The sequence below is a fragment of the Mobula birostris genome, chromosome 3 (assembly GCF_030028105.1).
Source record: "Mobula birostris isolate sMobBir1 chromosome 3, sMobBir1.hap1, whole genome shotgun sequence".
Taxonomy (NCBI): Eukaryota; Metazoa; Chordata; class Chondrichthyes; order Myliobatiformes; family Myliobatidae; genus Mobula; species Mobula birostris.
This window is the reverse complement of record NC_092372.1, coordinates 19,840,462-19,947,542: the sequence shown is the minus strand read 5'-3', so window position 1 is coordinate 19,947,542 and position 107,081 is coordinate 19,840,462. Positions and strand designations below refer to the sequence as shown.

Genomic DNA, 107,081 nt, shown 5'->3' with positions numbered 1-107,081 from the left:
TAGTAATTTGCCTCAAGGAAGGAAATCTAGTCTGGCCTATATAGAACAACAGTGCCATCAATTTAGTTAGAATTGCCTTCTCAGTCCCGAAGTTATTAATGCCAAAATTCACAACCTGTGAACAAGTAGATAAAAGCAATTAACAGAAACATTTGGCAACACACACAAAATGCTGTAGGAACTCAACAGGCCAGTAAGCATCCGAAATCTTTCTTTTGTACTAATATTTATAGAATCAAGAGAGAGTTTAATATAATCTAGGAACTAATGCTTCTTTCCTTACAACTATTTCAAACGATTCAGTGGAGAGGACTGGCACGTTTTCAATGTGCATAACTATGATTCATCCCCCATCGAAATTGATTCAGGCTTAAGAACAGAAAATATTGGAAACAACTCGGTGGGTGAGAGAGCATCAGCGGAAAGAAACGTTTCAAGTGCCAGACCCTTTGCCAGAAATAAATTTTTTGCAGCCTCAGACCCCTCAGCAATTTTCCTAATCCGAGGGAATTGGATGTTTAGTATAAATGAATGCGGAACTGTCTTCGCACTATCAGCAAGTCACTGAAGCAGTTCAGTTACACAGAAATAAAACGCTTCCTCCTGCCAGAGATTTAACCCGGCCGCTAACAAGAAAACTGAGGCTCGGCCAATCAGGTGCTTCCTCTGGAGCGTCTCTAGGCTGACGGCTAATCAGAGATCTCCGGCGTGTTTCCAGGCTGGCGGCCAATCAGATACTCGCTCCGGAGTGTCTCCGGGCGGGCGGCCAGGCCGCGCATGCTCGGTGTTGATGTCCAACACATGGCTGAGGGGAGGGGCGTGGGCGTCACAAAGGGCGTAGGTGACGTCACGGGGAGACGCTGGTGGTGGTGCGGGGGACGGACGGACGGGAGAGAGCGGGCCGGGCCGCCGCCGCAGCCGCAGCTGGTGGGCCATTTTACTCCTGTCACTGTGGGGCGAGCACAGATAATCAGTAAAACCATATCTTAGCAACGTGTACGCCAACAATAAGTAACGCAGTTTGCTGTCTTTTGTAAAAGAATATTTAAAAATATTTATCTCCATGAGCTGGGGCTCAGCTTGTATCTCCCCCGATGTGTGGAGCACGGGTTTGATTTTGTTGAAGAGCCCGACGCTGTGAAGGAGGAAGGAGGACTTTTTCCTTTCCCCCCTCCCTCCCTCCCCCCCCTAACTTGGTGAAGTGTCCAAAAAGCGTCGTGTATTTCATCGCCCAGTGCCCATCTTTATTTCCCAGCAGTTGATTTTTTTTTATTTTCTTCCCCCTGGTTTATTTTTTTTTGTAAACCCCCCTTCCCCCTCCCTCCCTTCCTTCCTCTGCCTTTCTGCTGCAGCCTCCTCGCCCACCACCATGGCTCAGCAGCAGATGACGAGCTCTCAAAAGGCCCTAATGTTGGAGCTTAAGAGTTTACAGGAGGAGCCGGTGGAAGGTTTCAGGATCACTTTGGTGGACGAGTCCGACCTCTACAATTGGGAAGTAGCGATCTTTGGGCCCCCCAACACCCTCTACGAAGGAGGCTATTTCAAGGTAAATGACATAACCAGGGGGCTGAAGGCCCTGTTTACATCTCGGATCGCGAAGCCTTTTCTAAATTGTGATAAAAGTGAGCGGTGTCATTTATAAACGTTAATACCGTTCAATATGTTTTTTGTTTTCTTACGGCTTCGTGTTAGGAACCCATTGAGCTTGAGCTCAGAACAGCAGCTGAGCGTTTTGTTAACTTGGATAAACAAATCTTCCCCCCTCCCCTCCCCTCGCTGTTTTGTCTCTTGGCTTAAATCGCTTTTAAATTCGCGAAGAAACAGAAGTACTTCAAAAATTGTGTTTAAGCTGCATTTCAATAGGACGCTCAGGGTTATTTGTTTCCCTTTGAAGTCGCTTAGAATTTTAAGTAATCAGTTTCTTTTGTGGCAGATATGAGAAGTGTTATTAACGAACACGATGTCTTTTCATTGTTACTCGCATGGAGATATTACGATCTGTGCCTAATAATTTGATACGACCTGGAGTTTATGGGACTTGTAGAATTCAAGAGTTTGTATTTAATGTAATTTTAATCATTTGTGAGGCTAATAAATATCTGGCCTCTTAATGAGGAATGATTGTTGATTTTTCACGTTCTGGTCTAAGAATGTGGAATGATTTGATTAAAGGTAATAAGATGCAGTTGTAATATTACTGTTTGTAGTTTGAGAACGTATTGATTTTACTGATGGCTTTTTTTCTGCGGCAATGTTTCTTCCTGCACTTTGTATTTCTTTCCTTGGATAGCGAAGTTACCCCGGTGCTTGTGAGATTTAAATTCCGTGAATTTGGTTTTATGTGTAATGTGCATTTATTTTACTGTGCTTGGTTTATTTTTTTACGAAGGAAGCCGCTGACTGCATTGAATCGCCCACCTGCGCAGTAATAAACTGCATTAGCTTCCCAGTATCCCTTATTGCAGCAGATTCCCTTGTCTTTCACCACCTCTTATTAAAGGGATAGGTTACGTAGGCATCCTTAAAAGTCATAGACTCTCGAAGTCGGGGACTTAGTAAAAGCATTGATGTAAACATTAGAAACTGTAGGAGCTTTCACTTTGGGAGAAAATGTCTATTTTTTATGGAAACCTAATTTTGGTTATATTGATCGATACGGATAAAATTGTAATTTTTGAATTAAGTGTAAAACGCATTGGGCTAGTTTAATCCTGTTCAGTTTCCTCTAGTAAGCTAACGTTGCATGCTGCTTTGCCATCTGATGATAAAAGGCGAGTGATGGCTCCTGACACTTAATCCATTTGGGTGCTTTTAATTGTATTTCTGTAGATCACTTGTTATTTTATAAATTCAGAAAATTAGACATATTTCATAGAAGTACTTTGACAGGTTATGTAACAAGGAGCAGAATGATATATTTCCAAGTAAGCAAAAAAGTATAAATTATAAATCTGGGTCAAATGTAACAATTGGCCTGTGCCACTGATTCCTTTATTTGTTTTGAAGATAAACAAAACAACCTTTCAGAATCAGTGGCATATATCGTGAAATTTATTAACTTTGAGGCAGCAATACAATGCAATAAATATAGAAAAAAACTGAATTATAGTAAATATATGTGTGTATGTATATTAAATAGTTGAATTAAATAAGTAGAGCAAAAAACAAATAAAAAGTAGTGAGTTGGTGTTAATGGTTTCAATGCCATCTGATTCCTTAATGGACAGAGGGGAAGAAACTATTCCTGAATCACTGAGTTTGTGCTATTAGGCTTCTGTACCTCCTTCCTGACGATAACATTGAGAAGAGGGCATGTACTGGGTGGTGGGGGCCCTTAATGATAGATGCTGCCTTCTGAGGCACTGCTCCTTGAAGATGTCTTGGATACCACGGAGGCTAGTACCCAAGATGGAGCTGACTAACTTTACAACTTTTTGCCACTTCAATATTATGTAGTTGCCCCCCACCACCCATACCAGAAGGTGATGCAGCCAGTCAGAATGCTCTCCATGGTACATCTGTAGAAGTTTTCAAGTGTTTTAGGTGACAAACAAAATCTCCTCAAACTCTGAATAAAATATAGCCTGATTTCAGATAGACATCATCCAGTTGAGACAATCTGTATAATACAACCAAATTGATAGTATTTAATTTATCAACTAAGATGAAATGCAGTTTCGGTCTCCTTAAATGTTGTATATCAAACTCTTGGGGGGGGAAAAAAAAACTCCTGTCAAGTTTGATGAATATGTGTTTATAAGCTTCAAAATATCTTCTTGGGCATCCACCCAAAATGGAATTGGAGTAAGCCATGATTTTGACTTTCTATGGGGCGCAGGCGGAGATATTTAAAACATCCTTAGCCATGGCTGTGATCTGGGAGGACTGAAAGATAGCTAATGTTATTCTGTTTAAGAAAGGCTCTAAAAACAAGCCAGGAAATTATAGGACAATGAGCTTGAATTCAGTCGTGGTTATAAGGTTCAATGTTTCCATTTAATATCGAGACATGTATATAGTATAAAAAGGGAACGTACGTCGCATCTGGAGTTTCTCCGGTTAGTGGACGATTTCCCTCCACGCTTCTCTGACGCAGTGGGGAACCGCGTACAAGGCAAGTTACAGCAGTGGTTTGCCATTGCCTTCTGTTGGGTGAGTTTCTAAAGAGATCACCAGCTCGTAACCCAGCACGGATGGATACTATCTGAAATTCTTACTTTCTGCAGACATCCACGAAACAGAAGAAAAACTCAAAGAATGAATGACAGGAAAATGTATTTGGGTATGTGCCTGATTAGGAATAGTCAACATGGCTTTGAGCATGCCAAGTCGTATTAAGCCAATCTTGGAGTTTTTCAAGGAAGTTGCTAAGGAGGTTAATGAATGGTGACATGTTGTCTACAATGTTGTTTGACAAAGCCCCGCATGGGAGGCTGGTCCAGAAGGTTAAATCACTTGGTATTCATGATGAAGTAGTCAACTGGATTCAACATCGACTTAGCAGGAGTGGTAGTAGATGGTTGCCTCTCAGACTGAAAGTCAGTGACTAGTGGTATGTCACAACGATTGGTACTGGGTCTGTTATTTATCATCTATATTAATGATTTGGATGATCCAGTTAATTTGCAAGATTGGGGCCCAGTGGGTGGGCAGCTAGAAGGCCATCAAATCTTGCAGGTTGATCTGGACCTTCTGGGAAAATGGGGTGAGAAATGGCAGATGGAATGAAATGCAGTGAAGTGTTGTACTTTGGGAGGACGAACATGAACGTGAATGGTAGGGCACTGGGTTGTGCAGTAGCACATAGGACCTGGGAATACTAATCCATAATTCCCTAAAAGTTGAATCACGGGGAGGTAAAAAGTGCTTTTGAAATATTGGCCTTCATTAAGTATTGAGTACAGGAATTGGAATGTTATGTTGAAATTGTGTAACATATTGGTGTAGCCAAACTTTAGAGTATTGTATGCCGTTCTAGTTACCTACCTACAGGAAAGGTACAAGTTTGAAAGAGTACAGAACAAATTTACAAGGAAGAAAGAAAATATAGGGCTATTTGGAAGGAAGGGTTAAATTGATCTTGGAGTAACTTAAAAGGTCAACGTAATATTGTGGGCTGAAGGGCCTGCACCGTGCTGTACTTTTCTATGTTCTATGATGTTGCCAGAACTTAAGGGCTTAAAATACAGGGAAATCTTGACTAGGTTAGTACTTTATTCCCTGAGGGGTATGGAGAGAGTGAATGCTTGCAGGCTTTTCCGCTGCATATTGGCTGAGGCTAGAACTAGAGGTCAAAGGTGAAATATTTAAGGGAAATTTGAGGGGGATCTTTTCCACTCAGAGTTGTAAGTGTGGGATGAGCTGCCTGCAGAAATGGTAGATGCACGTTGAAATTGTTATCATTTAAAGAAGTTTTGGACAGCTATGTGGATGAAAGGTGTGAAGGGCTTCAATCCTGTTGCAGATAGATGAGACTAAACAAAAGACCGAGTTGTTATGTACTAGTCAAGATGAGGGCTTTTTTTCTGTGCTCTAGTGCTCTGTTTCTATGACTATAAGGGTGTATTCTAAGTGCCAATCTCGCTTGCTTAGAATAACCATTGACCAAATACCAGAAAATTGTCGCCACTATATTGGACCTCATGACTGGGAGAGGGTTCTGGATGGAGTAGAACTTAGTGGTTACATGAATGTATACGAAGATTTCTTAAGTTCTGTGTCTTCAGAACTTAGTTTGCATCAATGACATTAGATAAGTAAAAGTTCACCTGTAACATTAGTTATTTATTACTAAATAGACATCGTTAGTCTTGTGAGACCATGAATTTGCGCCTTGGAAGGTTTCCAGGGCACAGGCCTGGGCAAGGTTGTATGGAAGACCGGCAGTTGTCCATGCTGCAGGTCTCCCCCCTCCATACCACCGATGTTGTCCAAGGGAAGGGCAAGGGACGATACAGCTTGGCACCGGTGTCGTCGCAGAGCAATGTGTGGTTAAGTGCCTTGCTCAAGGACACAACACGCTGCCTCAGCTGAGACTCGAACTAGCGACCTTCAGATCACTGGACTGACGCCTTGACCACGCGCCAGCTATTACCTTAAAAACTGACCAAGCATGTATATCAAAATATTTTTGGAAAATTACTTGTGTTTGGTCGACAACTTTGGTCGTAATGATCCAGTTATAAGTCTGTAGAATAGAAATCTATGGATATCTATATTGGAATGTATATAGTGCTTTCTATAATACAGGCATCCCAAAGCACTTCACAGCCAGGTAAGTATTTTTATAGTGAAATTGGTATTGCAATGTGAGGGATGCAGTAACCATTGAGCACACACCATGGTCTCACAAAGAATGCTGAATTAATAGCAAGAAAATATTTTGGTTGTGATGGTCAGCTTAGACCCGATAATTACTCACCAGCCAGTCTTCAGATAATACCATGAAATCACTCGAGGGAGATTTGAGACCCAACTCCATATTAAACACATTTTTTCATAGTTGAGTGTTGGTTATGGTGCTCTTTTTCTAATCCTATAAAATTTGATTTTTATTTTCTTTATCAGTCATGATACTACATTTAGTGTTGATTTTGCAAAAATGTAATTTTTCTTGTGTATTGGACAATCCTTTCAATTACTTGACTAGGGAAACAATTTGGAAAGATGGAATGTGAGTGGACAGTGAATGTCCATAACATGCATCACTTCAAGTCAAAATACCATAAAATTTACTATCTTTGGCTGTTCACATATTCCCTTTGCAATTTACTGTGTTCCACTTCTTGACAAAAACTTGCCTGATTCCTTGGACACCATTAATCTTTCTTGTTCCAAAACTTGTGCAAATAATCTGTCCCATGTACCCAGCACCTATCACCATTCTTGTAAAGTCCCAGTATTACTATGTATTTTTTTGCCCAGCTTTAACTGCTCAAAGCACTCTGATCTAGTAATATTTAAGGGAAATCTGAAGGGGTGTTCTGTAAGTGTAGAATGAGCTGCCTGCGGAAGTGGTAAATGCGAGTTCAAATTGCAACATTTAACAGAAGTTTTGGATAGCTGTGTGGATGAAAGTTATGAGAGGTTTTGGTCCTGGTGCAGAAGGAGGGAAACCTACAACATTCTGCCCTGGCTTGCGTATCATAGACATTTAGGCCGCGATATCCATGGCTGACCCCAACCAACGGAGGGCCTCAGAACCACAGCATTATCCTTGCTTCTGTATCTAGTCTCTTTACTTACACTTGTTTGGACTGGTTTGTTGACTTTGCTTGCTTTGTACTGTAGGTCAAGGCACTAAAAACAAATGTCGGAATGTTAATGTTGCAACTGTACAAAACATGGGTTTAAAGCAGGAGTTTCAACCTTTTTTATGCCATAGATTAATACCATTAAGCAAGCGGTTTGTGGATCCCAGACTGGGAACCCCTGAGTTCTGCCATGCTTGGAGTATTATGAGTACTAGTATATGGTTCGGAGTATCAGAGTATTGTTCTTGTTCCCATATGATAGGAAGGATGTGGTCACACTATGGAATATGAAAAGGAGATTTGCCAGGGATTGGCTTTAAGTTATTGGCAGAGATTGGTCAGTATATCTGTTTATGAAAGGCATAGATAGTCATGCACACTACCTCCATTTTTTTGTTTTTTGTTATTTTTGCACTACTTATTTAATTTTTAAAATATATTTTTCTTTTAATTTATAGTTTGTTACGTATTGCACTGTACTGCTGCTGCAGAACAACATATTTCACGATATATGCCAGTGATATTAAACCTAATTCTGAAACTTTTTCGCAATGTAAGGCATAGTTTTAAGGGGCTGGACTTTTACAAGGGGATGTGACTGATTTACATAGAACAATTTACTAGAGAAGGTGACAGAACCATATGCAATTTCTATATTTAACAGGCATTTAAAGCATAGGTGGATGTAGTCCAAATTTTAACAAGCGAGATTAGTATAAATGACAGAAAAGTAGACATGAACGTTGAAGGTTGAAGGGTTTATTTTTATGCTGTGCAACTCTGATTCTAAAGTAGACAAAATCTTTGTTCTTTGATGGCCTTCACCAATCCAAATCTGTTGTGTATAAGTGGCTTTGACTGAGTATCAACAGATCACATGAATACAAGGAACAGTACAGCTGAGCCTAATCCACTCATTGCCAGCAATGCCCACGTTCTGTAAATTATTAAAATATAATGTGGAAGTTTAGTTGAATGATAATCAGGCAAAGAAATCCTGACTGATACATCCTTTATGCTCCATGACTAAGGACCGTAGGGTACTCCTGTGATGGGTTAACTCATCAAAGCGATGTGATCGAATGTAGGACCTCTGATTGATCAGTTAAGTGAGTGGTTCATTCTGGTATAAACGGAGCCATAGAGAGATGATATTATCAAATAATCTTTTATTAAAGCTTTCTTTAACAAATACATTCAGGAGTGTTTGATGGCTCTGAGCCTGTGCTGGAGTTTAGAAGAATGGCAGGGGGGATCTCATTGAGACCTATTGAATATTGAAAGGCCTAACTAGAGTGGATGTGGGAAGGAAGTTTTTATAGTAGGGTGGAGTCTAGGACCAGAGGGGACAGCCTCAGTATACAAGGACATTCCTTTAGAACTGAGATGAGAAGGAATTTATTTAGCCAGAGTGTGGTGAATCTGTGGAATTCATTGCCACAGGTGCCTGTGGAGGCTAAAGTATTTAAGGCAGAGATTGATAGGTTCCTGATTTGTAAGGGTGTCAGAGGTGAGAAGGTGAAAAGTGGGGTTGAGACAGAGAATAAATCGGCCATGATGGGATGGCAGAGCAGACTTGATGGGCAGAATAGCCTAATTCTGCTCCAATGTCTGATGTCATTATGGTCAATTTGGAAGGAAAGGACATGCATTTGTACAGCATCTTTCATAACCTTAATGTTTCAAAGTTCTTCAGTTATTTTTCTAGAATGTTATTTTTTCATTGGTAAACAGACAGATCATTTGTGCAGTGCAAATCCCAAGAACAGTAGAATCACGTGGACATAACGTGCAACTTAACAGTGGCCCCGTCTGGCCTACCTGGTCCATGCTGATCCTGGAGCCAAGCTGTGCTAATTTCATTCGTCTGCTTAAGCCCATGTCCACCAACCACATGCCAAAATGCCTTTTAAACTGTGTAATTGTCTGCCTCCTCCACTTCTAACAGCTTATTCCAGATGCTCACTGCCCTCACTTACCCCTCAGGTCTCCTTGGCTGCGTAGGTTTAGGGAAGAAAGCCCCGCCAAACTCATAAGATTGAGGCGTGCGCGATCCCACCCCAAACCCTGGTTTGTGTGGATGCTGTATCATTTGCTACCCTGTTACAAATAAATGCCATGAAATACCAGGAAGTGCACTGCATACAATTGAAGGAATTATATTTATGAATCTTAATTAAAGGGTTAGAAAAGAATAACAAAAAGAAAGGGGCCCATTCTAATTGAACAGTCAAGTGCACAAGTTGGAGCTCATCCTGAACTTCTCTGTCAGTCTTCGCTGGGCCCTCGGTCAACTTGAAAGCACACACCACCTTCCGAACATCGTTCGCAATCCATCTTGAACAAACGGGTCTCCCACTGGATCGTACGCTACGACTGGTTCTCCCCAGCATCTCTTCTCGAACGAAAGCCACAAGCCCAACCTCAGTGTCCCTCACCAGAGAAACCTCCCCTTAATCCGACCATCCTAACTGGATGGCACACATTTCTGCTCTCTTTTATCTTCAGCAGTAACCCAAACAAGCATGAAAACAGAACAGACTGCTCTTACAGAACTGCTAAAATGAAATACATACAGCACAACAGTAAAAATATGAACCAGGGCATTACATTTAAATTTCTGCCTTTAGCCCTGTTTCCTGCAGTTTGGATTTCCCTTCTCTGGAAAAAAGATTCTGACTACCAATCCTAACCATACCTCCACTACCCTCACCTTAAGCATCTTCCCAAAAACCTCCTGAGCTGGAAGCTTTCTTCAGGATCTTAAGAGAATTACTTGTGAAACTGCAGAAAGTTAAGTATGTATTAGATTGAATTCGGAATCACCATGTGCCTGAATATACTGATACTATGGATTATTCTCATAATCTTTGTTAACCAAGGTTAGTACACACATGCAACATTTCATAACTATGCAGTGTAGGCCAGAGAGAACTTTTGGTACAACAATAGCTTTATAGTGATAAATGACAAAACAATGCTTCCTTCAAAATATATCTACTATGTGTTTACCAATATTAAGAATGCTTGAGATTCAAAGATATTGCTGTTTCATGGCAATATAAAGAGCGGACATTGATGGATGTCTATCTACATCATGTGTGCTTCGAGTCAAAATCTGAATTACCTGTGCAGGAAATTATATTAAAACAGCTTATGTCTTTATTATTTATTGTAATGCCTGCACTGTTTTGTGCACTTCATGCAGTCCTGGGTAGGTCTGTAGTCTAGTGTAGTTTTTGTGTTGTTTTTGTATTGTTTTATGTAGCACCATGGTCCTGAAAAATGTCTCGTTTTTACTGTGTACTGTACCAGCAGTTACAGTAATGTTGAAATGACAATAAAAGGTGACTTGAAGTCATGTTCATATAAAACAAACTGCATACAGAAGGAACTGTGCCTCTAGAGGCCAGAACAATGTCTCTCAACTTTAATTCAAGTTTAATTGTGATTCAACCGTACGCATGTATACTGCCAAATGAAGCAGTGTTCCTCCAGGGCCAGTACATAGTCACACGCAGCACAAAGTTATAACAAATACAGTCACAAAAATAAAAACATCTCCATAAGGTCATACCTTGGCTTGCTGAGTTCTAGTGAGAATAAACCCAGCCTATCCAATCTTCCTTAGAACTATGGCCCTCCATGCCAGGCAACCTCCTAATTGTACTTTTTCAGTGCTACTGTATCCTTCCTGTAGAGTAACCAGAACTGTACACCAAGTGCAGTCTAATTAATTTTTGTACAAGAGCAACATAACCCAACTCTAGTACTGAGTGTCTCAGCCTATTAAGGAAATGATACCAAATGCCTTTATCACTGCCTTATCCACCAGTGTCAACACTTTGAGAGAGCTATGACCTTGCACCTCTGCACATCAGTACTCTCTGCCCTATTAGAATTTGACCTCTTCAAGTACATTAGCACATACTTGTCTGGATTAAATTATATTTGCCACCAGTCTTCGCAACTTTTCCTCTGTAACTCTCGATATTTTTTTCAGTATCTATAACTCCACCAATTTAGTAATTGCAAGTTAACTAATGATGCCCTTCATAAAATGTATTTATTGTAAACAACAAAGTTGTGTGGTACTTCCTACAGATTTCTCATCAGACTAACACCCATCCACCACTGCCCTCTGCCTCCTATCTTCCAGCTAATTTTTGGTCCATTATCAATTATAAATTAATAAAACCATTTCATTAATATTTCTGAAACATAATGTTGCTGGAAAACTAATTCATACCTTTATATCGAATAGACGAGATTACTGCAATACATTTTTTACTGGCCTTCCAAAACCATTTACTGACAAACTTTAACCCATTCAGAATGCTAGACTTTTTAAACTAAAATCAGGATGAGGGATAATATCACTCCCATCCTAGGTACTCTGTATTGGCCTCCTGTACCTTTTAGAATTGATTTTAAAGTTCTCTTTCTTGTTTTTAAAGCTCAATGGTCTGGGACTAGAGTACATCTCAGTTGTTTTTTCCACCCGTTTTGCCCAAGTTGGGACCCAGCCAGATTCAAACTCTGGACCATCCACCTTGGAGTCCAGTGCTAATGCCACTCCACTGATAAAGTTTAAGGGAATGGGGGACTCTCAGATCCCTGTAAACAATGAATCAAGTACTGACTATGTCTGTGACTGCAGTGTGTTTGAATAATGTCTCACAGCTGCCTTCTTTGGAGCAAGATGGTTAAAGTTCGTCCAGATCCACATAGATGTCTCTGGGCTTTTCACACCTTTTGATTTTGACAAAAAGCAGTACCTGATGGAAATTAGACAGAACATTCCTTTCTTAATTAAAGCACAAATTTGACGGATGTTCTTATCTTTGTCATTAAGTTGTGGCTCCAGCAAACCAGGTAGGACATTCTTTTCTTTAATTAAGGTGGCTGAATTGTCTAACAAATTGATTGTACTTTTGTACCAATAGTCCATTGACTTGGCCAGAATGGTTATCAAACTGATTGTTCTCTGTATCAATAGTCCATTGACTTGATCGGAATGGTTATCAAACTGATTGTTCTCTGGATCAATAGTCCATTGACTTGATCAGAATGGTTATCAAACTGATTGTTCTCTGGATCAATAGTCCATTGACTTGATCGGAATGGTTATCAAACTGATTGTTCTCTGGATCAATAGTCCATTGACTTGACCGGAATGGTTATCAAACTGATTGTTGTTTTGTATCAGTGGCCTTATAACTTCTGACAATTCTGACATCAGGCAGTGACATTGTAGAACCGCCGGGGAGATGACAAGGGGTCTCCCTGATGTCAGGTCTAAGTTCACTCACCAGCTGAGCTCGAAGAAATAAACGGGTGAAAAGATAAGTAATGATCTTTTTGTGCTGTCGTTATTTGATCCAGCAAAGTTACGTTTACACCACCACTGGCTGACCCTATTTATACCCCTAATAATTTTGTATACCTCCATCAAATCTCCTCTGGATCTAAGTTAAGAAATTAAGTCCTAACCTATTCAATCTTTCCCTGTAACTCGGGTCCCCCGGACTCAGCAACATCCTTGTGAATTCTCTCTGTACTCTTTTAACCTTGTTTACATTTTTCCTGTAGGTTGGTGACCAAAACTGCTTATAATACTCCAAATTAGGCCTTGCCAAATACAACTTCAACATTTAACATCCCATCTCCTGTACTACAAATACATTGATTTATGAAGGCCAATGTGCAAAAAAGCTTTCTTTATGACACTATTCACCTGTGAAGCCACTTCCAACAAATTATGGACCAGTATTCCCAAATCCCTTTGTTCTACCACACTCCTCAGTGTTCTACTGTTCATTGTGTAAGACCTATTCTTGTTGGTCCTACCGTAGTGCAGCCTGCCCTTGTCCACATTAAATTCCACCTGCCATTTTTCCAGCTGATGCAGATCCCTTTGCAAGCCATGATAGGCTTCCCTACTATCCACTACACTCCCAGTCTTGGTGTAATCCGCAAATTTGCTGATCCAGTTAACCTCGTTATCATCCAGATTGTTGATATAGATGTCAAACAACAGTGGACACAGCACCAGTCCTTGCAGCACACCACTAGACACCAGGCCTCCAGTCAGAGAGGCAACTATCTACTACCACTCTCTGGCTTTTCTCACAAAGCCGATATCTAATCTAATTTACTACATCATCTTCGATGCTGAGTTACTGGACCTTCTTGACCAACCTCTCACCCTCCGGAATCTTTTCAAATACTTTGCTGAGTTCCATGTAGGAAACATCCACTGCCTTGTCTTTATCGACTTTCTTGGTAACTTTCTCGAAACACTCTTAAGATTGGTTGGACACGACCTACCGCGCATGAAGCCATGCTGACAATCAGTCCATGTCTATCCAAATACTTGTATATCCAGTGTCTGAGAATATCTTCCAATAACTTTCCCACAACTGATGTCAGACTCACTAACATATAACATCTTGGTTTGTTTAGAGCCTTTCTTAACCAGTGGAACAACATTGGCTATCCTCCATTCCTCTGGTACCTCTCCTGTTGCTAAATATTGAAATATCTTTGTTAGGGCCCTGGCATTTTCTGCACATGGGTTCCCTCAGACCCTATGTTTTCCCATAGGGTCTGAGGGAACACATGTCAGGCCCTGGGGATTTATCTACCCTGATTTGCCATGAGATAGCAAACAATGAAGTTTGAAGTTGATGCCACTTTGCCTCACTTCTGTAGACTCTGCGTCTGTCTCTTGAGTAAATACAGATACTAAAAAGTTACAGGTTTCCCCAGCCATCCGAAGGTAGAGCGTTCCTATGAAACGGTCCGTAAGCTGGAATGTCGTAAAGTGAAGAAGCAATTACCATTCATTTATATGGGAAAAATTTGTGAGCATTTGCAGACCCAAAAATAACCTACCAAATCATGCCAAATAACACATAAAACCTAAGATAACAGTAACATACAGTAAAAGCAGGAATGATATGATGAATACACAGCCTATATAAAGTAGAAATACTTTTCCACAATCATTGCCGCACTGTTCTCCGTAGCAAAAATCTCACGCAAGTGCCGTCGGCAGAAAATCTCACGCAAGCGCCATCGGCAAAAACACGACACAAGCGCTCTCCAGTAACCTTTAAGCTATGAAGCTGCCAAATCATACCAAATAACATGTAAAAATACACAGCCGATATAAAGTAGAAATAATGTATGTACAGTGTAGTATCACTTACCGGAATTGGGACAGCACTGAGCACACTGATGATGGTGTGTTAGGCTGAGTCATCGCAGGTTGGGGTGGTGCAGTGGCCCCCACTCTCCGGGCTGCGGACAGATACCGATCCGTGAAGCATGCAGTGGCAGCCGGAACACACCCAGCACATCTTTAAGAAAAAAGCCGAAACAAACAAGCTAATTAATTAGGTGTCACCTGGCATGTAAATGTCGGCCCAGATCAGAGGCGACGCAATCGACAGTCACCTCTGATCTGGGCTGACATTTACGTGCCGGGCGGCACCTAATTAATTAGCTTGTTTGTTTCGGCTTTTGTCTTAAAGATGTGCTGGGTGCCTCCCGGCTACCGCTGCATTCTCCGCGAATCGGTATCTGTCCGCAGCCCGGGGGTTGGGGTGGTGGGACACTGGGGTGTCGGCTGTTTCCATCAGGGCAGGCAGCTCATCTGCTTCTATGTCTGCCTGCCTCGATGTCGAAGGTCGAGGTTCGGCGTCTGCTGTGGCTGATGTGGAAGGCTTGCTTGACTGCTTAGCCTTGCGCATTTTTCTATCATACAGTTCTTTGTAAGCACTCAAACCATCCTGCAAATATGCCCTAAACCGACGTACCCTTTCAAAATTAAAGTTGTACTTTATCATTGCAGTGAAAATCTCACGCAGTTGTTTCACGTTCAGTTCCTGGACGACTTCACTTTCGGTCCGTTCGCTCCTGCATTCGGTTTTGATTGTTATCCTTTCCTCTTGCAATTGCATCAGCTCTTCATCTATCAGTTCTTGGTCATGAGATGCCAAAACCTCTTCAATGTCATCTTCGTCAACTTCCACAAACCAAACTCACTTTGTCCTTACTTCGTTCACCACAATCGAAACGCTTAATTATATCTAGTTTTACGCTAGGTGTAACACCCTTATGAGCTCTTTCAGGCTTTTCCGATACCTTCGAACTCATCTTGCAAACGGCTGCTCACAGGCACGTGTTTAAGCAGTGCCGGCACGAAAGCAGTTCTGAATCTGGGGGAGGAGCGGCTGCTCGGAGCGCACGCTGCTTTTTATCGCGCGCTGCCTTTTTTTGTAACAGTGAAAACACCTGTTAGCAAAAACAGGTAACTAATGTAGGTCTTTTGTAACAGTGAGGTTTTGTAAAGCAGGGGACACGGACACTGTATTCAAGATCTCCATTTGTTTTGGTTCCACACATGGGTTACCATTCTGATCTTCCAGGGGAGCAATTTTGTCCCCTGCAATCCCTTTGCTCTTAACATAACTGTAGAAACCCTTAGGATTCTCTTTCACCTCCAACCTTACGGCATGAACATTGACTTCTCAAACTTCTGCTAATGCTCCATCTCCCCCTCGTACCCCAACCCTTATTTATTTATATACACACATTCTTTTTCTCTCTCCTTTTTCTCCTTCTGTCCCCTCACTATACCTCTTGCCCATCCTCTGGGATTCCTCCCTCCCACTTTTCTTTCTCCCAAGGCCTCCTGTCCCATGATCCTCTCATATCCCTTTTGCCAATCACCTGTCCAGCTCTTGGCTCCATCCCTCCCCCTCCTGCCTTGTCCTATCATTTTGGATCTCCCCTCCCCCTCCCCCTCCCACTTTCAAATCTCTTACTAGCTCTTCCTTCAGTTAGTCCTGATGAAGGGTCTCAGCCCGAAACATCGACTGTACCTCTTCCTAGAGATGCTGCATGGCCTGCTGCGTTCACCAGCAACTTTTATGTATGTTGCTTGAAATTCTAGCATCTGCAGATTTCCTCGTGTTCTCTTTCACCTTGTCTGCTAGAGCAACCTCATGCCTTTTTTGTAATCCCTCCTGATTTTTTAAGAGTTCTCTTGCATTTATATTCCATAAGCACCTTGTTTGTTACTGCTTACCTATACCTGCTATGCCCCTCCTTTTTTCTCTTAAACAGGGCCTCAATATCTCTTGGAAAACAATGTTCCCTATAGTTGTTATATTTTCCTTTTATTATGACAGACATATGCAGTACAAGCTTTGTACTCTCAAAATTTCATTTTTGAAGGCCTCCCACTTACCAAGTACACATTTGCCAGAAAACAGCCTGTCTCAATCCACACTTGCCAGATCATTTCTGATACCATCAAAATTGACTTTTCTCCAATTTAGAATCTCAAACCATGGAGCAATTTTTTGCATAGTTATTATAAAACTAATGGCATTGTGGTCACTGGATGCAAAATGTTCCCCTACACAAACTTTTGACATCTATCCTATCTCATTCCCTAATAGCAGATCCAGTATCGAACACGCTCATTGGTACTTCTATGTACTGATTAAGCAAACTTCCCTGAACACACGTGACAAACTATATCCTGCCAAGTCCTTTGACAGTACGACAATTCCTGTCAATATGTGGAAAGTTAAAATCACCTATAACAACCTTGTGTTTCTTGCAAGTCTGTGATTTCTCTACAAATTTGCTCCTCTAAATCCCTAGGATTGTCGGGTGAGTCTGTAATATAGCCCGATTAATGTGGTCATACCTTTAATATTTCTCAGTTCTACCCATAATGCCTCACTAGTTCAGTTCTGCAGTCTGACCAGTAACCCCACCCCTCCTCCTCTAATCTCTCCTGCTCTGTCACATCTAAAACAACAGAACTCTGGAAGAGTACATATTAGGTCAGTTCTGAATGAGATTTCCTTAGTTTAAATCGTACAAGGGACTCTATTTATAAAACCAAGCGGAGTCCACTGCCAAGAAGGCCCACCAACGCCTTTACTTCCTGAGAAAGCTAAAGAAATTTGGCCCATCCCCTAAAACCCTCACTAATTTTTATAGATGCACCGTAGAAAGCATTCTTCTAGGGTGCATCACAACCTGGTATGGAAGTTGTCCTGTCCAAGACCAGAAGAAGCTGCAGAAGATCGTGAACACAGCCCAGCACATCACACAATCCAATCTTCAGTCCTTGGACTCACTTTACACCGCACGCTGTCAGAGCAGTGCTTCCAGGATAATCAAGGACATGACCCACCCAGCCAACATACTTTTCGTCCTTCTTCCCTCCAGGAGAAGGCTCAGGAGCTTGAAAACTCGTACGGCCAGATTTGGGAACAGCTTCTTTCCAAATATGATAAGACTGCTGAACGGATCCTGACCTGGATCTGGGCCGTACCCTCCAAATATCCGGACCTGCCTCTTGGTTTTTTTGCACTACCTTACTTTCCTTTTTTATTTCCTATTTATGATTTATAATTTAAATTTTTAGTATTTACTATTGATTTGTACTCCAGGGAGCGCAAAGCGCAGAATCAAATATCGCTGTGATGATTGTACGTTCTAGTATCAAATGTTTGGCGACAATAAAGTAAAATATAACTAAATGACAGCATCTCTGACAAAGAAGAGGTTATTTCACTGAGGTGTTAGCTTAGGTTGTGTAAAAGTTCTGGAGGCATAAGGAACTGCAGATGTTGGAAATCTGGAACAACAGAAAAAAGCTGGAGGACATGAGTAGGTCAGGCAGCATACATGCCCAACCCACCGAGTTCCTCCAGTTTTTGTGTTTTACTTAAAAATTAGCTATGATCTTCTGACTGAAGAATGGATATCTACCAATTGTAGAGCTTTGACCGTTGAGCATTATTAATTTTTAACTAGAAAAAAAATTTTGTTAATGATCAAAGTTAACAATGTGTTTATTATGAATTTAACTGTTTTAGTGTCTGTTACGGAACCTTAATTGGCCAGGAGTTTTTGTTGGAAAACTACAACGTTCCTCAGCAGAACAGTAGGCTGATATGGAGCTGGGGGCGTTCGTAATGCACTAAGATGGTCTAGAGCCAGTTCACCTATACGGATGCTTTTATAGATCAACAGCAGACCCCTTTGAACTTGACGCTTGATGTGCTGTTACTCAATGTAGTGAAAAGATGTGGGTAAATATGTTTAGCCCTGACTCTTTGAAGACATTTATGCCACTGCATTATAGACTGTAGGCTTATCTGGGATGGGGGGGGGGGAGTGGTGGTGGGTGGGTGTGGTGCAGTTACAGCTGCTTGGTTGTGATAGGGTTTTTCTCAGCATGAAAATCAATTGCACCAACTACTTGTGCATATCACGAAGGGAGAAGGGGTGAGCTTACTTGGGGGTGATCGTCTATAGCAAGTGCCTGTCCTTGGCGTATATCAGATAAAAACGGACATGTCGTCTGAGAGCTGACTTAAGCTGTATCAACTTGTTTTCAGCAATCCTGATGAATGTAAGCTGAAGGGTACCAAAGTACATCTTCCACAAGCACCTTCTCCCAACTTGACCTACAACTAAAGCGCGAGAAATGCTTCCTTCTGGCAGATCATGTAGAATACCTGGGTTATCACTTGGATTGCAAAAATATGCATACAATCAAAGAAAAACTTTGCCCCATTCTTGAAGCCCTGGCACCAAGGAATATTTATGAATCTTGCTTCTTTTTGGGCACGTTCAATCATTCTGCCAGAACTTTGCCTCACGCACCCATGTTCCTTGCTCCACCTAACTATCTATTGAAGAAAGGTATGAGGAAACAGACAGAGGAATCTGTTTTTCAGAGAGCCAGGCAGATGCTGACTCAGTTCCAAGCATTAATCCACTTTAATCCAGGGCACTAATAGTTTTGTTCTGTGATGCCCTACATATGGTATTGGTGCAGTGCTAACCCAGAAGAATATGGACGATGATGAAAAACCTGTCGCTTTCTCCATTAACTCAGCCAAACGAAACTATGCACAGTTGGACAAAGAAACATTGTCAGGTGTTTTTGGGGCCGTGTGTTTTCACCATTACCTGTACGGACAATGTTTCGGGATTCATACGGATCATATCCACTGGTGGGAATGCTTGTTGAGAGCAAGGCTGTGCCACAGATGACATCACTAAGGATGTAAAGGTGTGGACTCTACCTGTCCGCCCTTTAATACACGATATCTTGCATTCTTGGTAGAAACAGCTACATCACAGATGCCTTAAGCCATTTTTCATTACGTGAATATCTTCGCAAGTCAGAACTTCCAAGTGAACTGTTATTCCTGGTAGTTAACAAGCCACAGACTGCAGTGGAGAACAAGTCTGTGCGTATATTTAAGGCGGCAGTTGATTGTCTCCTGATCGGTCAGACCATCAAAGGATATGGCGAGAAGGCAGGTGTATGGTGTTGAATGGGATCCGGGATCAGCTGTGATGGAATGACAGAGCAGACATGATGGGCTGAGTGGCCTAATTCTGCTCCTATGTCTTATGGTCTTGTGTTTAGTGGGGAAGAAGTGGTTGAAAAATAGAGTTTTGAAGTAGTGCATTCTGGTTCAAATAAAAAGCAGTAATAGAAGTTACTGAAGAACTTTTTTTTATTAGCTATTAACCACAAATAAATTTCCAGCATTCCTAGTTGTGTTCTGTATCTGTCCCCAGTCCTTATTGCTCCACCTGCCATTTTGCTTCTCTCTGTTTTCAACTTGTCATTAAAGAATTGTAGTTTCCCAGGTTCATCATTCATATTGTGCAAATCCTTTCTCATGTTTCCACAGTGGTAGTACGGTTCCTTAAGTCTTTTCTCAAACTTACAGCACACCTCAGTATAGACAGGATGTGAAAAACCTAACTTTCCTCTCGGCCTTCTGGCAGAATATTCGGAATATTGCATGTTTTCTTTACAAGTCAAACATCAGTATAATTAGTCAAGCTACTAATTTATACATAAAAGTTGCTGGTGAACGCAGCAGGCCAGGCAGCATCTCTAGGAAGAGATCAGGACAAAGGGTCTCCGCCTGAAACGTCGACTGCCCCTCTTCCTAGAGATGCTGCCTGGCTTGCTGCATTCACCAGCAACTTTTATGTGTGTTGCTTGAATTTCCAGCATCTGCAGAATTCCTGTTGTTTACTAATTTACACATGATGTGTTGTGTTGCAAAATGCAGCATAATCATTTCATAAATCATTCTTGTGATATTGACAACAAATTTAAAAACAAAAAATGCTGCAAGTTTTCTGCTGGTCAGTCAATATCTGTGTGAAAAGAAATAGTTAATGCTTCAGGTCTGCCATGCATGGGGCTAGCAACACCATGGCATGTATGGCGGTGCTGGCTCGAAGGGCTGAATGGCCTACTCCTGCACCTATTGTCTATTGTGTATGTATGGGTATGGGCTAAACCAGGGGACAACTTGAAAGACTGGCCTTGGACAGAGGATTCCGAGCTGCTGTCGGAAACCTATGCCAAGTAGGAGTTCTCCCTCCTCCCCTCTCTCTTCCCCCCCCCCACCGTTTTTACCTTAGATGTGAATTCCTACAGATACTTTCACATAAGAAATTAAACAGATCCAGTATACCTTCTCTCATAGACCTCAGAGATTGTACACCACCTACATATGAACAGTGTGTTCTACTGATGTCCTGGCTAATGTTTTATTTGTCAATATGAAACACAATCGACTGATTTAGTTTTACAAAACACTCCTAACATAGATTGGCAGTTGTATTTTTTGAGCAGCAATCCAAAGTGAGGTTCTAAGTTCTTCTTCTTTCTTCTATACATTTCATAATATATTGAAATTTATACACAGTTTGTTCCAACACTGTACTGAAATACATATGTTGTTTAATAGATGAGCTGATCAGACCTGCAAGCAGGAGTTAGAATGGACATGGAATATGACAAATATGTTATTTGAATGCTGTATATTAACATGCAAGACAAATTAAATGTCCATTCAAATCACTTATCTTAAATTTACTTTGGTCAGTAAAGCACGAGTTGTGAGAAACACATCAATAACAAATAGGATACATCGATTTCACAACAATTAGTTAATCATTGGACCGCTTATTAGAATTCTTGAAAACTAGCTGATGGAAATGGCAATATAAAACTAACTGGATGGATTTAAAATGTCTTAAGACCAGGATTGGTTTAGCAGAGGAAAGGAGAAAGAGACAGGTACTGTATAGCTACTGCTAAGAATTCCACAGGCTCTTGATCTCCACTCACATAATTTATGGTTCAGGTAATCATTCTTGGCCCAGCGCACAACTGCTACTCTTTGGAATTTTTCAAATTCTTGTCTGTTTTAAATGTGGACCTACCACTTGATGACTCCCTTAGTTGTTCTCCATTGATGGCAGTAACTGAGAAGCTTTCAACAATACTGATGACAGTTAGAAGGAAAGGAATACTGATGGCTGCTTTCTTGACACCTTGAGAAGGTGGTCATAATTAGGAATGGTGGGAAAAAGTATTGACTAAGTTAAGTCTCCACTCTAGTTCATTAAAGTCTGATCCCATCCCTAACATGGTTCATCCAAGTTCTTGGAAGTACTTGTTATTTTCCAAAAAGGAGATTTTCAACACTATTCTTTCAGTTCCTACATAATTTTGAATTGTAGCAATGTGCTAAAACATTTACAATTTTTGCTACAAAAATTGATCTTAGATAATTAAAATGCTTAGGTTAATAAGCATCATGTAAGTGTTTAGTATTTTTGAGCAAATGTTCCTCCAAGTGACATTCAGTTACACTGGACAGCAAATTTTTTTGAAAATGTTTCTTCCTCATACTTTTGTGGTTATGTTAGACGGCCTGAAGCTGAACACAAATATCTATTTCAGACTACTCATATCACGTAGGAATTTGGAGAAACCAGAAATTAACTTTTACTGAATATAATATGTTTAATTCCATAACAGTGCTGATGCTTTGCAATAGTTCAACAAAGCTAAAAATGTTCTTATGATTTTCGTTTGTACTCTGTGTCTCCCTTAAGGGTCCAACAATAATCAACCAGCATTGGTGGATTCCAGTTGCTCTGATGCTGTTTCTCCATGACTGCAATGTCCCGGTGAAACCTTTTACCATGCTCGTCATTGACAGCGCCAAGATTTGCAGGGAAAAAGTCTAAATGGGAATTCAGAAAATGAATCTCTAGCGACGTGTTGCACTTCATGGCTTTGTATGCTTGAAGCATGTCGTCAATCAGTCGCACGTATTTGGTGCTCGGTAGTTGCCAAGAAAATGTTCAACAACATCCTCAATTGCCTTCCATGCAGTTTTCTCTGGTCAGCAAGTGTGCACTTTCCTTATTTGGTGAAATGTTGGATCTGTTTTTGAATGTGCAACTGAGGTATCTTGAGTCCTCCTTAAGCAGTCTACAAACAGATTTGAATTGTGGTCAGTCATCATAGGCAATACCATATTGTTGTAAATGTGCTAGGATTCAATGCTTGGGTGGAAGGATTTAAATTTGCTTTTACATTTATTTCTATATATTAATGGTGAGACAGAAAAGAAACTGACATCATCTTGTATATGATGGATGGAGAAACATTTTGCTTGTTACAATAATACACACCTTAAAAATTATTTTATGGTTTTACAAATAATTCATTTTGTATCTCGCCTCATTCTTCCTGTCCTTTCAGATATTGGCATGGTGAATAGAAATGGGAATAGATCATTCTTTGTTCCTAATCTGCCATTCATTTAGATCATTTTTTTTTCTAATATCCCTTTCTTGCATTAGCCCTCTTTCACTCCCTTCTCCTCTCAGGATTATTATTAGATCTGTGCTTTTAAGCCACCGAAAATTCATGGCTGGTGTGTTAATTTACTTGCATTTACAAGTTAATACATGTCTGGTACCTGTTTGTACAATGCTATACTTTTCTTTTAAGGGGGAAAGTGGTGCTGTGTGTGTGTGTGTGTGTGTGTGTGTGTGTGTGTGTGTGTGTGTGGTATAGATAGAACAAACACTCACTCACCTCACTCACTCACTCACTCTGTAGTGGCTCTCATTAGTTGCAGAATGAGTTCAAGAGCTTCCAAGGTGATGTTGCAGCTCTGTAAAATTCTGATTAGACTAGATTTAGAGTATTGTGTTCGGTTCTGGTCACCTCATTTTGGGAACAGTGTGGAAACATTATGAGGGTCTACAAGAGATCTACCAGGATGCTGGCTAGATTGGAAAACATTACTTATGAGGGAAGATTAAGCCAACTATGATTTTACCTTTTGGATGAAGGAGGATGAGAGGCAAATTGATATACTGTAGGAGTGTAAGATTGTGAGAGGCACAGATGGAGTAGACAGCCAGCACCTTTATTAGAGCAGCAACAACCAATACCAGAGGATGTGTATTTAAGGTGAGTGGAGAAGAATTTAGGGGAGAAGTCAAGTAAGTAGCTGGCTGCGATGTACAACCAGGAGTGGTGCTAGAGACTGATAGAATAGACGCATTTAAAAGGTACAAAAATTTATGGAAAAAAATTAAAGATTATGGGTCGTGTAGGATTAGATTGACCATGGAGTTGGTAGGTGTGTGTGTGTGTATATGTATAGATAGAACTAGGGTGCCTAAGACATTTGTACAGTACTGTAGTAATTTTCTGTGTTGCACTGTACTGCTGCAAAATATATACAAGCTAGTAGTATTGAACTTTTATTATGTATATATGTTATGCATATATTTAAAAACTTGCAATTGGAAGTGTCTTCCAGTTTTTAATTTCAATAATATATTTCAAGCAAATGGAAACTAAATAATGCATTTTAAAAACATCTACAAAATTGCATTAAAACATAAACAGTTACTTGGTTTCCCACTGTTCATATAATTCAGGGCATATTATCAAATGATCTCAGGAATTACAGCAAACTCCTGAGGGCAGGGCTGTTCCTGTTCAGACAGAGATTGATAGATAACATAAAGGACTGACAATATTTTGGTGCACATAACTCATGCCAAAAATTCCTGTTTTTCAAAGTATGTACAGTGGATTCTGGTTAATTGAGGCATTGGTTAATCGAGACAGCCATTTATTTGGGACAACTCTTAACAAAAATTAAATTGAGAAAACAGCTGGGATTCCCTTCATTTATTTGGGATGTTGTAATTTAATTGGGACAGGAAACTTGCTGAACAGCTTCTAACTGGCATCAGTTGTGTGCGCTTGCATGGCCGTTGGACACTGCACCATGCTTAGAGTGAACAGTTTTTAAGTAGTGTTGCATGTATTTGTGTTTTTTTTTAAAAAAGCAGTGATTTTTGTTACTGATAGTTGGCAAGAAATAAGCAGTAAGACAATAAGGAACTGTGTTGCTCACTGTGCTTTCAAGCATTCAGGCTTGGGAGTTGCCAGAAACATCTGGGAGTGAAAATGAAATTATTTCACTACTTAAGAGTTTGAGGGTATCAACAATCATCTTGAATGTTAGATTGAAAGTGAAGATTTGGAGGATGCAGTCGTCTAAAACATTGTATGAAGGCAGTCCATTATTTACACAAGGTGTCTGCGCTGAATTTGTTCATTTAGAGTCAATCAAAAGAACATTGCAGATGAATTCCTCTAACTATTTGGAACTAAGACGCAATTGTTTAGTACTGTAGAGGTATTAGAAGTGTTCAAATTTGTTCTGTATTTCATTTAAATACATAAATTATTACTCAGTTAAATGGTAGTTTGTCTTTTTCATACTTTTAATTATTTCCCTGAAACTTCAGCTAAGTGGGGCATCTGCTTAATTGGGCCAAAATGTACTGGTCCAGATGTGTCCCAATTAACTGGAATCCACTATTTATGCTGAGATTTTGCTTGCATTTGTGTATAAGATGATGAGAGGCATTGATCGTGTGGATAGTCAGAGGCTTTTTCCCAGGGCTAAAATGGTTGCCACAAGAGGACACAGGTTTAAGGTGTTGGGGAGTAGGTACAGAGGAGATATCAGAGGTAATTTTTTTACGCAGAGAGTGGTGAGTGCGTGGAATGGGCTGCCGGCAATGGTGGTGGAGGCGGATACGATAGGGTCTTTTAAGAGACTTTTAGATAGGCTCAGCTTTGTGGGCCAAGGGTCCTGTGTTGTGCTGTAGGTTTTCTATGTTTCTGTGTTTTTTTTCACTACACTAGTGATTTCAGGCCAGTGTCTGATTCATTTTGTGCTTTGCCAAAGTGCATGTTTTGTATTGCTACTGAAATGAGGCTGCCAGTTAAAGCCACCGAACTCATTAGTATGGCAACTCTCAATGTGTTGCTTTACTACAGCTAACAGCATTACCCCAGAGAAATAAGTTAAGGTATTATCTGAGTAGCGAATCTTTTTTAAATAGTTTGGTTCATTTAATAAAATGAAGTCTATGATATTTACCTGGTTTCTTCACCTTATCGTCCAAAGAATAAGTTAGATCTGCCATAGATCTGTTTCTGCGATCTTTTTGTATGCCTAATTGTGATTTCTCAATTTCTGTAAAATTATGTAATTTAAAATGCATATACTTGGTTCAATTTTTGTCTTTTATTGTTTCCACACTTGATATGTTCATTGACAAGTTTATTCAGGAGGAAAATAGTTGGAGTACAATGGTACATATTCAGACATCCCACCCTGCAAAAACTCATTTCAGGGAGGTAGCACCCCCGCCCCCCGCAACCCCATATTCACCCCCCCCCCCCCGGACCTCCAAGGGTGCATGTAATACTTTGTTTAGTGATTTTGTCTAACCTGCAAACCAAGTTGGGTATATGCAGCAAATGTGACATTAAAGTATGTATTTGTATTATATTATCATGTTGATTCTATTACAACTTTAAGCAAGTCTACAGGGAGTTTCGCCTCATCACGTCGGACAGCAATAGCGTAGCTCCTTGGCAGCTAGGCAGCTAGCCAGCTAGTTTAAATTGGGGGTCCCCAACCTTTTTTGCACTGCGGACCGGTTTAATATTGACAATATTCTTGCGGACCGGCTGACGCGGGGGGGGGGGGGGGGTGCGGTGTAGGTGTTAAACGCGACTGGAGTACAGGTGATAAAGTCACTTGTAAGTGGCTAATACACTCAATTTCGTTTCTAAAGGGGGTTCATCTAACAAATTTAACATTAAACAGCGCATATTTTCCTCGCATGAATACAGTGATAAGTCAATTATAACAGTGGTCCCAAACCTCCGGGCTGAGAAGAGTGCAGCGGTGCAGCGGTAGCTAGAACGCACCCAGCACATCTTTAAGAAAAAAGCTGCAATAAACAAGCTACATTCATAACATGCTGGAGGAACTCAGCAGGTCGGGCAGCATCCGTGGAAACGATCAGTCAACGTTTCGGGCCGGAACCCTTTGTCAGGACTGAAGAGGGAAGGGGCAGGGGCCCTATAAAGAAGGTGGGGGGAGGGTGGGAAGGAGAAGGCTGGTAGGTTCCAGGTGAAAAACCAGTAAGGGGAAAGATAAAGGGGTGGGGGAGGGGAAGCAGGGAGGTGATAGGCAGGAAAGGTGAAGAAGGAATAGGGGAAAACACAGTGGGTAGTAGAAGGAGGCGGAACCATGAGGGAGGTGATAGGCAGCAGGGGGAGGGGGCAGAGTGAAATAGGGATGGGGAAGGGAGGGGGAGGGAGGGAATTCCTGGAAGTTGGAGAATTCTGTGTTCGTACCAAGGGGCTGGAGACTACCCAGACAGTATATGAGGTGTTGTTCCTCCAACCTGAGTTTAGCCTCATCATGGCAGTAGAGGAGGCCATGTATGGACATATCTGAATGAGAGTGGGAAGCAGAGCTGAAGTGGTTGGCAACCAGGAGATCCTGTCTATTGTGGCAGACGGAGCGGAGGTGCTCGACGAAGCGGTCCCCCAATCTGCGTCGGGTTTCACTGATGTAGTGGAGGCCGCACCGCGAGCACCGGATACAATAATTGACCCCAACAGACTCACAAGTGAAGTGTCGCCTCACCTGGAAGGACTGTTTGGGGCCCTGAATGGTGGCAAGAGAGGAGGTGTAGGGACAGGTGTAGCACTTGCGCTTACAGGGATAAGTGCTGGGTGGGAGATCCGTGGGGAGGGACGTGTGGATCAGGGAGTCACGGAGGGATTAGTCCCTGCGGAAGGCGGAGAGGGGTGGAGAGGGAAAGATGTGCTTAGTGGTGGGGTTCTGTTGAAAGTGGCGGAAGTTGCGGAGGATAATGTGCTGGATCCGGAGGCTGGTGGGGTGGTAGGTGAAGACAAGGGGAACTCTGTCCCTGTTGTGGTGGCGGGAGGATGGGGTGAGGGCCGAAGTGTAGGAAATGGAGGAGATGCAGGTGAGGGCATCATTGATGATGGCAGAAGGGAAAACACGATCCTTAAAGAAAGAGGGCATTTGAGATGTCCTGGAAGGGAAAGCCTCATCCTGGGAGCAGATACAGTGGAGACGGAGGAACTGTGAATAGGGAATTGCATTTTTGCATGTGGCGGGGTGGGAAGAGGTATAGTTGAGGTAGTTATGAGAGTCAGTGGGCTTGTAGAAGATGGAGACCAAGACATCGAGAAAGGGGAGAGAAATGTCCGAGGTAGACCTACTCTCCCACCTGGCACTTATCCCTGTAAGTATAAGTGCTACACCTGTCCCTACACCTCCTCTCTTGCCACCATTCAGGGCCCCAAACAGTCCTTCCAGCTGAGGCGACACTTCACTTGTGAGTCTGTTGGGGTCATCTATTGCATCCAGTGCTCCCGGTGCAGCCTCCTCTACATCGGTGAAACCCGACGCAGATTGGGGGACTGCTTCGTCTGCCACAACAGACAGGATCTCCCAGTAGCCACCTACTTCAACTCTGCTTCCCATTCCCATTCGGATATGTCCATACATGGCCTCCTGTACTGCCATGATGAGGCTAAACTCAGGTTGGAGGAGCAACACCTCATATACCGTCTAGGTAGTCTCCAGCCCCTTGGTATGAACGTAGAATTCTCCAACTTCCAGTAATTTCCTCCCCCTCCCTTCCTCTATCCCTATTTCACTCTGCCCCTCCGCCAGCTGCCTATCACCTCCCTCATGGTTCCGCCTCCTTCTACTACCCATTGTGTTTTCCCGTATTCCTCCTATCACCTCCCTGCTTCCCCTCCCCCACCCCCTTATCTGTCCCCTTACTGGTTTTTCACCTGGAACCTACCAGCCTTCTCCTTCCCACCCTCCCCCCACCTTCTTTATAGGGCCCCTGCCCCCTCCCTCTTCAGTCCTGACAAAGGGTTCCAGCCTGAAATGTTGACTGATCGTTTCCACGGATGCTGCCCGACCTGCTGAGTTCCTCCAGCGTGTTGTGAGTGTTGCTTTGACCCCAGCACAGTACTACAGAGTATTTTGTGTTTACGAAATAAACAAGTTAATTGATTAGATGCCACCTAGTACATAAATGTTGGCCCAGATCAGAGACGACGCAATCGGCTATCACCTCTGATCTGGGCTGACATTTACGTGCCGGGCGGCACCGAATTAATTAGCTTGTTTATTTCTGCTTTTTTCTTAAAGATGTGCTGGGTGCTTTCTGGCTACTGCTGTACCGCTGTATTCTTCGCGGCCCGGAGGTTGGGGACCACTGAATTATAAGTCACTTATAAGTCAATAGCATCATATCATTTTAAGTAACATTTGGATATTAAACACACAGCGCATATTTTCCTCGTATAAACGTAGAAAATCATTGCAACACACCAACATCGCTGAATCAATGGGAGCCCTGGGCTTGTTTCCCTGCAACAAGATGGTCCCATCGAGGGGTGATGGGAGACAGCAATACTCAGAGGGTTCCTTGTGTCCAGTCTATTCCGCAATTTAGTTTTTGTTGCATTCATTGCAGAAAACTCCGCTTCGCAAAAATATGTTGGAAATGGAAGCAATGTTTTCAGTGCTTTCGTGGCTACCTCAGGATATTCAGCCTTGACTTTGATCCAGAATGCCGGCAGAGATGTTATGTCAAACATACTTTTCAGCCCCTCGTCATTTGCAAGCTCGAGGAGTTGATCTTTTTCCCGCACTGACATGAATGATTCACCAGGGACATTCACAAATGGGTCACGGACCTGTTCCTTTGCACGTCTTGGGTCACTGATGACCTTGCGTGCGTTAAAATTTCAACAATGCGTGACGGAATGAGGAAAGGTGCAGCTGACTCATATTGTTTCCTCGCGGCCCGGTGGTTGGGCACCACTCTTAGCACGAAGAGAGACCAATCAGGATGCTCGCTCTCTCTCTCAAAAAAATCTCTTTCCGGGATATTGTATATAATTTCTGGGTGTTAGGGAGCTACTATCGATACGCGGGAGACTCCCGGAACTTCCGGGAGAGGTGGCATGTCTGCATATTCAACTACTACTTCCTTCTGGGATGGGTTTTTGCTATCTATCATTTGGATTTTATATTCAAGCTAATGTACAAAACCATATTTTCATCAAAGAACTCTTGAGATTGTTGAATTTTATTTTAGAATTTGTACAGAAGAACTGCTTTGTGCTAAACGAAGTCTACACATGGTTAACTAGAGCAAGATTTGTTCTTATCCAAAACTTAGCTTGCTAACTGCTGTACCATCTCAGACATTCACAGTGGTTTACACTGCGAAGGGGGAAGTTATTGGTTTTTAGAATGCTGCATAAAATAGTTTATTCAATAATCTCATGTTTGAGAGAATGAAACAAGTATTTGCATTATATTGTCATTAATCCTCGCTATGATATAGTTTTCAATATCTCTGTCTTAATATACATCTCTGCACATGTAGCTTGTCAGCTACTGTAATACACAATGAATAGAAAGACATTTGGCTCTCATATCCATGTGCCTCACCATCTGGAATGTGCAGACCTCGTTTCCATCATCAAGGAGGAGATACTGGGGTCTGAAGACCCACACTGAAAAGTTCAGGAACTGATTCCTCCCCGTATGAACTCATGAACACTACATAGTTTTTTTGCTGTTTATTTATTTTGTAATTTATAGTAATTATGTCTTTTGACTGTACTGCTGCTGCAAAACAAATTTTGTGACCGTGATAATAAACCTGATTCTGATTCAGCTGTTTGAAAGAGATTTCCCATCAGTTCTGCTTTTTCCAAAAAATGTTCCTTCAACTACACAAATGTATAATATTTAAACAGTAAATAAATACTTTTATTTTGTAATTGCTGTTACTTAATGAGAATGAATTAGTACTAGTACATTTCGGTGCTATGTTAATTCTCATGATTAGTCATGGTTGAGTCATTCAGTTTGGGTGGGGTTCATAAATGCTTTCATGCATGGTGTTTGAAGAAGTGATGAGTATTCAGTTTTTGGTAGTTGCTGTGGTAGTAGACTAGAGGCAAGAAACAGTTTTTGTTAACTCTGTTTTTCAAGCAGATTTTTCAAAATGAAAAATAGTAAAGGAATGTGCTGTGATAGAACGGTTTCTATTTGAGACATCCTTTTAAGAAGATATTCCACAATGGGCATTCTTGCGTTAGTTTGATTTTTGTATATCACGCAGTATTTTACACACATTGCTGTATATAAATTATCTTGTGAGCTCCTCAGAACCCATATACAGACATCCCACCTCTCCCGGAAGTTCCGGGAGTCTCCCGCATATGAATAGTGGCTCCCTGATGCCCGCAAATTATATACAATATCACGGAAATTAATTTTTTGGGAGCGAGCGAGAGAAAGCAAGCGAGAGCGCGAGAGAGAGAGAGAAAGAAAGCAAACAAGAGCGAGAGAGAGAAAGTGAGCGAGAGCGCGTCATGGCAGAGGGTTCCAAAAAAATATAAAACGTACGTCACCCCAGACTACACTAACGTGTACCCTGCCTAATAGGGGTCAAAATAATGACAGTGTTGCTCGCTGCACTGTTTGCAGCAGTGACTTTTCTATTGCCCATGGTGGGTTAAGACGTGTTGAGGTGAGTTTAACAGGTGTCATTCGTTCATTAGCATAGCTAACGTTATTTAAACTAGCTGACTAGCTGCTAAGGAGCTGCTCTATTGCAGACATCCCACCTGTCCTGGAAGTTCTGGGAGTCTCCCGCAAATTGATGGTGCTACCTCCCTGAAATGAGTTTTTGCAGGGTGGGATGTCTGCATATAAATTACCTGTGATCTGCAGTTGTGCCACAACATAATGTATGATTACTCAGAAGATTACTGTCCAGAGGTTTTGGATAAAGTGGATGAAACTTGATAGTAGTTCATCTTTATGATTAGATCTTGATGTACTCTGTTTAGAAATCACTGATTACACAAAATGGCAACAGTGATTAGCAATACATGGAAAGGTCAGTGTAACATTTTTCCAATGGTCCTTCTCCCAGGGTTCACTCTCCTCTCCTATCAGCCCTTTACTTTTTCCACCTATCACCTCCCAGCTTCTTACTTCAGCCCCCTTCGCACATCCACCTGGCTTCACCTATCACCTTCTGGCTTGTACTCTTTTCCCTGCCACCACCTTATTCTGGCTTTCTCCCTCCTTCCTCTTCATTCCCAATAAATGGTCTCAGCCTGAAATATTGACTGCTTATTCATTTCCATAGATGCTGCTTGACCTGCTGAGTTACTCCAGCATTTGTGTGTGTTGCTGAATTTGTATATGATTGGAAGAGAAAGCAGGTATATTGAAATTGTGAATTCAAATCAGTGGGAATACAAGTAAATGAAATTGTGAGTAAGGTGACAGACACATCAATTTCTCTTCTGGTTAAATAAAATTAAGCCAAATTGCACCAGTAGTAGAATAGCCACGAGTGCTGCTAGATTTTCATTGAAGCTGAGCTGTGGGCAAGTGACAGTAGAGCTGCTTCTCCTCCCACTTTTTTATGCTGGCATCTTTCTCCTTCCTCAGCCCTGGAGAAGGGTCTCTGCCCAAAATGTCAACTGTCCATTTTTTTCCGTAGATGCTGCCTGGCCTGAGTTCCTCCAGCATTTTGTGAGTGTTGCTTTGGTTTTCCAGCATCTGCAGACTTTCTCCTGTTTATAGCTTGTTCTCTGTGCTTTTTGTGACATGCTTTTCTGCATTGATGTGGACCATAATTTACAGAAAGATGATATGCACCCCAGTTTTTTTTCAAGGAACATAGACTGAATAAGAACAGGTTTTTGGAACATAGAATAGTACAGCACAGTACAGGCCCTTCGACCCAATGTTGTGCTGACCCTTAGACCCTGCATCCCATCTAACCCCCACCTTAAATTCCTCCAATACCTGTCTAGTAGTTTCTTAAATTTCACTAGTGTACCTGCCTCCACCACTGACTCAGGCAGTGCATTCCACACACCAACCACTCTCCGAGTAAAAAAAACCTTCCTCTAATATCCCCCTTCAACTTCCTACCCCTTACCTTAAAGCTATGTCCTCTTGTACTGAGCGGTGGTGCCCTGGGGAAGAGGGGCTGGCTGTCCACTCTATCTATTCCTCTTAATATCTTGTATACCTCTATCATGTCTCCTCTCATCCTCCTACTCTCCAGAGAGTAAAGCCCTAGCTCCTTTAATCTCTGATCATAAAGCATACTCTCTAAACCAGGCAGCATCCTGGCAAATCTCCTCTGTACCCTTTCCAATGGTTCCATATCCTTCTTATAGTGAGGCGACCAGAACTGGACACAGTACTCCAAGTGTGGCCTCACCAGAGTTTTATGGAGCTGCATCATTACCTCGCGACTCTTAAACTCTATCCTTCGAATTATGAAAGCTAACACCCCATAAGCTTTCTTAACTGCCCTATCTACCTGCGAGGCAACTTTCAGGGATCTGTGGACATGTACCCCCAGATCCCTCTGCTCCTCCACACTACCAAGTATAAAGTGGATAAATGCAAAAGGCATTTTTTTCAATAGCAGACTTGCAGTTTTAAAGTTTTAGTAAGAAATTATTTTGCATTGGTTTTCAGACATCTTGCACTCTGTTTTAAAAGTCTAGTATATTTCCATAACTTAATTTAAGAAAACTGAAGATATTGAATGTCTTTTAGTACTTTACAGCTGAAAGTAACTCAGAAGGCATGAGAGTTTCAAAAGCATCCAGCAAATGTAGAATGCTTGACTTTGTTTGAAATGACCAAATATGGTCCTCAACTCAAGAATGATTCTAGATCATGAAAGTAGATAGTGAGTTATCACTTCCTGTATTTTAAATCCTTAACTGGAAGTGGTTCTGTGGTGGCATCACTTTACTCTGAAAAATGAGTCATGTATCTAATGACTGGTGTAAAGTTATAAGTATTTTGACGATAATACATTCAGAGTAGAACAACTGTGTTGCTGCTTTTTGTAATGTTACAGCTGTATGCAATCTAGCTGGTATGTTCTCAGTACCCAACAGTGGGGTCTCAGAAGTGAGATGGTAAATAATTTTTGAGAGATTCACCTATTATTTGTTGAGCTGTCACTTGCTTGAGTTGGATCAAAGTCAAGTTTATTGTTAAATGCCCAAGTACATGTATGTATAGGCAGGTGCAATGAAAAACGTACTGGCAGCACCATCACAGGTACATAGATCATATAAACAGCATTCATAAGAAAAACATTAACATGAATTATACACATTTTATTAAAAACATATTTTGAGCAAAAATACAAAACTGATTTTGGGTAACATGTTCAATGTTGCTAAACTGTAGTGATTAAAGATTTGCAGGTTGGTTCAAAATTGAATCATTGAAGGGAAGTGGCTGTTTTTGAACTTGGTGGTGTAGTACTTCAGGCTTCTGTACCTCCACCCCAATGGGAGATGCAATTTCTTCACAAACACTTGAGAAAAGATTAGCCTATGCGTCAATATGCAGAAATCCTTCGGCACCCGCTATGTTAGCTTTGCAACAAGTTGAAGCTGAATTTGGCTTGTTCAGCGATGTTAATATTAAGTAGATTAGACTGGTTGAATGTGATTGCAATTATGTTCATTCAGTCCAGGTGCCATTCTTTCCTGGATTATAAATTTTAAATATCTGGATTGAATTTTAGGCATCACACTGTGATAAGTGAAATTATGTAAGTGTAGATAAGGCTCTCTGGCTGCTAGATCTAATCATGGGAGATGTTATAACTAAATTTGTTACTGTTATGAAGCACTTTTCTAAGGGAGGATGAGCTGGTCCCAACATATTGATGTCACAAAGGTTGGGGGTGTTGTGGATAGTCTGGAGGGCTGTCAGAGGATACAGCGGGACATTGATAGGATGCAAAACTGGGCTGAGAAGTGGCAGATGGAGTTCAACCCAGGTAAGTGTGAGGTGGTTTATTTTGGTAGGTCAAATATGAGTCCATAGGGCACTCAAAGCTGCTGTACAGGTTGACCCTGATTAAAAAGGCATACGGTGCATTGGCCTTGATCAACTGTGGGATTGAGTTTAAGAGCTGAGAGGTAATGTTACAGCTTTAGAGGACACTGGCCAAACACCACTTGGAGTACTGTACTCACTTCTGGTCACCTCACTACAGGAAGGGTGTGGAAACTATAGAAAGTGTGCAGAGAAGATTTACAAGGATGTTGCCTGGATTGGGGAGTATACCTTATGAGAATAGGTTGAATAAACTTGGCCTTTTCCCCTTGGAGCGGTGGAAGATGAGAGGTGACCTGATAGAGCTATATAAGATGATGAGAGGCATTGATCGCGTGGATAGTCAGAGGCTTTTTCCCAGGGCTGAAATGGCTAACATGAGAGGGCACAGTTTTAAGCTGCTTGGAAGTAGGTGCAGAGGTGATGTCAGGGGTGAGTTTTTTCTGCAGAGAGTGGTGAGTGCGTGGAATGGGCTGCCAGCGACAGTGGTGGAGGCAGATACAATGAGGTCTTTTAAGAGACTTCTAGATAGGTACATGGAGCTTAGAAAAATAGAGGGTTATGCGTAACTCTAAATAAAGTACATGTTCAGCACAGCATTGTGGGCCAAAGGGCCTGTATTGTGCTGTGTAGGTTTTCTATGTTTCTATTTTGATGCAGTTATAAAGAAAGCAATACAGCAGTTATACTTTATTAGGAGTTTTAGAGCTTTAGTATGTCAACAAATACACTCAAAAACTTATATAGATGTACTGTGGAGACAGGCTGTATCACTGTCTGGTTTGGGGGGGGGGTGTCTACTGCACAGGATCAAAGGAAGCTGCAGAAGGTTAAAAATGTAGTCAGCTCCATCTTGGGTACTAGCCTACAAAGTACCCAGGACATCTTCAAGGAGCGGTGTCTCCAAAATGCAACGTCCATTATTAAGGACCCCAGTACCCAGGGCATGCCCTTTTCTCACTGTTGCCATCAGGTAGGAGGTACAGAAGCCTGAAGGCACACACTCAGTGATTCAGGAACAGCTTCTTCTCCTCTGCCATCCGATTCCGAAATGGACATTGAACCCTTAGACACTATCTCCCTTTTTTTAATATATAGTATTTCTGTTTTTTACACAATTTTTAATCTTCAATATACGTATACTGTATAAAATATACAGAATAAGATTTACTTAATTATTATTTTATTTTTCCTTCTATATTATGTATTGTATTAAACTGCTGCTGCTAAGTTAACAAATTTCACATCACATGCCTTTGTTAATAAACCTGATTCTGATTCTAGATGACTGTCAATTAATAGAAAGTGAGTTGTGATCAATTTCAGCAATTAGTTTATGCAAAGCAAAAGTCCTACAAACATCAAATATGTAAATAAATCTAAGAATCTGTCCTTTGAGGGAGAAACGTTGACCATGGTCATCAAATGAAGACCCCACCTCTTCAAATAGGGTCATGGGATCTTTTAGCTGGGATGTTGGGAGATTAGCTTAATTGTTCATTCAAACGATGGAGCTTTAGCAACAATACAGCTTTTTCCCAAAAGTACAGTGAGATTTGTGCCCGTAGTGATGGAGATTTTGATTGTATCGATGTTAATTATTAAGGTTCATCACAGTAGCAGTACCATCTTGCAAATTTCTTATTTATAATCTTAAAATTGTGTATGATTGTAAACATAAGAGATCCTGCGGTTGCTGGATATCTTGGGCAGCACATACAAGATGCTGTCGGAGCAGAGCGAGTCAGACAGCATCAAAAGAGTGGCGGAGGGGGATTGTTTGCTGCTGCCTACGCATGGGAGAGGGTGCTGGGGGGGCTGTGGGGTTCTAATGTTTAACTGTCATTCATTCTTTGGGGGCATTCCTCTGTTTTCATGGATGGTTGCAAAGAAAAAGCATTTCAGGATGGACGTTGTATACATTTCTCTGACATTGATGTTTTGGGCTGAGACCCTTCTTCAGGACTGGAAAGGAAGGGGGCAGAAAGGAGTACAAGCTGGCAGTGACAGGTGAAACCATGTGAGGGGGAAAGTGGGTGGTGTGGAAGGGGCATGAAGTAAGAAAAGAAACAATCCTGTATAGTTTGTTTCTCTTGTGAGTGCTGCTTTTGTGATGCTGCTAAAAGTAAGTTTTTCGTCGCATCTATGTATATACATACTGGTAACAATCAACTTGATTTTAAAGCTGATAACAGTAAATCTCAGAAATGCAGAAGTTGCTGTAGGTAATTCCCTCCTCGTTTAAGGGTGTTTTTTAAAATTTTTGCTTTCTCCAGTATTATTAAGGAGATGAATGGCTTGAGCTATGACTACTACGTCGACTCAGACCTAGGGGGCCGGCGTCGGGCACGATGACTGACTCTCCCTCATCAGTGTGTTTAGTTCATCTACATTAGACGCGCCACTGTCTTCTAGGAGCATGTTGACTTGAGCAGAACTTAATTTATTTATAGTCAAGTAAAATGTTTTTAGAATAAAAATACCTAAAGGTTGTTATAGCCGGGGCTGGTAATGGGGAACAAGCTCTAACTACCTATTAAATGCTTCCAATGGTGTGTGCCTCAAACGGCCTCTTGACAACCAAGTCCAGCTCCTGGCCTTCATGTATGGCTTAGCTACTAAGCCCGGTGGAACTGTTTCTACTGACAGAAGGGGCAAAGGCGAGTTACTGGTGCCTTAAAACCAGTTGCTTTAAAATTAGCCTGTAGTTGGCAGCTCATTTAGGAGGCAAAAAAAGCTCTGATCTCAAACCTCTGCTGCCTTGTGGCTATACCCACTCATGGGGAAGGCTTTGGGAATCAAGGAAAAACTCCAGGGCTGGAGTCCTTAAGGCAGCCCTACGTTGAGTTCAATGCTGACTGGCAATTCCTGCGATGCTGCTGGGACCAAACTGTGTCAGTCTCTGCTGTTTCTTTGGGTTAATTGGATGTGTGGAGAGGGGGAGCTTGCTATATGGGCAATGGCTTGCTCTCCATATTGTACTGTCCTGGCTTGTGTATCTAGACACTAGAAGCAATATTCATGGTCGACCGGCCTCACTTACTCACACCTCATGTGAAATTTAAATGTTTGCATTGTTGCATTAAATTGTAATTATTGCTCAGAAAATTCTCCAATCCTAAAATAATTGCTTGTGAATTTTAATTTCATCAAATAATCATCTTGTCAAGATGAACAGGTTTCTCATGGAGCCTGCAACGAAAGCCAGTGTTAATGTTCTAACCATTCTTTCACCAATATAGTACAGATCCGACTATAATGTTTTCACCTGTATGGGTTTTCACATTCAGCCCTGATTTTCTTTTTAAAGCTCTGATATAACGTTTCTAGCCGTCCAGCTACAGTATTCTATCAATGTTAAACTCAAATCTGTTATTTAGTTTCGTGACAATCAACAATTCTACTTTTTGTTTAGCCTTCTTTTAATTAAATTTGCGAAGTCATCTTTGCACTACAATCTTCACATCCTTTGCGTTGTGTGAATTGTAGAAACTCTGGAAATTTTGATTGTCTTATTTTCTTTTTGTTTAATCAATTTTACTGTTTTCTACAATCAGAATCAGGTTTATTATCACCGGCATGTGACGTGAAATTTGTTAACTTAACAGCAGCAGTTCAATACAATGCATAATCTAGTAGAGAAAAAATAATAAAATTTTAAAAAACAATAAACAAGTAAATCAATTACATATATTGAATAGATAAAAACAGAAATACTGTATATTTTTTAAAAAGTGAGGTAGTGTCCAAAGATTCAATGTCCATTTAGGAAACGGATGGCAGAGGGGAAGGAGCTGTTCCTGGATCGCTGAGTGTGTGCCTTCAGGCTTCTGTACTTCCTACCTGATGGTAATTGTGAGAAAAAGGCATGCCCTAGGTGCTGGAGGTCCTTAATAATGGACGGCCAGATTTGGGAACAGCTTCTTTCCAGCTGTGATAAGACTGCTGAATGGATCCTGACCCGGGTCTGGGCCGTACCCCCCAAATATCCGGACCTGCCTCTCAGTTTTTTTGCACTACCTTACTTCCCATTTTTCTACTTTCTATTTATGATTTATAATTTAAATTTTTAATATTTACTAATTTTAACTATTTTAAATATTTTTGATATTTAATATTTGTAATCCAGGGAGTATGAAGTGCAGAATCAAATATCGCTGTGATGATTGTACGTTCTAGTACTAATTGTTTGGCGACAATAAAGTATAAAGTATAATGATGGACACTGCCTTTCTGAGACACCGTTCCCTAAAGATGTCCTGGGAACTTTGTAGGCTAGTGCCCAAGATGGAGCCGACTAAATTTATAACCCTCTGTAGCTTCTTTCAGTAGCCACCCCCCCCCATACCAGACAGTGATGCAGCCTACCAGAATGCTATCCACAGTACATCTGTGTTTTTGTGTGTATTTGTTGACATACCAAATCTCTTCAAACTCCTAATAAAGTATAGCCGCTGTCTTGCCTTCTTTATAACTGCATCGATATGTTGGGACCAGGTTAGATCCTCAGAGATCTTGACACCTAGGAACTTGAAACTGCTCACTCTCTCCACCTCTGATCCCTCTAAGAGTATTGCTATGTGTTCCTTCATCTTACCCTTCCTGAAGACCACAATTAGCTCTTTCGTCTGACTGACGTTGAGTGCCAGGTTGTTGCTGCGACACCACTCCACTAGTTGGCATATCTCACTGCTGTACACCCTCTCATCACCATCTGAGATTCTACCAACAATGTTTGTATTGTCAGCAAATTTATAGATGGTACTTTGGGCTATGCTTAGCCACACAGTCATGTGTATATAGAGAGTAGAGCAGTGAGCTAAGCACACATCCCTGAGGTGCGCCGGTGTTAATCGTCAGCGAGGAGGATATGTTATCACCAATCCACACAGATTGTGGTCTTCCAGTTAGGGAGTCGAGGATCCAATTGCAGAGGGAGGTACATAACACCATATGTGACATTTATCTTGGCTGAACTAGCATTTGGACAACATATAATTCACCCAACAGTAGTATCACTTTATAAAATGATGTTTGATTTTATTTTGGAGTAGTGTCTTCCCTGTGCATCCTTCCACAAAGGCAACCAGTTTTGTTTAATTTGTTGATTCCATTAGTTAATTTTTTTTTGTGTTTTCTCAAAGGTTAGATTTGTCTTTAACAACTGCTTTAGAATTTGATCATCATTGATTCTGTGATTAATCTCTCCCTTGGTATCTGAGAATATGTCACCATGTTTGCAAACTTAGAATGACTTCCTTAACTTGGCTACAGGCTCTCGCATTGTTTTGTCAGGGTTCCTTAACAAGAAACTAAATTTCATTTTATGGACAACTTTCTCTGAGGTCAGTGGCATACAACATCGTAGTGTCATAAATTGCAGGCCATGGTGAAACCTTTTGAGTGACGTTTAAATTTGCAATCTTCCGTCTTCCTCTTAGCCAACGGCTTAATGAAGTAAGGAAATCCTGGACTTACTCCAATGTATTTGAGTGTTTTTTTTGGCCTAACATCTAACCACTATGGATTGTTTGATTTCTAATCCACAACTGCTGTTTTTATACAATGAGCCATTGGGTGTGTCGGTTGATAAGATCAATGCTGCTCCCAGGAAGTGAGAATAGATCATAATCGGCACCATTGGTTTAGAACACTTTAAACACTCTATCTCTGCTCAGTTAATAATTGCATTTTGTAATTAGCTCCCAGAAGTTCCACCCCTACCCACCCACTGCTCCCTTAGCATATCTGTATGTAGCGGTTACTTGAAAACAAACCAAAACCACTGAAAGAGGGTAATCGACACTCTATGACGTTCTGAATTTCCAAGTCAAAAAAAAGGTACTTAATAATGATTTATTACAAAACCAGCAAAGACTAATAATCTTGTAGCAATTTGTTTTTTAAAAAAAAATGAAAATAAATCAGCCATATAGCAATCTTGATGTTCTAATAACATCCCAAATAGTGTTCTAGTTAGCAAAATAACAATTTTAGTGTAACTAATTAGCGCATTTTAAGTGGTCTAATAATGTTTCAATTAATAAGACCAAAATGCTATTAGCGGTCAACAAAAAAAAAAGTCATTCCCACGACTCACTCCTGGTCAACTGCACTGGCTGACTAAGCATGAATACGTAACTATACCAATTTGCTTCTACCATGCCCCCAACCCACATGACAGATTACCATAATAAATGCACCACAAAATACAGTACAGACCAAAACTAGATATGTGGCTCAGACACTTTTTCCTTGTATGTGTTTTTCTGTCTCTTCATCTGCCCACTTTATTCCATTTTTTGTACTGTCTGCCCATCATTTGATAAATGTATTGTCATATTATTATGATGTTTATTTTGTTTAACAAAAATGATCAGTTATGAATTTCCTGTTGAAAAGGACTTTTAATGTTTTCGGTTGGTTCCTGAAGAAACTGTAACACTGAAATGTTTACATGGGTAGTTTCCAATGTACACATGTAATTAAAAACTGTTGAACTAATATTTATGGACAAAATATACATGCCAATTTTATTAACATTTGAAAAAAAAAGTTACATGTTTTTGCTTCCTTTTTCGGTTTTCAGTTTCCCTGATTACCTAATACTCTCAGAATGCCACATCTACAAATGACTTTGTACTGAATAAAAAACGTTACAGAATGCAATCAGAAATCAGTTTCTTTTCTCTCCCATGAGTGAAACACATTATTGTTATTACGAAACAATTTGGTATTGTTTTGGAAAAACTTGACAGGGCCTGACAAGTCATAAGTTGCTTTTGCCATCTTGCAAGGGATGCTGCTGGTCCCTAAGCCACACTTTCTTTGAGAGCTTAGCCTTGTTACTGCAGGGTTGCCACGTTGACTTGTGAGAGATACTTGCCTGATTCCAGTCTCTAGTCCTCCCTTGTCCGTTTGTGAAACCCCTCTCTCATCATCCTTTTGGATTGCTTGCATAATGGTCCAACAGGTCGGTTGGTCTCTCTGTCTCGAAAATGTGTGTATAGAACCCTCGAAGAGTAGAATTCCCACTCACTTTTGTCCCTTAGAGAGGATGTCAGTGAATGTTTCCCAGCTTCTCTCTCTGTCCCTCAATCAGTTTTATGCAACCTTATCTCCTTTGTTTCTAAATAAACTTTCAGTATAGCAATGTTTTCAGTAGCATTTACCCCCAGTGTTGTTTTTCCAACAATATGGCTCTTCAGTAAGTTAACATTTTGTCATTAGCTGGGCAGGTCTGGCTTATTCCTCCTGCAACGTCTTTGAACTGAGCCAAGCATCTCACAGGTATTTTGTTCTGATTTCTTCACAACCCCATTTTTTAACATGGCAAAGAATTATCTTGATTCGAAAATGTTTACTTAATGAAATGTAGTGTTGATCCTTTTTAAATCCTGTTCTGTCCTCCTTCAGTGAACAGATTGACAATTGTTTTCCGCTCACGACTTTGCAAGTAGGTGTCATTGAGAACCCCACACGGTCAGTTAAAATGATGCTGAATTCCCATCCACGAGATATCCTCACTTAGTGCTCTGTTGTTATAGATTAACTCAATCAGTGGTGTTAGCATATCCAGCAACCAAAAGACATTCTGGGCTGACACATGGTAATCTGGGGATAGGTCTCATGTATCGTTCGCCAGCATCATTGCCTGTAACCACCTCAAAGCAGTTGTGGCAGAGCTTGACAGTGGATTCAGAGTCTATATTAAGATCGCTGAGCATCTTCCATAGAGAAGAAAGTAATCACCTGAAAGAATCAAAACCATTTCTGTATCCATGTAATCTGGTCAAGAGACAATGCTGCATTGAACATGTCAGAAAGTATGTGACACTGATGTGTGGATAAGAGGTGACTGAAATATCACTATGGTGTGGTGAGATTTGGGAGAAAATTAGGCCACTCGGACTTTCAGAATCCGGTTTGATATCACTGACATTAGTTGTGAAATTTTTTTTGTTTTGTAGCAGCTGTACTTTGCAATATGTAATAATATGGAAAAGAGCTATAAATTCAGAAATGTATAAAAATTAAATTAAGTAGTCCAAAAAGAGAGAAAAAGAGAGAAAAAAGTGTCAGTGTTTATTGTTCATTCAGAAATCTGATGATGGAGGGGAAGAAGTTGTACCACTAAATCACTTGATGTGATGAAAGCGAATCTGTTTGAAATGTGAGCTCTGCCTTCCCATCTACCTATACCTGTTAGTATTTAAATCCCTTGCTAATGAAGTATCTATCTATCCTTGCCTTAATATTCCAAAGTTCTACTTCCATCACTTTTGAAAAAGAAAGTCACATGTAGAGTAGATACAGGGGAACCAAGGATTTAGTATATTCTGGTTTTCAGAAGGTGTTCAATAAAAGAAGTTTGAACAAGATAATGTTACACCTTTTTAAAAAAAACAAGTAATGTTGTAGCTCTATAAAACTCTGTTTCGACTGATGATGACATCCTCTGTCTCAAAGGACAATGGATAGCAGCACTAGAGTGACCTCTCCAGGGCACAAGCCTGGATGGAAGGTATTCCCCCCCTCGGCCTCACCAGTGTAGTCCAAAGGAAAGCGATTTGGCACCAGCTTGGCTACATGAGCTAACAGGAGGATATTCAGTGATGTCCAGCTGTCTTAGGGACTCCACTCCAGACTTTCTGTCTGGGTTTAATCCCGTAGCTTTTGCCTCTCTCGAGGCTGACCACAAGGCATTGAGACAATTTATACTTAGCAGTTTGACTACATTTGGAATATTGTGTTGTGTTCTGGTCATCTTGCCTATCACCTGTCCAGCTCTTGGCTCCATCCCTCTCCCTCCTGTCTTCTCCTATCATTTTGGATCTCCCTCTCCCCCTCCAACTTTCAAATCCCTTACTCACTCTTCCTTCAGTTAGCCCTGACGAAGGGTCTCGGCCTGAAACGTCGACTGCACCTCTTCCTAGAGATGCTGCCTGGCCTGCTGCGTTCACAGCAACTTTTATGTGTGTAATTTTTATTACTGCTTATTTTGTGAAGTATATTTTGGAAAAATAAGCACTTTACATGTTTTAGCATTTTTTTAAATGGGTTTAATAATTTGCAGTTGTTTTATTGCCCCGCCATATTCACATGACACAACCCAGGTCATTAATCTAGACAGTGAAGGCCAAAGGCCTGAGCACAGACTCTGGGATACACTATTGATAACATCTACAGCCACTGAATGCCTGAAAACAGTATATCCTTGATATTCTTAATTGATTGCACTCACTTCAACTAAATAGAAGAAATCCTATTGAATGGTGTAATGTTGTTAACACATTCCTCTTTGAATTATATCTGGTGTTTACCAGGCTACGCTTATCTGCCAAAATAGTGATGACTTCAAAAACAAATGACTAAAATGTGATATTTTACAGAATTACTTTCTGAATCTAGCAAACCGATCAAGCCTAGGTTTTCAAACTGGAGGTGCCTCCTCAAGGGAAAATTATAAAGGGACTGCAGCTATAAAAATAATTTTATTCAGTAATTGAAGGGGAGGGTTAGAAAAAAAGAAGTCCCTTTGAATTGGGTAGAGCCAAATCAAATCTGATGCCATTTCAATAGAGTGCCTTGTATATTTCTTAGGGTTTCATATTATAATGTCTATTTTGAGCACACAAATATATTTTGTAAGTGGTGAAGTCACAAAAGGTGGTGTACAAATGCAAATTTTCTGTCAAACCTTCCATTGTTCAGGTATATTAGTTAGAATTTAGGCCACTTCAAATGTTTGCGTATCATTGTGCACCCAGAATATCATTTTTCCCAGGTGAGAATCACATACAGTTCTTCTAAATCTGGGTCCTTTATAGACTAAAGACTGTGTGAAACTAAAGGTGCTTTATGCTGGCTTTTGTATTTATCAGTGATACGATAGAATAAATGTTGCCAATAGTCAAATACCGTCCTTTTGCCAAACTCAAGCTGTTTAACAACACTGAAGTCATCAAATAAGAAGGCTTACTTGGCTCCACTGATGTGCATTTATTCAATAAAGTAACGATGAGTATCTTTTCTGGATCTTGTAGTCTACAACTTGTTTACCTACCTTTTGCTGAACTCAATGCTTTTGGACTCACTGAACCGTTTAATCATAAAAGACTCATTTTCTGTGCAGTGTTCCATGTCTTAGGGTTCCTTATTTTGCACTCAGTGGCCACTTTGTTAGATACACCTGTACACCCCATTAATGCAAATATCTAATCAGCCGATCACATGATAGCAACTCAATGCAAAAGAAGCATACAGGCATGGTCAAGAGGTTCAGTTGTTCAGACTAAATATCAGAATGGGGAAGAAATGTGATTTAAGTGGTTTTGATTGTGGAATAATTTTGGTGGGTGGATGGGGTAGTTTAACTATCTCAGACTGCTGATTTCCTGGGATTTTCATGCAAACCATCTCTCATGTTTATAGAGAATGGTACAAAAAACATCCAGCGAGTGACAATTCTGTGATTGAAAATGCCTTTTTAATGGGAATGGAAAATGGCCAGACTGATGCAAGCTAACAGGAAGGTGACAATAACTCAGATAACCACACGTTACAGCAGTGGTGTGCAGAACATCTCTGAATGCACAACATATTGAACCTTGAAGTTAATGGGCTACAGCAGCAGAAGACCACACTGGTTTCTATTCTGCACTTAATAAAGTGGCCACTGAGTGTATGTTCCCATTCTTATTTGCCATTTCTAGGCTCATTATCATTTTTGTTGTATATGTACCTATCTATATTCTCCAAACTAAGCATGGGTATATCATTTGCTGTCTGGGATCATTGCACCATGGATAAGGGTTCAGTCTTCCACATTATTGCTGTTTCCACACTAAGCACGGGAGCGTAGGACCTCACTGTGCAGACTGTGCAGCCCAGACTGAGCACTTCTCAGCACAGTTGGTGAATAGAATACCTTTCACTCCTGATGAGAATCTTCCCTGGGCTTCACCCCTGTCAAAGTTGGCTGAGTTGAATGATCATGAGTTGGAGCCCATTTTCCTGACCTAAACCCAAAGGGACCTACTTGTGTATTTTATGTACTTTTGGCATTATTCAGGGCTTTATGTTAATAGATGTGAATGGCAAAGTAGATTCAATGGGCTGAATAGCCTAAAGTTGCTCCTCTGTCTCTTTTTCATGACATGCTTTGTCTTCAATTCTACCCTGTATTTATTTACAGAGCTCTTAAAAAGTATTCACCCCCTTTGGAAGTTTTAATGTTTTATTGTGTTACAGCATTGAATTACAGTGGATTTAATTTGGCTTTTTTGACACTGATCAACAGAAAAACTCTCATGTCAAAGTGAAACAGATCTCTACAACATGACCTAAATTAATTACAAATATAAAGCACATAATAATTGGTTGCACAAATATTCACCCCCTTTAATATGACACACCAAATCATTACTGGTGTTGCCAGTTGGTTTTAGAAGTCACATAATTAAGGTGCCCTAGCTATATCTATACCTGTGTGCAGTCAAGGTGTTTCAATTGATTATAGTAAAAATACCCCCATATCTGGAAGGTCCAACTGCTAGTGAGTCAGTATCCTGGCAAAAACTACATCATGAAGACAAAAGAATACTCCAAGCAACTTCAGAGAAAAGTTATTAAAAAGCACAGGTTAGGAGAGGGGTACAGGAAATTTTCCAAGTCACTGAATATCCCTCGGAGTACAGTTAAGTTAATCGTCAAGAAATGGAAAGAATTGGCACAGCTGTAAAGCTACCTAGAGCAGGCCATCCTGAAAAACTAGTGACCGTGCAAGAAGGGGATTAGTGAGGAAGGTCACCAAGAGATCTATGGCAACTCTGAAGGAGGTACAAGTTTCAGTGATAGCGCATACAGCAACTGTTGCCCGGTGCTTCACCAGTCACAGCTTTATAGGAGAGTGGCAAAGAGAAAGCCACTGCTGAAAAGAGCTCCCATGAAATCCCAGCCAAAAGACATGTGGGAGACACTGAAGTCAGCTGGAAGAAGGTTCTATAGTCTGATGAAACCAAAATTGAGCAAAAACCGCACATCATCAAAAATACATTATCACTACCGTGAAGCACGGTGGTGGCTGCACCATGCTGTGCAGATGCTTTGCTGCAGCAATCCTGCAAGGCTTATGAAGGTAGATGGTAAAATGAATGCAACAAAACAAAGAGAAATCCTGGAGAAAAACCTGCAAGAGAACTGTGGGTTGGAAGAAGATTGTTTCCCAGCAAGGCAATGACCCCAAGTATGAAGCAAAAACTACATAAAAATGGCTTTAAAACAACAAAGTTAATGTCGTGGAGTGGCCAAGTTGGAGTCCAGACCTCAATCCAATTGAGAAATTGTGGTTGGACTTAAAAAAGGCTGTTCACTCACGATCTCCATGCAATCTGACAGAGCTTGAGCAGTTTTGTAATGAAGAATGGGGGGAACTTGCAGTGTCCAGATGTACAAAGCTGATAGGAACCTAGCACACAGAGTCAAGGCTGTAATTGCTGTCAAAGGTACATCTACTAAATTTGATTTAAAGGGGTGAATACTTATGCAGTCAATTATTTTGTATTTTATATTTGTAATTTAGATCACTTTATAGGGATCTATTTTCGCTTTGACATGAAAAGTCTTTTTCTGTTGATCAATGTTTAAAAAAAAGCCAAATTAAATCCACTGTGATTCAATGCTGTAAAACAATAAAACATGAAAAGGTGGTGAATTTTTTTTTTATAGGCACTGTATTTAGGAATAGGGCACAGAACAGGCCCTTCCGTCCCAATGAGCCACACCGCCCAGCATCCCACCTATTTAACACTAGCCTAATCACAGGACAATTTTCAATGACCAATTAACCTACAAACTGGTAGACTTTTGGACTGTGGGAGGAAACCAGAGCACTGGGAGGAAAGCCACATGCTCACAGGAAGGATGTACAAATTTCTTACAGGTAGCATCGGAATTGAACTCCAAACTCCATCATGAGCTGTAATGGTGTCAGTTTAACCACTACCCTACTGTGGCACCCTATTTCTGATATTCTTGTCACTGTTGTCAAGTTATACTGATCTGATCTGCTGGTCATTAGCTTAGCTTGAATAAAATTTACTAAGACCTCAGTTTTGGAGGATGTTAACTCTAGAGAGGATATAACATTGGTTTGTTTAATGTTCCAATAAGTTTGTAAAATTTTACAGGAACAGAATTGGCAGTACCTTTTTAGAGCTTTGTAATGCCATCTTTACCTCAGAAGCATATTTAGAGGACGGTAGTCATTGCTGCCTGGTAGAGCAAGCTTTTCTGCCACATTTGAGGTGTTGGGTTTCAAATACCCTTTTACTGATTGGAGATAAGGCCATGTTTGCACAATGAATGTTACCCTCACTTGGAGCTTGTTGCAGAGATGTGGGAGGAGGTCCACGTTTTCCAAGGTCTCCCTATGAACTAATATTATCAGAGGACAGTGTGATTTTCAACAAGTGAAGGCTTGTGAAGGAGCTTGCAAATGTTGATTGTGGCCAATTCTCCCTTGTTATATTTCTGTGAACGAATCAATGAGAACTTGTGGGAATCTCTGGCCCATGACCAGACAAAGTGGAAAAAGAAGAATTCAGGAGGACATTGTGGATCTGAATCCATACATTGAGAGTACGCAAAAACAGTTGGAAGCTTCAGAAGGTCACACCAGCTCACAAATTGTCCCTTATCAGGTACGCCTTGTCCGTCTGTGCAGTCCCCAGTTCACATATTGGACTCATTTGTCATCTCAGAACAGGCATAGAAGTAAGTCTTCCTTCATCCCAAGGAACAGATTGAGTTTTTAAGAGGGAATGTTTGGAGCTGTGGGCCAATATTTTTATATGTGTTCGTCACTCAGTCATCTGTTGGATGTGGAGTCTAATTGAACAATTATGAGCTAATTCTGTGGATATGCTTAATGGTTGCTGCATGCTACATTGCACAATAGAGCCCAAGAGCATAAATAATTATAATAAGTGTATTGCTCCTTTTTAAAAAAAAATTATTGAGTGAAGAGGCTAACAAAAACAGCAACATCAAATGATAAGTTGTATTGGAACCCCACAGGTCAATGGAAAAATGGTTGTTGATTATGACCAGCACATTCCTACCATTGAATCAGTGTGATTTTATTGGGCAATTGAGATTAGCTGCAGAAATCAGCACTCTTGGTTATGTGTGTATATGCACATATGTGGATGTATATCTAAGAAATTGCAAGTGCTAAAATCAGAAGGTTAAGAGCCACCAGATTCAGGAAGTTATTCTCAGCCATCAGGCTCTTGAACCAGAGAAATAACTTCACTCACCTTAACTCCGAACTGGTTCCACAGCCTATGGACTTGCTGTCAAGGACTCTACAACTCATGTTTTCAATATTTATATTTTATTATTCTGTTTAATTTCTTTTTGTGTTTGCAGAGTTTGTCTTTTGCACATTGGTTGTTTGTCTGTCTTTTGTGTGGTTTTTCACGGATTCTGTTATATTTCTTTGTATTTACTGTGAATACCCACAAGAAAGTGAATCTCAGGGTTAGAATATGGTGCCACATATGTAGTTTGATAAATTCACTTTGAACTTTAAAGTACTTATTGTAAGAGGGAATTAGTATGAAATCTATCCAAATGACTGATGACCCCATACAATTTTGAAAGCAATAGATTGATCTGAATGAATAATTGATGCTAGTTGCTTTCTTATCACAAGATCACTCTTGTAGATTGGTATATGTAGACAGGTCAGTTATCTGTTTCCATCTTAAGTTAATTTAATCTGCTTGCTTATCTATGATTAATGTTGACTTTCAAATGATTACTAATTAGACATGAAATTGTATATGAACATTGCATTAATTTTCACTGTCAAAGTCTGTGGGAAGGCATCGTAAGAATAACATCATTTATTGTAATAATAATTAATGATGCATGTGCAGTGTTTGAGTCATGGTGACACAGCACCTTTCAACATGAAGACAGAATTTCTAAACTTGAAGATATGAAGAAGAAAACGATCAGATTGCAGCTGCCTTGGTTTAAATCAAATACAGAGAAAGTCCCCAGCACCTTGTTTCTGGCAGCATTATCAATTACACTTTGAAGTTGGACACCCCAAGACAGATGGTGACAACAGAATTATTATTTTGTATTACCAGTATTTTGGAATTGCTGCAGAAAAGTATGCAGATTAACGCTGCTCCTCTGAGCATTTCAACAGCTACATTTTATACAGTGAGTGACATTGTAATCTCAACACGTCATGCATGATGCTCTCACTTGAATAGCTGAAATGGGTAAAATGTGCACACCAACGCAATGATGTCTTTATGGACATCTTTAGTACTTCACTCACCCAGCCTGTTGTTCCCAGCTGCTTCAAATCCGGCACCATCATCACTGGTCCAAAGAATTCTACACTTCCAGAACTAAATGATGTCAATCTTCATGAAGTGCTTTGAACAGATGGTAATGGCACACATCCAAAACTCCATTCCTGCCACACTGGGAATGTACCAATATACTTACTGACAGAACCACTCTACAACAGATACCACAGTAACAGATATGCACCTGACCCTCACACACCTAGATAAACAGTGGTTGATTGGCAAGAGGTAAAGAGTAGGAATAGAGGGAGCCTTTACCGGTTGGCTGCCAGTGGTTGGTGGTGTTCCACGTGTTGGGACCGATTCTTTTTACATCATATGTCAGTGATTTGGATGATGGAATTATTGGCTTTCAAAAGTTTGGATATGAAGAATTGAATTGAACTGACTTTATTTCTTACATCCTTCACATACGTGAGGAGTAAAAATCTTTACGTTATGTTTCCATCTAAATGTGCAATGTGCAATCATAGTAATTTATAATAAATAGAACAGTCAATGTAACAGAAACACACTCAGATCAGCGTGAGTTAATCAGTCTGATGGCCTGGTGGCAGAAGCTGTCCTGGAGCCTATTGGTCCTGGCTTTTATGCTGTAGTACAGTTTCCCGGATGGTAGCAGCTGGAATAGATTGTGGTTTAGATGACTCAGGCCCCCAGTGATCCTATAGGCCCTTTTTACACACCTGTCTTTGTAAATGTCCTGAATCATGGGAAGTTCACAACTACAGATGCGCTGGGCTGTCCGTACCACTCTCTGCAGAGTCCTGCGATTAGGGGAGGTACAGTTCCCATACCACACAGTGATGCAGCCAGTCAGAATACTCTCAATTGTGCCCCTATAGAAAGTTCTTAAGATTTGGGTGCCCATACCAAACTTCTTCAACTGTCTGAGGTGAAAAGAGACGCTGTTGTGCCTTTTTCACCACATAGCTGGTGTATACAGACCATGTGAGGTCCTCGGTGATGTTTATGCCGAGGAACTTAAAGCTGTTTACCCTCTCAATCCCAGATCCGTTGAGGTCAATGGGGATAAGACCACCTCCCTTCCTCCTGTAATCCACAACCAGCTCCTTTGTTTTTGCGACATTGAGGGAGAGGTTGTTTTCTTGACACCACTGTGTCAGAGAGATGACTTCTTCCCTGTTGGCCACCTTGTAATAGTTTGAGATTAGGCCAATCAATGTAGTGTCGTTGACAAATTTAATTAGCAGATTGGAGCTGTGGGTGGCAACACAGTCATGGGTATACAGTGAGTAGAGGAGGGGACTTACGACACAGCCCTGAGGGGCTCCTGTATTGAGAATCGGAAGGGTGGAGAATTAGATAGGCAGAGGGACAGTTAGTTTTGAGGAAGTACAGAAGGACTTAGATTAGAAGAATGGACAAAGAAATGGCAGATGGAGTATAGTGTTGGGAAGTGTATGGTCATGCACTTTGGTAGAAGAAATGAAAGGGTTGACTATCTTCTAATTGGAGAGAAAATACAAAAAAATTGAGGTGCAAAGAGACTTGGGAGTGCTTGTGCAGGCTTCCCTAAACATTAATTTGCAGGTTGAATCTGTGGTGAGGAAGACAAATGCGATGTTAGCATTCATTTCAAGAGGACTAGAATATAAAAGCAAGTTGTGTAATGTTATAAAGCACTGTTAAGGCCTCACTTGGTGTACTGTGAGCAGGTTTGGTCCCCTTATCTTATAGAGGATGTGCTGAAACTGGAGAAGGTTCAAAAGAGGTTCACGAAAATGATTCCAGGATTGAATGGCTTGTTATATGAAGAGCATTTGATGTCTCTTGACTTGCATTCACTAGATTCAGAAGAATGAGGGGTAATCTCATTGAAACCTATGGAATGGTGAAAGGCCTTGATAGGGTGGATGTAGAGAGGATGCTTCCTATGATAGTAGAGTCTAAGACCAGAGGACACTGTCTCACAATAGAGGGGTATCCTTTTAGAATGGAGATGAGGAAAAATTTCTTTAGCCAGGCAGTGGTGAACCTGTGGAATTCTTTGCCACATCCAGCTGTGGAGGCCAAGTCTTTATGTATATTTAAGGCAGATGTTGATAGATTATTGATTGGTTAGGGTATGAAAGGATAGGGGGAGAAGGCAGGAGATTGGGGCTGAGAGGAAAAATGGATCAGCCTTTGATGAAATATTTGGCTTATCTAGGAGAGGGGCAGCGATGTTGGCAGCACCATTGCGTTTAGCTTTGAAGTCTTCGATGGTGTGCAGACCTTGCCATAAGCTGCGTGTGTTGTTGGTGGAGAGTTGTGTCCGGATCTTGTCCCTGTATTGTCATTTTGCGTAGATCGTGGCTGCATTTCTTGAGTTCCTGCTGATTACCAGCAACATAAGCTCTGTCTCGTGTGTTTCGTGAAGTGTGCATGGAACTGCTGATCCAGGGCTTCTGGTTTGGATAGGCCCTGACCAATTTTTGGGGGAGACTGTGTTGCTTTTCATTTTCCAAATCCATGTAACAACATTGCAGCAGCTATAACTCATTTTCTGATTGTTTCCAGGATGGTTTTCAGCTCCAGCTGTCAATACTTGGTGCACTTATGAAAGAGTATATTGACATAAAATTGTGATGCTTTGCTTTTGTACTTGAATTTTGGTGAACTCCAGTGACAGTAAAGTGAAAGGTATTTGATAGGGTAGTAACCTGTACAGAGTTTATTTTGAACTGTAGTCATTGGAAAAGAATCAGTAAGGTTTCATATCACCAGCATGTGTCATGAAATTTTGTTTACCAAGCAGTAGTACAATGCAATATATGATATAGAAAAAAAATCAATTACAGTAAGTATATATGTAAATTAAATGGTTAGATTAAAAATAGTGCAAGAACAGAAATAATGAAAGAAGTGAGGTGGTGTTCATGGGTTCAGGGTCCATTCAGGAATCAGAAGGAGGAGGGGAAGATGCTGTTCCTGAATTACTGAGTGTGTGCTTTCAGGCTGCTCTACCTCCTTCCTGACAGTAACAATGAGAAGAGGGCATGCCCTGGCCGATGGGGGTCCTTAATAATGGACGCCGCCTTTCTGAGGCACCGCTCCATAAAGGTGCCTTGGATACTACAGAGGCTTGTACCCAAGATGGAGCTGACTAATTTTACAACTGTCTGTAGCTGCTTTCGGTCCTGTGCAGTAGTTCCCCCCTCCTCCCAATCAGAAAAGGTAAATGGCTGAAGGAGTCCCTGGACAATAAAGGAATCCTTATTTATTTCGAGATACCACATAGACCAGGTCCTTCCGGCCCAGCAAGCCACACTGCCCAGCAACCCACCTATTTAACCTTTGCCTAATCACAGGACAATTTATAATGACCAATTATCCTACTAACTAGTATGTCTTTGGACTGTGGGAGGAAACTGAAGTGTCCTCAGCACCTGGAATAAACCTACATGGTCACGGGGAAACCCACGCGGTCAGAAGTACCTTATAGGCAAATGGAGGGGATTGAACCAGGTTTGCTGGCTCTGTAATAGTATTATGCTAACATCTGTTTGTTCAGATTTCTTTACCCCTCAGCCACTTTACCACCGTCAAAGAAAAGGTAGTTCCATTCTTGATCAGTAAGGGTGTCGAAGGTTATGGGGAGAAGGCAGGAGAATGGAGACGAAAGGGATAATAAATGGTGTAGCAGACTTGAAGGGCTGAACAGCCTAATTCTGCTCCTTTGCCTTTTGGTCCAACATCAGCAATTCCTTTCCCTCCAACAGATGCTGCTTATCTGCTGAGTTCCTCCAGCAGACCTCTGGGTTGTTCCATTTATGAGCTCCTGCAGTCTTATGTGAGAAGGCAGGCGTATGGGGTTGAGTTGGATCCGGTATCAGCCATGATGGAATTGCAGAGCAGACTCGATGGGCTGAATGGCCTAATTCTGGTCCTGTGTCTTATGGTCTTATCTGTACAGTAGGTCCTGCTTTTCATGGGCCTGGTCTTTTGTGATAAATACCCATTGTTCCATGGAGTCCACAAGCAAAGCTCCACCTCACTGAGAGTTCTCAGAAATCAGCTCTCAGCTCTTAGACCTTTTTCAGGGTTTGTGGAGCCATTGCTTTTAATGAGGATTGTAGGATTTCCGGGATATTTTGCAAAGATAGGACAAATATGCTTTTTAGTTTTTTTTAGGAGTTTTAAAACATTTTAGTTTGTGTCAGTTGTATCTTCCATCAGATACAAATACCTGAAAGCCTGTACCACGAAGATGGACAGCTTCTACCTTGCTGTTATAGCACTATTAAATGGTTCCTAGTACAATAGGGTTGTTCTTTTGATCTCTCAATCTACCTGGCAATGACTTTGCACCTCACTGTTTACCTGCACTGCAGTTCCTCCTGTAGCTGTTACACTTCATTCTACATTATTATTGCTTTGCCTTGTTCTACCACATGTACTGTGTAATGATCTATCTGATCTGTATGAACAATATGCAAGACAAGATTTTCACTGTATCTCAGTGCATGACAATAATAGACAAATTCCAATAATAAGTATTTTAAACTTTTAATTTTTTCATTGTTTTTAAGTAATTTTGAAAGTCAGTAGCAATGGAAAGTAGACCAGTGGCAGCAAGATCTGTTATTCTGCGGATGGCTATGGTCCAAGTGCAGGTTGATGGATTTAGGCAGAGTAATAGATTGACACAGACTAGATGGGCTGAAGGACCTCTTTCTGTGATATAGTTACTCTATGATTATGCTCAACATCATTTAACTTTTGTATGTTCCAATGCTTTGTGTTAATTTAACAAGCTAAGCAGGAAGTATCCACTGTGATGCTTTTTTTTCTGTCATTTTTACTCAAACAGATTTTCAGTTGGAATAACATTTCCTTAAAACTGAAGTGTAAAATGTTGGCACTGCATAGATTCTGTTTTGGGGGATAACTAATATATATGATTTAACATCTGCATTTGTGAAGTTATTTCCTATTGCTGGGTGACACTTTACTATGATATGTTCCAGAATATCTCTCCAAATGACCTTGTGGCACCAGTATTTACTAGGAAGGAACTTTGCTGCATTTTCTGTCATCTCACCTACAGTTTGTCTTCCAGCCTATGGAGATTTGCCTTTTTTTTTCTCTATTTAGTTTTCCCTCTTTTCACATGCTTGATGTACTTGTGTAATATTGTCTTGTTTGATTTCAGATTCTGCATTTGTATGAAGCTCTTTGATCCTGTACATAGAATTTTCTGCACGTTCAGATATGAAGATGTTATTTTTGTAATCTATTGGCTAACTTCCTTGGATAAATGCTTTAAAGTATTTTTTTTGTTCCACCAAGAGGGTAGGTCTTTTTCTTTTCAGAAAATGCTCAGTATCATCATTATCCAGACTTCTCAAATGATGAAGGGAGAGAACTCTGCTTAGGTGGTTTGTATCTTTCAGCATCCTTCCCATTAAGGTTATGTTCTGATCGATCAAAGGCAGTCAAATAAAATATCCCAATGCTAGCCGCAGTTGGAAACACAGAAGTTTAAAAAAAAGAGTTGCATCATATTTTCCTCCTTTCTCTTGGTCTGCTGTTCTGGGATCAGGTCTAACTGGGTGCAAGTTCAGCAGGTAGTGCTTGCCAGATTGGAACCACCTTCTGGGTGAATATTTTCTTCCTCCAATCCCCATGTAAGCCTCCTATTTCTTGCCTTTCAATTTATGCCCTCTGGTTTTAGACACTTGTATAAAAAGAAACATCTTGTTATCTACACTATCCTATGCCCCTCATAATTTTCTGTATCTGGATCCTGATCCTCCAATCCAAACCCCCCACCTTCTTCAACCTCCTGTGCTCTGAGGAAAATAAATCCTGCTATCCAGTACTTTCATGACTGGCTATATCCTGGTGTTTTCCTATCACTTCTCCTTTGGGCTCTTTCTTTTTTGTGGCTATCTGCAGAGAGCAAGAATTTCAGATTGTATACTGTACACATTCTGATATTAAATGGAACCTTTGAGCCATCTCTTCTGCATCCTTTCCAGATCTTGAAGATTGTTATTGTCTAGCACTTGTATGATTCAAGTATTACTTGACATTTTATCATTCATAAGCTGAAAGCTGTTCAGGCAGACATGAATGGTTTCATTGCCAGAGGAGCTGCACTGTAACTAAAAATGTGTTACTGTCAAACAAATCCAGCTGACCTTGAGAGAAGAAAGACTATTGATGAAGCAGTTTAAGACGATTGGCCCTAAGATCAGTCAGAGGAATTCACAGAGAAAAATTCAGGGGTTCCAAACTTGTTTTGCACCATAGACCAATACCATTAAGCAAGGGGTCCATGGACCCCAGGTTGGGAAACCCTGGTCTAGGTGATTGTTATTCATTTAAGGAAGGGTGCATTGCTGGTAAGGTGTGAATTTAATTTCCCCTGAAGTAATGATACCACTTGAACTACTGTGTTTTTGGTAAAATATTCTGGACCTTAAACTTGATCCATGAAGAAAACACTGCGATACATTTTCCGTGTCAGGATGGTGTAGAATTTGGATGAGAACATCTCAGTCCTGTGCAACTGCTGTTATCCTTTTGCTGGTGGTCATGGGTTTGTGAAATGCTGTTGTAATAAAGCTTAGCTGTGCAATTATAGTGAATCTTGTGGACGATATACACTGCAACTGGTAATGAAAAGGTGAGCAGTCATTGTGATGGATGTTCAAAGAATGCAATGTCTTGAGCTAATTGGTCCAAGTAGAATCAAACTGACCATCAGTGAGCAAGTTAGAGGAGTACTTTGTGCTTAACAGCATCATCGAAGACCTGCTCCTTTACTTTGACTAAGGTGATGCAATAATTAGTTTGATTGGGCTTATTCTGATTTAGTGGGCAGGACATAGCTGGGGAACTTTTGCATACGTGTCAGTTTTGCAGCTGTACTGGAACCTGGTAATGTATTTCATTTTGAACATGGGTTTTCAGTACTAAGTAGGATGTTGGCAGGAACTTTGCTGTAACCAGTGAAGTTGGATCTTATTTGGTATAATGTAGAATGAAATGAATTGATTATAAGTTGACTGCATTAATGGTGAGAACCACAGGAGGCAGCTTAGGTGGATTGTCCACATTAATGAAATAAGTTAAAGTTTTCAGCTTGTCTTCCACCTTCATATTGTGGCGGATGGTAGTACTCATGAAATCTCATTATGTCCTAGCTGTTAATTATCCACTGCTTCTCATGGCTTTCATTCAGGAGTACAGACCTTTATGCTTGCAGAACAGGGGTTCCCAACTTTTTTTTATGCTATGGACCAATACCATTAAGCAAGGGGTCTGTGGAACCCTGACTGGGATTCCCTGTTGTAGAAGCATTCAGCTCTGTGTAGCATTCTGCTTCTACCTGCCTGCCTCCATCACCTATCACCTTCTGGCTATTCTCCTCCTGCTCCCCCCACCTTTTTATTGTGGCGTCTTCCCCCTTCCATTCCTGTCCCGATGAAGAGTCTCAGCCCAAAACAGTAATGCACACAATACGTTGGAGGAACTCGGGTCAGGCAGCATCTATGGAAAAGAATAAGCAGTCGATATTTTGGGCCAAAATCCTTCATCAAGACTCAGCCCGAAACATCTGCTGTTTGTGCTGTTTGTTAATTTCCATAGATCCTGCCTGACCTGCTGAGTTCGGCCAGCCTTCTGTGTGTGTTGCTTTGGGTTTCCAGCATCTGCAGAATTTCTTGTGTTTATGCTATGTTATTTAACATGCTGTTTTGTAGTTCATCAAATTGGCTCCTCATTGTAGGTACATCTGAGAAATTATTTTCTATTCATTGAAACACTGTTAGTCCACGGGTCTGATGTTGGCAATAATAATGAGGGTTATATTGGCATATGAGGTTATAGTTGATGGTAGAATTCTATAATAGCATACTACAAAAACAGAGGTGCCCCCAAAGAATGAATGACTGTTAAATGTGAGAACCCCAAAGCCCCCTTAGCTCTCTCCTCCTGCACGTAAGTGGCAGTGAGCAACAATTCCCCCCTCCCCCCACCAGCAAAAATAAACGTGCATCGGTACCGTCACTGAGCCCAAGTGTGTGCCAAGCAATAGCAGAGACACAGACCAAAGTTGCCCCCAAAGGCTTTGCATTTCATCCGAAATTCGACAACCCACAGCTTATTTCTCTCCCTGACAAGGAACAAGGAGGTGTCCCCCATTTTCACAGTGAGCGGGAGACATGACAACAACAACCCACTGCTTTACCATTTTAAAAGTAATTTTTTTCAAGCTCTGTGTCTGAGGATCGCAAAGACCTCGGGTCTTCGGGCCCACAGCAAAAGATTTTCCTTCCTCGATGACACACAAGTCTCCTGCCGTGACACTGACCCTCAATCTGCCTGTCTCCAGAGCCCCAAGATCTTAGGCTTCCGTATACGATCAAGATTCTCAGGCCAAACCCTTGGCATGCCGAATAGCGGTCAGTTGTGGAACCCTGAGAATGGGTCCCACTTTGCTACTGTTCTGTAAGGAGACCCTGTGCGTCCTCCTCCCTGTGGAATGCATGGGGTTTCTCTGGGTGCTTCAGTTTCCTCCCACAGTGTAAAAACCTACAAGGTAGGTTAATTGGTCATTGTAAATTGTCCTGTGATTAGGTTAGGGTTAATTGGGTTGTGGGGTTGCTGGGGCAGTGTAGCTGGAAGGGCCCACACCACGCTGTATCGCTAAATCAAAATTTTAAAAACTTAAGGAACTCTGCAGACCAGGCAGTATCTGTGGAGAGGAATAAACAGTCAATGTTTCTAGCTGAGACCCTTCATCAGGACTGCAAAGAAAGGAAGAAGCCAGAATATGAAGGATTACGAGCTGGCGGGTGATTGGTGAAACTGAGTGGGTGTGGGAGGAGGGTGATGAAGTGAGAAGCCAGGTGACGGAGGTAAAGGGCTGAAGGAGGAATCTGATAGAGGAGAGTGGGCCTTGGGGAGAAAGGGAAGGAGGAGATGCACCAGAAGGGGTTGATGAAGTGAGGGAATGAGAGGGGGAGTGAGAATGGGAAAAGAGAAAGTGAAGGCAAGGAGAGAGATTACTGCACGTTAGAGAAATCAATGTTCATGCTATCAGGTTGGAGGCTATACAGACTAGTTCCCCATTTTAGATTTCAGCTGTGTGTATAGTCAATGTGGGTTGAAAGCTGAATTACTTGTGACTGAAAAGGAACTGGAAGAATAACTTTTGCAAGGCTCTTCCGGAGGCTCATGGTTTGGAATGACGACAGCTTGGCAAGATGTTGATGGGGACAGGTCAGAAGAATGGGACCTACTGCTTTGCTTTACTTTAGTGTATTGATAGGGAGGCCAGTGAGTCAACATGGATCCCCTTCCACTTCATATCCTGTTTGTGTTCTGGAATTTTCCATTTGTGCTACCGCAGCTTGGATTAATGTTTCTAGACTGTTACACAGTAGTGTTGGTGTTAGATTGATCTTAGAATAGGATAAAAAGTTCACACAACATCATGGGCTGAAGAGCCTGTATTGTGTTGTAATGTGGTTAATCTATGGTGGTGGTGGTGGTGGTGGTGCTCATTACTTAAGATGATAAAGCAACATCAGGGGAGGACTTGGTAGATAGATGTTGATGTTCCAAAATTTGTGATCTGAGTTGTGCTACTCCTTCACTGGGTTGACAAAAGAGAATTTTGCTGTCTGGCTCACCATTTAAGCGTCACCAAGGTGAAACTGTATTAGAGCAGTGTTCTGTCCAAACTCTTGTATGGGCCAGAATGCTGGGTCATGGCAGGGAACCACCTTGCCAAGCTGTCATCGTTCCATACCATGAGCCTCCAGCAGATCCTCTGTATTTTCTGGCGAAGAAAGATTTTTAACCACACCGACTCATTCAGTGTCATCAAGAAGACTTGGCCATAATCAACACGAGAAAACTTTGGAGATGGATTGGGCACATGATGAGAAGAGAGGCCAATTCCATCATCAAGACAGCGCTTCATCAGACCCCTGAAAGGCAGAGGAAATGCAGGAGACCAAAGACAACCTGGCACCATACTATATAGGCAGAAATGAGGACCCTGAGCCACAATTGGGGCACAATAGAGAAGGTGGCCAAGGATTGACAGAGATGGAAGACCTTCATTGCTATCCTGAATGCTATCAGCTTAACAGGCAATAACTAACTCACTATTGAAGTATATTGAATTGCTTGAAGTTGCAGAATTTGTTGGGAGATACAGTATTAAACTGAATTTGTAATAGAAAATTTATACTATTGATACCATTTAGTTACATGATTAAAATTGTTATTACATCAATGAACTTGTCTGTAACTAACTATGGAGTCATGGCGCAGTTCTCACAACTGCCTGTACGAAGTTTGTACATTCTCACAGTGACTGCATGTGTTTTCTCTGGATGCTCCAGTTACTACCCGCATTGCGAAGCTATATGGATAGGGTTAGTGAGTAGTGCATGCGATGTTGACCCCAGAACCATCGTGAGACTTGCATGCTGCCCAGCACAATCCCCACTGATTTGACGCAAATGATGTATTTCACTTTGTTACAAGGTGCATGTGACAAATGAAGCTCATCTTTAAATCTTTATCTTTCCGATAGTTATTCATTTGACATCTTAAAATCGTTACTCATTGGTACAGTATTTTTTAACATCTATTTCAACAGCTGCAATTAAAAGCAGTGTATCTTAAGAAAAGTGAGTTGATTTCTAATCAATACACTTTTCTATTCAAATCTGTCCAAGTAGACAAAGCACGCTCGATTCTGAGGAGACAAAATACACAACAACCATATCTTGCGATGTGGGAGGAAACCGGACCATGCAGACAAAACCCATGCGGTCACAGAAAGAGAGTGTGATCCTTTGTACAACATCCAAGATGAAGATCAAACCTGTGGAGCTGTGAGACATCAGCACTGACTGCTGAGTTGCCCTACTAGCACCGCCAACCTCTTCTGCTGCATCTGTACCCCAGCTCCCAACACCCCTCAAACCTCTTGGTTCAAAGGTATGGAGGCACTTGCATTGTTGGAAATTCAAACCAAGAAAGAGTCATTGGAAAAAAAAGTGAAAACTGAAGCTATTTTTTATAAGTGGTAATCAGTTCTAAAATGAAATTGTAACTGGTCATGTTTTTGAAAATAACAGATTTTTCTGACAAGGATAGCATCGTACTGTAAGATCTCAAACACAAGAAAATCTGCAGATGCCGGAAATCCATAATTACACACACACAATACTGGAGGAGCTCAGCAGGCTAGCTAGCATCTATGGAAAAGAGTAAATAGTCGACATTTTGGGCGGAGACCCCTGATGAAGGGTCTTGGCCCGAAATGTTGACTGTTTACTCTTTTCTATAGATGCTGCCTGGCCTGCTGAGTTCCACCAGCATTTTGTGTGTGTATTATTAATAGTAACAGGTAATCCCCTCTCACAAAATCAGTTAAAAGTAATAAAAAATGCTTTTATTTTATCCTCCCATTTTTGCTTAGAAACACTTTACAATGACCAACAAGGTTTTATGAAAAAAAAGTTTGTTTCATGAGTTCACACCATCTCAAAACAATGTTATAAACGAACCCATTGCAAATTACGTATTATGCTTCAACATCCACGCATAGAGGTTGGTTAATGATATTTATAGTCTCTTGATCCTAATTCAAACAGAGATACGCAAGCCAGTGTGAATGGACAGTTACTGCCCATCTGAAAGGGAAATGGTATGGCTGCAAAGCCATTGTTATATAAATAGAAGCCACAGGTATATAAATGGAAGCTATGTATTACTATAATTAAAATGGAAAATATGGTAGGACAATTCAAGATAGAAAATGGCCAAATAAGTCTAAAACAAAATTTTCTTTTTACAGGTTTGAGGAAAATAACTCAGGAGAACAGGGATAGATTTCGAACTCGGCTAAATGCAGCAAAAACTACTGTCAGCACAGCCAAAAGTGGAGAAGAGGATAGTGGATAGGTCTTTTTCAGTTACGTTAGTAGACAGAGGACAAGTAAGGAATGCATATTGAAAAACGCCTGAAGTGATTTGAGTGAACTTGCAGGATGTTGCAGAGGTTTTAAATAGCTGCTTTGCTTTGTCTTTTTATTTAACAAAGTAGATGGTGTAAAAAAAAAACATGGACTGTATGTTATAAATAAATTTTGAAAGAAGTGATAGATGTAATTCAGAATATAATTGGTGTTCTCACCAAACTGTAAATCTTAAGCAACACACAAAATGCTGGAAGAACTCAGCAGGTCAGGCAACATCTATGAAAATGAATAAACAGTTAACATTTCAGGTTGAGACCTTTCTTCAGGACTGAAGAGGAAGGGGAAGACACCAGAATAAAAAGGTGTGGGGAGGGGAAGGAGGATAGGTCATGGTTGAAGCCAGGTGGGTGAGAAAGGTCAAGGACTGGACAAGGAATCTAATGGGAGAGGAGAGTGGACTGGGGGAGGTGATAGGCAGGTGAAAAGAGCTAAGAGGCCAGAGTGGGGGAGTAGAAAGGAGGCGGTGGACAGATTTTTTTTTACCCAAAGGAGAAATTGATACTCATGCCATCAGGTTGGAGGCTACCCAGACAGAATGTAAGGTGTTGCTCCCCCACCCTGAGGGTGACTTAATCTTGACACAAGAGGGGGCCATAGAATGACATATCAGAACGGGAACGGGAATCTGAATAAAAATGATTGGTCACTGGGAAGTTCTGCTTAGGGTGGATGAAGCAGAGTGGCCTCCCAATTTATGATGGATCTCATCCATGTAGAGGAGGCCACTTCTGGAGCAGTGGACACAATAGACGACCCCAGTAGATTCACAGGTGAAGTGTTGTCTCACCTGGAAGGACTATTTGGGGCCCTTAATGGAGGTGAGGGAGGAGGTAAGTGGGCTGGTGTAGCACTTAGACCACTTTGCAGGGATAAGTGGCAAGAGGGGATTAGTGGGCAAGGGAAAGGAAAAAAGAAGTGTCAGTAATGGACCAAATAAATGTTGACAATATTCACTGAGGAATGAGCAAAAGGCCCAAAGCTATAAATTTGAAATAAAGTAAAGAAAAAAAAAATGCTGGAAATGCTCAACCTAGATCAGACAATCAATTAATGTAACAAGCTAATGACCTTTCATCAGAACTGATCAGTTATTGAAGTGAAAGTCTGCTTTTCTTTACAGATCCTGCCTGATCTAGTGAATATTTTCAGCATGTCCTGCTTATCATTTGTTTAAACACTTAGTAGCTCAGTGGGGCCTGTTACAGGCCTCACTCCAACCTATGTGAGGTTATACTGTCTATATTTAAGAAGTATGGTAATCCAGGTAAGAAAACTACAAGCCTATTGGATTGGCGTTTAGTATGGTTAAATTGCTAGTAGGATTGTTTCCTAGCCATTGAAAGCCATTTTGTCACATGTATGTGGTGGGTTAATGCATTGATGTTTGCTGCTGTTTGTACTGGGGGAGGGGAGGGGGGGCTTTAGAGTTCTAATGTTTTTCTGTCATTCATTCTTTTGGGGTTCTGTTTTTTGTGGATGTCTGCAAAGACAAATATTTCAGATTGTATACTGTATACATTCTCTGATAATAAATGGAATCATTCGAACCATTTGCAGAAATTATTTTTAATTTGTTTCTAAAGTAGATGAAATAATTGAAGTTTTGATATAATTTTGGTTTATTTATAAAATAAATACCGTGGAGAGTAGTTGGGAATAAGCTCCCACTACCTGTTAAATGTGCACAATGACATGTGCTTCAAATAGCCTCAGACAACCAAGTCTAGCTCCTGGCCTTCAAGTGTGACTTAGCTACTAAGGAACTGTTCCTATTGATAGGAGAAGGGTCAAAAGTGGGTTACTGGTGGCTTAAAACCAGTCGCTTTGGGCAGTTGAACTTGTCTGGTGTGGTTGGCAGCTCATCTAAGAGAAGGAAAATTCTGATTTCAAACCTCTGCTGCCTTGTGGCTAGACCCACTCATGAGGAAGGCTTTGGATGTAAACCCAGAAGAAAAATCCAGAGCTGGAGTCCCTAAGGCAGACCTACGTTGAGTTCAACGCTGACTGGCAACTCTTGCTGCTGTTATTATGAAATCGTCAGCTGCATGGGCAGCAGCTTGCTTTCCATATTGCACTTCACTGGCTTGCATAGACAGCTAGGACATAACATCCGTAGTTAACCCTGATCAACAGAGGGCCCACTGAATATTGTGGGGCGCATAGTGCTTAGTACGACGCTATTACAGCTCGCGGTGTCAGAGTTTGTAATTCAATTCCTGCACCATCTTTAAGGAATTTGTACATTCTTCCTGTGAACACGTGGGTTTCTTCCGCTGCTCCAGTTTCCTCTCATGGTGGATGTAGCCCAGCCGTAGGAGCCAGCTGAGTATAATTAGAACTATGAGACTAGGTATTTAGGTTTAGCAGAGAACGGCAAGATCTGTTCCCCAAAGAGGAGAACTCCCAAGGGTATTGAGAAGTTTAAATCCATCTCACTGCTCATTGTAGAAGGCAAGATATTTTTCAGTATCATTTCTCGTTGTCTGACAGTTTCTCCTCAAAATTAGCTACATTGGGAATCCTTCCCTTCTGGACAGATGTATCAGAGTGCCAAGGTGCCTGGCCCACATGCATGTGGTTTCCCAGCTGATCAGGGAAGTGCACAAAGGAAAGGGAGTCGTAGTCATTCTCTGGCTAAACTTCACCAATGATGTGGGTTGTTATCACATAAGCTGGTGGAGATTGCACTGAATCTGAGGAGGAACCTGGGACCTTCAGATTGAGAGTCTCCTCGGGTATGACCACGTCAGGCTGGCATCAGCTCGAGAAGGATATTATAATTGGATGTGCAATCTCAGTGATCCTCCTCTCCCTGATCATGAACATACCAGTTAGGACAGTCAAAGTGCCAGATGCCTGTCTCTGACTAAGGCAGGCATGTGGCAACCCCCAGACGGAGCCTTCATGATGACCTCATTGTGACAACTACATTAGTCCCAGGCAATAGATAGATCCTCCAGGGGCTAGATAGGCTCATTGCATAGGCAAGGATGAGCTTTAAGCCAGAGAAATCCAGGTCTTTGGTGTTAAAGAAAGTCAGACTAATGGACAAGTTCTGTTTGTCCTTGGATAGAAGTGCTATCCCATCGATCACTGAGAAACCAGTCAAGAGCCTGGGGAAGGTCTTCGACTGCAGCCTAAGAGATGCAGCTGCCATCCTGAAGACCACCAAGGAGTTGGAAGTCTGGCTCACCAGTGTAGATAAATCAGGCCTACTGGCATGTTCAAGGATAGGTTCTACCAGCATTGCATCCTCCCTCAAATCCTCTCGATCATGCTGATATATGAGGTAGCAATCTCAACAGTTGAAGCTCTTGAAAGAAAGATCAATGGATGCCTTCAAAGATGGCTGGGCCTCCCGTCTATCCTGAGTAGTATTGCTCTGTACAGGAAGATGAATAAACTGTAGCTTCCTTTCAGCAGCCTAATGAGAAGTTTATGGTTTCCCATACAAGAGAATTGCTGCTGTGTAGAGATTCTAATGACCCCGAAGTCTCGTCAGCAGGGATTGAGGTCCAGACAGGCAAGAAGTGGAAGGTCCAGGAGGCAGTAGAGATGGTTGAGTCACGTCTGAGGTAGGGACAGTGGCATCTGGTCAGGTGGAGCTGGGCAGCTTTCCTTCAACCCACTTAGACAGGGCCCAGGGCAGGGACAGGTACAAACTGGTCCAGAAAGAGGTGTGAGCAACTGTTGAGGAAGTGTGTACCACCAGAATGGCAGGAATAATGCAACAGGAAGCTGGGAGGGTGCACTGAAGCGGAGGGTCTCTTGGTCCAACATCTGGCAGGCAGAACACCAGCACATCGTTCATGATCCTGGTCTAGTCCAATGGACCTTTTTGCTTGAGCCAAAGCATTGCACCATCATGCCCTCACTGGTTTGGCAGAGGGATCCTAGAACACATCCTCAGCAGCTGCCCAAAAGTTCTAGGAGAAGGCTGCTATTGCTAGTGTCATGACCAGGTGCTGAAGACAGTGGAAGGAAATACCTCCTTGGCCTTTAACAACAGTAAGCACCTCGACTAGCCCAGAAAGCCCGTAGCTGGAGACCAATCACAGCCTCAGCCCAGATCACCAGCAGGCTTGCTCACCAGGATCTGACTGGCAATTGAAAGTCTATCTTGGCAAGCATTTGAAGTTCCTTGACTTCATCACATCATCATCACATGCTCATTCTGTCAGAAACCTTGAAGTCGGTGGTCATGGTAGAACAGACAGTGCCTTGGGAAGATCAGATTGAGTGGGTGTTTGAGTGTAAGAAGGCCAAATACCAGGAGCTGGTAGAGCAGTACCAGAGGTGGGTAGAGAGCATGATGTGAGCCTATAGAGGTGGGGTGTAGAGGTTTTGCTGGCTGCTCGCTCTGAAGAATCTATTCTCTCTTTGGCATCTTGGGGGCTGCAAAGTGTCATCAGGACTGTCACAGGGGCTGCTGTGTGAGCCTCTAAATGGCTATAGCTCTGCTGGGGCGCAAACCGGGGTGTGATTAACCCTGGCTAGGTTACCTGGGCCAGGGTAAATGATGTTGAAAGACCCAAGACACCTGATGACCCAGGTTGCATCACGGATGATGTGTCCTAGCACATCCTAGGATGTATCTAAGCATCAAGGCTACATAAAACTCATCATTTTCCTCATCATAGTTCCCAAGTTCAGGGTATATATGCTGATGACAGTAATGTGAGCCAACAGGTAGATGTTGTGAAATTAGACTAGCTCAGTCTTTGGTAAGTGTTCCACTTCCAGTCTGGTTTTCAGGAAGATTCTCACCAACTTGTTTGGCCTGCCACAGCACTCCACTTTGCGGAAGTGCCTCAGTCTAGCCCTCCATTAGAATGGCTCTCCTGGAATGGCTGTGGAAGGTTCAAGCTTCCTAATGATCAGTAGGGTCAGATATGGAGGGTAAGCCAACCCATTCAAATCTAATTCACACAGGAGATTGTGTCACTCAATACGGCTGATACCCAGGCAGAGTTGTGCCATTGAAAAGGAAGGGTTAAGAAAAAAAGAATTTAATTATTATGGCTAAAACATTGTAGCAAGATTAAATTTATCTGATCACCTGACCTAGTCCATTGTTTGCTTTTGCAAATATGTCATTGAAATGAACTTTGAAGTTTGGCTTCAAAAACAAAAAGCAAAAATGAGCAAAACAAATTCCAAGGTATTGCAGGGCTGGTGGTTGAATGCACTATCATAGAGATGCCGTGGCTTTAGTTCACAATTCCATGCATTTTGTTCATCTCGCAAGATGATCTGTTGTAGATCAATATATGAAAATTAAAGAATTTACTGTAGATTGATTGAACCTGGTGCCTGACAGAGGATGCATGAGGTGGGTTGCAGAGGGTTCCATACTCAGCCAGTTCCATCAGTGGCATAGCCTTTCCCACCACAGAGAACCTCTTCAGGTATCCATCATTAAGGACCCTCACCATCAGGGGACTTGCACTCTGCTCATTCCTCCAGTTAGAGAGGTGACAGAGGAGCCTGAGGACCAACACTCAACAATTCAGGAACAGCTTCTTCCTCTCCATCAGATATCTAAAAGCTTCATGAGCCCAAGCGTACTATCTCATTATTACTTTGTATTTGCAAAATCAATTTCTCAATTTGTAGTAATTTTGTCTTTGCAGTGTACTGCTGCCACAAACAAACTTTGGTCAGATAAAATTGATGTGGATTTGAAACCAATGCTGCTCGAGCTGAACAGTCACTGCTTAGAGCTAATAAAATTTGACAAGGAACAAAATTAATGTTTCCAAGGAATAACTTAAATATCTTGAACTTGGTGCCTAAGACTTTTGTGCAATGTTGTATATTGGTTAAACTAGGAAGGTAGTTGAGAAACTGAAATAAGAATACTTAGCTTTGTATTGGCTCAGTAGTATTAAGTGGTGTTTGGTAACTGGAAAGACAAACAGCACTGTGCAAAAGTTTTAGCTATATGTATTGCCTAATACTTTTACATAGTACTATCTAAGTGCTGTCATTTTAAAGAGGCAAATTCCCACCAATCAAGATGTTATTTTGAACATTTCTATTGTGTCCTTCACCAGTTTACTATTTTTAATCCATAATTTTCTGTCAGAGGAAGGAGAGGAGTTGTAATTTGAACTGAGGTCTGCTCTCCATACATTAGTAAGGAGTGGCAAGCAAGCCAGGAAGCCATTTGTTAGATCACGTGGGTATGCATCATCAGAGTAAATCATAAGCTGAAGAGCTAAGTAAGAATTAAAGGTTGAACTGAAGACTAAGCCTAAATATAGTCAGATGTGCATGACCTCTTTGTTTCAAATAATGAGGTAGTAGGAAAGCATTTCCAGCGTAGTCAGTTGAGCAGGAAAGTCTGGGCAAGCCAAGTCTTAAAGCAAGAAAATAGTTGTATGTGCACGAGTGGCTGAGTTGGTCAAAGTCTGTAACGCCCATGGCGCATTTAAAACAAAACATGAATTGAAGCCATCATAGTGGAGCCAGCTTTCACTCCCCAATTATGGAGAGGTTTGTGATACCAGGAGATGTGAATTATTTGATGTGAAAGGATCTTTGAATAATGAGTAAAGCAAGGAGACTGATTGTGAAACAATATTGAAAGTATTATACCAGATGGATGGATAGGAGCCAACACCAGTTTAATTCCCTGGGAATCTTTAATCCACTCCCTAATACTAGGAATGGCCTCTGAGCTGATGTTGGTATTTCAAAGTTCTAAGTAAATTTATTATCAAAATGCATAAATATGTTACCATATACTACATAGAAGTTCATTTTTGTGCAAGTGTTTACAAGAAAAATAGAAGTACAGTAGAATTGTAGGAAAATATCTATACATAATTATGACAAACACCAATGTGCAGAAAATGACAAACTGCAAATACAAATAATTCTGAGAATATGTTGTAAAGAGTCTATGAAAATAAGTCTGTAGATTGTAGAACAAGTTCAGAGTAGTCATAAATGAAGTTATTTATGCAGGTCTGGGAGCCTAATAAGGGTAATATCTGTTCGTAAGCCAGGTGGTGTGGGTCCATATCTCCTACCCAATGGTAGTGGTGAGAAGAGGGTGGCCTGGGCGGGTGTCTTTGGACACTGCTTTCTCATGGCTGCACTCCGTGTAAATATACTCATAGTTCGTCTATGATGGACTGGGCTGTATCCACCAATTTCTGTATTTTCTCTTCCTGGGCATTGATGTTTCCATACAAGGCTGTGATGCAACTAGATAGGACATTCACCACTGTGCATCTATAAAAGTTTTCGGGTACGTGCGGAATCTTTGCGAACTTCTAGGAAAGTAGAGATGCTTCTATGCCGCCTTTGTGCTGATGACGCTGATGTACTAGTCCCGGGACAGATCGTCTGAAATGTTGAAGCCAAGAAGTTTAAAGCTGCTGACTCTCCACCTTCTATTTCTATACTATTACTATTTCTAGTAATAATAGTAAAAACAACTTGTAAGACTTGCTCATCTTTCTTAAACCCTCGCTTCAAATGATTTTTCTAAAATTGAACATTGCATTTTGTATGAGAATTCATCTGACTTGTCTCTGCAGCAATAATTTTCAGTAGTTTCCTTTTACATCATTGTTAATTAATGTCAACATAACCTGGATTCCGGGAGGAGGTCTTTGCATTGATCCAAAAACCAATAACTGAATAAAGTCTTATCCATTTTTTCTGAATAGAAGGAAGGTCATTGATTTTCACTGTTTATAACTTAAGTTACTAATCATTAGTGTATGGACTCATATTTAAATTAATCAAAAACCATTAGTAAAATGCAAATTAGTAAATTGGTATGTATTTTTGAAACTATGGTGTACTTAATATGAATGTCACAGCTTTCTGCCGATTGCAGCAGAGGGCATGTACTTATTTAGCTCTGACTAAGTGTGCATACTCATGCACAGGCTGGAATTATAGAATCAGTGTTGATGGGCATTTCTATATTTGGTTTGCAAAAAAGCAAGTCAGTGAGGAAGCTATGCCCTAAGAGAATATTTAGACTGATGAATTGATTTGTTGCCCTGTTGATAAAATCAGTTATTCACCCAGTTTTGGAAATGTTTGTTTCATTGTTGATGTTGTTTTGTATCTCACCCTGAGGCACTTCTTCTCCCTAAAGCTTTCTGCTTTGCAGAGGGTCCTCGCTGTCAGTGACACCCTCGTTCATTCATCCCTCCTTTCCCTGTGCACTCTTTAACTGCAGTCCTGATAATGAGTAAGGCAAGCAGACTGATGAGTGAAACAATATTGAAAGTATTATACCAGATGGATGGATAGGAGCCAACACCAGTTTAATTCCCTGGGAATCTTTAATCCACTCCCTAATACCAGGAATTGTCTCTGAGCTGATGACAATGTTTCGAAGTTCAAATACATTTATTATCAAAATACACATATATGTTACCATATACTACATTGAAGTTCATTTTCTTGCAAGCATTTCCAGGAAAAATAGTACAATAGAATTGCAGGAAAAAAATCTATACATAATCAGACAGTGACAAACACCAATGTACAAAAAATGACAAACTGTGCAAATACAAATAATTCTGAGAATATGTTGTAAAGAGTCTATGAAAATAAGTCCGTAGTTCATAGAATAAGTTCAGAGTAGTAGTAAATGAAGTTATTTATGCAGGTTCGAGAGCCTGATAAGGGTAATAACTGTTCGTAAACAAGGTGGTGTGGATCCGTACCTCCTTCCCAGTGTAGTAGTAGTGAGAAGAGGGTGTGGCCTGCTGGGGGTTATTTGATGGACGTTGCTTTCTTGTCCTGATGAAGGATCTTGGCCTGAAACGGGGACTGTTCATTCTTTTCCAAAGATGCTGCCTGGCCTGCTGAGTTCCTCCAGCATTTTGTGTGTGTTGCTTGGATTTTCAGCATCTGCAGATTTTCTCATCTTTGAGCAAATCAAGCCCTTTTCCTCTTCCAATCACTCACACACAGACTGGACGCCAACCCAAGGACAGACAGCCACACTCCCTGAGTCAGAGCTAGGCGGTCATGTTGCAAATCATATTAGGACATCCCACTATTTCACCATTTTGATATTTTTGTTAAAATGTATGAGAGATATCCAGTTCAATCTGTTACAGATAGCTATGATCTATTTGACTAGTGAAGCTCACTTGAAGATATGTTTGGCTGCCTCTTTTTTTTCTATGTTCTCAATAGGTTTGCAAGTATACATGAATATAATTTGTAGTGACGTACATTACAAATCCTGGAGATGTTGGAATTTTCTGTCAAAGTTAAGCCATTTTGTTTTTTAGCTTCCTCTTTCTCCTACCATTCTCTCTACACAATAAAGAACAATTTCTGTGGGTTTTTTTTTTAGTAAAAAACACACTAGTTCTGCCTTGAATCAACTATTGTGTAATTCACTTCAGCACCATTTTCCTCAAATTCTTTTTCTATATATAATCTTTGTGCTCCAAGAAATTGCTTATGAAGTTTTTTTAATTTCACAAAATAATGATATCTGCTGCCAAAGTCATAGTATAAAGCTGAGTTTTGATATTAGCCTTTCTGGAATATCCATTTCAATGGATTAGAATTTCCTACTGTAGTAAGTTATTGGAAAGGAAGAAAAAAAAAAGAAAAGCTACCTGTCAGAAATGTCTAAATGTACTTTCATGAATCTTCAATGTCAAAAGTACTGGCTGGCCAATTTTCAACGGTGTGTACTTGCACAGTACTAGATCTTTATGCCCATCAATGGTTCAATAGGTGCATTTAATGTCAGAGAAATGTATACAATATGCATCCTGAAATGCTTTTTCTTTGCAAACATATGGGGAGCCCCAGAACAATGCTTGCCAACAAGCTGCAAACATGCCAAAAGCTTTTAATTCTTTTCCACTGAGCAAATAGATGTCAATGTAGACAAGTCTGAGCTTGGTTGTAATGAGGACTTCAGAAGAGTTAGAATGGAACCCTTTCAGAATGGTGGAAAGCCAGTTGAGGTTAAGAGCAGAAGCAAGGCAAGTTGGGAACAGAGTTCTACAAGTATTTAATATGTTAAGACGGGTATAAAGAGGAGTCAAAAATAGTAATAGATTGTTAGTTATAGAAACATGGAGTAAAAGGACATAAAGGTTCCACAAGTGGAGAGCTGTGATCAGTTCTTGGCATGACATCACGTTGGCCTGGAAGGGAATGTAGCATAGAGGTACCAGAACCATATTGGATCAAAAACTTGAGAAGACCATTGGCAAAACTTGTTGTTGTTCTTGGGTTGAAGCTCTGGAAGGGAACTGCAAATCTTTCCCCCCTCTACGTTATGAAAGTGGGCTGCAATTGGTGTGAAAGGTCGATAGAAGAAATAGCAGATGGAATATAAGACCATAAGATTGCTAACATTGCCTTTGCCTTCCTACCACCAACTCAACCTGTAAATTAACCTTTAGGAAATCCTGCATGAGGACTCCCAAGTCCCTTTCCACCTCAGATTTTTGAGTTTTCTCTCCATTTAGAAAATAGCCTGTTTTTCTGCCTTCTACCAAAATGCATGACCATATACTTCTCTTCATTGTATTCCATCTGCCACTTCTTCGCCTATTCTCCAATCTAAGTTCTTCTGTAGCCTCTTTACTTCCTCAACACTACGCACCCTTCTGTTTATATTATCCACAAACTTGGCCACAAAGCTATCAATTCCATCATCCAAATCATTGACATATAACATAAAAAGAAGCAGTCCCAACGCAGACCCCTGTGGAACACAACTAATCACCCAAAGCCAAGCAGAATTCTCACTCTATGCCTCCTGCCAATCAGCCAATGTGCTACCCATACTAATATCTTTCCTGTAATACCATGGGCTCTTAACTTGTTAAGCAGCTTCATGTGTGGCACCTTGTCAAAGGCCTTCTGAAAATCCAAATACTTAGCATCCACTGATCCTCCTTTGTCTATCCTGGGTGTTATTGCCTCAAAGGATTCCAAGAAAATTGTTAGGCAAGATTTTCCCTTAAGGAAAGTATGCTGACTTTGGCTATTTCATTATGTGCTTCTAGGTACATTAAAACCACATCTTCGGCAATCGTCTCCAACATCTTTCCAATTACTGAGGTCAGACTAACTAACTTATAATTTCCTTTCTTTTGCCTCTCTCCCTTCATAAAGAGTAGAGTGACATTTGCAGTTTTCCAGTCCTCCAGAGCCATGCCACGGTCTGTTGACTCCAAAGTCTCTACAGTCACTTCTTTCAGAATCCAGGGGTGTAGACCATCTGGTCCAGAGAACTTATCTACTTTCAGACATTTCAGTTTCCCAGTCACCTCCTCCCTAGTAATGGCAACTTCACTCGCATCTGCCCTCTGATGCTCTCGAGCTTCCGGCATACAGCTAGTGTCTTCCACAGTGAAGAATCAGAATCAGATGTAATATCACTGGCATATGTTGTGAAATTTGTTAACCTAGTGGCAGCAGTACAGTGCAATACATGATTATATAGAAAAAAATCAGTTAATCAATTACAGTAAGTATATATGTATATGAAATATCACAAGTCCAATATCAGAAATAATAAGAGTGAGGTAGTGTTCAAGGGTTCAATGTCCATTTAGGAATCGGATGACAGAGGGGAAGAAGCTGTTCCTGAATTGCTTCAGTGTGTGCCTCCAGGCTTCTGTACCTCCTTCCTGACGGTAACAATGAGAAGAAGGCATGTCTCCTGGGTAATGGGGGTCCTTCATAATGGACGCTGCTTTTCTGAGACACTGCTCCTTAAAGATGTCTTGACTACTACAGAGGATAGTACCCAAGATGGAGCTGACTAATTTTACAACTGTCTGTAGCTTCTTTTTGATCCTGTGCAGTAGTCCCCCCCCAAAAGCAGACAGTGATGCAGACTGTCAAAATGCGCTTCACGGTACATTTGTAGAAGCTTTTGAGTGCTTCAGGTGAAAAACCAATTCTCCTCACACTCCTAATGAAATATAGCCACTGTCTTGGCTTCTTTATAGCTGCATCAATATGTTGGGACCTGGTTAGATCCTCAGAGATATTGGCATCTAGAGACTTGAAATTGTTCATTCTCTCCACTTCTGATCCCTCTGAGTATTAGTTTCTGTGCCCTCGTCCTACCCTTTCTGAAGTCCACAGTCAGTTCTTTGGTTTTACTGAAGTTAGGCACAAAGTTGTTACTGCAACACCTCTCAACTAGCTGGTATATCTCACTCCTGTACACGCTCTCATCTCCATCTGAGATTCTCCCAGCAATGGTTGTATCAGCAGCAAATTTATAGATGCCATTTGAGCTATACCTAGCCCCACAGTCAACAGACAATAGGTGCAGGAGTAGGCTATTCGGCCCTTTGAACTAGCACCGCCATTCCACTGTGATCATGGCTGATCATCTACTATCAGTATCCAGGTCCTGCCTTATCCCCATAACCTTTGATTCCACTGTCTTTAAGAGCTCTATCCATCTCTTCTTCTGAAAGCATCCAGAGACTTGGCCTCCACAGCCTTCTGGGGCAGAGCATTCCATAAATCCACTACTCTCTGAGTGAAAAAGTTTTTCCTCAACTCCGTTCTAAATGGCCTACACCTAATTCTTAAACTGTGGTCTCTGGTTCTGGACTCACCCATTAGCGGGAACATGCTTCCTGCCTGCAGCGTGTCCAATCCCTTAATAATCTTATGTTTCAATAAGATCCCCTCTCAGCCTTCTAAATTCCAGAGTATACAAACCCAGTCGCTCCAATCTTTCGACATATGACAGTCCCACCATCCCGGAAATTAATCTTGTGAACCTACGCTGCACTCCCTCAATAGCAAGAATGTCCTTCCTCTAATTTGGAGACCAAAACTGCACACAGTACTTCAGATGTGGTCTCACCAGGGCCCTGTACAGACCTCTTTGCTCTTATATTCAAGGCCAGCATGCCATTAGCTTTCTTGACAGCCTGCTGTACTTGCATGCTTGCTTTCAGTGACTGATGTACAAGAACACCTAGATCTCGTTGTGCTACCCCTTTTCCTAACTTGACTCCATTTAGATAATAATCTGCCTTCCCATTCTTACCACCAAAGTGGCCTCACATTTATCCACATTAAACTGCATCTGCCATGCATCTGCCCACTCACCCAGCCTGTCCAAGTCACCCTGCATTCTCATAACATCCTCCTCATATTTCACACTGCCTCCCAGCTTTGTGTCATTGGCAAATTTGCTAATGTTACTTTTAATTCCCTCACCTAAATCATTAATATATATTGTAAACAGCTGCGGTCATGGATATAGAGAGAGTAGAGCAGTGGGCTAAGCACACATCTTGAGATGCGCCAGTCTGATGCAAAATACTTATTCAGTTTGTCCACCATTCACTGTCCCCCTTTACTTCCTCTCCAGCATCGTTTATCTACTCTCTCTTCTCTTACACTTTATACATCTGAAGAAATTTTTGGTGTCCTTTTTAATGTTATTGGCTTCATATTCCATCTTAGCTGCAACATACTGATGCTGCTGAGAAGAAGGCATGACAGTGGCTATATTTCATTAGGAATTTGAGGAGGTTTGATATGTCACCAAAGATGCTCTCAGATTTCTAGAGATCAACCATGGAGAGATTCTAACTGGTTGCATCACCATCTGGTATGGGGGTTGGAGGGCTACAGCACAGGATCGAAAGAAGCTGCAGAAAATTATGAACTTAGTCAGCTCCATTATGGGCACTAGCCTCTGTAGTATCCAGAACATCTTCAACGAGCAATATGCCTTGAAAAGGTTGCATTCATCATTAAGGACCCATCAGCCAGGACATGCCCTCTTCCCATTGCTTCCATCAGGAAGGAGATAAAGGAGCCTGAAGGCACACACTCAGCGATTCAGGAACAGCTTCTTCCCTTCTGCCATCCAATTTCTGAATAGACTTTAAATTCCTGGGTCTCACTATCTCAATGGACTTGTCCTGGACCTATCATATTAAAAATTATTGCGAAGAAAGCACAGCAGCGCCTCTACTTCCCCAGGAGTCTGCAGAGGTTCAGCATGTCATTGAAAGCCTTGGCAAAATTCTATAGATGTGTGTTGGAAAGTGTGCTGACTGGTTGTGTTATGGCCTGGAGCGGGAACCAACTCTCCCAACCATTGAGTACATCTACATGAAACGTTCCTGTAGAAAAGCAGCATCCATCGTCACAGATCCTCACCACCCAGGCCATGCTCTTTTCTCACTGCTGCCATCAGGTAGAAGGTACAAGTGCCTCAGGACTCGCTCCACCAGGTCCAGGAACAGTTACTACCCCTCAACTATTAGGCTCTTGAACAAAAGAGGATAGCTACACTCATTTCTGTTACATTGTTATTTCATGCTCATTATTTGTTGCTATTTATATCTGCATTTGCACTGTTTACAATTACTGTTGTATGGATTTGCTAAGTATGCCTGCAGAAAAAAATTAATTGAATGTATTTATTTAATTTAACTATTTAATATATATACTTACTGTAATTCACATTTGTTCTCTATTGTTATGTATTGCATTGTGCTGCTGGCGCAAAGACAGCATATTTCTCGACATATCCCAGCGATGTTAAACCTGATTCTGATTCCTTCTTTATGACATTTTTAGTTACCTTCCACAAATTTTTGCTCTATTATATGCCCCCTCTTGGGCTTCTTTGTTGGCTTTGACCCAGTTGCATTATCCTACTTTTTCTTTGGGATGTATCTATCCTACACCTTCCAAGATGCTCAAGAAACTTCAGCCATTATTGCTCTGCCATCATCCCTGATAGTGTTCCCTTCCAATCAATTTTGGCCAGCTCCCCTCTCATGGCTCTATAATTCCTTGTACTCTGCTGTAATACTGATATATCTGACTTTAGCTTCTCCTTCTCAAATTGCAGGGTGAATCTGTACTCCTAGGATTTATATTCTTAAATATAAAATGAGCAGTGATCTCATTGAAATATGCAACATTTGAAAATGAAACATAGAATAGTACAGAACAGGACAATACAGAACAGGTCCTTCATACCACAAAGTTGTGCCAACCTTTTAACCTACTGCAAGGTCAATCTAATCCCTCCATCTCCCATAGCCCTCCATTTTTCCTTTATTCATCTGCCTAAGAGTCTCTTAAATGTCTTGAATGTATCTGCCTCTACCACCACCCTGACAGGGCATTCCATGCACCCACCACTCTCTGTATGAAAGCCCAGTTCTGACATCTCCTCCTGTGCTTTTCTCCAGTCACCTTGAAGTTATGCCCCCTTGTATTAGCCATTAACACCTTGGAGAAAATAATCTCTGGCTATCCACTTGATAGGTATAATTTATTATCTCGTACAGCTTTATCAAATCACCTCTCATTTTCTCTCACTAGCTCACTCAACTCTTCCTCATTAGAAATGCTGTCTAAATCCTCGTAAATCTCCTCTTCACCCTCCATAACTCTCTGACGGTGGTGTCTGAAAAGAGGGTGCTGTACAAGTTGCATGCCATCTTGGGCAATGTCTCCCATCCACTACATAATGTACTGGTTGGGTACAGGAGTACATTCAGCCAGAGACTCATCCCACCGAGATGCAACATAGAGCGTCATAAGAAGTCATTCCTGCCTGTGGCCATCAAACTTCACAACTCCTCCCTTGGAGGGTCAGACACCCTGAACCAATAGGCTGGTCCTGGACTTATTTCCTGGCATAATTTACATATTACTATTTAACTATTTATGGTTTTATTACTATTTATTATTTATGGTGCAACTGTAACGAAAACCAATTTCCCCCGGGATCAATAAAGTATGACTATGACTATAAAACTTCCTCATCCTTAGTGTAATGAGCGACCAGAACTGACCAGAATTTTAGAGTTGCAACATTACCTCGTGGCTCTTGAACTCAATCCCTGACTAATTATAGACCAACACACCACGTGCTTTCTTAGTCACTCTGCCAACACACCACGTGCCTTCTTAAGCACCCTATCAATTTGTGACAAAACTTTATGAGACATGAGAAGTAAGTGTGGAGATGATGATCTCTTCCCACCCCCGACTAAGGTGTCTAAAACCGGTACTAATGGTCTCAAAATAAGAGATTGGCCATTCAAGACCTAGATGAAAAGCATTGCCTTCACACAGTAGTGAATGAAGTGTAGAAAATCAGTACAGATAAGAAAAGTGGATTATATTGAAGACAGGGACAGAGTATTGAATGATCTTTGAATATTCATCAGTCAAGGAACAGAGCTAGAATAAGCTATTCTGCTCTGAAGCCTGTTCTGCTAGACACCATGTGTCTAAACAAATCATTGTAAGTTGGTGTAGCACTGGAGGGTGACACAGGAGAAGGTTGGTGCTCCCATTTGTCTGCACTAATGTTATCTGATATTTGTTTCCCTTATCATTTCAAAGCCTAATTACAAATGCCTCCTGGTGTGAGAAGTTCATATTTTCTTGTTCGTGTTGAGGAGTTTAATGTTCAGGAAAATCCATTGGGTATCTTAAGTTTGACATACTAACAAAATAATTATATGTTAGTATAAAGGAAATATTCATTTGGAATACTTGCACCTTTCCATTACAATGACAATGAACCGATCCACGAACAATACCTCTTTTTTTTCCCCCTCTATTTACACTACTTTAATATATTTCATATTGTAATTTATAATTTTGTTATATTGTTACTGTATTGCAATGTACTGTTCCCGCAAAGCAACAAATTTCACGACATACAGCACTGCGCAAAAGTGTCAGCCACATACAAAAATACCTCTGGTGCTTAAGACTTGCACAGTATCTGTCAATGTGAAGCTGCGAGTGACTTTGTCTATCTGGCAGGAGCATAGGATGTTGGAAATAGTGAGGGCCGAGCGCAGGACAGGTGGCAGAGAAGGAGTGCCAGGGAGACACCAGGCAAGGTCATTTGTCTCTCTGGTACTTCCCACTCCCTCCCTTCTCCTTGCCCCTTTTCCCAACCAGGATGCCCCTTTCTGTCCCCCTTCCCCACTCTCCGTCCACAATAGAGACCCATATTAGAATAGATTTATCATTACTTACATATGTCATGCAATTTGTTTTATTAGCAGCAGTACAGCAGCAGTACGGTGTGATATGTAAAATTACTGCAGTGCTGTGCCAAAGTCTAAGGCACCCTAGCTATATATATGTGCCAAAGACATTTGCACAGTACTGTATGCCAGTGATATTAAACCTGAATCTGATTTGGGTATGTTTAGGTATGGCTTATTCAGTAAACAATTCCTGCTATTAGAAATTTTGTGACCGTTTCCAGTTTAATTGTAGAATATACCATTGCTCAGCTTAACCATTTAGATAATGTGAGTTTTACTGGTCACCATTATTGTTCATCCAGAAGTTCCTTTTGGTCAAAAATGTTCTCTTTCAAATGCTTTGAACTTGACGAGTTTGCATGATGATCCAAGTTCCATGCGGCTTCATTGTAACAGATCCTCTGCAGAGCCAATTAAAGGTCAACCATATTGCTGAAATCTGGAGGCTAGATAGACTGCACCAGGCAGGAGTGTCAGTTATCCATTCCTAAAGTGAAACATAGAAAACCCACAGCAACACTACAGGCCCTTCGGCCCATGATACTTAGAAATTACCTAGGGTTACCCATAGCCCTCTATATTTCTAAACTCCATGTACCTATCCAGGAGTCTCTTAAAACACTCCAGCATATCCGCCTCCACAACCGTCGCCAGCAGCCCATTCCATGCACTCGCCGCCCTCTGCGTTTTCAGTACCTACTTCGAAGCACCTTAAAGCTATGCCCTCTCGTGTTAGCCATTTCAGCCCTGGGAAAAAACCCCTTGACTATCTACGCGATCAATGCCTCTCATCATCTGATACACCTCTATCAGGTCACCTCTCATCCTCCGCTGCTCCAAGGAGAAAAGGCCGAGTTCACTCAACCTATTCTCATAGGGCATGCTCCCCAATCCAGGCAACATCCTTGTAAATTTCCTCTGCACCCTTTCTGTAGTTTCCACATCCTATTAATCTATTAGTTTCACACTAGCAGTTTAATTGACTGTATTTAAATTCCCCTGTTCTTATGGTAGAAGTTGTACATGTCTACAGATCACTTGTTTGGATCTCTGAGTTACCAATGCAGCAACATAACTACTATATAATATTCTCCCTATATAATATGCCACCTCATATGCACACGTTTTAAGAAGCTTTTGGTATCAGCCTTCCAAGATTTATAATCTTCAATTTATTTTCCTCTTTTGAAATGATTTTTATGTTATATCTTGGTTGTATGCACAGTTATTCAACTGTAGCTATTCTATGCAGTAAAATTGCTTTAACAGAAAGTTTTAACGTGTTTGATTTTTTTTCCCCTCTAGGCTCATCTGAAATTCCCAATAGATTATCCATACTCTCCTCCAACCTTCAGATTTCTGACAAAGATGTGGCACCCAAATATTTATGAGGTAAGTTTCCATAAATTTATAATCTGCCTTTTTGGAAACATTTTAAGATGTTATAACAGGAAAAAATATAACAGGAAATATTTGTATTTAGATGACACTTTTCATATTTCATGGGTACATGTCCACAGATCCCCGAAAGTTGCCTCACAGGTGGATAGGGTAGATAAGAAAGCTTATGGGGTGTTATCTTTCATAAGTCGAGGGATAGAGTTTAAGAGTGGCGATGTAATGATGCAGCTCTATAAAATTCTGGTTAGGCCACACTTGGAGTACTGTGTCCAGTTCTGGTCGCCTCACTATAGGAAGGATGTGGAAGCATTGGAAAGGGTACAGAGGAGATTTGCCAGGATGCTGCCTGGTTTAGAAAGTATGCATTATGATCAGAGATTAAGGGAGCTAGGGCTTTACTCTTTGGAGAGAAAGAGAATGAGAGGAGACATGATAGAGGTGTACAAGATAATAAGAGGAACGGATAGAGTGGATAGCCAGTGCCTCTTCCCCAGGGCACCACTGCTCAATACAAGAGGACATGACTTTAAGGTAAGGAGTGGGAAGTTCAAGGGGGATATTAGAGGAAGGTTTTTTACTCAGAGAGTGGTTGGTGCGTGGAATACACTGCCTGAGTCAGTGGTGGAGGCAGATACACTAGTGAAGTTTAAGAGACTACTAGACAGGTACATGGAGGAATTTAAGTTGGGGGGTTATATGGGAGGCAGGGTTTGAGGGTCGGTACAACATTGTGGGCCGAAGGGCCTGTACTGTGCTGTACTGTTCTATGTATATCATGGAATCCTAAAGAATTATTTACATTAAGTGAAATGTTAGTCTGTTATCAAAGAGAACATCCTATTTGGCAGAGAGGCAGCCAGTGCAAGTTCTTTAAAACATTGATTTGCTGATCAACTAACTTGCAATTAGGAGTAGCTCTTTGAAATAATGACATCCATTTATGAGCATAGATAGTGTGGTACGGTAGCATAGCGGTTAACGTATCGCTTTACAGTGCCAGTGACCCTGGTTCATCTCCCACCACTGTCTGTAAGGAGTTTGTATGTTCTGCTCGTGACTGTATGGTTTCTCTCTGGGTGCTCCAGTTTCCTCCCACATTACAAAGACGTACAAGTTTGGGTTAGTAAATTGTAGTCAGGCTTTAGCGTGGCAACACTTGCTTGTCCCCAGCACATCCTCTGACTGTGGTCATTCAGTACATTGCGCTGTATGTTTCAATGTACATGTAACAAATAAAGCTATAAGACCATAAGTTATAAGAGCAGAATTAGGCTACTTGGCCAATCGAGTCTGCTCTGCTACTTAATCATGGATGATCCATTTTCCCCCTCAGCCCCAATCTCCTGTCTTCTCCCTGTATCCCTTCATGCCCTGACCATTCAAGAATCTATCAACCTCCACCTTAAATATACATACAGACCTGGCCTCCACAACTGTCTGTGGCAAAGAATTCCACAGATTCACCACTCTGGCTAAAGAAATTCCTCCTCAACTGCATTCTAAAAGGATACCCTCTGTTCTGAGGCTGTGTCCTCCGGTCTTGGACTCCCCCAGCATAGGAAACATCTTCTCTACATCCACTCTCTTGAGGCCTTTGACATTCAGTGGGTTTCACTGAGGTTACCCCTCATTCTTCTAAGCTCCAGTGAGCAGAGGCCCAGAATCAGCAGACTTTCCTCAAATGACAAGCGATTCAATCCCAGAACCATTTTCATGAACCTCCTTCGAACCCTTTCTGGTTTCAGCACATCCTTTCTAAGATAAGGAACCAAAACCTGCTCATAATACTCCAAGTGAGGCCTTGCCAGTGCTTTATAAAGCCTCAACATTACATCCTTGTTTTTATATCCTAGTCCTCTTGAAATGAATGCTAACATCACCTTTGCCTTCCTCACCACCAACTCAACCTGCAAATTGACCTTTAGGGAATCCTGCACAAGCACTCCCAAGTCCCTTTGCGCTTTAGATTTTTGCATTCCCTCTCTCATTTAGGAAAAAGTTAACCCTTCCATTTCTAAAACCAAAGTGCATGACCATACACTTCCTGGCACAGTATTCCATCTGCCACTTCTTTGTCCATTCTCCTAACCTGTCCAAGTTCTTCTATAGCCTCTCTATTTCCTCAAAACTCCTCCACCTATCTTCACATCATCTGCAAACTTTGCAACAAAGCCATCAATTCCATCATCCAAATCATTGACTATAGTGTAAAAAGGATCAGTCCCAACACCGACCCCTGTGAAACACCACTTGTCACCAGCAATCAAACAGAAAAGGCTCCCTTTATTCTCACTCTTTGCCTCCTGCCAATCAGGCACTGCTTTATCCATGCTAGAATCTTTCCTGTAATACCATGGGCTCATAGCTTGTTAAGCAGCTTCATGTGTGGCACCTTGTCAAAGGCCTTCTGAAAATCCAAGTAGACCCTGACTCCCATCAGGGTCTTTTTAACCCATTGCCATTCCTTCGTTCTATCCACAATGATTTAACACCTTCCAACCCCATGTCACCTCTTCCTAATGATTTGATTTAATTTTTTACCAACAGAGCAATACCACCCCCTCTGCCTTCCTGCCTGTCCTTCCAATACAACGTGCATCCTTGGACATTTGCTCCCAGCTATAGTCTTTCATCAGCCATGATTCTGTGATACCTTCAACATCATACTTGCCAATCTGTAACTGCTACAAGTTCATCGACCTTCTTCTGTATACTGCACACATTCAGATATAACGCATTTAGCCCTGTATTCACCCTTTTCAATTGTGTTGGTTATTCAAAAAGCATCTCCCACAGTGCAGCTTCTCAGCAGTTCTGCATTGATTGTGTCTTTAGAATTTTTAGTTAGAATATCTAGAACGTGACCTGAGCCCAAAGGTCTATAGCTGATAATCAAACTGTCACCTCTTTTGGTCAGTCTGAAAGCCAGAGTGTCTTCTCCCACAACTCTTCTAATGTAGCCTCATAGGTCATCAGTGGCATCACATCTCTCCATTTTCAGTTCTGTCTGCCACCGGCCTGCCATGTCCTTCAGGATAGTTTCTCCTTCTTCATTATAGTAAACCAAAATAAACTCCAAACGCAGGACATCTGAATTTCAAAACAGAATCTCCCAACAGGTCAAGCAGCATAGGAGGAAAGGGAATGGAAAGGGAAACAGTTATCATTTCAGGGCAAAGACACTTTTTCAGAACTGGAGAAGAGTGAAATGAATTTTAAGTTGCAGAGCAGGTGAGCAAAAGGTGGACAGGACGAAGGAAATGAATGTCTCTGATAGGTGAAGCTTGGGATAAGCTGCTTGATACATGAGTAAAGGATTCTGAGAATGCAGAGTTGGAGAGAGGATTCTTAACAGTGTGGAGGAACAGGGGGATCTTGGATCTCACATCCACAGATCTCTCAGTTGTAGCATAGGTTGATAGTGTTGTTAAGGTGTATAGTCTGTTGGCCTTCATTAGTCAGAGGACTGAGTTCAAGAGTCACAAGGTAATGTTGCAGCTTTATAAAACCATGATTGGACCATATTTGGAATATTTGTTCAGTTCTGGTGTCTCATTGGAGGAAGGATATGGAAGCTTTAGAGTGGGCGCAGAGGAGATTTACCAAGATGCTGACTGGGTTAGAGAGCATGTCTTATGAGGATCGGGTGAGATACCTGAGGCTCTTCTCTGTGGAGTGGAGGAGGAGAAGTGACCTGATAGTGGTGTACAAGATAAGAGGCATAGATCAAGTTGTTAGACAGAGACTTTTTCCCAGAGCGGAAATGGCTTGTATGAGAGGGCATAATTTTAAGTGACTGGAAGAAAATGTGAGTGGGGGGGGGGGGGGGCTTGTCAGAGGTACGATTTGTTTTCTACAGAATGGCGGTTGCATGAAATGCCCTCCCAGGGATGGTGGTAGAAGCATTAGGTAGATACATTAGGGGCACTTAAGGAACTTTTAGATAGGCACATGGATGGTAGAAAAATGGAGATCTCTGTAGGAGGAAAGGATTAAATTGATCTTGGAGCAGGTTAAAAGGCTGGCACAACATTGTAGCCTGAAGAGCCTGTATTGTGCTGTAATATTCTATGTTCTTCTCTGAGTAAGTATGAGGTTGTGGCCATCTCTGAAACTTGGCTAAAGGATAGCTGCCATTGGGAGCTGAACGTCCAAGGATATACAGTGTATTGGGAAGATAGGCTAGTAGGCAGAGGGGTTGGTGTGGCCCTTTGTATAAGAAATAATATTAAATCATTAGAAAGAGATGACATAGGATCAGAAGGTGCAGGGTCTCTAAGGGTTGAGTTAAGAAATGGCAAGGGTAAAAGGACCCTCATGGCAGTTGTATACAGGCCTTCAAACAGCAGCCGGGATGTGGACTACAAATTACAGCAGGAGATAGAAAAGGCGTGTCAGAAGGGCAATGTCATGATCATCGTTGGGAATTTTAACATGAAAGTGGATTGGGAAATGCAGGCCAGTACTGGACCTCAAGAGAGAGAATTTGTAGAATGTCTAAGGGATGGCTTTTTAGAACAGCTTGTTGTTGAGCCCACTAGGGGATTAGCTGTGCTGGATTGGGTGTTGTGCAATGATCCGGAGGTGATAAGAGAGCTTAAGGTTAAGGAACCCTTAGAAAACAGTGATCACAATATGATCGAGTTCACTTTGAAATTTGAGAAGGAGAAACTAAATTCCAATGTGTCGGTATTTCACTGGAATAAAGGAAATTACAATAGCATGAGAGGGGAACTGGCCAAGGTTGATTGGAAGGAGACGCTAGCAGGAAGGACAGCAGAGCAGAAATGGCTGGAGTTTCTGCGAAAAATGAGGGAAGTGCAAGATTGATATATTCCAAATAAGAAGAAATTTTTGAATAGAAGAAGGATATTACCGTAGCTGACAAGTGAAGTAAGAGCCAAAGTAAAAGCAAAAGGAAGCCAAAGCTAGTGGGAAGATAGAGGATTGGGAAGCTTTTAAAAACTTGCAGAAGGAAACGATGGATTATGAAAGGAAGCTGGCGACTAATATCAAAGAAGATACTAAAAGCTTTTAAGTATATAAAGGGTAAAAGAGAGTTAGGGTATATATAGGACCAATAGAAAATATCGCTGGAGATATTGTAATGAGAGTCGCAGAGATGGCAGAGGAACTGAATGCGTATTTTGCATCAGTCTTCACAGTGGAAGACATCTGCAGTATACCGGACATTCAAGAGTGTCAAGGAAGTGAAGAATATGCACTGAAAGTTACGACCGAGAAGGTGCTTAGGAAGCTTAGTGCTCTGAGGGTGGATAAATCTCCTGGACCTGAGGGAATGCACCTTCGGGTTCTGAAGGAAGTAGCTGGAGAGATTGCGGAGGCATTAACAATGATCTTTCAACAGTCGATAGATTCTGGCATTGTACCAGATGACTGGAAAATTACAAATGTTACTCTGCTATTTAAGAAGGGTGGGAGGCAGCAGAAAGGAAACTATAGACCTGTTAGCCTACCAACAGTGGTTGGGAAGTTGTTGGAATCAATAGTTAGGGATGAGATTGCGGAGTACCTGGAGGCACATGACGATAGGCCAAAGCCAGCATGGTTTCCTGAAAGGAAAATCCTGCCTGACTAACCTACTGCAATTTTTTGAGGAAATTACAAGCAGGGTAGACAAATGGAGATTCTGTGGATGTGGTGTACTTGGATGTTCAGAAGGCCTTTGACAAGGCGCTGCACATGAGGCTGCTTAGCAGGATAAGAGCCCATGGAATTACAGGGAAGTTACTAGCATGGGTGAAGCATTGGTTGGTCAGCAGAAAGCAGAGAATGGGAATAAAGGGATCCTATTCTGGCTGGCTGCCTGTTACCAGTGGAGTTCCACAGGGGTCGCTGTTGGGACCACTGCTTTTTACAATGTATGTCAATGATTTGGACTATGGGATTAATGGATTTGTGGCTAAATTTGCTGATGAAACAAAGATAGATGGAGGAGCGGGTAGTTTTGAGGAAATAAGAGAGCCTGCAGAGAGACTTAGATAGTTTAGGAGAATGGGCAAAGAAGTGGCAATGAAATAAAATGTTGGAAAGTGTATGGTCATGCATTTTGGTGGAAGAAATAAATGGGCAGACTATTATTTAGATGGAGAGAGAATTCAAAATGCAGAGATGCAAAGGGTCTTGGGAGTCCTTGTGCAGGATATCCTAAAAGTTAACCTCCACGTTGAGTCGGTGGTGAAGAAGGCGAATGTAATGTTGGCATTCATTTCTAGAAATATAGAATATAGGAGCAAGGGTGTGATGTTGAGGCTCTATAAGGCACTCGTGAGACCACACTTGGAGTATTGTGTGCAGTTTTGCTCTCCTTATCTTAGAAAGGATATACTGACATTGGAGAGGGTTGAGAGAAGATTCTAGGAATGAAAGGTTTACCGTATGAGGAACGTCTGGCGGCTCTTGGGCTGTATTCCCTGGAGTTCAGGAGAATGAGGGGGGATCTCATAGAAGCATTCTGAATGTTAAAATACCTGAACATATTAGATATGGCAAAATTATTTCCCATGGTAGGGGAGTCTAGGATAAGAGGGCACTACTTCAGGATTGAAAGACATCCACTTAGAACAGAGAAGCAGCAAAATTACTTTAGTCGAGAGAGTGGTAAGTCTGTGGAATTTGTTGCCATGAGCGACTGTGGAGGCCAAGTCATTGGGTACACTAAAACAGAGAGAAATAGGTTCTTGATTAGCCAGGGCATCAAAGAGTATGGGGAGAAGGCAGGGGAGTTGGGATGACTGGAAGAATTGGAATAACCATGATTGAATGATAGAGCAGACTTAATGGGCCGAATGACCTACTTGTTCTATATCTTATGGTCTTATGAGTAAAAACTGGGTCAATGTAGATGAACGGCCTACAGCAGTGCTGGCCTGTTCCAACACACCAAAAAAGCCAATTGCCACATGGGCTCAATCGTATGTTCCACAATGCAATCACATATTGTTGTAGGTTTTTCCAATGTAGAGGAGAACATATTATCAAAATGGGTGAGGAGAGTGATGTCTGTTGGAAATGGAAGACAGTATAAGGAGTTGCAAAGGGAGCAATCCCTTCAGAATGTTGAGAAGGGCAGGGAGGATATGCCTGTAACCTCTGAAACTTCACTGAGATTCCACCACCCACTGCATAAACACTGAGGAGTAAGTTTAAATGGAGATCCTCCTTGTGTGGGTGGGAGGGAGGGAGGAAAGGAGCTTGTTTTGTTGCTTGCTGTGTTCTGTTGTGTTTTGTGCTGTCCTATCGAGCACCGTGAGCGTACAATGTTGGTGCCGGAATGTGGGTTGACACTTGCGGCTGCCCCAGCACATCCTTGGGTGTGTTGGTTGGTAACACAAGTGACACATTTCACAGTATGCTTTCAGGTACATGTGGTAAATAAATTTGAATCTGATTCGGATGTTCCCCTCCCCTCCTCTCTCGCATTCTACAAAGCCTTTCTTCACTACCTGGTCTGTTCTTGAATCCCCATCTTCCCCACATTTCAAGTAAAAAATACTTTTTCAGAACTGGGCAAGAGAGCAACAAATTTTAAATACCTGAGTGGGTGGGAATAAGATGGACAGACACATCAGCCATTCCCATTTTCCTGCCACTTTCCCATTCAGGTGGGAAGGAGGTAAACCAGTCCTTTTAACATGCATCTTCCCAAGCAGCTCGGAGCCCAGACAGTCCTTCTGGGTGAAGCAGGTTCAGATTCATTTATTTATCATACGTACATCGAGAACAAATGAAATGGATCATTTGCTTTAACAACCAACCAGCAGAACTCAAGGGTGTGCTGGGGGCAGCCCGCAAGTGTAGCCACACATTCTAGGGTCAACATAGCACACCAACGATGCCCAGCAGAACAGCGCACAAAAAAATGTACATCCATTGTACTTCTGATCCTGTGTACTGCATGCAGTGTTCACAATATGATCCCCACTGCATCAGAGTAACCAAATGCAGATTGGGGCGGCTGACCTCAAACTGCTTGTTCCCTGCCACTTTCATTCTCCAGTGTGCTCACACAGGTCGGTCACTTGCTGTGCTTTATAGTTTGAGCAACAGCATCTCATCGTCCTTCCAGGCAGACTGTAGCATTCAGGACTTGAAGATTTAACTCATTTATACTGCAGCAAGTGAGCGAAAGACCGATCATCAGGATCTTAGGATCTGGAGGAAAGATTGCATCAGGGAAGGGGATGAAAAAGCTGAGGGGAGATTTAAAGTGTGTAAAATCGGGAGATAATTCCCTTAGGTCAGGGGTGGCCAACCTTTTGCATTCCATGCGTCAATTTTTTCACGCACTAGTTCTGTATTAACATATTTTTACAAGAATTGAATGGGGGTACAAGAGTTGTATGGCGCATCTGAACTCGAGTGAAAAAATTGACGCATGGAATGCAAAAGGTTGGCTACCCCTGCCTTAGGTGGAGTCACAGGCGTGTTTATTTAGAGATACAGCGCAGAACAGGCCCTTCCGGCCTGACAAGCTGTGTCACTCAAAAAGCCACCTATTTAACTCCTAGTCTAATCACAGGAACATTTACAATCATTAACCTACAAACCAGTATGCCTTTAGGCTGTGGGAGAAAACTAGAGCTCCAGGAGAAGCTGATGTGGTCGTGGGGAGAACTCCTTACAGACAGTGCCGGAATTCAGCCCTGATTTGACTCTGAGCTCCAACACCCCGAGCTGTAATAGCATCACACTAACCGCCTTGCTGCTGTGGCGTCACCATAAAATTTAATGGAAAAAGGAAACTAAAAGTGACATGAGGAAAAGTTTTTTTTTTAATGCAGCATGTGTTCAGAACTGCCTGCAGATGTGGCAAAGCTAAATTCCATGTGGCTTCAAGAAGGAGTTAAATAAATGGCAAGGTAGAATTCGCAAGTCTTTGGGAAGGGCCAGGGAGGACGGTTTGTTAGAGTTACTGTTGTTTTTTCAGGAGCTGTGGAGGCTGAGGGGAGATGTGTTAGAGGTTTATCAGAGCCATACAGTTGATAAAGTCGACAGTATCTTTTTCTCAGGGTTGAAATGCCTAATACCGGAGGGTGTGCTTTAGGTTTCAATAGGTACCTTTAATGTCAGAGAAATGTGTACAATATACATCCTGAAATTCTTTTTCTTTGCAATCTTCCATGAAAACAGAGGAGTGCACCAAAGAATGAACGACAGTCAGATGTTAGAATCTCCCACACATAAGAGCAAAGTGACGACCCACCCACCAGCAAAAAAGCATTGGCACCCTCCACTGAGCACTCAAACGTGCAGCAAAGTTTCGATAAAGGCACTGATGTGCAGTGCCCCATAGACTACTTATTCACCCGGTTTCACAGTGAGAGGGAAAACATAACAAAACAACTCGCCGATTTATAGTATTAAAAGTCTGTTGTGTTGCTTTTTCCGAGCTCTCTGCCCAAAGATCTCGGATCTCTGGGCACACAGCCAGCAGCCAGCACGCTGCTTTCGATCTTCCGTGTACTCCCACGACACACCAATTTTCTGCAGCGGCGCCGACCTCAAATCCACCCGCCTCCAGAGCCACAAAAATCTGCCAGCCTGAAGGCACTGGTCTTTCAGGCCGCGTGCTTGGCACATCGAAAAGTGGCCAGTCCTGAGAGTGGGTCCCATTCCTGCAAAGGACCGAAGTCAGCGTGTAACTCCCGGACAGGGTCTTCAAAAGAACCCTGAGAAGGTCAAAAAGAGATATTAAAGATAGAAATAGAGCTGTTTCTGAAGATGCAAGCAAAGGATTCCTCGTGAGGCGCCATCTTCCTAAGCTCTGCCCTCCTCTAAATGTGAGCATGGTAATTTTCATGGAGATGTGGGAGGCAAGTTTTTACACAGAGTGCTGGGTGTCTGCAATGCGCTGCCTAGGGTAGTGGCAGTGGCAGGCGCAATAAGGATACTTTAGAGCCATTTAGATAGGCAAATGAATGTGAGGAAAATGAAAGGATATGGACATTATGTAGGCATGAGGAATTAGTTTAGCTAGTCATTAGATTTCTAGTTTATTTGGTTCATCACAACATTGTGGGCCGAATAGCCTGTTGCTTTGCTGTACTGTTCAATGTTCTGGTAAGCTGTGAGGGGCTGAATAATGACTTCCTGTGCTGTAACCACTCTGTGATTTAGAGGTTATTATCTGTCCAGTCTGAGCAGAAACTGAATTTAAGATACCTGAATTTGTTTAAATGTTTTGATCTTGAATTTGAATTTTGAAGGAAGTAAAAGGTGCCAAAATTCTAACAAGTCATTGAGTTAATAAATGGAAATGATAAAAATAACATATCCACCCCTAAGCTGAAATGATCAGACTTGTATTATTGTCTTGTATTGTTGTTTGAAGTACTACTGTGACCAGAGATTCTTCTGCTTTTAGAATGGAGATGTTTGCATTTCAATCCTCCACCCACCCATAGATGATCCCCAGAGTGGGGAACTCCCTTCTGAAAGGTGGAATCCAACTCAAAATGTGAGGTATGTTTCACTCGATTGCTAGGAACTTAACGTTGATTAGGTCAGTGTTACAAAACTTAGGTTAGGTTAGTGTTAGTGTTTCATACACACAATGTAGTTCAGTGTTTTCCAATGGAATGAAGTGTAATCATGAAAATAAAAGACAAAAATGTTAGTCAAAATGCAAGATTAAATAAATAGTTTTGAGCTGGTGTTTAAAACTGCCAACAGAATCTGCTTTCCTTGTAGTTTTAGGTGTTAAATTCAAATTTTGAAGCATAGTTCAAAAAAGCTGACCTGCCAATGATCTTTTGCGGGAGATTGTTTGAATTTAAGAGACTGGTGGAAGAAGACCTGAGAGTCGAGCAGTATTTTAAAACAAGAACGATTCTGTGATGGAATCTGGTCCCAAACCATTGAGAGCTTTAAAAACAGAGGACATGTCAGTGGAAGTTTGTAATTGGGTATCTAATTCAGCATATCAACCTTGACAAAAGATTCTGGGCCGAGAAACAGCACTATCGTCTCTTCAGCTGATTGGATTGAAGAATCCTACTGAAGAACATGGGCAGTAAAAGTGTTTTAAAAATGGTGATACCGTTTGCAGCAACCATTGTGTACAAAGCAAAATAAAAATTGGGACATGATAAAGTATGAAAACATAATTAAATGCAGAATATGGATTTCCTTAAGAAATATGACTTGACACTTGTGTAAAGTTGTCTTCTCGGGGCTAGAGAAGATATTTAGTAAGTAACCTTTATTAAATAGTCAAATCTTGATTGCACTAGCCCTAATCTTTCCCTTCATGTTTAGTATTGGATTATTAGATCAAGTTCATGTGATACCAGTGATCTGTGTGCATCTTCCATCAGTTCAGCCTGGGGTGGAGCAATGACGTAACATCTGTGTTTCACTGCACGCTCTGAGACACCAGCAGTTCGAAACAAGAAAACTGAAGCAGGAGTACAAGTACGCCCTCGAGTCTGCTCCCCATTCAATGTGATCATAGCTGATCCTCTTTGTTCTGGCATTTTTCCTGTAGTCTTGTGTCTGGGGTCCAAACATCCTTTCCTCAAATATATCCATTGCCTTTCGAATCATAGAATCATGGAGATAGATGACAGAAACAGCACTTCAGCCCTTCAGGTTGGCACTGATCATCACCCATCCCCCACTAATAAGATCATAAAACATAGGAGCGGAATTAGGCCATTCAGCCCATTGTCTGCTCTGCCATTTCATTCTGGCTGATCCACTTTCCCTGTCAACCCCATTCTTACCGTAATGTTTCATGCCCTGACTAATCAAGAACCTATCAACCTATGCCTTAAATACACCAGTGACCTGGTCTCCACAGACACCTGTGGCAATGAATTCCACAGATTCACCACCCTCTGGCTAAATGAACATCCCCCTATTATGAGGCTGTGTTCTCGACTCCTAGACTCACCCGCTATAGGAAACATCCCCTCCACATCCACTCTATCAAGGCCTCTCAACGTTCGATAGGTTTCAGTGAGATTCCACCCCACCCCCCTACTCCATCCTTCTGAATTCTAGTGAGTCCAGGCCCAGAGCTATCAAATGCTCTTCATATGATAACCATTTCATTCCCAGAATCATACTTGTAAATCTCTTCTGGACCCTCTCCAATGTCAGCACATCTTTTCTTTGATAACAGGCACTTTTTTAAGGGAAACATGAGGGGAAACATCTTCACTCAGAGGTCATGAGAGTGGAATGAATGCCTGCACAAGTGGTTAAGAGCTCAATTTCAATGATTAAGAGATGTTTGGATAGGTACATAGATGGTAGGGTTTATGGAGAGCTATGGTCCCAATGCAGGTCAATGTAAATAGGCAGTTTAAATGGTTTACCATGAACTAGACAGGCCAAAGGGCCTGTTTCTGTGCTGTACTTCTCTGACTCTCAATATTACAAGTGAGGCCTCACCAGTGCCTTATAAAGCTTCAACATTAAATCCTTGCTTTTATATTCTAGTCCTCGAAATGAACGCTGTTTTGCATTTGCCTTTCTTGCCACCTGCAAATTAACCTTTGGGGAATCCTGCATAAGAACTTTTTCCTCCAACCCTGCTGAAGGGTCTCTGCCCTAAACGTCGACTGTACTTTTTTCCGTAGATGCTGCCTGGCCTGCTGAGTTCCTCCAGCATTTTGTGTACGCACTGCTTGGATTTCCAGCATCTGCAAACTTTTTCTTGTTCAAAACTCCCAGGTCCCCTTTCTTCTCGGACTTTTGAATTTTCTCCCTATTCAAAATATAGCCTACATTTTTATTTCTTCTACTGAAGTGCATGACCGTACACTTCCCGACACTATTCCATCTGCCACTCCTTTGACAATTTCCTGATCTGTCTAGCTCCCTCCGCAGCCTCCCTGCTTCCTCAACACTACCTGCTGCTCCACCTATCTTCATATCATCCACAAACTTTGCCTCAAAACTATCAATTCCGTCATCCAATTCATTGATACGTATGTAAAAAGAAGCAGTCCCAATCCTGAGCCCTGTGGAACACCACCTGCCACCAGCAGCAACCCAGAATAAGCCCCCTTTATTCCAACTTTTTGCCTCCTGCCAATCTGCTATCCATGCTAGCATCTTTACCGTAAACCATAGGCCCTTGTTAAAAAGCCTCGTGCACCACCTTGTTAAAGGCCTTCTGAAATTTAAGTAAACAACATCCACTTTGTCTACCTTGCCTGTTACTTCCTCAAAGAATTCCAGCAGATTTGTCAGGCAAGATTTCCCCACAAGGAAACCATGCCAACGTTGGCCTAATTTATCATGCATCTCCAAGTACCCCAAAACTACATACTTAATACTGGACTCTAACATCTTCCAACCACTGAAGTCAAGCTAACTAGACAATAATTTCCTTTCTTGTGCTTCCCTCCCTTCTGAAAGAGTGGAGTGACATTTGCTATTTTCCAGTCCTCCAGAACCATTCCAGAATCTAGTGATTCTTGAAAGATCATTACTAATGCCTCCACAATCTCTACAGCTACCTCTTTCAGAATTCTGGAATATACACCATCTGGTCCAGGTGATTTATCTACCTTCAGACTTCTCTGCTTCCCAAGAAACTTCTCCCTAGTAATGGCAACTGCACTCACTTCTACCCCCTGACACTCTCGAACCTCTGGCATACTGCTAGTGTCTTCCACGGTGAAGGATGATGCAAAATACTTATTTAGTTTGTCTCCCCTTTCCTTGTCCCTCATTACTACCTCTCCTGCATCGTTTTCCAGCAGTCTTATATCTACTATCACCTCTCTTATACACTTTATGTATCTAAAAAATCTTCTGGTATCCTCTTTGGCTAGCTTGCCTTCATATTTTATCTTCTCTCTCCATATGACTTTTTTAGTTGCCTTCCGTTGGTTTTTAAAAGCTTCTCAATCCTCTAACTTCCCATTAATTTTTGCTTATTTTTGTCTTCTTTTTTGCTTTAATATTGTCGTCGGCTTCCCTTGCAGCCATAGTTGTGTCATCCTGCCTTTAGAACACTAGTGTCCCCTTTTAATCAACTTTGGCCAGCTCCTCTCTCATGCTTCTGTAATTCCCTTTACTCCATTGTAATACTGATATATCTGGCTTTGGTTTCTCCTTTTCAAACTGCAGGTTAAATTTTATCTTAATATGACCACTAACAGTTCCTGTACCTTAAGCTCCCTAATCAAATTTGGGTTGTTATGTAACACTCAATCCAGAATTGCCATTCTCCTAGTGGGCTCAACTACAAGCTGCTCTAAAAAGCCATCTCATAAGCATTCTGCAAATTCTCTCTCTCGGGATCCAGTATCAACCTGATTTTGCCAATCTCCCTGCATATTGGAAACCCCCATGACTATTTTAACGTTGCCCTTTTGACATGCCTTTTCTATCTTGTAATTTGTAGCCCACAACCTGGCTATGTTCAGAGTCCTGTAGGTAACTCCCATTAGCATCTTTTTACCCTTGCAGTTTCTTAACTCTACCCATAAGGAGTCTAGATCTTCCAGTCCCTTGTCACCTCTTTCTGAGGATTTGATTTCATTTTTTTTTAAACCAACAGAGCCACACTGCCCCCTCTACCTGCATGTTCGTCCTTTTGATACAATGTGTGTCCTTGGATGTTAAGCTCCTAACTATGATTCTTTCAACCACAACTCAGTGATGGTCACAACATCATACCTGCCAATCTTAACTGCAGCACAAGATCATCTACCTTATTCTGTATACTGCGCACGTTCAAGTAAGAAACCTTCAGTCCTCTATTCGTCACTCTTTTTGAGTTTGTCCCCATGTTACACTGCAACTCATCCCACTGACTGCCATTTTGTCCGATCATCTGCCTATCCTTCCTCACAGTCTCACTACACACTGCATCTAGTTCTATACCAAGTGCCCCATCCTCATCCCTATCACTCCAATTCCCATTGCCCTGCCATATTAGTTTAACCCTACATTAATACCCCTTTTAAAAAAATTATCTCCGCATTCTCAATAGCTCCCTCAGATTCTAGCCCTTACCTACTTACTCGGGGAAAATTACAGTGGCAAATAAACTTACCAGCCCACACCTTTGGCATGTGGAGAGGAAGCTCACACAGTCACAGTGAACTTACAGATTCCACACAGCAGTAAAGATCAGGATTGTACCCAAGTCTCCAGTACTGCAAGGCCACGTATCTAATTGGTGTCACTCTCACAAACTGTGCACTTTCTGTGTGAGGCAGTTTCTCCTTATTCCTAAATATATTCTGAGACAGTGGCCCCATGACTCTGGACCTCCCCAGCCAATGTAAATATCCTCCCTGTATCCAGCATAGCAAGTTCTGTCAGATCTCTTCTGTTTAATGAGAGTCTTCCTAACTCAAGCAAACAGGTCCAGTTGATCCAATCTCTCTTGAAGTCACAGTCCTGCCATCTTAAGAGTTATTCTGATGAATGGGAGTTGCCATATAGGGAAATGTAACAGTATCCTCAAGTAGGAAGACTAGAACTGCACACAGTACTCCAGGTATGCTTTCTTCGTGGGCCTTTCTGCCAATTTTAACTCATCGTCATGGCGATGCTAGCAAAGGACAGCCCTCATTCATAAATGATTAGGTTGTAAATACAAAATGTGCTGTAAATTTTATACAAGATAACTCAGGTTGTTTTGTTTTAACCAAATTTTCCAGGACAATACTTTTAAGTGTCATCTCTTTATTGAATGAACCAAACACATTCTCACCAGCAAATGTGGACGCTTCAGTGATGTTCAGAAAATGGAGGGACAGCAAAGGGAAAGATAAAGAATATGCTGAAATTATCAGGTATGAAATTGAGATGCATGTTCTTGTTCAACATGACTTAAAGCTTAACCTCTGTCCCCAGGGTTTGTACCTCAGTAACTGAACCTTAACCTAGTGATATTTTGTTGAAGGACTGATATTGTCCAGGTACAGAATCAGTGTTAAGTGCTAGGCATACTCAAAAGGTCTTGAGGTGAATAAGTCACCTGGACCAGATGGGCTACATCCCCGAGTCCTGGGAGAAGTTGCTGAAGAGATGACGGTGGCATGTGTCATGATTTTTCAAGAATCATTTGATTCTGGCATGGTCGTGCAGGACTAGAAAATTTGCAAATGTCACTCCACTCTTTAAGAAGGGAGGAATGCAAAAGAAAGGAAATTATAGGCTACTTAGCCTAACTTCAGTGTTGGGAAAGTTTTGGAGTCTATTATTAAGGATGTTTCGGGGTACTTGGTGACTAATAATAAAATAGGTTAAAGTCAGTATGATTTCTGTGAAGGGAAATCTTGCCTGACAAATCTTGTTAGTTCTTTGAGGAAGTAGCAAGCAGGTGGACAAAGGAGAGGCAGTGGAATGTTGTTTAATTGGATTTTCAGAAGGCATTTGATAAGGTGCCACACATGAAGCTGCTTAACAAGATAAAATCAGGGAAGATACTGGCATGGATAGAGGAATGGCTGACAGGCAGGAGGAAGTGAGTGGGAATAAAGGGGGCTTTTTCTGGTTGGCTGCCAGTGACTATTGTTCCTCAGGGGTCAATATTGGGACTGCTACTTTTCACATTGTTTGTCAGTGATTTGGATAATGGAATTGAATGCTTTGTGGCAAAGTCTGCAGATGATACGAAGATAGGTGGAGGGGTATTAATGCTGAGGAAGCAATGCAATTGCAGCAGAACTTTAACTAATTGGAAGAATGGGCAAAAAAGTGGCAGATGGAATATACAGTGTTGGGAAATGCATGATAATGCATTTTGGTAAAGGAAACAATAATGTGGACTATTATCTAAATGGGGAGAAGTGACTTAGGAGTCATCATGTAAGACTTCCAGAAGGTTAATTTATAGGTTGAGTCAGTGGTAAAGAAGGCAAATGCAATGTTGGCATTTATTTCAAGGGGAATTGAATATAAAAGCAAGGAGATAATGCTGAGGCTTCATAAGACACTTGGAGTATTGTCAACAGTTTTGGGCCCCTTATCTCAGAAAGGATGTGTTGTCATTGGGAGTCCTGAGGATGTTCACGAGGATGATTTTGGGAATGAAGGGGTTAACATATGAGGAGCGTTTGGCAGCTTTGGGCCTGTACTCACAGGAATTTAGAAGAATGCTGGGGGATCTTATTGAAACCTACTGAATGTTGAAAGGACTAGATAGGGTGGTTGTGGAGAGGATGTTTCCTCTGGTAGGGGTATCCAGAACTAGATGGCACAGCCTCAAAATTGACAGGTGACCTTTTGGAACACAAGTAAGGAAGCATTTTTTAGCCAGGGAGTAGTGAATCTGTGGAAGGCTCTGCCACAGACTGCAGTGGAGGCCAAGTCAGAGCATCAAAGAGCATGGTCAGAAAGCTGGTGTATGCGGTTGAGTGGGATCTGGGACCAGACAGTGGGCTGAATTCTGCTCCTATGTCTTATGGTCAATTAACCTTGATTCAGCTTTCTTTTTGGTTGATAATGACTATCACTGTTGTTAATAGCATCTTTTGGTATCAGTGAAAACTTAAGAGAATTTACACAGGTAAGAAAGCGCGCATTATCTAATCAAAATCCTATTTATTATGTATCTTTAGCATCAAATGGTGGGATTAGATTTATTATCACTAACTTTTATATCGTGGAATTTGTTTTGTGGTCACAATACAAAGTAAGAACAAAAATTACTGTACTGCAAAAAAGGATAATGAAGTATTGTTCGTGGTCTCCAGAAATCTGGCAGTGGGGAAGAAGCTGTTCCGAACTCATTAAGTGTGTGGGTCTTCAGGCTCCTGTACCCACCTTCCCCATGGTAGTAACAATGGTAGTAAGTGTGGGAGTATTTTGAATATTCTTTTTCCACTGGCCTGACCTCCTCCTCCTATTAAATGGGTTTGTGTGGTATTGACAGGTATGTACTTTGCTACCTAGAACCACTATCGCTTCTTGGGTTCCCTCCTTGTAATTTCCATAAATCAGAGGGTCTAGTAGAATCCTGTTTTCATCTTGAGTGGACTAGAATATAAAGTTATTTTTTTGTGCCGAGAATCTTATTCTGGCCCTCTGTGGAATTTGGTCAAAGACAGTGCACTGACCCATGAGAAGAATGCATCAGTCTTGAAGAGAGTGCAAAGCTAATTTCCAAGCATGCCAGGATTTAATAGAATTTAAAAAAATACACTCAATGGCCACTTTAATTAGGTCCGGGAGTTACGTTCGTGGTCTCCTGCTGTAGCCCATTCTCTTCAAGGTTCTAGTGTTGCGTGTTCAGAGCGTAGTATTTGAGTTACTGTCACCTTCCTGTCACCTTGTAACAGTCTGGCCAATCTTTTCTGACCCCTCTCATTAACAAGGCATTTTCACTCACAGAACTACCAATCACTGGATGTTTTTTGTTTTCGCACCATTCTGTGCAAACTGCTGTGCGTGAAAACCCCAGGAGATCAGCAGTTTGTGACATATTCAAATCACCCCATCTAGCATCAACAATCATTTCATGGTCAAAGTTACTTAGATCATTTTTCTTCCCCATTCTGATGTTTGGTCTGAACATCAACTGAACCTCTTGACCGTATATGCATGCTTTTATGCATTGAGTTGCTGGCACATGATTGGATGATTAGATGTTGTATTAACATATAGGTGTGCGTAATGAAGTGGCCACCAAGTGTATGTTGCATTAATCTGATTTGTATCCTGTTCAATTCATAAGGTTGACAAGGAATCTGACCAGCTTTTAAAATGTTAGTTCAACAGGGTTACCTTAAGATCCTAAGGCAGAGGAGCACAATTGAGCCATTCAGCCCATCAAGTCCAATCCACCATTCAATCACGATTGTGTATTTCTCCCCTCAGCCTCATTTTCCTTCCTTCCTTGTTGTAACCTTTGTCACCCTTATTGATCAAACTTTACCAACCTCGGTTTTAAATTTGTCCAATGACTTTTCTTCCACAGCTGTCTGTGGCAATGAATTCCCCAGATTCATCACCTGTGGCTGAAGGAATTCCTTCTCATCTCTGTTCTGAAAGAATGTCTTTGTATTCTAAGGCTGTGCCCTCTGGTCCTAGACTCTCCCAGTACTGGGCTTATCCTTTAACCGTCCGTTCTCTCTCCTCCTTTAAGTATTCCGCAGGTTTTAATAAGATCCTCACTCTTCTAAACTCAAAGAGTACAGGCCCAAAGCCATCAAAGGCTTCTCATGTGTTAACCCTTTCATTTCCTGGGATTATTCTTTTAAACCTTCTCTGGACCATTGCCAGGACATCCTTGTTTGATATAGGGCCCCCAAAACTATATAAAACTTTATTTATAACTATGTAAAGAAAAAGTGCTTCCGTTAGTGGATTGGATTAGGAGTGGATTGGGACAATTTGTTTTCTGGGAAGGATGTAATAGAGAAATGGAGGTCATTTAAAGGTGAAATTTTGAGGGTTCAGAATCTTTATGTTCCTGTTAGGTTGAAGGGAAAGGTTAAGAGTTTGAGAGAGCCATGGTTTTCAAGGGATGTCGGAAACTTGGTTCGGAAAAAGAGAGAGATCTACAATAAATATAGGCAGCTTGGAGTAAATGAGGTGCTCGAGGAATTTAAATAATGTAAAAAGAATCTTAAGAAAGAAATTAGAAAAGCTAAAAGAAAATATGAGGTTGCTTTGGCAAGTAAGGTGAAAATAAATCCAAAGGGTTTCTACAGTTATATTAATAGCAAAAGGATAGTGAGGGATAAAATTGGTCCCTTAGAGAATCAGAGTGGATGGCTATGTGCGGAGCCAAAAGAGATGGGGGAGATTTTGAACAATTTCTTTTCTTCGGTATTCACTAAGGAGAAGGATATTGAATTGTGTAAGGTAAGGGAAACAAGTAAGATAGTTATGGAAACCATGACGATTAACGAAGAGGAAGTACTGGCGCTTTTAATGAATATAAAAGTGGATAAGTCTCGGGGTCCTGACAGGATATTCCCTAGGACCTTGAGGGAAGTTAGTGTGGAAATAGCAGGGGCTCTGACAGAAATATTTGAAATGTCATTAGAAACGGGGATGGTGTCGGAGGATTGGCATATTACTCATGTTCCATTGTTTAAAAGGGGTTCAAAGCATAAACCTAGCAATTATCGGCCTGTGAGTTTGACGCCAGTGGTGGGTAAATTGATGGAAAGTATTCTTAGAGATGGTATATATAATTATTTGAATTGACAGGGTCTGATTAGGAACAGTCAACATGGATTTGTGTGTGGAAAGTCATGTTTGACAAATCTTATTGAATTTTTTGAAGAGGTTACTAGGAAAGTTGACGAGGGTAAAATGGTGGATGTTGTCCATATGGACTCCAGTAAGGCCTTTGACAAGGTTCCACACGGAAGGTTAGTTAGGAAGGTTCAATCGTTAGGTATTAATATTGAAGTAGTAAAATGGATTCAGCAGTGACTGGATGGGAGACGCCATAGAGTAGTGGTAGGTAACTGTTCGTCAGATTGGAGGCCGGTGTGTAGTGGTGTGCCTCAGGGATCTGTACTGGGTCTAGTGTTGTTTGTCATATATATTAATGATCTGGATGATGGGGTGGTAAATTGGATTAGTAAGTATGCAGATGATACTAAGATAGGTGGAGTTGTGGATATTGAAGTAGGTTTTCAAAGCTTGCAGAGAGATTTAGGCCAGTTAGAAGAGTGGGCTGAAAGATGGCAGATGGAGTTTAATGCTGATAAATATGAGGTGCTACATTTTGGTAGGACTAATCAAAATAGGACATACATGGTAAATGGTAGGGCATTGAAGAATGCAGTAGAACAGAGGGTTCTAGGAATAATGGTGCATAGTTCCCTGAAGGTGGAATCTCATGTGGATAGGGTGGTGAAGAAAGCTTTTGGTATGCTGGCCTTTATAAATCAGAGCATTGAGTAGGAGTTGGGATGTAATGTTGAAATTGTACAAGGCATTGGTGAGGCCAAATTTGGAGTATTGTGTACAGTTCTGGTCACCAAATTATAGGAAAGATGTCAACAAAATTGAGAGAGTACAGAGAAGATTTACTAGAATGTTACCTGGGTTTTATCTCCTAAGTTAGAAAGGTTGAACAAGTTGGGTCTTTATTCTTTGGAGCGTAGAAGATTGAGGGGGGACTTGATAGAGGTATTTAAAATTATAAGGGGGATAGATAGAGTTGGCGTGGATAGGCTTTTTCCATTGAGAGTGGGGGAGATTCAAACAAGAGGACATGAGTTGAGAGTTAAAGGGCAAAAGTTTAGGGGTAACATGAGGGGGAACTTCTTTACTCAGAGAGTGGTAGCTGTGTGGAATGAGCTTCCAGCAGAAGTGGTAGAGGCAGGTTCGACGTTGTCATTTAAAGTTAAATTGGATAGATATATGGACAGGAAAGGAATGGAGGGTTATGGGCAGAGTGCAGGTCGATGGGACTTGGTGAGAGTAAGAGTTCGGCACGGATTAGAAGGGCCGACACGGCCCGTTTGCGTGCTGTAATTGTTATATATGGTTATATGGTTAGTGAGGGAATCCAATACAAGATGCACAATTTGAAGGTTAGAGTCAGGCCATTTTGGCATGACATTGACATTGATCTACCTATTGGTACCTAAGCTGAGTGATAGTGAGCCAGTAGTTTGGAAGAGATTTGAAGGTATTTTGTAAGATGCCTTATTTCAAGCACTGAAATAAAAATTCAGCACAGACACATCCATAAGTTCATTTTTTTATTGTCATATTATTTTCTCATATTAGGAAACAAGTGCTGTCAACTAAGGCCGAAGCTGAGAAGGATGGGGTGAAAGTTCCAACCACACTGGCCGAATATTGCATTAAGACCAAAGTGCCTTCTAATGACAACAGTTCAGACTTGCTTTACGATGACTTGTATGATGATGATATAGATGAGGAAGAAGAAGAAGACGATGCTGACTGCTATGATGATGAGGACTCTGGAAATGAAGAGTCGTGACGTACACAGGCCAGGGAAAGAGCAACGCCACCCCAGCAACAGACCAGCACAGAACTTGACACCTGCTGCATCCTGCTGTGCGGGTTGTGAAATGCTCCTTTTGGATGGACCTCTGAACTCAACAGATCTGTCTGAAACCTCCATACTATAATCCCACTATATGATAACTGGATCTGCTCTGTCTCTTCAAACAAAAGTTGTCCACATCTGACTCTTAAGCCCTTCGTGTCATGGAAGCTTATGTAAGCCCAGTAATTTGATTATGTTTTGGGACGTGGGTGAATAGGGCGATATGGAGATGTAGCACTCAGTAGTAAAATGGACTGCCAAGGTTAAGCTGCTCCTGTCACAATAGTGTGCAACTCTTGATATTTTTTTTCTTAATTATGTGATGAATTCTTTTTCTGGGGTTGGTGAGGGGAGATGGGGTGGGGGGAAGTGTGTAATCTACTGCTTTTGATTCTTAAATATGTTAGTCCTTAGTTATTTCTTTGTCAGATTTTACAAGCCTTGACATCCAAGAGTTTGCATTGAGTTTTTTTTTAATTGTAGTTGTAGAAGGTCTATTATATGCTGAGTTTGATCAAGTTTTCTCAACTTTTGTATTTAAAATAAATTGTGGTCAAAGAGTTCCTTAATTTTGCTTTAAAACAACCAATATTAGTGCGATGTTTGCTGGAACTTAGTATATTTATTTTTATTGCATTCGCTGGATTTTTCACTTGACAAACACGTTTACATGATGAAAGGTGATGGTAATAGATCAGAGAATTATATTAAATAGAGAAATGAAAACCAATACCATGCACTAAATAATATTGCTCTAAATTCCAGCTGCAAGACCTTGTTTTTTTTTATTCTCTATAATTCATTTTCTTCCTTGTTAGGTATCTAAAGCATTTTGTGTTGTCTCCTTTGCTATAGTTTAGTCTTTGCATCTACTAATAAAATGTGAATAAAAATGCTGGTTTTGTTATGAAATATGCAGGTTTCTTATTACTCCAGTTTACTTAAGGTTGCCAATTAAATTTCACGCCAGTTCAATAAAATGCCATCAGAAATTAACATTGGTCCATTGATCAGTTAAAAACATCCAACAAAATAATGCTTTCAGCCTAGCTTTGGGGTGCCAACATTTGGAGAAGGCTTTACTGATAGGTCTCCTGACAGTTTCATCTGGCTTAATGAAGAAGCCCTAAAAAAACAAACAAAATGCTTTCAAAGATGCAGGGAGATGAAAGAATAGTTTAATGCAAGCTCTCAAAAAATCCATTTGATGAATAAAACAACTTGGGTTGCATTCAGTCCACTTGAAATTGGAGAATTACTATAACTCAATGACAGAAAATAGTTCCAATTCACTACCATTAACTGTGAATAGTGATTTTATGGCCAAAAGGTGGTTCATTGAGAAAAGCAGCAATTTGAACCAGAGATGAAAGTATTATGGAACAATGGAGTGTAATTGAACTTCAGCTGATAATTCAGTTTTTCCTTTTTATCTCAATTTTTTTTAGAAAATGTAGACAACATTGAGCAACCTGTCCTTTTTGATCAAAATAAATAAATGTAAAATCAGTAAAAGGAATTACAGGGGGATGAGAGAGGAGCTGGCCAAAGTTGATTGGAAGGGGCCTAGCACGGGTGATGACAGAACAGCAATGGCAAGAGTTTCAGAGAGCGATTCGGAAGGTACAGGAAAGATGCATCCCAAAGATGACTAAGTATTCTAAAGGGAGAATGAGTCAACAGCAGCTGACAAGGGAATTCAAAAACTGCATAAAAGCAAAAGAGAAGACATAGAGCAAAAATTAGTGGGAAGGTAGAAAATTGGGAAGCTTTAAAAAAAAAAGCAACAGAAGGCAAGCAACTTAAAAAAAACACCATAGAGAGAGAAAAGATGAAATATGAAGCTGAGATAGCCAATAATATAAAAGAAAATGCAAGAAGTCTTGTCAGATATATAAAGAGTAGAAGAGAGTGGATATTGGACTGCTGGAAAATTGATGCAGGAGAGATAGTAATGGGGTCAAAGAAATGACAAGCATAAAACACATTTTGTATCAGTCTTTGTTGGAAGACACTAGCAGGATGCTAGAAATGCATGAGTGTTGGGGGGGGTGGTTAGAAGTGAGTGTTGTTGCTATTACGTAAAGAGAAGGTGCTTGCGAAGCTGAGAAGTCTGAAGGTAGTTGTCACTGGGGCCTGATGGATTACACTCCAGGCTTCTGAAAGAGGTAGCTGGAAAGAGAGTGGAGGGATTAGTAATGATTTTCAAGAAGCACCAAGTTCTGGCGGAGGAAAATTGCAATGTCGTTCTATTCTTCAAGGGAGGGATGCAGAAGAAAGGAAATTATAGGCCAGTTAGTCTGAGCTCAATGGTTGGGAAGACGTTGGAAATGATTGTTTAGGATGAGGTCTCAGGGTACTTGGAGTTACATAATAAAATCTTGCCTGACAAATCTGTTGGAATTCTTTGAGAAAATAACAAGCAAGATAAAGATCAGTGGATGTTGTTTATTTGGATTTTCAGTAGGACTTTGATATGGTGCCACACGTGAGGCTGCTTAAGAAGATCTCATGATATTACAGGGAAGATACTAACTTGGATAGAAAATTAGCTGACTGGCAGGAGGCAAAGAAAAGGAATAAAGGGGGCCTTTTCTTGTTAACTGCTGGTTACTAGTGCTGTGCCACAGGGGTCTGTGCTGACTGTTTCTTTTCATGTTATATATCAATGATTTGGATGAGGGAATTGATGGCTTTGAGGCAAGTTTATGGATGATATGAAAATATTTGGAAGGGCAGAGAGTGTTGAGGAAGCAGGGTGTCTGCAGAATGACTTGGACAGATAGGGAGAATGGGCCAGGTGGCAGATGGAATATAGTGTAAGGAAATGCACAGTCATGCACTTTGGCAGAAGGAATAAGTGTGGCACTCACAACGCGCTGGAGGAACTTAGCAGGTCGGGTAGCATCCGTGGAAAAGATCGGTCGATGTTTCGGGCCGGAACCCTTCGTTAGGACGAAGTTCCGGCCCGAAATATCGACCGGTCTTTTCCACGGATGCTGCCCGACCTGCTGAGTTCCTCCAGCATGTTGTGAGTGTTGCTTTAACCCCAGCATCTGCAGATTATTTTGTGTTTAGGAATAAGTGTGGACTATTTTATAAAAGGAGAAAATTCAACAATCAGAGGTGCAAAGGCACTTGAGGAGACCTCGTGCAGTAATCCCCAAGGGAGAAGTTGATGGTAAGGAAAGCAAACACATTGTTAGCATTCATTTCTAGAGGACTAGAATAAAAAGCAAGGATGTAATGCTGAAGCACTGGTCAGACCACATTTGGAGTATTGTGAGTAGTTTTGGGCCCCATATCTAAGAAAAAGACATACTGGCATTATAGAGTCCAGAGGAGGTTCACAAGAATGATCACAGAAATTTAAGAGTTAACATAAGGAATGTTTGGCTTTGGACCTGTACTCGCTGGAGTTTAGAATGAGGGGGTTCTCACTGAAGCTTATCAAATATTAAAGGACCCAGAGAAAATGGATCTGGAAAGGATGTTTCCTATAGTGGATGGAGTATAGGACCACAGAGCACATCCTCAGAGTAGAGGTTGAGGATGTCCCTTCAGAACAGAGGTGAGGAATGTTTCAGCCAGAGGGTGGTGAATTCATTGCCATAGCAGACTGTGCAGGCCAAGATATTTGTATATTTAAGGCAGAGATTGATAGGTTCTTGATTAGCCAGGGTGTCAAAGGTTACGGGGAGAAGGCAGGAGGAAGGAGTTGAGAGGAATAATAAATTTGCCATGTTGGAATGGCAGAGATGGGCTAAGTGACCTTATTCTACTCATAGTTCCAGACTATAAGACTATCAAATACATAAATCAATGAAAATAATTTTGGTAATTGCACTGGACAATTTTTTTCAAGTGTTTCTTCCTCAAATTTTCTTTATGATAGACCACTTGAAGCTGAACACAAATATAATTTTGGACTTCTCGTATAATGTAGGAATCTGGAGAAACAAGGTTTTTTTTATTGAATATAATGCATTCAATTGCATAACAGTGCTGAAGCTTTGCAATAGTTCAGTTAAGCTAAAAATGTTTTGTTGATGATTTTCTTTCGTACTCTGTGTCTGAGGCTTCTCACGTTAGTGTCCAAAAATAATTAGCTAGCATTCACGAGGAAATCTGCAGATGCTGCAATTTCAAGCAACACACATAAAAATTGCTGGTGAACGCAGCAGGCCAGGCAGCATCTATAGGAAGAAGTACAGTGGACGTTTCGGGCCGAGACCCTTCGTCAGGACTAACTGAAAGAAGAGGTAGTAAGGTATTTTAAAGTGGGAGGGGGAGATCCGAAATGATAGAAGACAGGAAGGGGAGGGATGAAGCTAAGAGCTGGACAGTTGATTGGCAAAAGGGATATGAGAGGATCATGGGATGGGAGGCCTAGGGAGAAAGAAAGGGGGAGGGGGGAATCCCAGAGGATGGGCAAGGAGTATAGTGAGAGGGACAGAGGGAGAAAGAGAGAGAGAAAAAAATTATAATAATAAATAATGGATGGGGTACAAAGGGGAGGTGGGGCATTAACGGAAGTTAGAGAAGTCAATGTTCATGCCATCAGGTTGGAGGCTACCCAGATGGAATATAAGGTGTTGTTCCTCCAACCTGAGTGTGGCTTCATCTTGACGGTAGAAGAGGCCGTGGATAGACATATCAGAATGGGAATGGGATGTGGCTAGCATTGATGGATTCCGGTTGCCCTGATACTGTTTCTCCATGACCGCAATTTCCTGGTGAAAC

General features: G+C 41.3%; 1 protein-coding gene across 5 annotated transcripts; it reads left to right on the top strand.

Annotated features, from left to right (window-relative positions):
- Nucleotides 1-845: 845 nt before the first annotated feature.
- On the top strand, nt 846-103,250 carry ube2r2 (ubiquitin-conjugating enzyme E2R 2). Of its 5 annotated transcripts, none has more exons than XM_072252331.1 (6): nt 846-927; nt 1,353-1,546; nt 80,261-80,347; nt 90,744-90,841; nt 96,010-96,144; nt 102,053-103,250. In XM_072252331.1, exons 2-6 carry the CDS (start codon nt 1,370-1,372, stop codon nt 102,267-102,269), a joined length of 714 nt encoding a protein of 237 aa, XP_072108432.1. In that variant the 5' UTR covers nt 846-927; nt 1,353-1,369; the 3' UTR covers nt 102,270-103,250. The 5 variants fall into 5 exon arrangements, with proteins under 5 accessions (XP_072108432.1, XP_072108433.1, XP_072108436.1 ...); XM_072252332.1 differs by having other exon boundaries at nt 851-996; XM_072252335.1 differs by lacking the exon at nt 846-927 and adding an exon at nt 61,736-61,852 and having other exon boundaries at nt 1,460-1,546.
- The last annotated feature ends 3,831 nt before the right edge of the window (nt 103,251-107,081 follow it).

Coding starts and splice junctions, on each gene's coding strand:
- ube2r2 (XM_072252331.1), top strand. CDS start 1,370: ATGGCTCAGCAGCAGATGACGAGCTCTCAAAAGGCCCTAATGTTGGAG. Junction 1,547..80,260: donor ACGAAGGAGGCTATTTCAAG/GTAAATGACATA, acceptor TTTCCCCTCTAG/GCTCATCTGAAATTCCCAAT. Junction 80,348..90,743: donor GGCACCCAAATATTTATGAG/GTAAGTTTCCAT, acceptor TTCTGCTTTTAG/AATGGAGATGTTTGCATTTC.